This window comes from Lemur catta, chromosome 6, assembly GCF_020740605.2.
Source record: "Lemur catta isolate mLemCat1 chromosome 6, mLemCat1.pri, whole genome shotgun sequence".
NCBI lineage: Eukaryota > Metazoa > Chordata > Mammalia > Primates > Lemuridae > Lemur > Lemur catta.
Window position 1 is genome coordinate 76,844,194 of NC_059133.1, and position 144,179 is coordinate 76,988,372.

At 39.5% G+C, this 144,179-nt stretch overlaps 2 protein-coding genes and 1 non-coding gene across 5 annotated transcripts; 1 reads left to right on the forward strand and 2 right to left on the reverse strand.

The window, feature by feature from the left end:
- Positions 1–8,851: 8,851 nt before the first annotated feature.
- Positions 8,852–9,028, reverse strand: LOC123640679 (ATP synthase subunit ATP5MJ, mitochondrial-like). Its single transcript, XM_045555253.1, has one exon. The coding sequence runs from the start codon at positions 9,026–9,028 to the stop codon at positions 8,852–8,854; it is 177 nt and encodes a 58-aa protein (XP_045411209.1).
- A 3,176-nt stretch (positions 9,029–12,204) lies between these two features.
- On the reverse strand, positions 12,205–120,928 carry RASSF8 (Ras association domain family member 8). 3 transcript variants are annotated; one of them, XM_045554174.1, is made up of 6 exons: positions 120,504–120,928; positions 83,131–83,226; positions 30,492–30,701; positions 19,248–20,137; positions 16,988–17,132; positions 12,205–16,359 (listed from the first exon to the last, which is right to left on the reverse strand). In XM_045554174.1, the coding sequence occupies exons 3-6, from the start codon at positions 30,592–30,594 to the stop codon at positions 16,238–16,240; spliced, it is 1,260 nt and encodes a 419-aa protein (XP_045410130.1). In that variant the 5' UTR covers positions 30,595–30,701; positions 83,131–83,226; positions 120,504–120,928; the 3' UTR covers positions 12,205–16,237. The 3 variants fall into 3 exon arrangements, with proteins under 3 accessions (XP_045410130.1, XP_045410131.1, XP_045410132.1); XM_045554175.1 differs by lacking the exon at positions 120,504–120,928 and adding an exon at positions 119,702–119,719; XM_045554176.1 differs by lacking the exon at positions 83,131–83,226.
- Positions 120,929–130,604: 9,676 nt separating this feature from the next.
- Positions 130,605–130,708, forward strand: LOC123640947. Its single transcript, XR_006736173.1, has one exon. It is a non-coding gene; the product is annotated as a small nucleolar RNA U13 (small nucleolar RNA).
- The last annotated feature ends 13,471 nt before the right edge of the window (positions 130,709–144,179 follow it).

Consider the following 144,179-nt stretch of genomic DNA (forward strand, 5'->3'; position numbering starts at 1 on the left):
GAGACTTCTCAGTATTCATAGTCATGTGAGCCAATTCATCGTGATAGATCTCTCCCTAGAGATATAGATACAGATACATAGATTTATCTATGTCTGTCTGTCTTTCTGTCTCTCCATCCATCTCTCCATCCTATTGATCATATTATATTTCTCTACAGAACCCTCACTAATACATCCTCCAATAAATTTTCTCTTTCTTGTTGTCTTCCCTGGGTGCAGGGTAATCAGCTGTCCTTCTCTGAATACTCAGCGTGTCTGTTTCTCCCAGACCTCTACTCTCCATTTCTTCATTTGTTGCCTCACTCTGTTAATAACATCTGCAAGTGAAATTTGTGTCTGTGTAGTGACCGCTTCCGGAGCTTTGTATTCCTTTGTGTAGATCCATATTTCCAAGTGATACCACTTTTTTTCTGCCTGGAGAACTTTCTTTAACATTTCTTGTAGTGCAGATCTCTGGTGATGAATTCTTTCAACTTCGGTTATTTCACCAAGGTTTTTAAAAGATAACGACGATCTTCACCTTCAGCCAGATGTGAGATTCATTTTTGAATGCATGTGTCCCTGCTTTAATGAAGTGGGTTTTTATTCCGCTGAGCTCTTGGCCTTGACCAGTCAGTCGGTCAGTCTGCCACCGTGGATGCAAAGTAGACACGGCTGGACGTACACTTGGGTTTCCTACCATGGAATCCTCAGTGGATTTTGCTTCATGCCTAGTGGTCTTTATGAAGAAATAAAGTCCTGCCTCTCAACAACTACTGAAAGCACTATGTAATTGAACTGTAGGTCCAACGCACAGACCTGTAAGAGTTAGAAAGAACACTAGAGTTGTGCAGCCCTGCCCCTGCACCTACAGCTTTCTTATCATGCAGACGAGGAAGCTGAGGCAGTCATGGAGGAACTATGCTCATTTGCCACATGTATCCAACAGAAGCCATTATTTTGTGTACAGAGATTGTGTCCTTTTGCCTTAGGTTATTTGTCCGTGGCAGGGAGTGTGGACTCAGTAGGTTTGGGATAGAGCAGGAATAAAGAGGAGCTAGCAGCACATTACCTTCTGAACATACAGGAACGTTTCCGCTTAGCCTTGGTTTACAAGGTCCAGGGTTTGTCTGTCTTTGCATTCATAGCAACTAGCAGAATGCCTGGCACATAGTAAGTGCTTGATAAATGCTTTCTATTGTTAGGTGATAAATATCATTAACTGTTGTTCCTGGTTAAGAGATTAATGCTGAATACAAAAAAAAATCTACAAAGTGAAAAAAACATCTCAGTTATAAATCATGTGGGAAAGGGATGGTGAAAGAAAATAATTTTTTTGAAATTTAAAAATGTGACCTTAATGACTGTGTCATTGTCTTTCACGAAAGATCTACACGTAAAAGCGCTGGTCTCTGTTTAACAGAATACAGCAAATACAACAGAGCCATAACTATGACCACCAAAAAGCACAAAAGACAAGGTAGGAAGTAAAACTAATGCATAAGACTTTAAAAAACAAAAGCACTCAATATTAACAGAGAACAGGGACCTCGGAGTAAGTATAAGGTGCTCCTTTTCAAAGCTGGGAGAAATTTTAGGTACCATCAGGGCCAGCCCTTTATTTTACAGGCAGTAATGCTGCAGCCAGAGGAGTGAAATGGCTTTTCAAGGCCACATGGCAAATAGCAGAAAACTGGGCCGATAAGCTGGTTTATCTCCATCACAGCTCTGTCCACCCTTTAGCTGTTTCAGATGTTTCCTCTTCCATGTGGGAGGCCAAATAAAAATACAGATTTGGGGTAAAGATCCATAAGAAAGGGACAGCAAGAAGGTAATTGGTTGTATATACCCAGGGTTTTTCTTTAAGGTACATTAAAATCAGAATATTATATTCATCTCAGACCTTTCCCCCCAAATTTGAAAGTCTTCCAAGCAGCCAGAGTTTCTCAGTACAGATGGACATTTTTTCGTGAAATTCAGTAGCATGAAAACAAATTCTAAACTTTAAACAGATGGCAATTTGTGGGCTGATTACAGGCAATATTCACAATGTCACAAGAGCAATCTCTGGATCTGTAGACTGAAGGAGCTTTAACTCGGGGAGCTCTCGATACAACAGAGCCAAAACAGAGTCCTCCTGCAGAGGGCATAGGATGACCAGGTGGGAGAGCGCCGCTGCGGTGCAGCGTGTCGCCCTGGAAGGGGAGACCCTTTTTAATCCTGCTCTGTTGGAGGACGGGAGGATGCTGCGGCAGTTAGGGAAGAAGGAAAGGTGTTCTCCACGCAGACAAACTTCCCAGCTCTTTCGACACACATTCTCTGTGCTGCAGACCCATTTGAAGAATGTTATGCTTTTTCTAAATCAAATAAATGGTCAGTAGAGGTTGGGGAAATTCTATTGGGAATATGCATTTTCTCTGAGTGATGATAATAGAACAAATAAGTAAAAGAATCATTACAAAGTACTTTGAGCCATTCCATCTTTAAGAATTCGCTTTGATGACATTGCAAGGTGAAGAAAGCTAAACTCTTTTCCATTTGGGCAAAAATGTGTTTATTCTGCTTAAATTAGAGATATTAAGCCTAACGGATTTCAGAAGCCATAATTAAATAAGAGGGAGCCGTGGGCATGGGAGGGAGAGGGAGGTGAGCAGGCACAGCAGATGGCGTGTGCACGCTGAGGAACGTAGCTCCAGGCGGGAGAAAGGAAATGGAGGCCAGGGACACCTGGGCTTTGGAAACGGACCCGGAGCTTGGCATGGGTGCATCCAAGGCTGACCTCGGGTTATGTAACCCAAGTATCTGGGACAGAGAGGGAGTGGCTGCATTGGGATGAGAGGTGATTCTAAATGAACCGAGTCCGCTGGAGAAATACAAATACTGTCTGTCTCCAACCCGAGTGTTCGTGCGCTAGAGTCCATGACATCCACGAAGGTGGAGGGTGGAGGAGAGGTGAGGGTTTGAATGCTTCAGTACGTGGTTCTCCACCATATAGGGCCATACGTTAAGACCTTCTGCAAACAGGCAGACTTCTTCCAGGTAGTGCCGGTGCTTATCCATGAAGTACACACTGAGCATTGGCAAACAAGCAGAGGAGGGCAAGTTAGAAGGGACCAGGTCATAGGAATATGTCATTGTCCCTGTGCCTGCTCCTCCCTCACCGCCTCCTCCAGCACCAGTGCTATTGCCAGGAGGTTGAAGTGTCGGAGAGAGCAGAGGAGGCCGCCGGAGTAGAGAACAGGGAGGCTGTGGAGCCAGTGAGAGCAGATTCCCGGTTCTGCTGTATCACTTGTTAGTGATTTGACTTGGGCAAGGAGTCTTCATCTTCTAATATGGAAGATAGGATTCATTCATTCATCTTTTCATTCCATTTCTGTTTATCGAAGGCATATTACATAGCAGGGCCTGTGGCAGATACTGGGACTAGAGGGGTGAACAGAACACCCTTGTGGTGCTTACAGTATAGTGAAGATAGAAATTAAATGATCAGACAAATCCCTGTATTATTATGATAACTATGTGATAGAAAGCGAAGGATGTTATCCTGTGAAGGGGGGACGGAAGGCTGGATGTCAGTTAAAGTTGTTTTTAGGTAAAAGCAGTGGGGCAGGTGTGAGGACCGGAGGCACGTGGTCTGTCCATGCAGGAGCTGTCTTCAGTCTTTCAGAGCAGGGGGCAGCCTGGGGGCAAGGACGTCTTGCTGTGCAGTGGGGGAGCTCTAGGCCGGAGGGAGGAGTCTGCCCGGCCACGCCCGGTGGAGAGCCTGGATCCCTATCCCAGGCAGATGCCTTAGGAGCTACAGACCTTTCTTCAATCTAACTACCTCTTAATTGCTTTCTGCTTCCCTGGCTGCCCATGCTGTGGGCAGTGTTTAGTGACAAATTTTAAAGAGACTGAATTGGCTGACACATTTAGCTGTGTCCATATTTGTGATTTCTGTTCTCCATTTTCATGGTTTTCCGACCTTCCTTCACTTATTGTCTTTCTTATATGTCATAGAATTGTTGAGTGCTAGAGCTGGACAGACTTAGAAATCGGCTCATCTTAGTTCTTCAGTTTATGAAAATTGAAACCGAGGCCCAGGGAGAGTCAATGCCCTGCCCAGTGCGATCTGGCTACTGTGAAACCGGTGATGTTAGCGCGTCTGTGTCTCCAGACTCCTTCATACTTTCCACTCTGACAGTTCTCTTCTCTGAGAGTACACGACAGAGTCAGGAAACGGGGAGTTTAAACAAATGTAAAGTTAACCCATTGGAAACCATTTCAGATAAACATCTACCAGAAATGAAGCTACTCTGGCAATGGAGGGTAAGCCAACAGCTAAACGAAACAGGCATAAATTTCTCCACAGCACCCAAAGTTAAATAAATATCACTTTTGTTCTTTATCTTAATTAAATACAGTATCAGTTCATTTTTGGCACTTTCCCTCCCCTTCTCCTTTTCCCCACTTTGGATTGCACAAGAACCTGGGGCCTTACATAATTCAGGGGAAAAAGAAGAGGGGCCTGGTTCTCAGCCCCTGTGGAGGGAGATACGTTCAAAGGTAGCAGGCTGAGCCAGATGTATACCCCACCTAGACACACACACACACACACACACACACACACACACACACACACACTCCAGCCAAGCTCAGCACGAGCATGAGAAAGTGCGCTGATACCTCAGAAGCACCGTGCAGATGGCTCTGCAACCCTCGTCCCCTCGCAGTCTTGGGCATCCCCAGCTCCAAGTGATGTCTTCCTTCCTCACTCAGCCTTCACTCCCACGCCCAATCCAGCTCATGCATGTTGTTGGCGCTCTATCTTCTAAACAGAAAGATTGTCTGCAGGGCAGTCTACTTCTGTTTCAAAATTCTCTTCACTTTCTCTAAATCACCCACATACAAAAAGCACTTTACTACCCTAAGAGGTAAGAGGGACCTGGATGTTTGACTTCTCATTGATCCCCTCTCCTTTCTGGGTGCGGGAGCTGGAGAGCAGGGAAAGGTCATGTCAAAATTCTCTAGAAAATCTGGAGTTGCTAAAAACATAGGAAACTAAAAATTAAAAAAGATACTGGTTAAAATTGTCCTCCTATCACCCTGTTATCTAAATGCGATTCTGTTGTAGACCAGCGTCCCACCCGTCTGTTGCGGGACAGTGACTGCTATGATCGGAAGGTTGGTGTCATCCCAAAATTCGTATGTTCGAATCCTAACCTCCAAGGTGGCGCCTTCCGGGAGGTGATTAGGTTGTGGGGCAGCCCAAGGGAGCTTGTTTGCACCTTCCACCACATGAGTTCATGGCAAGAAGGTGCCGTCTATGACGAACGGGCCCCTCACCAGACACCGATTCTGCTGGTGCCTTGATCTTGAACTTCCCAGCCTCCAGAACTGTGAGAAAAAAATATCTGTTGTTTACAACCCACCCGGATTATGGTATTTTTTTATAGCAGCCTGAATAGACTAAGACACTGACTTTTCTCCCAATGCTTTTAGCGTCTAATTCCTCGTGGTCTCCGTCCGTCTCTGGCTTCTTCTGTCCATGGGCCTCCCAGCTGCAGATGTCCCTCCCGCTCCTGTCCTTGGCCCTCTCCTAGGCCTGCACCAGCACTTCTCCAACTTGAGTGTGCAGGTGAGTGACATGGGGATCTCACTAAAATACAAGTTCCAACTCAGGAAGTGAGGCCTGAGGTTCTACCTTTCTAACCAGTCCCCAGGTGACACAGAGGCTGCTGGTCCTCTGACTGTACTACGTAACAAATGTTTGCATTTCTCCCTGACAAAGGTTACCTCTTCCTCGTTTTAAAATATATTTGTATGTATATGGCAGCTAGGGGTGGGAGTTCTGCATTTTTAACTATCATCTCTGTGCAGACAGTTTCTATATGGACATCTTTGCTTCCTTGTCGAGCTTTAGAGGTGCATAGTCAGATACTTTCTGGATCTCTCAATGCAGAGCCTACTAGCATCTCAACAGGACTAGTGCAAAACTTTTCTCACCATCTTCTGGTGGATCCCATGTCCATCAAAGACATCACAAAGTGGTAGAATTTCAGAGCTGGCGAGGACAGTGATTGTCTCGAATGGCTTCTTCCATTTACAGATAAGGAAGCAGAAAATGAGAGCAGTTAAGCAGCTTTTCCCAGATGAGATAGTGATTAAGTGGCAGAGCTAGGACCAGAACCAGGCTTTGCCAGAGCTTTCCCCAGCAGATCAAAGCTTTCTAACTACCTTGCTTGTAACTCTTGGAATAAACCTTGACCACTCTCTTTTTACCCCCCTTTTTATGACAGTTGGACATAAAACTCTGTCAGTATTATCCCTGAAAGTGTCTCTTGAGTGTGCTCAGCAATTTCCGTTTCTCTGCCCTCTTAGTTCACCCCTACCCACTCATGAGTTACTGCAGAATAATCTTCAAGCCAGTCTCTTCATGTCCCCACCTCCCTTCTCGAGCCTGCACAGAACTCTTCGTGCTTCTTGTCAAAAACAGAGACTGCTTTGGCTTACTGACGTCCTCCATCCTCCTCTCCAACCACACTCACGCACTCATCTTAAAATTTTAGGCACACCAGCTTGCCAAAAGTTCATCACGCTTTTCCTTCTGAGTGTCTTTGCTGCTTCTTTTTGCAATTGCCATGATTGATGAAATATTTTTCACTTTTATGACCTAGCTCAAAGGCTTCTATTCAGGCCTTCAACTGATTGGACGAGGCTCACCTATATTACAGAGGACAATGTTTCATTCTGTCACTGACTTAATTTGTACTCTGGGTTATTTCACTTAGCACAATGTCCTCTAGGATCATCCATATTGTTGCAAATGGCAGGATCTCTTTTTTAAAGGCTGAGCAATATTCCATTGTATACATGTACATACACCATAATTTCTTTATCCATTCATCTGTCAACAGATACTTTGTTTCCATATCTTGGCTGTTGTGAATGAACATGGGAGTGCAGATATCTCTTTGAGGTGCTGATTTTATTTCCTTTGGGTATATACCCAGCAGAGGGATTGCTGCATCATATGGTGGCTTTATTTGTAATTTTCTGAGGACCCTTCATCCTGTTTTCCATATAGCTGTACCAATTGAAATTCTCACCAACAGTGTACAGAGTTTCCTTTCTTCCACACCCTCGTCAACACTTATCTCTTGTCTTTTGATAATAGCAGGTGTAACCTAATAGGTGTGAGGTGATATCTTGTTGTGGTTTTGATGTGCACTTTCCTGATGATTAGTGATGTTGAGCCCTTTTTCGTATACCTGTTGGCCATTTTTACATATTCTTTGGAAAAATATCTATTCAGGTCTCTTGCCCATTTTTAATTATAATTGGGTCATTTGTTTTCTTCTATTAAATTCTGTGAGTTCCTTATGCATTTTGGATATTAACCCCTTGTTAGACATATAGTTGGCAAATATTTTCTCCCAATCCATAGTCTGCCTTTTCATTTTGATGATTGTTCCCTTGGTTGTGCAGAAGCTCTTTAGTTTGAGGCAGTCCTACTTGTTTATTTTTGTTTTTGCTGCCTGAGCTTTTGGTGTGATATCCAATCTTTATGCCCCTGCTTAACAGAAGCAGGTCTGATGATCCCTAGATAATTCCTAGATAAAATAGAGGAAACATACAACAACAACAACAGAAAGAGTGAAGAGGTTGGTGAATTCGTTTTTCTACATATGATCATGACCTCAATTACCATCTATAGTTTGGACTTTTGTCCTTACTGGTTAGAACCAATTTTTTAGGGCCTCCGTGAAATATTCATTTAACTCTACAAAATAGTACTTGAATGGCTTGTTTTAGTTTAAGATCTTGAATTAAAAAATACACATTGACAGGTTATAAAGCTGCATCAAATTTGGGGGGATATCTAGCAAAATAAAGCATCTTTAGATCTCAAGTTTATTCCTTTAGCTACTATTTTTGGAAACAGACCAGACTAAGTTTATGTCTATTCATAAAAGGACATTTTGTCTATGAGCTTAATTTGGGAAGGATTAAGGATAATTCAGATTTTAAACATTTGTTTAGTATCTTTAAAATGCCTTCCTCCTGCTCACTATTAGATTTGAGAAGACTGATCACATGAGCAATTGGTAGGAGGGGTTGCTGAATCACAGTTTGGAAAAGGCCTGTATATTCTGTGTCAGTTGCCTAGAAACAGTAAGCTGGACTTCGCAGGCTTCCCGGGCATCTCGAACCTCTTGCTGAAGCCTGATGTGTGTTACGTAGCCCGGAAAACTCCTTCATTTCTGCACAGCCTGCCCACACTTCCTGTAAGCCTTAACTCCGATGTCATCTTTTCAGGGAGGCCTTCTCAAGCCATCTACGTAAAATCGCAATCAATCCTTCCCCCCAACTTCGGCACCTCCTATCCCTCATTGCTGCTTTATTTTTTTCTCGTTAGTTGTTACCACAATCGAAGATGTTATATATTTTGCTTCTTTGTTCATCATCTGTCTTCCTCCTTAGAATATAAGCTCCACGGAGGCAGGGATTTTTTTTTTTTCATGCATAACATTTATTGAGCATTCGAATATAAGTGTCTAAATCCTGATCTCCAACTCTGGTGACAATGGAGATATTTACCCTCAGTTCCTCAGAGTTCTAACGATGAACAGCTCAGTGCGATTCTGATTTCATCTGCTGCATTACAAATGATCTACACAGAGTGCGCCCGGCACACAGGAGGGGCCTGAGAGGGGACACACTAAAAGCAGTCCCGTGTGGGGTGCGTCTCACAGACATGTTTATTCATGCCAGGAAGGAGACAGCACTTATACACGTGTCCAGGGACGTCCCACGTTCCCATCTAACACGGCTCGCTTAGGCCCACAGGCAGACTGACGTTCCATCTCTTGCAAACTCCAAGTGAGGCTGCTTAGTGATGACCACGAGCGGGCACAGGAGCTTTCAGAGGTTTCCTTCTTTTATCAGCACTCCTGATTTTATAAACAATGAGGCTCATCAAGCCCACTCTGACCCAGATCTCCTGGTAAACTTGGGCATAGTAGAATTTCAAGGGGACCCACACATTTTTAATGATGTTTTGAAGCATCTCAGGGCCAGACCAGTGGCTCAGTTGTGGCAGAGAGCCACGGCCAACGACTCAGAAAAGGAGGGCAGGGATTTTGGTTTTTTGGTTCACTGCTGTATCTCCAGTGTCTACGACATAGTAGGCCTTCAATAAATCTGGCTGAGTAGAAAGCCTATTTACTCTTCAAAGCCTAATCCCCTCCTCAATGAAGCCCTTCCTGATTTGCTCAGTTACATATTATGTGCTTCCATAGAACAAAATTAACCTTACTTTTGACCTGACATTAAAGCCCACATTGTCCTTCTTTATTACTTTCAAAGTTTTCAGATATAGGTATCTTGATAAAGTATGCTTCTGCACATGCATTCTGAGACTCCATTATAATACGTACAAGTTAGGGAACATTTCACTGACAGCAGAAAATGTGAAAAATACGGGATTTTAATGAACTTCAGTTCAATGATTCCATAAGATGAGGCTCCCCCAAAATAATCAACCAACCACCCGCCAACCACCAAGCCAGTTTGGTTTTAGCCTGATTCGTAACAGTGAATCCGGTTGCTCCACGCTGACCTGATCAAACCACAAATGGAGTGTCGTGATCAGCTCTGGCTGCCACGTTCAGGACTGATCTAGAGCATGTTCCGGAGAGAAGAGACTAGAGACTGCATACTCTTAGAAAGAATTTGGAATACTTATCCTGGGAAGGAGAAGGCGAGGGGGCATCACAGATGTCGTCAAATACGTGGAGTGCTGTGAAGTTGGTGAGGAATTGTTTCTTCTGCGTGGCGTTAAAGAAAGTTGAAATTACAAGAAATAAAAGGGAGACCTTTTTAGCTTGCAGAGGTGGGCCAGGAAGGTGTGGTCCTGGAGGCCTCTGATGTAGGCTGGTGTTGGTGGGGCTGATGCATGAGTGGCTCATGGCTGTGCCTGACGACTGTCACCATGGCCTGTCTGGTGAGCCCTCCCCCTTGGCTGAGTGGCGTATTCCTGGTGTGTATATGGTGCACTCCTTTCTGCCCTCCTCAGCCTCTGTGTGCTGTTGGCTGCTCATCGTGTCCTTCCATGATTTGCTTTCTGCTTAAAAAAATTTTTTTGTTGCTAAGTATTCCAATTCATTTATTTTTCACACTACCAGCAGTTGCAGGAAACTTGTAAATACTGACTTTGCATAGACAGAGTTTGTATTGCCCCCCTTCTTCACTCCCTGTCATTCTGGACCATGTCAGATCCTTCTGTCACCTTGGACACTGACACGTGGCAGAGGAGTGAAAGTGGTGGCTATAGAACACACTGCCAAGTGTGACGCTGGGAAAACAGTATTCCACCACACTGGATGAAGAGCTCTGGATGGTTAAATCTGGTATGAAGAGCATTTCCCCAAATCCATGCAGTTCTCACAGAGCATCACAGTGGGTGGAAGTCTATGAGGGGGAAGGAAGCCCATTTGAACGCCCACCTTGTGAATACATATTCGATGCTCCATGTTTTTATTCTTCCTCCTCCCTTCCTCCCGTGCCAATCCCTGCCCACCAGCACAAAAAACAGAGTACCTGTGAATACTCACCATTGCGAGACCCACAGCACCATGCATCTGCAGTTCAATCTTTCATCCTGCACCTCCACTTAAACACTGTCCTTTTGCTACTGTCTACTTAGGTGTCTACAACCTGTTTGGTTCTCTGTATTTCCTGGCTCAAAGTAGGTGCTCAACAAAAATTTGTTATGTGCATAAACCTAACAGCTGCTTTCTTAGTTCAGGTTACCTTCTCCTCTGGCCTGGACTCGCACAGGCCTCTTCAGCTGTCTCTCTGGCCTCTTGTCTTAACCCACTTATAGTCAGTTCTCCACATTGTCAGCAAGAAGGAATTTCCTAACATGCTAATCATTTAATTTTATGCTTCAAACTCGTAGCTCTCAGGATGAAGTCCAAATTCTTTTCCATTGCACCCAAGGCCCTTGGTGATCTGATGCCTCCCTCCCTCCTTTCTTGGCCCTCCCTGGCCCTCCACCATCTGGCTACAGCTCCACATGCTCTTCATCTCCCCATCTTCAGCCTGTGCCAGATAGCCCTTCCTGGTTTCTACCACTTTCTCCAGGGGCTTCCAACACCTTGGGTTGGGGTAACCTCCTCCTAATGTTTCCATGGCTCTCGATCCTTGTCCCTTTAATGGTGCCTAACATGTTCTATTGAGATTTTCATCTTGCTCACTGGACTGTAATCTTCTTGAGGTGGAGAACAGATATTAATTTCAATCTAGTGTTGGGCCAACAATGGGAGGGTCATAAAATGTCTATAGGAAGCACGAATGTGTCCAGCATATTTATGCCCATTTTATAGGATTCCTTTGGCCTCCTAAGAGACACGGCACAAATGTGAAGTGGGCAGCAGGTGAAGAGTCCAGTGAACAGGAGTTCCTATTTCTTGCTCTGCCATTAACCAAACATACAACTTCAGAGGAGGACAGCATGGATAATTAAAATTCTAAAAGTCCCCCAAACTAGGACATAGAATAATTGGTATTTTGAATTATTTTAAGTTTCTCATTTTATCTTTGCTTTTATAACACACTACTATTCATATGTATAATTTCTCCATCAAGGTTTAACTTATACTTACAAAAATATTCCTGTAACAATGACAATTTATATACTGCCACATTAAAAAGCGGTTAAAATGCAAAAACTGGGCATCATAAAGCTTACGCAGCTGTACCACGGACTACAGGGAAGTACTTTGGGGTCTGAAAGGTCTAAATTCAAATTCTGTGTCAGCTACCTCCCAGGTGTGTGATTTGGGAGTTCTCCGGGTGGTTGTGAATGTTACAGTGTGACAAGTATCCTTTATTGCACCTGGCATGCAGTAGGGACCGAAATGTTAGTAGTTCTCTTCTCACCTAGGGTTTTAAGGAGATCTGGGAATACAGAGATTCATTAAGAATCATCTTTCACTTTTGAAATAAAAGGAAGGCCTATTATTAATAGTTTCTTAATTCAGTTTTTACTTTGATGAAGTAGCTACCTTTTGAGCCATGGATAACTCTTTAGATATTTATAATAATTAACATTAGAGTTAGAAGTATGTAATTTGTGTCATCATTATGTGCACTTATTTTCTTTGGCATCTTTTAGAGGAAATAATAAAATTGTATTTTAAAATATTAAGGACATAAGAAACAAATCAACAATTGTAATGCCCCAAATGAATCCTGAAAATTTATTATTTGGGAGAATATCTGATATTGATCCTTTGTTTTACAGCTCATGATAATAATCAGAAAATATAATACATTTTGAAATGAAAGGCAAAGAAAAGAGTAATTACATATAATACATATTACATATTTTTTATTTGTACATAAGCAAAGCAGTACTAAAAGCATATTATTTGTCCACAATTAGTGAATGTGGCAATTTTCTGTTTAAAGCTGCAGCAACTCAAATCCTCCTAGGGTCAACAAAGAAAAACATACCGAGAAATAGATTTAGGGTTATCACCATGTCTGGCTGTAAACCTATTTTTTAATCTTTCCCCTCCCCCCATATATATGTATATACTTTATTGCCTTTATATTTCTGCTGGTTTAATATAATTAGTATACTAAATAGTTTTCTGCATTTATTTGGTTTCTAAAAATATATAAAATGCATTGGAAAGAGCTCCTGCAGCTTTCAAGCAGTCACTGTCCTGGCATAGAAAGCTTATTCTGGAAATGTAAAGCAGCAATACTGAATAAATAGTGATTGTTTTGTCTTCTTGATACAGCTGATGGCCTTCACCCAAAACTTAAAAATACTGTAGCAAAGAGTATAAACATGCAACTTTAGAAAATGGACATAATATAAAAGTGATACTTATGAGCTAATTTTTAATACAATATAGGTCACTAAAGACAACTTTAGGTACAAGAGGGATGTGAACACAGCGTTGTTATTTACATACAAATTAAGGCCCAATTTTTCAAAGGCAATGCACGATGGGAACTGCCCATCCACTTAAGCTCTTTGCATGCCTGAAATCAAGAGATTTTGCCTTTTCCATGTTATTTCCTTAATCCATTACAGTTTTAACTTGAAAAGATGTTCACAGAAGTTTTCTTTTTTAAAGACTGTTTTGCTCTTATTCACAAAGAAAATTATCTTTTAATGCAGGTGTAAATTTTATTTATGCTATGGAAACAAGTGCTTTTATGTTCTCATAAACTGCTATAGTTCACATTTCACACTATAAATTCTATTTTTTTACTGTATCTCATATATATATGTATATTTTTCACTCTATCAGTCTTGTTTTAGCTCTTGTTTCTGTCTAATTTGAACTACATGAATTCATGATTGGCTCACTGATTACTAGGGGAATTAAACAACAGGTAATTCCTGTTAATACCAACTGAAGTCTCACATATTAAAAATGCCTTATGCATCAAGACAAAAAACCAAATGCTAACAACCCAAAATATCTCATAAGGATAACAAAAGAACTGAGGTCAACCACTAGAGATCATTCTCGGAGGATGACAGATACTCAAGAGGTCAAATATAACAACAGTATTAAAATTATTCCTTGGTAAGAAAAAAATCTTTAAGTGTATTTAATACTTATAGAAAATTACAATAAAACAATTTGCAGTATGATTTTTAAAAAAACACAAAAACTTGTCATCTAATTTAGTATTTAGAACCTGAATATTCCCCCGGATGCAAAATTTTATATTTGGTATTTTTATATACTATTGCCTGCTCCCCCCTCAGAAATGTATCCAAAGATGTAGCACTTAGTGTATTTGTATTCACAATAGATAAAAATAATCACAAATAGACTAAAATATTTTAAGATGTTCCTACGGCAATGAGTTATTTCCCTCTAAGTCTTACAAAATATTTCTTAGCTTTGTGCTTCCAGAAGTAATATAATCTATTAAAAACTACAGCTGCTCAATGTATTCATCATACTCACATTTATATACTTTTCCCATCTAGGAAATAGTATTTTTTTTTTTCTATCTGTAATTAGGTCCATGAAGATTGTTTGGCAGCTTGGAAATTATGATGAAGTCAGAGAGGTTAACTGTGGACCCGTGCTGGGGAACCCAGGACTGCTGTAAGTTGCAATGATGCTGCCTCTCTTTAAAGTTATTAGATTAATTCTGATAATAATTTACAACAATTAATTTGGATACTGGCTTTGTGTTTTTCATGGTATGCCAAAGCATCTGTGTAATTTCCAATTGCAAAGTTTAATATTACCTATAGTTTAACATTTTGATTTAAACAGAATGCAGTTGATATAAAAAATCTTTTTCTTTGTGAATAAAGTCTCAATTTCTCAGAACAATGACAAAATGACTTTTAGTGTAGGACAGGACTCTTTAAAAATAAGGCATATATTGGGCATACATAAATCAATGTTTTCACAAAAGCTACAAATTATTTTGATTTTTAATTACCCTAATTTTAAGTATATGTTGAAATGAAATAACTATTTTAAACTGAGAGCAAATGTGTACAGAATGTGGTTATTTAAGTAAAAATCATTTACTTCTTCAGTTGTTTGCAAAGTAATATAATGGCAAGATCAACTCGATAACTCCAAGAACCCCCAAAAATAATATCTTCAGGTGAGGTCTGCCACTTAGCTGTACTAGAAAAGGCAACTCTACATTATTACTTTCAGTTCTCTAGAAGCTTCTATATATTTTCATAGCCATTCTTAAAATTTTTTATAGGAAACCTAAGTAAAGCAGCATTCTCAGCATTCGTTGAACCAAAAATAAATCAAATGTGTTAAAACATCCAAAGTTGCCTTCATGCATAAGACATATCTTTTTATTGTTACCATGGCATTACTATATCAACCCACTTTTATTTTGTTGCATGTAAATAACACAGAGAATTTATTTTCTTCAGAATTAAAAACTACTTTAAATTTCAGATTAAAGTCTTCATTATTCTGTACCAAATTTGACCAGAGGGAATGTAAAAATGGCTAAGTGGTGTCTGACAACATCTGTCTAAATATTCCTATAAATCTTAGTTAAGTCACTACTCATGGGAGAGGCATTGACTCATTTTTGGTTTTATAAGTAAAACATGTACAAATGTAGATTAATGTCTTATAAAAGTCAAGCTTAAAAGTAAAAACACCTACTGAATTTTATTTTATTTCCTTGGTAAAAAGTACCTAACTCCAATCTACTTTCCCTCTAAGTGACTAGAGAAATCCCAATGGTAAATTATGTGCAAGCAATAACTTACGCACGGGTATGTATACCAATAGACCATACACAGGCAGTGGGTATTTTAAAATACAGCGCTTAAAGCAACATTCCGGAAGTAGAGCAATCTGGTCCTCTATAATTTACATATTATGTCAATTCTAAGGACCCGTGAGAGGAAATGATAAGGCAGGGGAGAAATGAAACATATATCAGGAAACCCCATGCCTGTTTGGATAGATATCAACAATTACATTTTTGTTCAACAGTATCTGAAACACTGCAAACCTTTTACACATACAATTGACCTCATGAAAAATATCTGTTATGTTATGTGCTCACTCATATATTTGGGAATATTATAAAGGAAAGACTAAATTCTAGATTTAAAAAAAAAACCAAATTATTTCTCCTAATTAAGCAATGGCTAATGGTCAGTTTCAGAAAATAAATGCAAGTGGGCTCTCCTGGAGTTGGTTTGGATGGCTGAACACCCTAGGACGCTTGTGTAGTTGTAAATCAGCAATGCATGGATGGAGTCTGGCAACATGCACACAAAGTCATAATCACACAATATGTAATGTAATTAAGTCACAGGATAAGTATTAATAAAAAATATTAAAACATCAACATTCACACATTAATTGATTACATGAAATAAATTAAACTAAGGCCAGTCACAAATGTTTCTTCACTCTTAAGTCAAGGTTTACTTATGTATACACACAATATGACACTTTGCTTATAGTCTCAAAATGCTACAAATAAAGATGAAGGCTTTGCATTACAGCTGCTGGACAAAAATATCAACACTGTTGATGTGTGAAAACACAGTTTCTTTGTTCTTTAGCATCAGTGCACAGGGTATGGCTCCAAGTGGTATGCGATTTAGGAGAGAAAAAAGACACGGTGGCTTGTGAAATACACCCTCTGTTCATCATTGGCACAAATCAAAGAGAGAATTCTACTGTCCTTGGTACCTTTATTGGGTCTCCCCCCCTAAAGACAGACAATGTTATACATATATGCCTTCAGGGTTAAAACCAGAGGAGATAGGATTCTGCAGAATGCGAAGATTACTGGGGAGCTGCCGAGATGAACCAGGTCGCTTCAGGGACCCAGACTGGAATGGCACCTCTAAACAGGAAACAGAGAAAGCCATTCAATGTACGCATCAACTTAGAAGACTCAGCAATATGAAAAATTAGAACCTGAAAGAAAGAACTGTCTAGAACAACAACTGCAAGCCCCCGTGGCCCTGGCTTGGGAGGAGAAGGCTAAAACCCTCTCAGATGGAAGCCTGTTTGATAAGCCAGATTTCAGTGATTTGAACAGTGATTGATCTTTAGAAAAGGTGAGCATTTTGCTTCTCTTGCTTAGATGATCACACCATATGTATACATAGATTTGGAATTGTCTTTTAAATATCAGCTCAAATCAATGAAAACTTTTAGAAGGGGAAGAAGGGAAGAAGGGGCATTTGGAACAGAGAGAAGCTAAAATTCAAATTAACTCATATATACTTCAAGAAAAATTTTTATAATGAAACAGTTTAAAACCAATGATATGAGATTTGGTGATTAGATGCTCACCTAAGTAAATAAATAATTTGAATTATTACTGATTTTCCCCAGAAACAGGATGTAAAAAAGATTTTTTTTAAGTGGCCCACTTAAAAGGATAATACTTTAACTGAACGCACGCAGTTTATTCAAAGCTAAGCAATGAGAATAAGGGAGAAAAAGCATATTGATCAACATCTTACCCCTTTCTATGTCCGCATGTGAGGCCTCTATTTCAATGGGCTCTGCTGGCAAAACGGTAACTTTTGTCCCTGTTTGCTGGATGAATTGCTGGAGATTGACTTGCCGCAGCTCTTTAGTCAACTGCTCCAGTTCTTGTTCTTTGTCCTAGATGGAAATTTATTATTATTTTTTTTAATTTGAGGATGCACTACTGGTCAGTTCAAGACATCCTAGTGACAAGTCCATCTGCTGCAGGGGTTAAATGTGGGATACCTACCTTCACAGGATCACATTTATATTGATACAATGGGCTAAAGAGGTCCTGTCACTCTGTGGCATGGGCCAAAAAACAAGCAAAGGAAAGACAATAACTTCTTCAGTTTGTCCTCTTAAATGTGATGCTTTCCTCTAGAACGCCATTATGCACCCTTGTGAAATAAATGTATGTCTGTAAACTTTCATTAAAAAATATGGGTTTCTATCCATCCCGGTGGTATAGCAATCTTGCTAGTAAGCTGGTCATAAATTTCTCTATTATCCACTTCATAAATGACTGCAAAATTAATTGTAATTTGGTCCTTGAGATTTAGAGTTCTTGTTTTCTGTTAAGTTTTCATGGGATCCATTATTAAGATTTATCTTATAGCATGAGTAAAGCAAGATTCCCATAAGATTCACACTAGGAGGTTCTTAAATTCCTGACAAAGACAGATCTGAGAACTACAGAGCCCTAAAGCAGGACAGCAAGTCTGGACAGCTGGAACGCTCCAAAAGCAAGGTATCCTTTAAACAGCCTTTCACCTCTTTCCCTCCTCTACTGTACTATAAGTGGCACGACCCCAGGCCCCAACCCAGGCTGGGTGTGTCCAAAGGGTTTGGTAGGGGTTTGGTAAGAGACAGTAGAGTTCAGTGGTTGTTTTCTCCACTTAACTTTGGCGATATGTTAGTAATTTGATTATTAGACACTTTCCAATGGGTGGTGGGATTTGCTACTTATGATTGTCGTAAGTTGGTGTTTGCTGTTAAGTAATACCAAAGGCAACACAACTTCCACTGTACCTTTTTAAGTGTCAAAATGAATCCAAATAGTAAAATATTGACAAATTACTGCATGAGAAATTCCTGATTTTCAAAATTCTGATAGTTTTCTCTCTCACTACAGTTAGTGACAGAGAAAGGAAATCATACTGGTTTTTCCTAAAACCTCAGCTTTCTCTGATTTTGAAACTTCTCAAACTTCAATGTGCACAGGTGCTACTGAGGAATCCTGTGACAATGTAGATTCTGAATTTCGAACAACTGTGCCCCGAAGCTGCCTGGCATGGACTACACTTTGAATAGCAGGCTCCTAACCCAGCAGAGTCCAACAGAACTTCCTCCAGTGATGGAAATGTTCTGTATCTGTGCTGTCCAATACAGCAGCCGTATGTGCTACTGTGGCTAAAAACAGAATTCTAAAATAATTTTAAACAAGTGTGACTAAAAACAGAATTTTAAAATTATTTAACAATTTACAGCCTAACTGAATATTATTTAATTTTAATTGATTTAAATTTCAATAGCCATATTATAATCAGTTGTGTTTATTTCTCATCTCATCTGTTAAGAGACTGATACTTCTTTGCAACTCCCACAAGACAATCACAGTGTCTTTTCAAGAATATGCACGTAAGAAATATAGTAAGAGTTGAGTGATCAGGGTCTAAGGGGGGAATATAAATGTTCTGACATGCACTAGAGAGGACAAAAATCGGAAAGGAATCTTTGTGCCTCTCTCAGGAAAGCAAAGGGTACTCTGGAGAGTGGAGGGGAGATGGGGACTATTTACAACTCGAGAAAGAAGCCGGGGCTGGCTGGCAACAACGCACATGTGGCAGAGAGGCAGTCCACTAGCCACATCGATCCTTGGTCAGCCAATCTATGGTAGCCTCTTTGGGCTTCAGTTCCCCTGTCTCTAAAAGGAGGAGATCAGCTTCACCATCTGGTCGTTAGAGTCCACTCCAGCTCTGACGTTCTATTCTCTTATATCCAATGATCTAGTGATGCAACTGCCATGGTAAAAAAGCCTCTTCCATGGTACAAGGATTAGTGGCTTTAGGTCTTCTCTTTATTCTGGTCTCATATCTAAGCTTCGTTATAAGAATTACACAAAACTTTTAAGCAAGCTAGGTCTCTAATTCTTTAAATATCAGGGAAGATGGACAATCATGAAAGAAGATTATAAGAATATACTAATTCTTTTGAATAGATGAAACATTCTATTTACATAAAGATTCCTACCTGTAATCGTTTGGTGGCTTGTCCAAGAGATCTCTCCACAGCTTTAATGCCATTTTCCAACCTCAGACTCTGCTGACCTTGGATGTCAATTTCCCCTTTGACCTTACCAATCTTTCCTTTAACCTCTTCCTCATTGACTTGTGCCTCCTGAACCTCCCGCTGCAATTTTTCTGCTTCAAGACCGCTTTCCATGGTCTGGATCTGTGCCAAATAGTCCTTTAATTTGCTTTCACATTCTGTTATTTTCTGTCTTATTTCTTGAAGTTGATCCTTCAGCTGCTTTTCATTTTCTTGTTCAATCTGTAATTCATTTTCCCAAAATTCCTCCTCCTCAATTTCTACATCATTTCTTTTGATCTTTTGCTCCAGGCGAACAATTTCCTCTTCAAGGTTGGAATTATATTTTTGCTCCCAAAATCGTATTTCTATTTCATTAGATTCCAGCTGTTTCTCAATCGATTGAAGCTTCTCTGTCTGCAAACGGATCAGCTTCTTCAATTCATCTGCTGTCGTTTTGCAATTATTCAGCACCTTTTGCTTAAACTCGGTTTCTTTACCTTTTCCGAAAATGTCCATTAATCCTTTGGCACCTCCTGTAAATGTCAGCGATTTCCTTTTGGGTTCTCTCCTTTTGATTGATTTGTCAATCTGAGGCCTCAGTTTAGCTAAGGGGGGCAGACTCTGCCTGTACAAAGTTCTTTCGGGAATCCGAGCCACACTGTCTGAGGTGGGCCGCTCGCCCAGGGACGGGCCTGTCCGGCGCAGGATGAGCTGTACGTCGCTGGCATACTGCCCCCACTTGTTTAAGGATATGATGGGATTTTCATGAGGTGCTAAGTGTCTTTCAGTATCTCTCCATTTTTCTATAAGGGTGTACCTTCCAGTTCGACCTAGGAAAAATAGATACGAATAAATTGTCAAAATGGGGCACGTAATAGCTAAATAATGCAACGGAGGACACCATTTGATAACTGTCTATCTTGATTAGCATCAGAGCGTCAAGTTTTACAGTCCAGTCCGTGTTGCCTCTAAAATCTTCACTTGAAGATACCGAACCCCTCAGGATGTGTAACAGTATAAAATTATAGGATGTATGCTGCATATACTCTTCAGACTTGCTTAGAGAAATTCAACCTGCATGAAACTCTTGTCAAATGTCTGATTGCCTAGAATACCTTACTTGGAGCAACACTGAACAAAGTTTGTTTTCCAGCTGAAACAGTGAAGGACACTAGAATCCCTATTGGAAGTCATGAGGGGCTGATCCCAGGAACCAGGTAGAACTTCAAAACTTGAGTAAACGTCCACTGTGCAAATCCCTCTGCTTTCTTTGCACATCAGGACTAGGGAAGGTTGGAGGTGCCACTTCTCCTGAAGGGAGACTTGGAGCCGATGGAACCTGCCACTCGGCTAGCAGGCAGCTGCCCAGGTGTGCTCTCGGTATCCCCGTGAGCGCTCAGCCAGCCCACAGCCAACCCACACGGCGGTATCTTCCTGCACACTGGTGGCAAATAAAACAATCACCTCAATGAAAACAACTCTTCAAAATAATTTCATATAAAAAGAGGGGCCTGAAGATTAGGCCCCTAAACTATCAGTTTTGATAGTAATAGTTTTGAAGAGTCTTCTAAAAAAACCACAAAACCCTGAAGTAAAATATTATTTATAAAAACAGAAAATCACATTTAAATTAAAAAAAAAATACTGAACCTATCTAATAATTATGGAAGATAAAATTTCAGAAGACAATGTAATGTCATAAATTTGAACAAACTTCCTAAATATTCTCATTTAAGGTGGGTAGTTCACATGGATTATCATAATTTTGTGAAAAGTGTACATTAGTAGTTACTGTTATTACAAAGGAAAAAAGACTGACCCTGCCATCTTGCAATTACATTGGCATATCCATATATTAATTTACCTTTCCTGCCCTCTTCTTTAAATTTCATGAGCTTCTGTACCAACAGTAGTATTTTCACAATTACTGTGTCAATAAATGGAAATCTGGATGCGTAAATATGAAAAGCCACGTATGCAATTCAGAAGTAGCACAAAGAATGACTTTGCTGTAAGTATATGGGTATCTTCTCCTTTAAGGAAACCTGAATTTTGGGTGCAGCTGAAAGTCGGGGCTTTGCAGGCAAACAGATTGCAGTTTTAATCCTGGATGAATTCCTTACTAGAGAAATGGCATAACTTCACTCTTACAACGTTTCAGATTCTGAGGGTCCGGTGTAATAAGCACCTACCACGATGCCTGGCCCATAGCAGGCTTTCAATGCGTGGTAGCCATTATTAATGTAAGACATTTTTATTTGCATAACAAAAAGGCTGACCAGAGACTTCCTTTAAATAGTGATTTGTCGTGACAATAATCTGACTTTAAAGAAGGAACTTTCAACTATATAAAGCTGGACAGAGTAGAAGGAACAAGGGCTCTGGGGAAGAAAGGCTTGTGCTTAAATCAGGCTCTGGCACCTATGGTACTTGTATGATTTGCACAAATTATTAAGTTTCCTTTAGCCTCAGGCTCCTCATCTGTAGGGAGAGAGCAGTCTTTCCTTACCTGACAAGGTTGTTCTGAGAGTCAAGAGAAAAATATATAAAAATGCTTTGTAAAATTGAAAGGTGCTATACAAATATTAGTAACTATTATAAAAATATCCAGGCAAACAAGGGGAATGAAAAAGAAAGCCTTAGCACATTGGATTGGCTTTTTGGAATAAAAAATGCTTCTCATGATTTTCAGGTTAAAAATTACTATAACTGTCCAAGAAAAACCACATGACACGTCCACAAGGTTAAAACCGTCCTGTGCATACAAACTGCTGCAAAGATCTCAGCGCTTTGTGTTCCTGGCTCTGCTGCCTATCAGCTGCTTTTAGGCTTCTCATTTCCTCTCGCTGAACCTCTGTATCATCTTCAGTAATGAGAGGAGTTAGACTAGACCGGGAGAGCCCCCTCCAAGTCTATCAGGCCAAGGAAACATATTTAAAATGAAAACTGAATCATTATATTACATGAGCTAAATTAAAAAACTTAAGAACCCTAATTTAGTCATGATTAAATATAAAGCTGATTTTCCAATGTTAATGGTACTGCTGCCCTCTGAGAATGTTCTGATAGAAGGTTATTTAGAATTGCTTTTACTGCCAGTGTTTCCTTTTTGTTAAATAATGCATATTTAGCACTATTAGGCAAAAAAAAAAAAAAATCCATCCAGCAATATAAAAAACTTTTTAAAAGAAAGGTAAATGAATGAATACATTTGATTTGATTATAAAAATTGGTTTTTAAATGTTTTATATAAGAATTAAATCCCATAATCATTGTTTTTAGTATCCATACTTGGCAAGGCCCTATAGATACTATTTCATTTAGACAGATTCAGATTCCTCTTGCAAAATTCCTTTCAGGGCATTTTATTAAATGGATACATTTAGTTCTACCTTGCATATTAACTTGATATAGCCTTAAAACTAATAAAAGGAATATCTATCTATCTATGGCATTTGTAGTTTAAGCTGTTTTGGCTATGTAGGACTGTGTGTTACTGTCAAGTAGCTGTGATTCAATTTAGTTACAGTAAATACATTACAATTATACTTTTAAATGGTTGAAGCAATTGAGACTAATCCCCAAAATCATTAACTTCATATACTGAGGAAAATTACATACAGATTTTAATGCATTAATGGAATATTATTGGACAGCTGACATAAAAGAAAAGAGGGTAACACCTTACTTTCACCTAACTTACAGTGGAATGTATGATTATGAAGTAATATGAAATTTTTGAAAATTCACACCAAAACTATTCAAATATGGGTCACCCAGAAATTTTATGCCTTTATTTCAATTATTTTAAAAAATTACAACCATCTTTATAATTTTAGGAAATTTCTCCTTAGAGTCATAAAACAAAATCATGATTTAAAAATCACATCTTATTATTTAGTCAACAAATATATTGATATATTGAACACCAAATACATGTCAGAAATAGTGCCAGACCCTGGGGAGATAGATTCTACTAAACACTTTGGTCACCAACCTCTTTGTAACTTCAAATTTTAACCATTTGATTTTTTCTTCAGCATCAAGTCTTCCCCACCTCAAAGATGAATACTAAATATTATTCAAAAGAACATGACAGAGAAGTGGCACTAATTTCTTATGAATTTAATGCTAACATGTCTTCAGGTTTTTGGACGAATTAGAAATAATGTTAGGAACACCTGACTTATTTTTCATCTATGGTAAATAAGCTACCGAACAGCACTGAATTTTCCTAAGAATGGATGCTTCACTCCTTGAGCTGTAAACATTTTGACAAAAATTTTATAAAATATATTATTTTCATATATAATATACATTATATGATTTTATATAATTCCATGATTCTTATGCAGACTCTAGTGAACATAACTAATCCTTTCCATAATGACTCAGAATTCTTACAGTGTTGATTCCTATAACGGAGCTTACATGGTATCATTTTATAGTCTGTAAAGTGCTTTTGATGCTTTTATATATATAATTTTAAATGGTTCTGTGAATTATGCAGTACAGATATCATGATCCTCATTTTAGTGAAGAAATCAAAACCTAGAGAATTTTAAGCAATTTCCTGATGTACAGCTAATTCTGCAAATTTATCAATGAATTTTCTACTGTTTAAGTTCTGAGTGAAACTACTAAGATAACTCTTACCATATGGTATTTAATATTTATCTTATGATGACAGTGTTATAATAAAAGATTATCTCTGAATATAGCTGTCAGCCAGTTGTACATTCAACCCTTAAATTGTGCTCAGTATATCTTCCCTGTGCACTGATGAGAATATCATGCGATCACAGAATTACTGTCTACCTTAGGATTATATGATAAACTTATTGCTATTAAAAATAATAAAAACAGTTACTGAGTACCTATGATCTGCTGGGCATTTTGCTGGTTACTTTACATAAATAATATTAACCAAAATAATAGGGAACAATTACCACTGGAAATCAGTAAGATATGGGAAATTTTTGTTAATGCAGCAGAATCTAACCCAATCTGACTGATCATGCTATGAATTATGCATAATCACATTCATTAAAATAATTTCTTACAGGCTGGGCATGGTGGCTCACACCTGTAATCCCAGTACTTTGGGAGGTGGGAGGATCACTTGAGACCAGGAGTTCAAGACTAGTCTGGGCCAGGAGCAGTGGCTCAGGCCTGTAATCCTAACACTCTGGGAGGCTGAGGTGGGAGGATTGTTTTGAGCTAAGGAGTTCAAGACCAGTTTGAGAAAGAGCAAGACCCTGTCTCTACTAAAAATAGAAAGAAATTAGCTGGGCAACTAAAAAATATATAGAAAAAAATTAGCCGGGCATGGTGGCACATGCCTGTAGTCCCAGCTACTCGGGAGGCTGAGGCAGGAGGATCACTTAAGCCAAGGAGGTTGAGGTTGCTATGAGCTAGGCTGACGCCACTGGGCACTCTAGTCTGGGCAACAGAGTGACACTCTGTCTCCAAAAAAAAAACCAAAAAACAAAAAACAACAAGTCTGGGTAACATGGCGAGACCCCCATCTCTACAAAAAATATTTAAAAATTAGCTGGGGATGGTGGTGCATGCCTGTAGTCCAGCTATTCAGGAGGTTGAGGCAGGAGGATCGCTTGAGCCCAGTTCGAGACTGCAGTGAGCTATGATCATGCCACTGCATTCCAGCCTGGGCAACACAGTGATACCTTATCTCTTAAAAAAGAGAGAAAGAGAGAGAGACAGAGACAGAGACAGAGAGAGAGAGAGAGAGAGAGAGAGAGAGAGAGAGAGAGAGAGAGAAATAATCTTTTACAAATGTGGAAAACACAGAAGCTACTTAGAATTAAGGATGATTAGACTGCTATAAACATCAAAATTATAAATGATACTAAATATACTGCTTAATATTTTGCCATTAAGGATTTTTATTTCTTGTTTCAATGTAATTTGATCAAGTAATTGTATTTTCTAATAGTTGTCCACTGAGACTATAGGGGGCATAACTAACATAATATAATGGTGGTTAAGAGCAGCGTTCTTGAGTCAGACCACTGGTTTGAATCCCAGCACCCTGCTCAGCGGCAGATGAGCCTGGGCAAGTCCTTTAACATCTCTGTGCCTCCCTTTGGTCATATGTAAAGTGCCGATAATACCCGTGCTTCCCTCATGACGTTGTTGTGAGGGGTGAGGATCAAATGATGTGGAAAATCCACAATATAACAAACGAGAAATGAGACATATGAAGCACATAATTTTTAAAGCTCATCTATAGGTACACAAAAAACATTGCGGGGACCCCCAACTTATAGCTGGTTGGTCAGAAATATGGGTGGCCCTGGACCTGCAATTGCTGTCCAGGTGAGGCAGCCTCGTAGCACTGAGCCCTTTAACTTGTGGGATCTCCGGGCAGATAGTTTCAGCAGAGAAATGAACTGCTGGACTCCCAGCTCGTGTGAGACGTATTTTAAGTAAAAACAGCTCAAGGGTTCACAAGATTCTAGATATTGTTTTAAGCTATGGGAAAAAGTGATAAAACAGTACAGACAATACACCAATAAAGGAATGTAGGTCTACTGTCTATTATCCAATAGCTTTAAGGTCACATGTGCCAAAAATCTGGATTCTAAAATCCAGAATTTTTTAGATTGTAGAAAGGTAGTATGGTGCTGTCCTGCAAGTTTTGTAATCAAACATTTTAAAATTTCCAAAGTAAAATGTATCGATGTTCATACTGAATGGTATAAATATACACTAAAATAGTCTCACATCAAATTGGATCAGTTTTTATCACCGAGTGAGTTTAAGCCATACCAGGTATTGCTAACAAATGAAGCATAATAAACTTTAAGATTTCAGAATTGCTTAGATTTCACAATGTGGATGAGGGATTGTGGCCCACATGTCACATGTCAGGTGGGGTAAGTGCTGTCAAGAAAAATAGAGCACCCGAGACAGGAAGCATGTGTGTGTGCACATGTATGTATGAACTTGGTGGTCAGGGAGGGGCTCTATGATAAGATCCCACTTGAAAAGACACCCAAGGGAGTAAATCACAAAGACACCTGGCTGCAGAGTACTATCAGCAGGAAGAACAGCTGCAAAGACCGAGGTGGAACGTGCCCGGTTTGTTTGAGAGGGGGCAATCGAAGGGAGTGGTATGAAATGAGGTCACACTGGTGATGGGAAAGCGGGGATCCACTTAGGTCCCTGAAGCCCACTGTATGGACTTTGGAATTTTCTGAGTCAGAAAACCACTGGGGTGTTTCGAGCAGAGGAGCGACATGATGCAACCTATTTTAAAAGGATTACTTTAAAAGAAACCTGTTGAGATGAGGCCGGACAGGTCAAGGTTGCAGCAGGGAGATGAGTTGGAAAGTTACTGAAAACACCAAGGTGAGAAATGATGGTGGCTGACAGTGGCTGTGGAGAGAAGGAACAAGATTCTGGGTATATTCTGCAGGTAGTACAGATAGGATTTGTTGATGGCTTGCCTGTAAGATAGCAGAGCAAGAAAAGAATCAAAGATCATACAAAGGTTTTGGATCTAATCAATTAGAAGATAAGAGTTCTCAGTTGCTGAGATGGAGAAAAGGAGGAAGTTTGGGAACGGGCAGTAGGTGGCACACACAGCTTGGGTTTTGACATGTTAAGACTGAGCTACCAATCAGTCACCTTCTAGAAATGTGTTGTTTACTACCATAGCCATTAGCCTCATTTAAATTTTAATTAAAATTAAAAATTCATTTCTTCAGTTACACTAGCCACATTTCAAGTACTCGATAGCTTCATGTGGGTAGTGGCTACCACACTGGACAGCACAGATACAGCATGTCCTTGCAGAAAGTTCTACTGGATAGCACTGTCCTAGAAACTAAGTTTTACTGAGTAGCTACTTTAGGTAAAGCAATGGTGTAAGAAAGATAAGCAAGCAAGAGCCCTACTCTGGAAGGACTTCCAGAAGAGAAGTGTTAACAAATACTAAAACCAAAATTCACTATAAAATGTGTGTCTAAACACTGATTTTGTTGGGGTCAACTGTATGAAACACAGCTTTTTAAAAAGAGTCCACTCTACCTAGGGCCCAGCCCCAATCAATTTGTTTCTATTAAATGCTTGTTCTGGCCCCAGTTGAAGGAGATAGGGGAAAACGATCACAAGAAATGGGAACAGAGAGAAATTCTAAATCATTGGTACTTTAAATGGTACCAGGTACCAAAGTATTGTGGATCAGAAACCCTTTCCCTTAAATTCCTTGATTTCTTCCTCCTCCTCTTTCCCTCTCTAATCTTTTGTTAGGTGGACTTTATTTCTGTGTTAAGCTCTAAGCTACCTGAGGGCATATTTTTGGTGTGAGATAGTGTAAAAGCAAATGCATTTTCTCCACTATAAATTGATACAGGTGATCTGTCAAAGGCTTTCTGTTTCACTTACAGACTTGAGAAGCAGTTTGAACTTTGAAATAATGGCATTTTGGGGATAGTTTACAGGGGAAACAAAGTAGAATATTTAAACTGGGAATGTTTCAGAAAGCCCAAGGTGTATAGTGACCAAACACACAGTGTTTGGGTGGTTTAAACACTTCATGCAAATAAAATGTTTTAATCATGGTTTCACTTTAGTTGTTCTGTCATATTTGAGAAAGTTCATCCATCATCTAAATAGAATTTGTCAAAGTAGTCAAAGATTAGTGTAGAAAGGATTTCTTCCTATAGCATTAGATACATTCAATATCTTTCATCAAACTAGGTTCTGTTTTTAGTTCTTTTCTAATTTGATTTGATTAGTAGCCTAAGAAAGTGTCAGCTGTCATATATATATTTGTAGAGTGCCAAATTGTGCACATATTTTCATAGTAAATCATCTGATAGTTTCTGTGGTTTCCTAAAAATAATTTTAACCATCCAGAACAACCCACTAACTTCTAATCAAGATACATATATGTATGTATACACACACACACACACACACACACACACACACACACACACACAGTATGATATATAGTGCCCCCATGAGGCAAATATGTGGACTTAAACCCAAGAAAGCAGTCTACATGTTGTTTCAGTATAAATTCTTTATAAACGTCTGTGGTTTCGTTCATTCAGTCCACACTCTACTAATAGTATAGCTAAATGTTTACTTTGTTAAGCCATGGAAATTCTGGAATTGTTTTTTAGAGCAGTAATTTTCCCTAATTAATAAACTTTCACAACAGAAACAAGGATCCACAGCTCTTGGCTATTTGACAGTTAAGTTAGCTCTTAGATGAATTCTGAATTCAATGAAATATTTATGATACAGAAACAGAGATGGTTAGCCAAGTTTGGAGGAATATCATAAAACATCTGTATTCAAGTTGTTAACTTTTCAGAAAGGTTTTGGACTGGGTTATTGAGAAAGCAAAAATGGGAAGGTAGATTAATTTAAAACTTCTTTTTCATTTGTTCACAAATAAGTATATTATTTAGTCCAAATGAATAAACATATACCTGGTACATCTGGGCATTTTTCCCCTTGAAATTCTGTGTAGAAATGTTGTTACTATATACACAGAGGCAGCTTATAACACTACTCAACTACTTTGACTTTGTAAAAACTACTCATTGTTTTTGGTAGCACTGCCTGTGGCTTAATTCCCAAATAGAACAAAGAAAGCTAGGTTTGATAAATGATCATCCTAGTCTTCACTAAGGAAAATAAAGCTGTTTATTTAAATTCAAATAAATTATGTGAGGCTCTTAACAGGGGCAATTACAAATAAGTTGGTAGAAAAGAACATGAAATAAAATTAAATGCCTTGATCTTCCCCTCTTTAATTATTAAACTTAAGTCTACAAATATAATATTAGTACCAAATGCAAGAAAATTTCATTGGATGTGAAAGCCTAGGATTTTTTGCACTGTTGTAATATTATAGTGTGCTATAGTGTTTACGGAAAAAAAAGATGTAAATATTAAAAGAAAGCCTCTATCTTTGTATAAGGCATTATTAACTTCCAACAGTGCCTCTGTCACAACATAGATGGCACCATTATCTCTACCAAATGCTACGGTGCCTTGGCAACATTTTAACTCTTCCAATATAAACTAGCAAGACATAAAATAAACTTTTGATGAGAAACTCAAAGATAAAGGCACTGAGCACCTAGCATGGTGCTGGCCCAACAATTTCCTCTTCGTACATGTTTGCCAAATGACAGATTTAAGATCAAATACAGGCTGGGCGCAGTGGCTCACGCCTGTAATCCTAGCACTCTGGAAGGCCGAGGTGGGTGGATCGTTTGAACTCAAGAGTTTGAGACCAGCCTGAGCAAGAGCAAGACCCCTTTCTCTACTAAAATAGAAAGAAATTATATGGACAACTAAAAATATATATAGAAAAAATTAGCTAGGCATGGTGGCACATGCCTGTAGTCCCAGCTACTCAGGAAGCTGAGGGAGGAGGATCGTTTGAGCCCAGGAGTTTGACATTGCTGTGAGCTAGGCTGACACCACGGCACTCTAGCCTGGGCAACAGAGCGAGACTCTGTCTCAAAAAAACAAAAAAGGTCATATACAAACTTTAATACATATTACTGGTTTTACTGATGCAGGTGTTTACGCCCTTGATCCTGTTCCAAAAGGATTTAAGGAACTAATAAACATGAATAAATTATGATAACTATCAGTTTAAAATAAATTAGAAGAAAAGATAAAACAGGGTAGGAGAGTAAGGTGGAGCCAGGAGCTGTGCTTCATCTTTACCATACAGTAAGATTTAAAAAGTAAACATTATCTTCCTAATGAAGAACAATGTTATTTACTTTGCTGTATTTTCTAAAAGTATTCAGAAATAAACAATAAGTAGGATTTTTCCTAATGAGGGAGTCTAGGAACTAGGAATCTAAGTTTTGGCTCAAGAAAACATCTTTAATTCCTCCAGAAATCATTGTTTAAGCTGAACAACAGAAGAGGAGAAGGCAGTGCAGATGCTAGACTGGAGGTCAGTAAAATCTGGAGGGAGTCAGAGAACAAGCATCACTGCAGATTTACCTAAACATGGGCAAACAGTAATAAGTAAAAACGTGCCTATGTGACTTATTATGGAACTAAATGAACAACATCCACTAGAGACCTGTATTTCATACAAACAAACAAACACATGTACCCAACAAAAGGAAGCATAATGTACTTTCATCTCAGACACCCACATGGTACACTTACCTATCGCTTGAGCTAAGGCTATTACGACCTCCTGGCAAGTTGTGACTTCAGTGACCCCACAAACAATCCTCTGAACTCCATCCACCCATACTTTAAGTTCCATGGTGCACCGGCCAGTCACACAAGGGCCCTGAGAGTGGTCATCAGGGTGTCAGGTCATGTCTCAGGCTACAGGAACACGGACGGAGAAGGCAGAGTCTGTGTAGTCAGCTTAAAAAAGGAAAAAAAATTCTTTTTAATAAAATAAATCTTAACACTTCTTCTAGTAAGTGTATAAATATTACACAAAACAAATTTTAATATGTCATAATCCTACTATTATTAAAGTCCACCAGCTTATTTTACAGAAATGAATTCAGCAGCACAAATGCAACTACCATGACATTGTTTCAAGTTACTACTATTTTTATAATAATAATTGTAATCATTAAGTCATGCTCCATTGGGTTAAAAATTCTTATTTACTTGACATATTGCTCAATATACGAGCTGTTTTTCTGTCCTTTTTTTCTTTTCAATTCTTTCATTAGGATAATTTCTGAGGTCAAAAAAAAAAAAGGGAAAAGTCTGTCATTTTAGGAATAAATAACTGCACCAGTTCCCATCACTTCAGCAGTATTGTTAACAAGTTTTAAAAACAGTTGTCAAGGTATCTTACTAACTCAATTTGCACTCCTCTGTTTAATGTGTGCCTTGGCTCCCTCTCTTCCCCAGAGGAGTGAGAGCATCTTCATCACCACCGAAACCCAGCACCGAGCACAGCATGAGGACAGGTGTGCAGAAAATCTTACCTGAAGGAAATGAATTACTCTGATGGCTGACAGTTTCCCCGTGTATGAACTGCTCGCCTTTTTCTCATTTAAATAGGCTTGAGTGTTTTCTTAAATTTTAAGAGTTACGCAAATAATACAAACCTTAGCTTTTTGTTATACTTGCTGTATTTATCCAGTTTTTGACTTTTTTATTTGGTTGTATTACATGCCAAGCAGAAAATTTTACATTCTCATATAGTCAAACCAAATGCTTTGATTTCTTCTATTGATTAGAATGGTATTAACCTGCTAAAAATCAATTACACAATTTTTTTTCCTGTGGGTTTTAAAAATCTCAACTCTTCCTGTGTTAAATCTTTAATCAATCTATCATTTACTTTCTCCATTGTTTTGTGGCCTTCCTATATCTTTGTTGTTTTTACAAAAGAATGTTAACATTTATGAGATGTAATAAACATTGATTTAATTAAGAGAACATTTGGATTTGTTTAAAGGTTTACAATGGCACTGGTGTTTCAGGATTAATGACTTACTAAAAAAGTTATTTAAAAAACACTAAAACTTTTTCTTATAAAATGATATTTACTATAAACAGTAGCTTGGTCCCTTGTACATTCTCTTAAAGGACCTAAGACAGTTCTAGGCCACCTGGTCACCTGGGTAGATGAGTCAGAACACGTCCAAGGTGAAGGAGAAGAAACCTAATTACTTTATCCAGAGAAGGCAAAAAATTCCTTTCTGTCATCCTGAAAACAAGAAAGGCTTCAGCTCTCTCTGTCTACGACACAGTGCAAGGTTTCATAACTCTACTGTATAAACAAAGAAAAGGACATCTTGCCAATGACAAGGCTGATTCCCATAACTGTGTTCCTCAGTTAAGAGGGCCTGGGGAAAAATGGGTTCCAAAGTCAAAGAAATGTAAGAAATCCAGTAAATAAAGTTAAACAAGTTCCTTTTACAGCGAGACTTCTCTTACATTTTAATAGGCTGGTGTACACTCTAAATTTCAAATATGAGTTTTATATGCTGCCCTTCAATCTAGAGAACATTTAAGGAAAAGAAACAGGAGAGTTCTGACCTAAAAGACTTGTTTCCTTTTCTACTAAGCACCCTATTTGCTAAAATTAGAACATGTTTTACTCTTTCTTTATTCAAAAAATGGCCAAACATTAATATATCACTTTATTAAATTTTTTAAAAGCTGAATTAAAGTCCATTTAATATCTAGTCCCTTACTTTTCACCAAAAGATCTTAAACTTGAGAAATGTACCAACAAAGGTCAAATCTCATTAAAAACCTCCCTCTCCCCAAAGAAATTTGTCATTTAAAAGAAGCCTATGAGACTCATTTTTTTCTTAATTGTGAAAGAACACTTAACACGAGATCTATCCTTTTAACACATTAGTTTAGTTTAGTTTTTGAGATAGGGTTGCCGCTGGCAACTTCCATTCTATTCTCTATTTCTACGAATTTGATTGTTTTAGATACCTCATATTAAGTTCTATATTCCTTTTTTGGCTTTAGTATACCACCACATATTTTCTTATCCAAATTACCACTGTTTCACTTGGAACTTTTATTAAGTGAATAGAAATGAACATAAGATGTGTAAATCTGTTAAATCTTACAGAGTATAGTAATCTTACAAGAAAACATTGAGCATAAATAATACTGCTTAGTAATATAAACTTGCAGAGTATTCATCTTGATCAGAGACTTCCTACCATGGCTCATCAAACACAGAAGACCAGTGTCTGCATTTTTGTTTCAATACCACTAATAATACCTTTCAGACTAGAAACCATCAGGAGAGCAGGCCTGTGTGATCCACGGCCTGTTAGGAACCCGGGCTGCACAGGCGAGCCCTCCCCATCCCTCGCATCACCCCCTGAGCTCCACCTCCCGTGAGATCAGTGGCGGCATCAGATTCTGCATTATGGTGAGTTGTATAATTATTTCATTATATATTACAATGTAATAATAGAAATAAAGCACACAATAAATATAATGCACTTGAATCATCCTGAAACCATCCCCCACCCCAGTCCATGGAAAAATTATCTTCCATGAAACCGGTCCCTGGTGCCAAAAAGGTTGGGGACCGATGCCTTAATAGATCAGATCAATGGACCAGGCTGCCTCAAATTTTATCTCTTGGAGGGCCACTGTTTTCAGGAAAACATGGGTTCCATCAGGTTTTGGGTTATACTGACAATCATCGCTAGCACCCCTAAAAATCACAGCATTACTCATGAGAGTCATCTGAAGAACCTGTCTCTCCTGTCTTCCCTCTAGGAAGAACCTGCCTTCTAGGAGCTGTAACCTTGACCTTTCCTTCATACCCTCCAGAGTCCAACTTCAATAGCTCTAGGCCCAGCCTCAGAATTAGACTAGAAGGAAAAATGGAAGTCCTACATTCTAGGTGTGTGTGGTGGATCAGTCATCTTTGGAAGTGAAGGCCCAGGAAGCAAATGGACTCGAGCATTCCAGTTGGAATTTGGAATAAATTCTTCCATGGAAACAGTGATGTAGACAGAAGTAAGGTTCTACTGCAAGGGTATCAATATAGTTCAGTTATTGTTTTCATCATGAGGTTTCTATATGCAAGTCACTATTATTTTTATAATTTTTAAAATGAAGAACTAGGTTTATTCAGTAACATTCCAGCAGGGAACAAGTGTTCTTTAGCTACGTACCATTGACTGTCATAAAAGCTTACTGGAATTCAGCATCTGCATTTGTAGAAACATTCCCTCAAGATCAATGCTTTAATAAAGCAATTACAGTCAATCCTCATTATTTGCAGATTCTACATTTGTGAATCGGTCTACTTGCTAAAAATTTATTTGTAATCCCAAAAGTCCATACCTATGGTGCTTTCACAGTGATTTGCAAATACGTATAGGAGTAGTGGAAAATTTGAGCCTCCTGACACACATATTCCCAGCTGAGATCAAACAAGGTGACAGTCTGCCTTTTTGTTTCAGCTCTCACACCGTCAAGTGTTCTTTTCTCAGTCTCTTTAGTGCCATGTATTTTTTGTGCTTTTTGTTGGTGATTTCACTGTTCAAAACGGCCCCCAAGCACAGTGCTGAAGTGCTGTCTAGTGTTTCTGAGGCAGGAAGGCTGGGATGTGACTTACGGAGAAAAATATGTGTTAGGTAAGCTTTGTTTAGGCATGAATTATAGTGCCGTTGGCCGTAAGTTCAATGTTAATGAATCAACAATGTATATTAAATAAGGTGTCTCTAAACGAAAAAAAAAAAAACAAACCCCATAAAGCAAGGTTATGTATTGCTTGGTGAACAAAAATGTTGTTACCAGAGGCTTGAAGAAAACCAACCCTGTGTCTCCCCTAAGAACGATGGTTCAGTATTTTCTAATTCAGTCTCACATAGACCTTATGCCTGGGGCAGGTCCGCGGCCCACCGGGAACCGGGTGCACAGCAGGAGGCGAGCGAGCGAGCCAAGCCCCACTTGCACCCACAGCCTCTTCCACCCTGCCATCACCTCCAGAGCCTCGCATCAGACTTCAGACTCTCAGAGGAGCCCGAGCCCCGCTGCATCCTGCTGCCTACTGCATATGCCAGGGATCCAGGCGAGCCCCGCTGCATCCTGCTGCCTACTGTGCATGCCAGGGACCCAGGCGAGCCCCGCTGCATCCTGCTGCCTACTGCATATGCCAGGGATCCAGGTGAGCCCCGCTGCATCCTGCTGCATACTGCGCATGCGAGGGATCCAGGTTGTGCTCCCCGTGAGACTCCAACACCTGTTGAGGGGGCCGAAGTGGCACCCACCACGGTCTATGGAAAACCTGTCTTCCACGAAACGGCCCCTGGTATCAAAAGGGTTGGGAAGCTGCCTTTTTGGGACATAAATATCGTGAACAACAACAACCATATATTTTTAGAGGGTATAACTTCCTTGTGATGGCAACCATCAAGCTGTTGAGCAAATTCCACTACTCCCTGGACATGAGAAGCAAGCATATCGGTGTGGCTTACCGCCAATTTTAACACCTCCTTTACTGGTAATTTTGTTTAAGGTCTGAGGTTATAGCATATCAGAGCGCTCCTTTAAAAAACAGTATACAGATATGTTGGGTTATATAATAAAATCTTCACCATCAGGGTAGCAACTTTAATTAAATCGAGTACTGATGCCACTAGCTCTTTTGGCGTCATAGAGAAAGAGAGTCAGCACAATGAACACAGTATATACTGAATAGTACTTACTGGAGCTATTAATCATCAGACACTAAAATTCTCCTTTGTGTAGAAAATCGGTCAAAAAAAAAGAAACTAAAGGGAGTTTAGTTTACCTCACTCTAAAGCTAATTTGAGGTGAAAATGAAATGAAGTCATGTAGAACATCTGAAGTGTTAACTTTTTTTAATGTTCAACAGATCACTGAAGTAAAGAAAAAAATATTCATGGGTGCCTATGGAGATGGGAAAGGAACTGAAGATGAAAATACAACCTGGAGAAGAACATAATAGGATGCAGCACAATGTGAGAGAATGAGGAGAAGAGAGAGGGAAATAACAAGGGAAAAAATAATTAGGAAGGCAGGCAGGGAGTAGGAAAACAATATGGTAGATACAGGGAACAGTTTTTGGCAAATGGCCTCAGATGCCAGTCACGCGTTACCTGCCCCTGAGCTGTAATATTCAGGTGATGCATGTTTATGACATTATGGTTTTGTATTTTGGAAACCCGGTTACACACAGATTGCTTTTAGCAAACCCATTATTTTGCTATAATGCAGTTCTGCAAATGGTATCACAGAGAATGGGTTGTTATTTAAAAAGTGCAATGTTAAGACTGGGTGCTAAGGAAGAGGACCATAGCAATATAAATAAGCGCCTCCAAAATGAGTTCTTAAGAACAGCAGTCCTGAGAGGTGCACCATGGGGAAATAAGGTTCCGCAGTCAACAACTTTGGGAAACATTTCATAACACATTGTCTCTGGGAGATAAACAAAGCCCAGGTAAGGTAAAGTTTCTCCACAGTGGAGAAACTGGTTAAACTTTATCTTACTCAGTGATGTAGCATGGGAAAGGGTTGCATGGAAAAGGGACACAAAGCGTAGAAAATATCCCCCTGAACCAAAGGATACCAATTATCAACTTTTGAAAAATATGCCTATATACAAAATGAGAAACATCTGCCAGCCTTTTAATGCATGTTGTGGCACCCAGAAGTGGTGATGGGTATATTATTTAAAGTTTTACCTGCAGGGACAATATAGAACAAACGAGAAAATTTTACAGAGCCTAGCTTTTTATTCTCTTATGTGAAAAGTCTTCATTGTCACCAGTAATCTATCTCTTCTAAAGATGAGTTTTACATTTTTCATTTTATAGATTTGTCTAAATGATTTCTTTGATCATGTTTTTAAAAGTTAACAATTCTAAGCAATCTGTGCATATTCATTATTAAATCAGATAAACCATGTTCTTACCACTATAATTCACCATCCTCAGGTGACAGCATTCAAATACACCCACTGAGTTAACATTTCACAAACATTACATGCTCAAGTGACTATTCTGCAATTATAGCAACAAATGGCACGAGTTTACTATAAGCTAGGCACTGTGTACCATGACTCATTTATTCCTCACAACATAATTCACTGAGATAGATACCAGCCTTCTTTTAAACATGAGAAAAGTGAGTCTTAGCTTCAATAACTAACTTTTCCAAAGTTACAAACCTAGCAATTTATGGACACATTCAAAATTTGAAATTAAAGAAAAAACCGTTCACTGTACCCAAATAAATGTTTTTAAAATGCCCTAAATTACTCTAAGAAATCTCATATATAATCACCTGAAAATCTGTTAATAAACTATGATCAGACAATATGTACAAACTTGCCATTCCAAAAGAAAGAAAAGAGGCAAACCTATTAAATCATGCTAAGAAACTGTAGTTTTAATTCAGAGAATCTATGATAAACACACATGCCAGCAAAAGTGTCTGAGGGTCAGGTTCATTTTCCAGCATCAATTAATTTTTCCTCCAAGTTTCAGAAAATCACATTCAACTTTATTTCTACAGAGTCATAAATAAAATATATTTGAACATAAGTATTAATTTTAACTCTTGTTTTAAATATAAACCAAAGCTTCTTAGAGATTTCCTGTATTTTCTTTAAGTTCACACCATTAAAAAGTACTTTCTGGAATAAGCCATTTTTTTTTAAAGGTGATGTTGATTAGTGGAAACAAGCATGCACTCTGGTTCAAATCCTGAGTCTGTTACTTACTGTGTGATTTAAATCAAGATGTATCACTTTCTAAGCAGCATTTGTGAGAAATGGAATGAGATAATGTCTTCTTTTAAAATGTACCTAGTGCAGGGCTTGGCATGCAGCATGAATTCAAAAGTTAGGTCTTGGGATAGAAATGAAAATTATAACTTTTAAAAATTATAAACTACTTTTTTATGAAAAGAAAAATCAATAGCAAAGCAAATTTTCAGAAGCACATATTAATAAGAACATTTGAAAATAAAGACCTGATGTTTATTGTAAATATAATCAGTGATACTGACTAAAGTGGCACTCTATTTTACAATATTCTATTTATAGAATTGAGCTTAGGCCTAGTTCCTGCCCCTTACTGAAACTGCATCACCAGGTGATGATGAAATGTGACGTGTCAATTAGCAGTCAGATTGAATGAGGAAACCTACACGCCTAACCTAGAGCACATGAATCATATACATGGCTCAACTATAGAGGACGGCTACTAAATAAGTTAACTATTTAAAATCCCAAAACACTATCCAAAATAAACTGCTTGCTGGAAGGGCGGGGGGAACTCTAGTTTTTGCTATGCTTAAATAAATATATTTGCATTTCATCAGTGTATCTGATTTCTACTATGTATTTATACTTCATTGAGTCCTTCATCTTCCCAGTAAAGAGCAAACTCCAAGAACTGCTACAACAGTTATTCTGGCAAAGGTTGCTTACAGAAGCATCATCATCCATGGAATAAAATGGGTTCAGCAAAACAGCCAAGGATCACTGCAGCAATCACAGAAATCTCCAGCCTGCCTCAATCAGTCACTAAGTGGAAGGAAGTAGCAACATGGGAATAAGTGACTATTTAGATAGAAGCGGGCAGGGAGTAGTACTGAAATAGTGTTCATGCCCAGCAGTCGAGTAAACGGATTTTAAAGAAACATCTTAACTGAAGTATAACATACACAGAAAAATTCAGAAATCCTAAGTGGGATAAATTTTCATAAGGTGAACATACCCGTCTAATCACCTCCAAGATCAAGAACCTCTCCGCTATTCCCAGTGCTCTCCTCCAAAGGCAACCATTATTATGATCCCTATCATCACAGACTAGTTTTGCCTGTTTTTGAACTCTGTAAAAATGGACTATATCGTATGTAATGGTGTCTGGTTTCTTTGGCACAATATGTTTGCTGAGCTTCATCCATGTTGCTCTGCATAGCAATACATCATTCTTTTTGTTTTGTTTTTTTTGTCTTTTTTTTTTTATTTTTGAGACAGAGTCTTGCTCTGTTGCCCTGGCTAGAGTGCTGTGCATCACCATAGTTCACAGCAACCTCAAACTCCTGGGCTTAAGCGATCCTCCTGCCTCAGCCTCCTGAGTAGCTGGGACTACAGGCATGCGCCATCATGCCTGGTTAATTTTTTCTACATATATTTTTAGTTGGCCAGATAATTTCTTTCTATTTTTAGTAGAGATGGGGTCTCGCTCTTGCTCAGGCTGGTCTCGAACTCCTGACCTCGAGCGATCCTCCTGCCTCGGCCTCCCAGAGTGCTAGGATTACAGGCGTGAGCCACTGCGCCTGGCCGCAATACATCATTCTTTCTTGCAGCAGTAGAGATTTCCATTGTATAAATGAACCGCAATTTATTCATCTATTCTACTGTTGATGGACAAATGGGTTTCCAGTTTTTGGCTATTACAAAATAATGCTGCTTTGATCACTTGTACCCAGGAGTGAAACTGCTGCATTTTGCAATTGCCTGCTAGCTGACCTCCCTGCCTTCCCATCCTGCCTCTCTCCTTGCACATCCACTTTGCACATTATTGGTAGAGAAAATTGTTTTTCAAATACAAATTTGATTCCATGCTCCTGCTCAGAATCCTCCAATGGCTCTCCACTGCTTTTGGGATAAAATCCAAAATCCTCACAGGTCAGTGATGAACCACCCCTTGATCATCTTGCACCTCTCCTGGTTCCCCTCCACCCTTATGCCAAGACATTTCAGTTCTTTGAATATATCACTCTCTCAAGCATCTCTGAGCTGCATGTGCTGCTTTCCTTCCTTGGAAAAGGGTTCTGATTCTTCGCTTGCTAATTCTTGCACATCCTTCAAACACGCAGCCTTCTCTAATTTTGTGGTCCTTCTTCTGATCTGGAGGTGGCCACTCTCCCCGTGCTTTCAAAGCACTAGGGGGTTTTGTTTCATCATGGTAACCACTGAAGTGCCTACCTGCCTAACTCCTCTGATTCCCGTGTTACCCCTGGAACCCCTCAGCACAGTGATTGACACAGAGTGGGTGTACCGTATGTGTTTGGTGAATAACACAGGTACTAGCTGTACAGGATAGAAACTGACAGAGTTCATGCTTAACTGGGGTGAAAAAAGCACAATACTAATGAGAACTCAGGTGATAAAATTGGCATTCAAGTATTTTAAGCCCAGTAAAGTCCTTTGCTATTGATTTAAACTCCTAGAATAAATGTTAAATCTTACCATTAATTGATGCTACGAATATGATACCACATTGTAAAATTAGTAAATATATCCCAAGGCTATATCTAAAGAAGGAATATTCTTGTTCTAATCTATAATACAATTTGTGGTTTCCATATGATCTTAAATAAAGCAGTTAATTGAAATAATTTATGAATATTTTAAAATACTCAGTGAAAGGAAATGCTCCAGTAAATCATACTTGTAAGAGCAGGCAGAAAAATAATTACAAAAACGTCTAATGTAGCTTAGAAATGCAAAAAAAAATCAGTATAGTATAAAATTCTCCTGACATAGATGTTTCTTTCTTAATACTTTCTCTGATTCCTGTATTCCTGCGAAGCATTTTCCTCCCTAAAAAGAAATAAATCAAAATGGACCAAATGTCATCAGCTGATAAGAAATACATGGTTCGCCCTATAAACTCAGAAGGTTTTGATAAAAAGAATGCAAGGAATCTAATGAAATCAAAACAAAAGAATTGATAAAGTAAACACCACAGACTTTTCAAGTCATTTTCAGATTCTGGTTTATAAATTATCTATCTGAATAACTCGCCTAAGATTATGAAGACAAACAGACCCATAGATAGGCCTGTGATTAACATTCTCTCCCATTCCTAAGCTTGGGAATATATAAAGTGAACACAAAACAGCAGGTGCTCTTTTTCCAATTCTTTCTTCAAATACATTGTTTTCTCAGTTGATGAGTATTTAAATTGCTGTTTTTCCTTTTAGCTGGAGAAAATATAAACTAATCTTTTTTGATTTGTAACTATGTTATTTCAGAAAAGAATTAAATTAAACAAATACCTTATTTCATTTTTAAAATCAGACTAAAAATTTCAAAACATTTACAATAACTAGCAGTTCATTCTTTCAGTGTGATTCTGCCATAAATAAAAAGTTGTTAATTAAGTTTTGGATATCTTGAATTTGCAAAGGCAATATCTATTTCTGTAGAGCTATCCAGCAAAATTATAAATTTGCATCTAGAACTGAGAAGACCGAACAACACATCAAATTATTACAGAGGTGACATAAAGCTATAAAACTCATTTAAGTATATGCCACACCTTAAAAAGCAACTCCTTATTATTACTGTACAAATTCGTACCAGCTTGTTCTATGCTTCCATTTTAAGACTGATCTAGGCTTGGAATTTATTTAGTATTTTAATGTGTGTGTACATATGTATGTATGTAGATACATATGTATATGTGTACACAAATTCTGGGCTTCTTTACCATTTAAACTAGAAATCAGGGTTTCCCCCTTCTCTGCAACCCTCAGTCTTGCAAACATAACGTATACTCATTACATTAATTGTATCACCCCGTAGGTAAATTGTTCAAGTTACACAATCACCCAGTATCAAAGCCAGGAGATCTATGCATTTCCAATTACCTAGGTTTTCACCTAAGTAATAATAATAATTCACAATATTAACAAGAAATTCATGGTATTAATCCAACTGAGCTCCCAAAGACACAACATAGTGTAGACCTCTAAGAAACAAACTAAACAATGAAAAACTCTAAAAGCAGCATATATGAAAACTAATGTAGGAAATCCTCAAAAACTCATGGCTTTTGTTTCAACATGATAGATAACATATTCAGAAGAAAAGATGGATTAGATTATTAAATTTTAGACTATCAAAAAATCACACAGAATAAAACTATGCAAATCATGATCTAACAAAATGAACTCAAATAATTATTCATCTCAATTCTATATAAATATATTCAGTGCTCAGAAAGCAGTAAAAAGTCACAGTCCAATAAAGAGTCAGCAGTTATCTTACTAATAAAATGGGAATCAAGGATTCAAGGCCTACATAAGGTACTGCTGGAGAGGTGTGGGGAGAGGGGCGTTAGGGAAGCATTGTAGTAGGGGACAGATGTTTTCAGAGTCAAGAGGTATTTCTCTAAAGCTATCATTGGAAGCACTAGTAGAAGCTACAGGTGCTACTGACCTGGAAGTCTGTGGCATAGTTAATCAGAAAAAACATTTCTCACGCTTTCCTGACTGTTACAAACTTCAGTACATCAGATTTTTCCTCCTCCAGGTAAGATGTCACTTCACCACTTCCCTTGGCCATCCCCACCCAATAACCTTCTACCACATGTCCCACCTCACTGACATTAACCCATTCTGCAAATTTTTTCTACTGTTCAAAATTTACTTAATGACAGTAGAATGGCTAAGAGAATGAAGTTGCTAATTTTTGGGGGGTTCAAATCCAAGGAACCAATTATTTGTGCTTAGCTACTGAACCAAAAATCTTATGTTAAGAAAGTCTAATTTCTTTTTCTAAAATCAAGAATACTAATGTATTTAAAGTTATCATTCGACAACTAAAAAAAAGTAAAAACAGGAATTATTACTAAAAATAAAACAAAAAAGTCACTGTTTAAGTGAATCTAATACTCAAATACATGTGTTGAGAGAATGATCAAAATCAAAAAAATGAAATTATAGTTTAATTTTAAATACATGATGTGATTCACATGCTCTATTATAGTACTACTAGGGCCAGACATTCAGTAACATGTGATTATTTAGAAAAAACACAAATGACAAATATTCCTTTTCTTTTTATAGTCATTTATTAAATCTAGATGAATCCACTGATTTCTCTAAATCAAGCCATTAGTTATACCTTTTATTTAAATAAATCCATTCAAGAAGTAAATAATAAGTAAAAGCAAAAATCTTCCCCTGTCATAGGGTGATTCCCTCAAAAGTAATATGGTAAGAACATGGAATAAAAATTCATACTATTAGAAAAATCAACAGAAGACGACATGAAAATCATCAACTACTAGTATTCTTAACATACCGTTAAGTTTTACACAATGGTAAATAGGTTAAAATGTGAGCATAATTACAGCTCTGACATAACTCTTATTTTTTTCCTCTGAAAAATTCAAAGTGCTGACCAGTCTTAGATAATTTACAAAGTTAGGCAAAGCAGTTATCACTATCATTTTGTAATATCCACCCCCTCCCCAAACACCAAACAGATGAGATTAACTGATTTACTCAAGAGTTAAGGTGCAAGAACTCAGGTCTCTGATCCTTGTCCTCTAAGACCCAGCCTCACCAGGAGTTGACCACAGAAATCAGAACTCTGCCCACATGCACTGCCTAGACTCACTGCTAAGGAACAGAGAAGTCACCTTCCGCCTGCTGAGGACAAACCAAGGAATGAGGATTGTCCTATCTACTTAGCGGAGCTAATTTTTCTGGGAATGCTGTGAGTCACCTTAAGAACTCACCTTCTGGGCCTGACCTGAGCAGTACACCAATTTCATGGGAATAGGATCCCCACTCACAGCTGTGGACCATGTCCCTTCCCCAATCACAGAAACATCCATGATGCTCCCTCCAGTCCTGCCATGCTAATGTTTCACACTGTGAATACCATTAAAATAGTTAAAAAAAAAAAAAAAGATAATTCAAAAGCAAACTTTAAGAATATAAACATTTTCTAGAATAATAATGGAAAAAATCCTACATATGTAGGAAGAATAAACAGCTGTGAATGTTCCACAAAGCTCTAAGTAGAAAAGACTGACAGAGACCTGAGTGATAGCAAGGATTTGTCCTTGAAAACAAAAGAGTAATTTATCAGGGCAATAAAATTCACTGTGAGGACACTAAAGTCAAATTAAATAAAACCAACAAGAGACAAAACAATGTCCTAGTTTTGTGCACTGGGAGCTGAGGCTTCACTGAGCACTAATTATAACTGGTTGGAGACCAAGCAAATTAAACATGTTCCCTGTTAAACGTACGTGGTGGGGGTGTGTGTGTGTGTGTGTTTTACCAAGAGCATTTCAAAGAACAAAGCATTTTGAATTATTTCCCAAATTAATCTTGCAAATTAAAGAGTAGGTTATATAAGATTTTTTTTTTTTAAATGTGCCTTGGGTTAACAAGTGATGAAGAGGTACACTGAAGATATATTTAAAAGCCAAATACCTAGGTTCTATAGTTTTGCGCTTTTCAACATGCCTCGGAAGCTGGAGTTCTAAATGCAAATTATAAAAGTACATAAGTAATTTTGCAGGATCTGAGATGTTCATAATTGAAAATATAAAATACTTTCAAGAAGTTGTCAAAACCACACATTTTTATCGTATTTATTTTGTAGTCTTCATTGCAATTTTTACTTCTAGCCAGTTCTATTTCTAAAAGGACTGAGGATGCTTCTCTGAGACTTCGATATTGAAACAAAGCTTCACTCTAAGAATAAAGGTACCAAAAGAGTAGGCAAGACCCTGTTCTGAGAGCAAACTATTTTATTAGAGTGGCAATAGGTCCCCCAAAGAGTAAATATCACATGCAACCTGTGTGCCAACACCAGAAGTTTACAATCACAACTCAATGTAACTGTGATGGTGGGGGTGCGTACAGGGCAGAAAGACAATACACCAAAGAGGAAGTGACAGTGTACGTACACATGGTACCGGCACTCAGCTCAGTCCCAGAATTGAGCAGGGCTTGGTTTAATACATATCTGATTCTCTCTCTCTCCTCCTTTAAATCGTTTCACACTCACGTTGGTTGGGACATTATTTCCCTTTAGTCTCTGACTTGGGAAGGTGTGTTGGGACCATTTAGGGGCAGCTCTTGATTTCAGGACACAGCCACTCCTGTGAAGCTCTTTCCCCTGCAACCCATTCCAGTGTCTCTACCATAACCCCTTCCACTCCAACACAAAAGCCAGAGGGGCTCGAGGAAGTACTCATGGAGGTCCACTGTCCATGCTATGAAATATATTTGCTTGTGAAAATAATTACCCAAATTAACTGTGCTTGGCTTGTTATTTCAATGGTAATCAGATTGCTGGTTATAAATGTCTAATAAGAAAACCAAAGAATATTATTAATTAAATGCAATTTGGCAATAAAATGTTTAAAAATGGGATGAAGATTTTGATGAAAGATATAACAAAATGGGATCTTGGTAGTAAAAAAATTGTAAACTCTACCCTCTTTCTAAAAATACCAAAATAAAGTGTGCAAAATCAAAAAGTATTTGAAATAATTTGTATAAAATTTTAAATTTATTTGTATAGCATTTACTTTTTCAAGAGCGTTCCAAAGGGAGTGAGGGGTGGAGCTGGCTGTGGCAAAGATCCACCCAGGTGACAAAGAGTATTTTACTATTGATAATGCCTAGAATTTCTGGAACATGGTGGTAAGAAAAGAGTCAGCTTTTAGGACTCTAGGTCAGTTTTGCTATTTGCAAATTCTCTCCAGACAGTACTCCCCTCATTGCCTACACCAGGAGACACTGCCTGCTCCCCTGCCCTTGATACACACTGTTAAGGAGTTATCCAAATTCAGTCTTATGGCTTTTATATTCATTGCGCAGACTTTTTTCATACAATAAAAGAGGATTTAAAAAAATTATCAGGCAACCAGCCAATGCTAGAAAAAGTAAACTCTGATATAAACGGGGAAAAAAAATCAATCAACTTCCTTCCTATCACTTAGATAGTACTTAATCATACACACAGTGTAATACACACTTTTTTAAAAAAATTCAAGCTACTAATCTTCTGGGCTAAATTAAATATTAGTTTCACAGTCATCTTGACTCTTTTAAAATAAAAATAAAACTAAAGATGCCTTACATTGAAATTTTAATAAATGGAGCTGCTCCAAATAGTCTACATATGAAAATAACTTTCTTAAAAAAAGTAATAAATATTAAAATAAACATCAAATTTCCAATAATAACTCAACCTAAATTTTTGTTAAATCATTTTCTATTTTATTTTTCAGTAAGAATTTTTCAGTTCAGGGAAGAGAAGCCATTTTGCCAAAGGGTTTAAGACAGATCTATAAATTGAGTCACAGATACCCCCCCAACCTGCCCCGCAATTACACAGAAATGATTCACCAAGAATATTCAGGCTGTTTCTACCATTGTTAATCTAAAAATGTATTATGTCAGTTGTTTCTAACTCGTGTCATAATGTGGGTACAGAAGCAAGAAAGAACACCACAGAAATTCCAGAAGCCTTTTAATGAAGATACCAGACATTACCTGAGTTAAACGAAGACATGTAAGTCAGTACCAACTTTCTGCACATTCCACTCATTTATTCTACATTAAAATGAGAGGATGAAGTAGTTTCTCACCTTTGTTTCCTTCCTATTTCTCTTTGCTGCCTATTAAAAGGAGGTAATTTAAACCAAGGAAAACAATGCTACCCGCATCACACAGCTTAGTCTGCTTCAGTATGCTGTACCCCAGAGCTGTATCCACACTCACTGAAACAGAGATGCCGCATCACCAGGCTGTTTATCCCCTTTCTGTTTAAAGAAATTCTCCCACCTAGTTCACTTTAGTAATTCTTTAGCAGCAGTTATATGCATTTGAACGAGTACAGACCTGCAGCGCTTGAACGGATCTAGAAATCATCTAGGCCAGGGGTTCTCCATCTGCTCTCCAACTCCAGCACCAGAAGGTTCATGGGGTTGGGGGCTGTGGGGGTAGGAGTGAGGGGAGATTTATCAACACCCCTAAGTCTTTGGGGGCAGAATGAAATAGTCTTATGTTCTATCTAGGATTTTTATCATTCTCACTACTTACAAAATTAAATCTCATTCTTTTCAGTGGGAATGATCAAGCAAATGATCTTACAAAAAAATTCTTCACTATTCTCTTCTGTCAGGCTAAGTATCTCCTACTCCTTTTCCTCCTGCATTTACTTGCCGTATTTCCAACTTAAAGCACAGCCTGCTTTCTACATCCTTGCCACAACGCATGAGGGAAGGGAGGGGAGCTCAAGCAGGGGTAGGACAAGATCCAAACAGCAAAATTATTTATTACATTTTTTCATTGTGATGTGCCCGCTATAATGCATGATATTAGATGAAGATTTTTTTTAAAAAACCCATCTAACACCATAAGCAGATTCACTAACAAGCTGAGATTCACTGTAGACTGCTTTTACCTTTCTAGATACTTTCTGTCACAACATTTTGGTTTTAATTTCTATGTGCATTAGTCACTGTAAATTATACCTTATTTTTGAGATTTATGATGATTACTCTGGTGTTTCCCTATAAACTTTAATGGACATTTTCCCACTTGTCCAATACCACTGCTAAAAATCATAGCCCCTAGAGGTAAGGTTAGTCAATGAGCTTCTTTTCTAGGCTGTACCAAGGCTCTGACCCCTCATCTGTGGAAATGACTTTCTGGCCAGTTTTACTCTTGTATAGTAAATTATAGGGTCTAGTGATAGTCCCTATTTCCACAGTTGGCTTAGAAGAATGCCACTTGGGCTAGAAAGAGAAGAACTTATTTACATAGTTAACATTTCTTTTTTTAAAAAAAGTGTTCATTTGGGGGGAACAAAAACCCCAGAAAATACTGAAAAGATGAAAATATAAAGCCATCCATGACTTCACTCCTCTAACCACAAGGGCTCAGAATCAGTCTAAACATCAGATACTGTGACAATCTCTTCATTTTAGATTCTTCCCTCAACCCAAACCCGTCCAAGAACAACCTAATTCATTCCCACTGATTCACTCACTTACTTGACATTAATATGCATCTGGGCCTCTTGCTTGCATCCATGAATGTTCCTCACTAACTCAGGGATAACGTCCATTCCTACTGTTGCCTGCCTTGCTCCAGCCCCTTCTTCCACTACTTCCCCCTCTGTGAGGGGCCACATCTCCCACCCCACCGTGAGCTGTTCTCTCCCCTAGAAGGCATTCCTCCTTCCCCCACTCCCCAGCTGCCTCCCAGCCACCTCGCTGGGGTCTGGCCCACGTGGAGGTGGAGGACAAGGCAGCAGCAGACGCCAGGTCCTTCCTCCCTGCCCTGCAAATCTAACAATTCAAAATCACCCAATGAAGTAAGCTGTTCTTCTCATCCCCAGCTCACAAGTGAAGACCTGGAGGCTTTGAAAGCTGAACTAACTTGATACAATACGGCTAGTGTGAGATGGAGCGAGGGTCTGAAGGGAGTCTCACTCCAGAGCCCTTGGAGGGTGGCAAGTCTGACAGGGACCAGGCAGGTTTGCACACGGAATGCAAAGAAACTGTTTTCACCTCCACAGAGAAATATGTTTTTAAAAATTTAATACATAGCCCTTTAAGTTTATTTCTATGAAGACAGATAATATTCATGATCAGCTTATGTCTACCATAAAAAAAAAAACAGCCCTTTGTGGAATTCATTTTCTTTTTCCCTCTAAAATAACAATCTGGATATTTATATTAATGTCATTTTTCTAGAGAAACCACTTACATTCTAGAAAATGTTAACGTGTTTTGGCATGAGAGAATAAAGATAATACTTTACTAGGCTTGAACAAGGAATATAGTAGAAAAATATAAGAAGATATGGAAGATCTCACTATACTTGTAATTTTATATTGTGAAAACAAAAACGCTATTAATATTAACAATCTGTGGTTTTTCTGTTATGACCTGAAAGATCATCGTTTTTACTTAGTGTTTTAATACTTACATGAACAAATATCAAACTCTTTTGATCAAAGAGCACCACCGTAGTCTGTAACGGCCTGAGAACAGTCACACAGTTTTGGAGATTACGTGGTCTCCAACTGATGCCACTCAGTCTCATTACAGAGCATTTACAGTTCAGCTGAACTCTGCAGCAACATTTAAAAAACCGGCCTTAATATTTACCTTAGAGGAAAAGTCATACTTCAAGGATGACTGAAGTATCTAGGCTATTTAGTTGCTCCTTTCAAGCAGACAGGTCTGCTTGAAAACAAGATCACATGTACAAACGGCTTTCTGCAGTACCTCTGTGGGCAAGAAGTGCTTTCTTTTAATTGATTATGTAATATTTTAGCTTTGGTAATAAAAGATTCCAGATGTTTACTCTAACAGCTTTTGTAGACACACTGAGATTAATGTTATACATGTAATCACTGGTTTTGGTGCAGGGCCAGCGTGTGTGCATATGCTGTTTAATTATGTTGGCACTCCAGGCATTTCAAACATCAACAGAATTTCCCAGCTGATATTCCCATCACGAATCCTGCTTTGAATAATTACAGAAGGGTAAGGAAACTGGGCATTGTACATGCTAATGAAATCTATTTAGCTCTTTTGACAAATAAATTTGGAGGTTTTATAGATTAAGAATCTCTTAGGCTATAAATAGTAGTAGGTAAATATAATACAAAAACTGCCAGGAAACACTTTCCTCAGAATTCTTTGCTGCATGCCAGTGTAAAAATTTCCAAATTCTTTTCTGTTATTTTTCTTTTTTCTAAAAATTCCTATGTCCCAAGGGAACCTTTGACTAAGTCATGAAAACTTCCCAAGAGTCCTAGAACTTGACTTTGGTTTACAGTTCTCTACACAAACAGTGCTAGAAGTTTGTTTTGTATGAACATTCCAAGGTTCCTTACCTAGATGATTTTGAACAACCTGCTATGAATACAAAAATCATACAGACACAGAATTTTGATTTATATTAATGACTCCAATTCCTCCCACTTCCTTTTTGGAAAAATGAAGCAGCAACATATACAATATTCCCACAAACTTTCTAAAGGACACTTAGAAGTTTCGTATGTGAAATGCAAAATGAGCAAATCATCACAAGAAAGGGTAACTAGGCTAATGAAGTGTTACAAACCATCTCGGACCTTTTCAGTAGACTAAGCTCAATGGAAAAATCCCTAATCAGAAAATTTTCCAGATATAAAGTTTCCAAGCATCCCAAGACCATACCTCTCTTAAGTCTGTCACTACTTCTCCTGGGATATGGAAAGTTTCCTTCATGACATAAGGCATGTAAATTTAAACTAAACACACAGAAACATACATTTCAGTAAAGTATGTGATGAGAAACTTAAGGTATTTTTGGTAAATTTATTTGGAATACATTATAAGTAAAACATGTAAGTCAGATCAAGCCATCGAAGCATCTCCTCAGATTTTTCAGATTTCTCTGAATAAGGAATATTTTCAGTAATGATGAGAATATTTGTAGTTTTACATTTGTGGCTGCTGTTGAAATCTCCATTAAACCCTTTTTTTCCTCTCAAGTTCTCCCATTCTCATTCTAATCCCTGAGACTCCACTTAACACGTGCCTTCAGAAGCAGATAGCCATTTCCTAGTCTTTTACTTTAAAGTCTCTCAGACCATCCACTGTTTGACATTCTTACTACCAACAGCAATGGTTAAAAACCCTTAATATCTCAGATCCTCATAATTTTAGAGCCGCTTATGCCTTTTGTCAATCGACCTGGCACACTGCGACCAAATCCTACCCTTCCCTCAGCCCAGCTCAGAGTCTGTTTATGCCCCCCTCGTGCATGCATCACAAGTTTAACAAAGGGTTGCTGACCCAGTTCAAGAACTCTCTTCTGACTTCACACCATCATGAGGAGGAAGGATGGAAACACAGTGTAACACAGAACCAAAATACACTCTGAGGATCCAAGAAAGTGATGGTGTTAAAAAAACAAAAAAAAACTAAACAATCTAGCATCTTTGGGCATTGAAATTCTAACGCTTTGGCAATTGGCAAAATCAAAGTAATCCAGAAATCTAGCACAATGTAACTGCACAAAGTTGACATCCACAGTAGAGAAACTGTAATGTTGGCAAACTCAAAATGTACAAAATAGCCTGGCGTTTTAAAACACTATATTAGTAGACTGGCAGAGTATCAAAACCCATATATGCCAGAAAAAATGGAGGGGAAAAAAGCCTACGAGTTAATTTGGCACCAAGCTACTAGTTGTAAAGGAAAGGTTTCTGGACTGTTGACTCAGGCATTAGATCACTGTAAAGAATCTTCATTTATACTGAAGGCAGCAATAGTCGAGCTGGTCAGAAATCAGACATGTAAGAGGTACTCCTGTATTTCCTTCTGCTGCAACTCACTACTTCTACGATCATCTTGAAGGCGTCTGCAAGTGATGGCCTGCCACCTGTTTTTGTAAATAAAGTTTTACGGGAAATAGGCTCATTCATTTATATACTGTCTATGTCCACTTATGTGCTATAGTGAGGGAGCTGAGCAGTTACAACTAACCTCAAAAACCAACCACTTGTCTGCACCGTTGCAGGTGAAGAAATACTTTTTGAGTCCTAATTCTGTTCCAGATGTTAATCTGGGGCTGCTTATCTACTAAAATGTAATTTTAGGCAAAAAAGGTAAATTCAGAGATGTATCTTTGGTTTATAAAAGAAAAAAGTTAAATACTACTCGGTTAAAATAACATGCTTTTTCTACTTCATTCAGGGTAACGTGGGAATTTTTGTTTCATACCAAACATCTCAGCACTTTGTCTATGGCATTAGTAATAGCACTGCAGAACATCACGGGCTATAAAAACAACTCTGTGTGTGACAGACAAAAACTCAATACTGGATCCCAAAGGAACAGAATCCATCTTATCTGGACAAGTGGTTTTAAAATGTCACCCTACTGAACCGTACAGAACTTTCTTTGAAAACAAGTACAATTACGTGGAATGGATTAATTTCTACTTCTTACAGTTCCTCTATGTAGGATTATAAACCATGAGAAACAATGTAGATTTCCACTGTCACAGAAAAAATTTGAAAACCATGGCTCTTGAATAACAACAGGTTTTTCTTTTCTCTTGAACAAAACATTCTTTTGATCATGGGGAAAACTACTAAGAATTGTTTCATCATTAAGTGGTTATAATTAATCATAACATTTATCAATTACATATTAGGAAACAAATGAATTAACATAAACTTTGAGACAATTTAGACATATTATAGCATAATCTACAACCCAAGAAAAAGACACTACTCTTGCCTCATTTTTAAAATTTATTTTTACCCTTTTAAAAAAAAAAAATGGTATGCCTCTTTGTAAGTTGCCCTAATTCTTTTTAAACAGAGTGAGACACAAATAACCAAACTAGCAAGGACTGACATAAAAATAAAATTGACAATCTGGCTGCCATGTATTGACAGATAAAGAGTTAAGGCTAAATATCTCTGAGGAAGCAACCCAATTAAATATTGGTTAGATGCCTGACTGAAAGACAAATAGTAGCCAGGACCATAAGTCAGAAAGCATACTTGGAGACTGATTTTTTATTTAGCCAGTAGGTAAATTTTTTTAATTAGAATGGTTAAAATTTAAACCAACAGAGAAGTTTTAAGTTTTAGAAACATAAAGGAGTGCCAAGGAGATGGTCTTGTTCCTTAGAACAAGATATAATCTGTTAAGAAAATATTTTAGATCTTGAATCAAGGCCAATCACAAATACAGAGCACAGCTGGCAAGTAACAAAAGGTGCAGCCTTTAAACACGGTGGCAAAAGGCATCTGTTTACTTGGAATGAGTACATGGTACATCATAAAAAGTGACAAAACATGAACATATGAACACAACTTTAAGCAGGGATGAAATAACCTTTTTGTCTCTTGAATTGGGGCTATGGTTCTAGCCACCAGAGGTCGCCCTTCCCCAGAGATATAAAAAGCAGGGCTCCTGAAGCACTTGTCACTCACTGTGTATTTATGTTAAAGGAATACAATAAAAAAATATGTGTGTTGGCAACATTCTTCTCTTTCCTCACCTAAAACACATTGAGGATGGACTCCCTCCCACTTTTGCTGATATATCGGTAATGGGGAACAGCCTGAGCGGCTGAAGTGATCTCCATGACAGAGTTGAGTCAAATCACTGAGGGGTTGGAGAGAAGAGGCAGCTCCCAGGAGAAGAGAGATTTCTGGACCGGCGCCATGCTAATGAGGGGCAAAGGACAGACCTGGAAGAGGTTTCCAGAATTTTTACTATATTATACATATAACCATTCCTGGACATTCTTCAGCTACATACTGCAATAAAATTTTATATTGTTTTTTTCAATTAGTTTTGTATGTCAAACCTAAGTTTTGTCTACCAGATTTGGGTTTGGAAAAAAAAGCAAATTAGCCAGGGCTCCTTCAATGTTCATCATATATATTTACAATCAAATTGGAGAGAAGGAGATCCTTAATCCATCATAGCGCCTTGCACAACATATACTCAGTGAACACTTTTTCCTACTCACTCCACTTTACAAGAAGGAGCTGACAACCAAAAGTTTCAACATCTTTAGTGTCAACCCTGATAGTTAAGGGCACAATTCTATTTAGTGCCACTTACTTGCAGCTACAAGACAGGGTAAAATTCAAGGGTTAGGGTGGTTATTAATAATTTCACGTATGTGGCCAAGGGACAATTCAGCATAGACACTTATGATTACCAAGAGATTAAAACCTTCCAAAACAGAGTATTTATTATTCCATGAAGCACCAAAGGAAATCCAAAGAAAAGGGTATTTAGTATCCCAGTAGAAGTCCCTAACAGCTTGTGAAATACTTATTTAGAACACAATGTTTTGTATTCCAACATATTACCAAACAAAGTGGTTGCACATCATTCCATCTTTTGGATAACTAACAACTTTCCCAACTACAAAGGCAAAATAAGTCCATTACAGAATATCCAGAAAATGGAAAATGCTTTGAGAAAATAAAATCACCTATAATCCCACAGAATATGGGAAAGAGAATGAAGTTCTGAAATATTTGAAAAACACATAAAAAATTAAATTTACACATGGTTACAAATACGTTTAATTATAATTCATCTACATTCATCCCCAAATCAACCATAATGTGTCCCCCCCCTTCGGCACCGGTGGGCCATGTCTCCTACTGTTTATGCCCTCCCTGCACCTCTGTGCTGTCCCTGGAGCATCTGTACTGCTGACCACTCCTTATACATGTTCTTTCGTCCTCACTTCTATGTCCTACTTTCCCGGCTTCTTCTGCCCATGGAGACACTCCAGTGTCCTGGGCTGTTATTTTTCAGGCTAGCATTAACTACTGGATTTCTGGCTCCATCCTTTATGTTCTCATTCTACCCTTGCTCTAGCTGACCAAAGTCGCTCTTACGGTATCAACTACTAGCTACAGGTTGATACGCCTAACATATAATAGGTGCTTAAAAACTGTTTAGTTTTATTAATGGCTTAATGATGAATGACTTTCAAATCTAATCTCCAGGAAGTTCTCAGCTCCATGGCCAGAGCCACAGGGCATTAGCCTTATTCACCACAGTGGAGACTGGTAACTGGCTGGATACTCACAGAAGTAGGTCAAGGCAGTGAATCGTAAAAACATGACAAATACGTATTTTATATGTTAAATTTTAACAAAATAAATTCACATTTTTCTGCCAATATTTTTAGAGACAAAGCCTTCTCTTTAAGGGTCTGCTGACCCTTCAGTATCTTTCTTGCCTAAATCACACTTACAGGGAATTATCTGTGCCATCTAGTTTCTGTCTGCTTGTTTAGCAGGTTTATTGAGATGCCATTAACATGTCACACAATTCTCCTATTTAAGGTCTACAACTTGATAGTTTTTAATGTAGTCACAAAATTGTGCAAACATCACCACGGCCACTTTTGGAACATTCTCATTACCCAGTAAGAAACCTCACACCCATTCACACTCTCTGCCCACGTCCCATCAAAGCCCCAGCCACAGGCAATCATTAATCTCCTGTCTGTCTGTCTCCATGGATTTGCCTACTCTGGACGTTTCATATAAATGAAATCATACATGTGGCCAAGGTTCATCTGTGTTAGAGCAAACATCAGTACTTCATTCCTTTTTATTGCCAAATATTTCATTATTAATGAAATTAACAATTTCACGAGAAATACCCCCATCATTACTAAATGTAAACACACCACATTTTATTTATCTATTCAGGACATGGGGGTTGTTTCTACCTTTTGGCTAGTATGAATAATGCTGCTATGAACATTCATGTACAACTTCTTGGATGGATATATATTTTAACTTCACTTGTGTATACACTTAGGAGTAGAATTGCTAGGTCATATGATAACTCTATGTTTAACAGTTTGAGGAACTGCCAGACTGTTCTCAAAGTGGCTGTATGATTTTACATTCCTACCATGAGGGTCTCCCATTTCTGCATGAGGGTTCCCATTTCTTTATACTCTCACTAACACTTGTTATTATCTGCCAACTTAGTGGGTATAAAGTGGTATTTCATTTTTGTTTTGATTTGCATGTCCCTGAGTACTAACAATGTCAAGCATCTTTTCATTCACTTATTGGGCATTTGTATATCTTCTTTGGAGAAATGTCTATCCAGATCCTTTGCCTGTTTTCTAATTGGGCTGTTTGTCTTTATTACTACTTAGTTGTAAGAGTTCTCACAGACTGTAAGCCCTTTATCAAATAAATTGTTTGTCAATATTTTCTCCCATTACACAAAAGTTGTCTTTTCACTGTTTGATGGTATCATCTGAAACACAAGTTTTTAATTTTGATGATCTCCAGTTTACCTGATTTTTTATTTTATTGCTTATGTTTCTGGTGTCATATCTAAGGAACCACTTCTAATTTAGGGTCAAAAGGATTTATACCTAAGTTTAATTCTAAGAGTTTTATAGCTTTATTTCTTACATTTAAGTCTTTCACCTATTTAGGTTAATTTTTATATATGGTGTGAGATAAAGAGTCAACTTCATTCTTTTCCATGTAGACATCCACTGGATCCATGATTATGTTTTTTCCTTTATTTCAGTCTTTTTTAATTTCTTTCAACAATGTTCTACAGTTTTCAGTGTATAACCTTTGTGATTCTTTTGTGAAATTTATTCCTAAGCATTTTATTCTTTTTGATACTACTATAAATGGAAATATTTTCTTAACTTCACTTTTTCATTGTTCACTGCTAGGGCATAGATTTCGTATTCTGATCTTGTATCCAGGCAACTTTTCTTTCCAATCTGGATGGCTCTTATCTCATTTTCTTGCCTAATTGTCCTGGCTAGAACCTCCAGCACAATCAACAGAAGAAACAAGGGTGGAAATCCTTGTCTTCTTTCTGATCTTAAAGGGAAAGCATTCGGTCTTTTACCACTAAGTAAGATGTTAGCTGTGTGTTTTTCTTAGATGCCTTTATCAGGTTGACAAGTTCCCTTCTATTCCTAGTTTGTGGAGTGTTTTTATCATGAAGGCTGTTGAATTTTGTCAAATGTCTTTTCTGCATCTATTGAAATGGGCATGTAGTTTTTGTCCTTCATTCTACTGATATGGTGTATCAGACTGACTTATCTTGGTATGTTGAACCAATCTTGGGTTCCTAGGATAAATCTTACTTGATAGTAGTGTACAATCATTTTTACATGCCACTGGATTTGGTGTGCAAGTGATTTGTGGAGGATTTTTGCATCTATATTCATAAAAACCATTGCTAGGTAGCTTTTTTGTAATGTCTCTGTCTGGTTTTGGTATCACGGTAAATTCTGGCCACACAGAATGAGCTAGAAGTATGCTCTCCTCTTCTGTTTTTGGAAGAGTATGTGAAGAATTGGTATTAATTCTTCCTAAAATGTTTGATAGAACTTACCAGTGAATTCATCTGGACAGGAGCTCTTTTTGTGAGTATTTATTCCAGTGACATACAGTAATGTTACTCCAGTAAACGTCTATTTCCCCTTCCCAGTTTTTGTGTCTTTATTATTATATATATTATATAAAGTAGTATCTACATATTTTACAAACCCAGTAATACAGTTATAATAAATACTTTATAGAATTTTATGACTATGAAATGAGCTAAGTAAAAATAGCAAGTACATAGAAAGAATCTGGTATATTAATTTTATTTATCATTTTTGGTTCTCTTCATTTCTTCCTGTGGCTTTATCATCTGGTGTAATTTCCTTATTCTGATACAACTTTGCATCCACCAATCTCCTTTGTGTTGGTAGTATGAAATATATTACATTTCTATCTTTGTAAACCATAAATACAATTATGTACATACTATTTTTTTATGCAGTTTCTTTTTAAAACAGTTACTAGGAAAAAAAATGTGCATCTATCCTACCTTTCATGATTACATAATTACCTTTATGGATGTTCCTTATTTTTTAACGGAAACTCAAATTACTGTCTAGGGTCACTTATTTCTAGCCTGAAGAACTTCCTTTAGTATTTCTTATAATACTGGATCTGTTAGCAACAAATTCTGTCAAGTTTAGTTGATCCGGAAATGTCTTTCTTTCACATAAAATTCTTATTTGAAAATTCCTTCTTAGCTTTTTGAATATGTCATTCCACTGACTTCTGATCTTCACTGTTTCTGATGAGAAGTCAGCTGTTAATCTTATTGGGGTTTCCTTGTAAGTTACAAGGCTTTTGCTACTGCTGCTTTTAAGATTTTTCTCTTTGTCTTTCAGCATTTTTACTCTGACATGTCTGGGTCTCTTTGTGTTTATTATACTTGAAATTTGTTGAGCTTTGTGGATTTGTAGATTAACATTTTCCATCAAATTTGCAAAGTTTCCAGCTGTTATTTCTTAACTGTTGGCTGACTGCTCTATTGTTTTCAATAATGCTCTGGGACATAACTTGCTCCACGGTCTCATCCAGTTAAATTGGGGGGAGTGGTGGGGGAGGAGGAGGCAGTACAATTTGGCCAGTCTTTGAGGTTTGTTCTGACCTCAGGAGGGCTCTCCTTAGCTGCTCCTCTGATTCTCTTTTGTGAACTAGCTGGCCTATGGTTTAGCTTGTTGCTCTTAAAAGGAGCTAGCAGTCACCTCTTATTTGCTTACTACCAAAGTCTCCATTGTTTTTGAAAGCATCCTTAGGCTTGAATTTCCCTACACTGTGTTTCAAATAAAGTCAGTTCTTTTGGGGAGCATTTTGGAGCTCTTTGTTCTTATGGAATGCCTCTCATTGGCCATAGTCTCTGTGCCACTGCTTTGGAGGCTTGGTAGGGGTAGTAGCCTCTAGTATTCTTGGCTTTTCCCAGTGTCAAACTTCTGCCTTAGAAGCAAGGTGGGGTGAGGACAGGTGGACCCCAGTATCCTAGACTTGCCACACCTAGGGTAGAGCCTCTGCACTTATGAGTAGGGGCAAGGTGGAGGAAGGGAACCCATGACCTCTTTGCCACTCACAAACAATTTAGGCTCTGTAATGAAGCTGCAGGGGATGAGAAATGCTAGTAGTCAGCCTTCCCAGTGACATACAGTATCCCTTCGTGGGATCTAAAAAGAGAGGAAGCCTGTCTTCTTAGCCACATCTGTTGGGAGTAAAACTTGTGTCATGCTGAGCTGGGAAGAGTGGTGGAGGGAAGGAGCATGTCTTAGTGCATTTTGTGTTGCTAAACCAGAATACCTGAGACTGGGTGATTTACAACAAACAGAAATTTACTGGCTCACAGTTATGGAGGCTGAGAAGCCCAAGATCAAGGCACTGGCACCTGGGAAGGGCCCTATTGCTGCATTATCACATGGCAGAAGGCAGAAGGGCAGGGAGGCAAATTAATCCCACACTTTACAAAGGTCCCACCTCTTAATACTGTTACAATGGCAATTAAATTTCAACATGAGTTTGGGAGGGAACAAACATTCAAACCATGGCAGAGTGAGCCACAGCTCAAGCGCAGGACTTGCTATTCTTACCAAGTTTTAGATTTTCTTAAATATATGTTTTTCCTTTGCTGTATGTCCATAGGACAATTTCCAGTTGCTTTAATTCCTTTAAAAAAATTATTTTCACCAATTATGGCTATTTTGCTATGGAGGAGGTCTATTCTGTGGAGCTTCTCATGTTGCCATTGTCAAAGTGGAGACCCAGTTTCTATATTTTAAGTGCAGAAAGAAGCAATAGCTTTTTGAAGTAATCAGAGTAAAGAACTGGCCTAGATACTCGAATTTTATTCTAATATTTATTATAAAAAATGAATTATACTCTACATTTAGAATGTGCTAGGCACTGTCTTGAGTGCTTAGAAAATATTAATATATTTAGTCCTCCATAAGTTAGGTAGATTGTTTTATTACCCTCATTTTGTAGATGGGAACAGATCCTTAGAAAGCTTCAGAGATCTGCCCAGATCACACAGCTAAGTGGGAAAGCAAAAGGTTTAAATAAAGGCAAACCGGCTCCACAGGCTGTGGGTTTTTTTTTCCCACTTTTTTCCCCCCTAGAAATAGATACTTAAAATTTGGTTCATAATATAAGTATATTTCTAATCCTGTTTTTACTTAGTATTATATGGTAGTCATTTTTTAAACCTTAAACAGTATTTAAAAATAGTTTCTAATGGTTACATAATTTCGTTCCATATTTCCAACTTACTTCACGTCCACAGCAGACTTCACATCTTACTGTCTCCTCACCATCACTGAAAATAAGATTCTCTTTTTAAAAAAAAAAATGTTGTCAATCTCTTATGGTTGGTTTATTTTATATTTATTAATACATTCTATTTTTACACTTGTTTCATTACTAAGTGAATTCATTTCCTAGAGCTATGTAACAAATTATCACAAAATACGGTGCATAAAACAACAAAAATTTTCCTTTCACAGCTTCGAGGGCCAGAAGTCCAACATCAGTTGCACTGAGTTGAAATTAAAGTGTTAGCAGGACCATGCTCCCTCCAATAGTTCTAGCAGAGAACCCTTTCCTGGCTTCTTCAAGCTTTTGGTGGCTTCAAGTGTTCCTTAGCTTGTGCCTGTGTCATTCCAGTCCATGCCTCCTCCATGGTCCAACTGCCTCATCATCTTCTGTCTCAAAAACTCCCTCTGCCTCTCTAAGCGTAGACAGGACTGCATTAGGGTCCACCAAGATAACGCAGGACAAGTTCCTCATCAAGATCTTTAACCAATTTATTTTGCTGTATAAGGTAATATTCACTCTTTTGCCCTATAAGGTGGTGAGAATATACTTGAGATGTACACCAGCTGTGATCCTCATATTCATTGTCTTCCTTTTACATCTCAGACAAATGCCATTAAGCTGCAAATTCTGAGCTGCAGCCCTGAGGCACCTCCAGAGACACAGTTTAAAAACCATTATCAATCAACGCATATTCAGGAAAATAAATTCCCCTTTATAAGAGAATTATCTAAGTCACAGTTAAAAATGTGGTGTTAAAATCTAAGTAGTACATTTGTACCTAATCCAAACATTCCTTTAAAAGAAAAATAACATAGTGTCCTTCTGCAAAATGATAAAAATCTCTTTCCACAACTAGGAATCTTTTTAAAATTCAAGATTTCTTTTAAACTCAACTTAAAAATGCACACACACTTTCAAACTTCCACACAAGCCTGTGCATGAAGAATATTTATGTCATTTAGTCTGTCTTGGGAGGCATAAGGAAGTTTACGTTTGGCTGCACCAAAGCCATTTCTAAGACTTAGGGCCATAATGTAATGAGACCACATTTTTCTTTAACATATAATTTCACACTTTTGTATGCAGATGGGTGCTGTACCTTTTAAGGCAGGCAATTTGGTTAAATATATACTTATTAATTTTTTGCTACTTCTCAAAATATATTTGAGAGCTCCTCTTTTAGCAATTTCTTCTATTATCAGTTTATTACACCCATTAAAAAGTCCTCTTTTTAATGGTCATACTTTCTTTAAAAATAGCATTCCTAAACTCACTCATAAGCATTGGCTGAACTCAAAACAGTCACCTTTTATTTCAATAAAACCCAAGCTTACCCTATGATCTGTTTTTGTTATTCCTAAGATTATTTTGAAGGAAGATACCACAATGGAGTACATGCTGCCCAATTCCAGTGAGCAAGCCATCACCAATGCTGGCCCGCTGTCTACAACCAATTTTGTCAAGCAGATCTACTGGTCATACTGGAGACACTCTACGAGGGACAGTTACAACCACCCCATAATAACCTGAGCAGACAAATTATCCAGTTGCCTCTGCATAATCTGTCCCATGTCACCTATGACCTAGAGACCTCCTCTAAATGCCTGCTTGATTAAAGGACAGCATACCACTTCACCCCTCTGGCCAGGCCAAAACAGGTAGAAGTCAACAGTCTCACTTAGCCACGAGGACCAGATTCACCAGAATTTAGTCCAGCTTTAGAGAAGAGAAAGGCTTATGAGGCAAATTTGGACATACCGACTCAAGCCACTCATGAAGTAGTTACTCTAAATAACTTAACTGATTGCCAAGAGGCCAAGTCTAGAGCCAGATTGAATTTGCCAATGTAATCAAAGACTATTCTGGTGGGCATGTGACTGTCTCTGGTTTGGCCCAGTATTCATTTAATGCCCTCTTTTCTCTGAGAGTGGCATGGTACAACAAGAACAACGCAGGATCACCTTACATTGTTATGTAGGGAACCCCCTTCTGCTGGTTCTCCCAACTATGTAATTTGTGGTCATTTTTAAGTTTCAAATTTCTAAGTTTTAAGTGTTCAGTTTTCTTACAATTTTATCATCCTCTAAGAAATTAAAATCACATTCTCTGTTTGGCTACTAGTGCTGGGATCCACCTTTGGTTTTATGAAACGTTCTTGTTTTTAGGGGTTTTTTTTTAGCACATAAATTTTATTTCTGTTTGTCATTAAGAAATATTAAAGTGACATGTTATAAAATTTCAGTACAGTTATGTAATGGCAAGAATTTTTAAATTTAAAAAGTAGGTTTGTTAAAAAAATAAGTAACAAGGTTCTAGAGCTATTTCCAAATTATTTTAAGAATAAAGTCTTCAGGCTGGGCACGGTGGCTCACGCCTGTAATCCTAGCACTCTGGGAGGCCGAGGCGGGTGGATCGCTCGAGGTCAGGAGTTCAAGACCAGCCTGAGCGAGACCCCGTCTCTACTAAAAATAGAAATTAAAATTATCTGGACAACTAAAAATATATATAGGAAAAATTAGCTGGGCAAGGTGGCGCATGCCTGTAGTCCCAGCTACTCGGGAGGCTGAGGCAGTAGGATCGCTGAAGCCCAGGAGTTTGAGGTTGCTGTGAGCTAGGCTGACGCCACGGCACTCACTCTAGTCCGGGCAACAAAGTGACACTCTGTCTCAAAAAAAAAAAAAAAAAAAAAGAATAAAGTCTTCATAGGCAGCTGCTCAAGCACCTGTGTAGCATTAATGTTTACATTCAAATGGATAGGGCTAAGAAACATAATGAAATGATGCAATCCTTTTTAAAAAATGTACACAAAAACTAGCTTTTATAGTGACACAGTAATTCCCAAATACTTAAGACTTCATGTTCTCAAACTACAGATATGCTCCAATTAAAAAGTATTAATAAATTTTATTAGAAGTCGAATAAACAAGTATGTCTAACCATTCACATACCCCTTACAGACGTTTAGGTAGAAGTGAAGTCAAGCTATCTCACTTATCATAGCCCACGGGAAAGGGAAAGTTTTTTCATCATGGAAGATCTTTAAGGTTGTTTTGGCCATTAAAGACTGCCTCTTAGATCCAACTTCATTCTTTTTGCCAGTTCTATAAAAATGGATCTGGGCCCTTGAATATTTTTTCTTGGATAGTCACACCATGTGACATTTTGTCAAGAGAAGGCACTGGGGAGATACTAGAGAGAGCAAGAGGACAGTTTTGCTTCCCCAGTGTGCTTGTTCTGTACTCCTGTGGCGTGGGTGGCTTCCCCAGTGTGCAGGGCCTGCAGCAAATGCAGTTTCTCCAGCACCCAGCTCCTATAGGGTAGAAAAGTCAGCAGCAACCAATTGCAGGTTCCCTTAGTAACCACCTTGGGTGGATTTTTAGTGGAGTGTCTCTGGAAAGACACCTCCCCAGTAAGGTGGATTGCTGGTAATTTCCATCAAGGCACCACAGCGACTTCCATGATATCCAGTGAGCCATAGCTAGGCCCTCACCAACATGATATGGATCTCAGTCCCAGGGGGCCCCTTCTTTGGGCATTCTGTCTCAGCCTTAGTAGTAGTGACTATTAAGATCATATTGTATAATATTATATCTGCTGGCCCTATATTTAGAGTTCTCTTTACCTCTTACCTATCAATCTCTAACTTCCAATCCCCTCTTATATTTATAGTCCTTTATGTTAAATTTTCCCTGTTGAAATTATTATGTGGTTTCTCTCTCCTGACTGAAACTAAATTGATGTATTAATACAAGTCTAGCAAAGGAATATGCAACAGATAGTGCCGTTTTCTGACTTTTCCTTGTGTGCTTTAGGGTAAATATTCCTACTAACAATTAATAATACTAATACAAAGACAAAAACAACCAAAAAAATTTTAAAAACATCTTAGTATTGCTATATAGATTTTTATTCCTATATGAAAAAACCAAAGAAAAACAATTAAGAATGTTTCCTCATTTAATATTCATCCATAGGAAAAAAATTCCAGTTAAAAATATTAAAAACAGCAAGCAAATACATTCATGGAAAGAAAATACTTGCCTAGCTTGTGCACAGCACAGAAGTGAAAAAAAAATTAGGTCAATTTTACAAACCACTAGAAATGAAAAAAAGGAAGATCTCAACTAATGAATGAGCTTCAGAGAATATTTTCATCATCCTGTCTTGTTAATGTAAGTAAAAAATTACGTAAATGAACATCTATACAATAGGATACAAATTAGATAACATTATACACAAAAAAAAGGGAAGAAGAAAATATTCTCACACCTTATTAAATGGATTGGACTGGACAATTGCCAGCAAAACACTTTATAAACAACTTAAAACTCTGAAAGAAGTCTTTGTTCATTTTTAGAAATTTTATATTTTATATTTATAATTACCTAAAAATAATTTGCTCATTCAATATAAAACCTGCACAGAACTTTGCAATTGATGAAGCTCTTTCTCACAGATCCTTACATGTAGATAACAATATCAACAAAGACCCCTTCCTCTCCCACACTGCAGATTCCAAATTGCTGCTTTCCAGAGTAGATAGCAAAGATATGCAGATTAATTAAGGTAACAGAAAAAAAAAATCTTTACATGGGGACTACAGTCAAAGATTATGGGAAGATCTTTAAATCTCAGGCCAGGGAGAGCTAATTTATGGACCACTATACTTATGGGCTACTATAAACAAAGTAAAAAAAACAAAGCAAAGCACTGGTTTTAGAACCATGGAGATTCACTAGATAATCCAAAACCAAAATGAAACAAAAACTAATCCAATAAATAAAAAACAAACAAACAAAAAACGCAACCCCAAAACATCCCTTAATAACTTCCTGGTTTTTAAAAATTTAAAACAAACAAAAATGAATGAATTTCTCAAGCGTTTCAAAGGAAGATAAGCTCTTCCTGCCTTTAGTTAAACAAACTCTTTAGTTGAAGTTTCTGGCTCTCCAATTTTAGAGAATATGACTGCTTGACAGGCAAAATACAGGTTGAAAATAAAGATAATTAGTGATTTGGTAACAAATTATAAACTCCAACTGGCCACAAGCACTTGAAAGTAACTGTTAGTCAAGAGTTAGTGGGGTCTGTGATCACGGAGTTACAGAGAAAATTGTCTTCTGTTTTTAGAGTATGCATAGCCAGGATCTTATCAATAAAGAAAAAAGAGAAACGGTATTTCTGCGAACAGGCAGAATAAAATGGTAGAAACACAACTAACAAGTTATTATCCTTAATTTCATTTATTTTTTTTTAAAGCACATCCAAATCAGCATTTTTAACAACCCAATTACAGATCGTCTAACTTTAGGTATTATATATTTTCTTCCTCTTACAACATCACTACAAAAATAAGTAGGGATAATTTCCATTTCTTTGCAAACTGAGATAAGTAATTTACAGAATAATCTTACTTAACTTTAAAGATACACACAAAAAAGATAATCAGTTTTCCACGGCCTCATACATTAATCTGCATTAAACTTCAGTCTCTTTGCTGGTCAGGTGGTCTATCAGTGGAAATATATTTTGATATAAATTATTTTCTATTTCTAAGTCTGTGTCTCAGATTGCAGAGGATAAAACTAAAGAGTATTTTCTAGAAATATAAACACTAAGCAGCAGGCAGGAACGACAATTTATTGTTGTCGGTATTACTGGTCTTTGGCTCCAACCCTGAGCCCTATGTCAAGGTGCTCTTCCATAATCCTGCAGTGGGTGTAACCCCTTACATCAAGGGATCAGATGAGAGACTGACACATTTACTTGACCACATATGGAAATTTTTTTAAATGCTGTTTTCAACTTAAATACTGGTAAGGTCTCAAAGGAAAATGGACTTAAAAAAAAGCTGTAATTCTAATCCTAACAAGTTTTTACTTCCACAATTACAGCTATAACACAGAGCTTTAAATTCAGTTCTTAAAGGTTTAGTATTTTGATCTATAATTAGAATTTAATGAAGACTTCACAGCCAATTTCTGCTGATTGTATAAAAAAGATAATAAGCTCATCGTAACAAACTCTGAGTATTGTCAAAATTTGTTTCAAATATCCATTTGAAAGAATATTCATATAAATACATATTATACATCAGTAATCAACTTGCCTTAAAAAATTTTTTTACATGCAGATGACTTTTAATGCTATTATTAATAAAAATGGAAATGACCTGTATTAAATTCAGTTGTCTACACCAATCAAGCTTTATGTAGAAAAATGCTGTATGTTTGTTCTTCCTATGAAACAAAGCAATAATTTATATTATTTCCCCAAAAACATACTGGCCCAAATTCAACACACCACTGGAGTTTGGGACAAAGTTAACACAGACACTTAGGGCCAAGAAGGATAGCACGTATGTTTTTATCTTGCCTGCCAAGCCTGATGGTCTGAAAGGACTATCAGGCTCAGCACGAATACCATGATCAATCAATTATGTCTGCCATGGGTGTAGGTAACATATACATGACATATTTTACTACACCAGTGTGGAAGTTGTTGGTTAAGCACATGTACTAGTGGTCTGACAGCCCTAGGTTCAAATCCTGGCCCTACCACTTATTTGCCATATGACTCCAGACAAATTACTAGTTTCCTTCGCTCTAAAATAGGAGTAATAATCCTTATATTTGTCAGGGCTGAACAACAATGAACATGAACACTTAAAACAGAACCTGCATATAGTACTTACTTAAATAAATAATAGCTGCTGTTAGTACTATTATAGGAGTTCGAGTTTTTCAGAACTAATTACTGACAGATCACTGAATCTGATACTGAAACAGGCAGGTCCATGCTGAAATCAGCTGCTGGAGCAAGTGAGCTCCCGCTCAGCAAGTCACTGCGCGGACGGCGCCAGCCAGCAGTGGCTGCATCTGCTGAGCGAGGCACTGGCAGGTCAAGCAGGGCACAACAACACAACCTCACAAAGCATATTCCTCAAATCAATGCTACAGGCCTGAGTTCGGCCACAAAATACAGAAATGTGCCATTTACTCTGACGGGGTTTAGAGAAACACTGGTTACAAAAATAGAACTATTTTATTCTTCTCAGGACTACTTACCTACCTACTAAGTATAGGATAAAACTGGCAATTACACTTTTTCTAAGAATTTCAGGAAGAGTCTTAATGTAGGCCTATTCAACACTAGCCACAGGAAAAGAAAAAGGACTTTTATCAACATAAAACTTACTTTAATGATCAAGTATACATATATTGGAAAAACAGCTTTAAAAACTTAAACCTAGTTAGAAAATGCTCGTGATATACAACAATAAGAACAAACAATATAGGTTAAAGGAAACAAGTCCTTTTATTGTAAAAAGTAAAGTTTTCAACAGTTAACAAGTATCAAATCTTAAGATATTATTTGAAACTGTAACTCCAGGATTATGATTTCTAATGAACAGGCCTGGCTACTGCTCCTATGGCTGTTACTAAGATTTTACTGAGCCTGAGTGAATTTGACGGAAAAGCAGTAAAATTGGAAGGACACAGGATTTAAAGAGTCAGCAGACTTGGGTTCACTGATTACTTTAACCGCGTAACCCTGAACTCCCTTGATAGGAATATTTTTCTCAGTAGTTTACTGTGAGCATCAAACTAGAGTCACCTATTTAAAAGTGTCTTATAAACTCTAACGTGTTGTCCCACCGGGTGGTTCTCAGTAGAGAAGCCACATATTCCCGTGGGTTTATAAAATAGACTTGGATTACTAGAAACGAGAGAAAAGCTGGCAGGGTGGCCCTGTGGGCACACCACACAACAAGAACTCTGCCTTTCTATCGCTCAGAGCTGCCAGCCTCCCAGGGGACAGAGCCCATGATGACAGAGAAGCCTGCGGAAAACATGCTGCTGACTACATGGAAACCTGGTCAGTTTCTGATTCTGGGAGATGTACTTTCCTTTACTTTGATTCTATAAATTTGAGTGTAGGAACAGAGCAAGAAGATGGAATACACTATATAGCTCATAAAACTCACATGGGAAAAAAACATCATAGCTACAAATGTTGAGAAAAAACAAATCTGGATACTGATCATTAGTTTCCACATATTTTAGAAAATTCAGCTCACATAATTAGCAATGATATAAGTAATATATGAACACAGTTATGTTTGGTGTCAAAAGTGATACGCTGATAATGCGGCTGGATGGGAAGATGATGTCTATTCCTCCTTTGGAAACACAGGCAGCCGTTGACAGGCACTGAACAAGGTTAAATTATGACAGTTCACACAACCAACACTCAAATATTCATTGCCAGTTACAATGGTATTTGAGAAAAAAAACAGAGATTTAGTTTTTTCGCTTTTTAAATATTAAATGCCTGACAGCTTTTGTCATAGTCATTTGTTAAATGCTTACCTTATGCCAGGCACTGTTCTAAGTGGTTGGAATGTATCAATTTATTTAATTCTCATAATAATCCTGCGAGGTTGTTGTTTCCAGTTTTCAGAAGAGAAAATGACAGCACAGAGCAGTTACAAAACTTGTCCAAGGTCACATAGCTCATTCATTATAGAAAAAGCCAAGACTTCAATCCAGGGATTTTAGAACCAGAGCCTTAACTACTATACTCTACTACCTAATGAATAACTAAACAGACTATACACTGTACCTAACTGTTTCATAAATCATTTACTAAAGTCCTACTACGTGCTATGCACATGATATGCATATGATAACAAAAGCTTCAAAGACACTAGATTTGAACTGAAGTTCATAGGGTCAGTGTCTTGGTCTATTTGAGCTGGTATAACAAAATACCATAAACTGGGTAGCTTATAAACAGCGGAAATTTATTTCTCACTGCTCTGGAGGCTGGTAAGTCCGTGATTAAGGCACCATCAGAGTCCGTGTCTGGTGAGCGCCTGCTTTCTGGGTAGCAGATGACAACAGCCCCTTCTAGCTCTGTCCTCACATGGAGGACGGGCAGGGCAGCTCTGTGGGTCTCCTTTACGAGGGCACTAACCCCACCCTGAGGGCCCACCCTGACTCCTCGTAACTTAATCACCTCCCAGAGGCCCACCTTCTAATACCACCACATGGTCATTAGGTTTCAACACATGAATTTTGAGGGGACACAAACATTCAGACTAGAGCAGTCAGTCTCAATTGATTAACGATGTCCAGTCATCATCTTTACTTGACTCAGGTGTTTGTGGGACTGGAGCCAGAGAGGAGGAAGGCCTAGAAGAGTATTCTGCCATTATTAAAAATAACATTGCTCACTGGGAAGAGGAAAGCTCTTCTGGGAGACATTTGGCTAATGTTTTTGGAAAATAAGTTCTGAGGAAATGCTCAAAGGGGATTGATTATACAACACTGGCTCGAGTCAGGACCTACTATTTTGGATGGGGATTTCTTTCCATGGACACATGGCTGACTCAGTTCTTAGACATAGCTGGGGCTAACACAAACCAAAACAGCATCAGGCCTCATCCCAAAGAAACTGCAATACAAACTTCTGTCTGGAGAATTCTTTTCTGGATTTTGTAGATGTTACTGAGAGGATTCCTTTGGTTTCTGAGGTATGAAGATGGACGATTCCTCAGAGGGCCTCAGGAGATCTTTCTTAGAGCTGCCCTGGGCAGGGCCTGAGGACTCATGAGGTGAGTGACACCTATCACATTTGGGTTCCAAGGAAGGAAAGACAAAATGGTACCAGAGCCCGTACAATACTTAAAAATGACAAATACATTTGGTTGGGGAGGGGCTGTTTCTAGTCTAGTCTTTATGACCAGGTTTGAGGCTAACTAGTCTTCCTTATACCCTCCAGTTCCCTGTATCCTGCACCTTAGGTATCTAAAAGTCTCTCAGGTTGCCCCTTGGTTGTGCAAAGGCCTGGAACCAATCATTCCCTGCTCCCTCTCATCACTAACAAGAGAATTGCCGGCCAGGTGTGGTGGCTCACACCTGTAATCTCAGCATTTTGGGAGGCTGAGGTGGGAGCATCGCTTGAACCCAGGAGTTTGAGACCAGCCTGGGCAACATATCAAGACTCCATCTCTATAAAGAATAGAAAAAAATTAGCTGGGTGTGGTGGCACGCACCTGTAGTCCCAGCTACTTGGGAGGCCGAGGCAGGAGTATCGTTTGAGCCAGGGAATTCAAGGCTGCAGTGAGCTATGATTGTGCCACTGCACTCCAACCTGGGCAACAATGAGACTCTGTTTCTTTAAAACAAAACAAAACAAAATGAAACAAAATAAAACCATACACACAACTGAATTGTTCAGCCCAGAAGCACTCCTCTTCCTTTTCACCGAGTCCTCCTCCTATTCCTTAAGAGTGGCTGAAGTCAACTAGATATCAAAGGAGAGGGGAATATCAGAATAAACTAGTAAGTATCAGATTGAAGCACATTAAAGTAATCTCCAATTGGTACTGTGAGAAGAGACAATCAGAGAAAGAGCTTTCCTGTTGTCCCTTAAACAAACCACAGTGTCCATTCCCAGTGCTAGGGGAATAAGGGTATGGCACATTAGGTACCTGGGTTACAAAATGTAAGGAGGCATTGCTCTAGGTGCCAGCACTGTACTTGCACGATCCTGAGGGCAACGCCTCCTAATGTTCTGCACCCTCCTAGGTGCCTCACTTGCCTTGTTCTAAAGGCCCTGTGCCATCTTGGTAAAGATGGTCCCAGTGGACAAGAAGGAAAAACTTTAGCCGCTCTCAAGTCATTGCCTATGGAGAAGAAGCAATTGGTTCTACCTCCCTTCTAATTTCTCACTCATTTCTAATGTAATTTCTGACTTAAGCCCCAAACCCTTGGCTGATGCCTGACCAACTCTCCTACATGAAAGAGGAACATGGAGGGTGAGGAAGCCTTCCGGCCCCAGGGCCTTGGGATCTCCCAGGCATCAGTTAGCTGCCCCCGGGGCCAGGGCATACAGGAAGCCTGGAACCCGGCACTGCTGCACGGGGGCCCTGCAGGTCACCAGGACGCCACTGCTCACGCTCACTCCAGGACCACTGCTCTCCATTAGTTTTTCTATTGGATCAAAGAATAAGTAAGTGGCTATTTTACCCACCTTAAACAAGGCAAAACAGCTTTCTTCTGCTCCCACTTTCCCCATTGGCTACCTGCCATTTCTTGTTTCCCTTGGCAGCACAAAGCTCCTTTAAAGAATTGTGTTTGCTGGCCATCTTCACCTTCTCACCTTCCATTCTCTATCGAGCTCATTCCTGCCAGGCTTTTGCCCTCACCATCCACCAAAACGACTCTTATCAGGTCGCCCATCACCTCCACGTTGCTAAATGTAAGAGTCGATTTATCACTCCTTCCTCCTGATACACTTCCTTCACCTCTCTTCCAGGACACTCCTGTTTTCCTCCTTCTTCACTGGTTTTCCTTCTCAGTCTCCTCTGCTCTATGGGTTTTTGATGTTTGTGTATCCCAGGTCTCAATTGCTGGTCTTCTCCTCCCCTCTGTGTTCATTCTCTTGGTGATCTCATCCAGTCTCATAACTTGAAACACCATATTTGACAATTCCTATCTCTACAATTCTAGCCAGACCCTGTCTGACTCCAGCCTCACACCCAGATGTCTACTGCTACTCTGATGTCCACTAGACATCTCAAACTAAACATGTCTGAAGAAGAACTCCTTTTTTTTGAGACAGGGTCTTGCTCTGTTGCCCAGGCTGGAGGGCAGTGGCAAGATCACAGCTCACTGCAGCCTTGAACTCTGAAGAACTCTTGATCTTACCGTTCAAACTTGTCACACCCACATCCTTTTATCTCAGTTCAAAACAACTAGAATGCAACCTTTTCCTTGCTCAGGCCACACTGCCGGCAGTCATCCTTGACTCCTCACTCTCACACCCATGTCCAATCTATCAGGAAATGCAGCTGGTTCTGCCTCTATCCACTTACCATCACCTCTCACTGAGTTTCTGCAATGGCCTGCTCACAAATCTTCCCGATCTACCCTCGGGCTGCCCCCACTCCCAAATAGCCTATTCTCAACACAGAAGCAGAAGAGAAATAAAAGAAAAATACACTACATCAGGCACTGCTGTCTATGATGTGGTTTTCTAAGTTGGGGAGCAATTCTTATTCAATTTCTGAATCAAACACAATTTTTACTTAACTTATATAATAATTACTGGAAAATTCATTATGGTTAAGACCATATAAAAATACTTTGTATATACATGGAAAAAGTTATGTTCAGTTGTGGGTTTTTCATTAGGAAAGTAGGGTGGGTCATTTGAAAGTCATTGCATGGGACTGTCCTGTGCACTACAGCTGCGGTCCCCAACCCCCCAGCTGAGGACCAGTACCAGTCTGTGGCCTGTTAGGAACGGGGCCACACAGCAGGAGGTGAGTGGTGGGTGAGCCAGCAAAGCTTCATCTGTATTTACAGCCACTCCCCACTGCTCGCATCACCGCATAAGCTCCGCCTCCTGTCAAATCAGTGGCAGCATTAGATTCTCATAGGAGCGTGAACCCTACCGTAAACTGCACATGGGAGGGATCTAGGTTGCACACTCCTTATGAGAATCTAATGCTTGATGATCTGAGGTGGAGCTGAGGGGGTGATGCTAGCACTGGGGAGTGGCTGCAAATACAGATTATCATTAGCAGAGAGGTTTGACTGCACAATAAATGTAATGCGCTTGAATCATCCTGAAACCATCCCCGCCTCCCCAACCCCTATTGTGTGGAAAAAAATGTCTTCCATGAAACCGGTCCCTGGTGCCAAATAGGTTGGGGACCGCTGCACTACAGGATGCCTGGCATCTCTGTCACCACCCACTAAATGTCAGTAGAATCCCTTCAATCATGGTGACAACTAAAAATGCTCTGACAAATTTCTCAAACACCACTGATGGCAGAATCACTCCTGCTTAGAAACACTACTCTAGAATACGTTCTATGCTCCTATAGGTATCTCTTGATTCTGTAGTTTGATCAAAAGAAGTGTGAAGAATATACTGAAAAGCATAAAGTTCCATCTTGAATACGGAATTTAAATTTATTAGAATATCCTCATATATCCATTGGTCCTCAGCCCAGATAGCTTTGTCCTAACATGCCGGTGAGCTTGGATTTCTTGTGAGAAACGGGTGGTGCTATGGCAGCTCAGTGTTATACAGAACTTGAACCCTTGGGAATGCTGCTACAGAAATCCATTTTGCAGTAGGAAAAAAGATGGGGAACTAACAGCATACAGGAGAGAACACGGAACTTACTGGAAATCAAAAGGTCTGGGTTGTAATTAAAGCTCTGTGAATAAAGGATAAATTCACCTATTAACAGACCTTCATCTACTGGCCATGTACTAGGACCAGCACGATGGATAAAAACATTTTTTAACCTAGTAAAGAAGTCCAGAGGAAGCAAATCAGTCTCCAGCTGTGCCTTGGTTTCTTCAATCTCAAATCTGAATCTCCAAAGTATTTTCCGAAAAAAAAAAATGAAGATTCCATGTACATGCTTGCAATAAACCTTGGTGCAGCACCAGGAAAATACAAACAGAAGCAGGTACCATGGTACTAGCGAGCTAAGGCAAAGCCACCCATATGACATTTTATTTTTCAAATAAGAATATAAGTATTATCATATGAAATTACTATTTTATTAACAGTAAAGATCACTATACTTCTATTTCTTGATATAAGAAAGATTGAGAGTACACATTCAAATGATCCTTTGGAGCAAAATGGAATTGAAATTACAATTAACATTAGCTTGTTTTTCTGAAAGCATTATTTGTTGTACCAAAAAAAAGAAATGTTATCTTTAATCATTTTATCCCTTCCATAATTCCCATTCTGACAAGGCAAATTTACAAAGAATTTGCACAGTAATATTGTCTAGTAGCTGCAGAGCTCACAGGAGAACAGGCTAAAAGTAAGTGGAACAACATTAAGTCAACTGGCTGGAAACAGTATAGCTTTGAACGCTATCTATACCTAATATTTTAAGTGAGAACATTTTAAAGTACTAATATCCTTTTGAAGAATGAGGATATGTTAACATTTAATTTATTGAGATTATAAAGAAATTATCAAGAATAAAAAATGTGAATAATTTTTCTACTTATGGAGATATGTGAGGTTTACTACTCTAAATTGTTAATACTTTTACCTATCCTCCCACTACAACTTTGTTTACTCATATAAATAATTTTGATTCCTTCAATTACCCTAAAGCCCAGTGCCCCTAAAAGAAAAGGTTGTTTCTATCAAACTAGAATAAGAATGCTGCTTTTAAATCAGCCATCTCCTGCCCACCTACACTCGTATCTGCACCTAGCTATACTTGGTTTTCCCCAAACACACTATCCTCCTGTGTCTTTCTGGGCTTTGCACATGCTACTTCCAGTGATGAAGGGTCTTCTTATGACTCTCTAAAGACCTACTCACCTTTAAAAACATGGCTTACTGCAAGAAACCTTCCTTAACCTCTACACAGTTACAGTACCTCCCTGTGCGCTCCCTAGCACCTTCACTATTGCAGAATTTACAGGGCTGTCATCGTTTGCTGCCCGTCTGTCCCTCTAGTAGACTCTTTGTAAGCCTAACAACTAGGCAGTACCAAATCTGAATACAGATTTGCTAACGAAAAGAGCAACTATGGAAGATAATGGTGAAAAGGCTTTGCTCCTTTTACAAAACACCCAAACTTTGATGTATATTACTTTTTCCAGTCTGGTGTTATTAATAGAAGTTATTTACATAAGAAAAGCGTATCTAGCATGGATAGTCCCAGTTACTGTATCCATTTTCAAGGTTCAGATAGATTTTCTTCCCAAGGAAGAAACAAATCTCTGCAACTGATGTACAAATCAAGTACCTTTGATTCACACAGTCTCTTTATTAAATGCATATAAAATTCATACTTGAAATATTTACAAAATAGTATTTCACCTATTTAGAAAATTTACCCAAAGAAAGCATACCACAAAAGAACAGTGTGCAGAAAAAGCAGGTGTGACTACTAATACTACAGCTCATGCCTGTCAGTAAGTGCTTAATTAAAACAATATCGACCAACCCTGTAGTTTAAGTGAACTGAGCAACCATGTGTATAGCTAGTTATGATCACCACCTACAATGTCCAGTAAAATGGACTGTGGAGACACATTAAAGAAGTCTAGAAGTACACAGCACAGCAGAAACATCTATACATGAAACTTATCCATCAGCACAGCTAAGGTAATTTGCAGAGATGGAGTGGGGAATTAACAGGTGTCCAATTTTCAGGCACATACTCTGTGCTTTATGCGATCTCAATTTCATCTTTACAGCCACTCTGGAGATGGGTATTTGCTGTGGTTTCGTTATGTGTCCCCTCCAAATCTCATGTTGAAATTTGATTTCCCAATGTTGAAGGTGGGGCCTAATGGGAGGTATTTGGGCCCTGGGGGTGGCGGTGAGTCAGTTCTATAGCGCTAGAGCCGGTTATTTAAAAAGAGCTGGGTACCCTTCTTTCTCTTTTTGTCTCTCTCTCTCTCCCCCTCTCACCATGTGATCTCTGCACACACCTGCTCCACTTCGCTTTCTGCCGTAAGTAGAAGCATCCTGAGGCCCTCACCAGATGCAGGTGCCCAATCTTCAACTTTCCAACCAGCAGAACTGTGAGCCAAATAAGCCCTTTCTTTTTATAAATTACTCAGTCTCAGGTATTCCTTTATAGCAGCACAAAACAGACTAAGACAGTACTGTTAACCTCAATTTAACGAGTAAGAACTAAAGATCAGCAAGATAAATGTGACCTCACTCTGTCCCATGTGCCCACTACCCTACACTGCCCCAGACCAATGGGCAAGTGCTCTCTGAGCACACACCATGAGTTAGACAGTAGGGGTGTATCTAGAGTGACCATGAGTCCTGGTGTACCTGGAACAGCAATGGTTTACACTGTTACCCTGGTGAAATCATCAACAGTGCTCTGTTTCACTCTCAGGTGTCTGATTTGAACTGTCTCTAAGCATAAAAGGCTAAGTATAAAAACATATGTAGCCTATGTCTGGAGCAAAACTGAAGTATTTGAGAAAAACAGTAATAAAAGCTGTATTTTCCCCATCTGATGTGCACCTTCTCAACATGGTGAGACTATGTGTTTCTCAAAGGCAAAAACCATGGATTTCATCCTATTCTAATTTTGCAACTTTCACGAGGTCATTTTAGATGAAAGAAATATTGCAAAATTATCTTAGATCTTAAGAACAACAACAAAAAAGATTTTGTTTTATTTTATATTTTCCCTACTGCATTCAGGTAGATATAGGTACTGTCCCAATATCCAAGGTCAGAAACCCATCATAGAGAATGACTTGACTAAGATGATAGTCACTGGTACATTCAGGAGTAGAAACAAGTGCAGTCTTGTATCTATCAGTTAATTACATACTGACTTCACTTTTATAAACTTGGTCCAATGGAAGAATGCAAACCACTAATAAATGGTCACTGAACTCTCACCAATTCAACCTGCAATCTAGTAATCGTACCTGGTTTAAGATTATTCTGGAGATTTACGGAGTAAACCTGTAAAGAACCTAGTATAAAACACACACGTGCATGCACATACACATGATGCCATCAGCATAAATTTAAAAAGACAAAAATACGTGTTGTATTACACATTCCTTCTTCTGCCAAGATAACCAAGAAACTGCTAATAATGGTTACTGACGGGTAGAGGAAACACATGAGAAAGGAGGTAATCTTATTTTTCATTTATATCTTTCTATACACTTTAAACTTACTGTATTACTTTTTTTAATGAACAATTATTTTAAATATACAGTGACTAATGCTTTGCTAAAAACCTCTTGTGCAGGTTTTTAGAATTTAGAATTTCAGAACAGTAGAAGGTATCAGACAGGTTGTGTCAGAAAAGCAATTTTCTTTAGTAATCAATCCTTGCCTTCTAAGGAGGAAATTAAACAAACCTAAAAACCATTTCAATAATGTAAAATCAAATTTTATTTAAACTTAAAAGTGGTTCATTTGCCATAAACTGCAGCTCTTTCAAGAGCAGACCAGGCTGGGAATTGTCTGCCCATGTTCCCCTCGGTCATCTATGCCTGGTGATGAGACAGGTTCAAGGGCAGCACAGTCTGACCTTTCCAGGGTCTTAAGTACTGCTGAGACCAAAGTCACAAAAGGGTTGGTTGGACATGCCCGCAAATCCACAAACACTGCTAGAAAAAAGACCATTGTAAGAGCCGTGTTCAGGAAGAACTGCACAAATAAACAAAGTAGTACTTAGACTTCAAAGGCACAGTATCTCACTCTGGGTATATTTCCTAAAAATTCCTCAAGTTTCTTGTAATTGCTAATCAAAATAGGAAAGTCAAAAAGGGATGAGGTGGACAAGTAAATATTCAATCAAGATGGCTATGGAATTAAAATAACTGTCCTAATTATCCTATCTAATCCATAAAGATCTTAGTAAGTTCGATGCAGTGTTACTGACAATATTTGAACATTTAAACTGCAGTGACACTTGATACAAAAGGTATGGCAGAAGGGACTGCGATCTAAACACTAGGACTGCTGTGGTTTGAATGTCTGTCCCCTCCAAAACTCATGTTGGAATTTAACTGCCATTCTAACAGTATTAAGAGGTGGGACCTTTAAGGGCTGATTAGGCCATGAAGGCTCTGTCTCTGCGAATGGATTAATGCCGTTATCTTGGGTGTAGGCTTGTTATAAAGGAGCAAATTTGACCCCGTTTTCTTTTCCTCTCCCTCTCTCTCCTGTCATGTGATGACACAGCAAGAAGGCCCTCACCAGACGATGGCATTTAACATTGGCTCCAGAACTCTGAGTCAATAAATTTCTGCACATTATAAATGACCCAGTCTCGTGTATTCTGTTAAAGCAGCACAAAATATAGCTGACCCTCAAACAACACAGGTTTGAACTTCACAGGTTCACTTATGTGTGGATTTTCTTCTGCCTCTGCCAACCCTGAGACAGCAAGACCAGACCCACCTCTTCTTCCTCCTCAGCCTACTCAATGAGCAGGCAATGAGGATGAAGACCTTTATGATGATCCACTTCCACTTAATAAACAGTAAATATATTTTCTCATCCTAATGATGTTCTTAACATTTTCTTTTCTCTAACTCACCTTATTGTAAGACTACAGTATATAATACATATAACATACAAAATGTGCATTAATCAACTGTTTGTTATTAGTAAGGCTTTTGGTCAAGAGCAGGCTATTAGTAAGTTTGGGGAGTCAAAAGTTAGTAGTTTGTCAAAAGTCAAAGCAGTAGTAGTTTGTCAAAAGTGGTAGTAGCAGTAGTTTGTCAAAAGGCAAAAGTTAGTAGTTTGGGGAGTCAAAAGTTATATGCAGATTTTCAACTATGCTGAGGGTTGGCACCCCTAACCCCCATGTTGTTCCAAGGCTCACCTGTAGACACATTGCTCTTTGTATTCCCAAACTCCATGTTTCCAGGAAGCATAATGGGTACACAGGGACACATCACAGTCCAATTATTTATGAATAACATCTCAGGAGTTCAGTCTATTCAGCCCTACCCAGAGACTCTGATGATCCCCTTGCTATTAAATTCTGTATATAGTCCATCTCATTAAGTATGTCTTTAAAGTAAATATATTTTTTTCACAAAAGGCATACAATGGAAATCTCAGACATTTCTGATTATTAAAATGATATTTATTTTACAGAACCTATATGTTTTAAATGAAAATAGTAATTATTTTCCTGTAGTTCTACCATTTGGAGATAATCATTATTAACTCTTTGGTGTAATGCCTCTCAGGGTTTTCCCTATATAAATAGTTGAAAAAAAGAACCCAAGGTTATAATTATATTATGTCCTGATATGGTTATATTGTCACTACCATTTTTCTGTTGTATTAATTTAAAAATCTATAGACAGGTAGATAAATTCTTGTATTGCCTCATTACAGTCTACCTTCTAGTTGCACTATATGAACATTCTGATCTTACTTCTCCCACTCCCAGCATGAGGAATTACATAGGTCTGCATATATTACATTTTATATATAGGTTATTTACATGTGTGTCATATACATGCTTTTGAATCTTCAATAATATGACATGCCAAATATATTTCTTTGTTAAGTATTAAAACTGAACAAATCTTTAAGTCTACATCAGTATGTATTCTTTTTAAGACTGTCCACTAAGGGCCAAAAATCTTTTAATTGGGTACAGATTTTTTTTCTGATTTGAAATAAATTTTTATACAATATGGGTATTAACTCTATTTTTTATATGTTGTAATTATGTAAGGACATATGATAATGTTACACAGTCATGCACCACATAATGATGTTTCAGTCAACGACAGACCACATACACGACGGTGGTTCCCTAAGATTATGATGGAGCTGAAAAATCCCTATCACCTACTGATGTTGTAGCCATCTTAACATTGCAGTGCAACGCATCACACACGGGTTTGTGGGGATGCTGGTGTAAACAAACCTGCTACACTGCCAGGCGTATAAAAGTACAGCACATACAATTATGTACAGTACATAATACTTGATAATAAATGATTATGTTACTGGTTTATGTATTTACTATACTAAAGTTTTTATTGTTATTTTAGAGTGTACTACTTCTACTTATTTTTTTTAAAAAAGTTAACAGTAAAACAGCCTCTGAAAGGTCTCTCAGGAGGTATTCCAGAAGAAGGCATTGTTATTATAGGAGATGACAGCTCCATGCATGTTATTGCCCCTGAAGATCTTCCAGTGGGACAAGGTATGGAGGTGGAAGACAGTGATACTGATGACCTGAGATCAGATATTCATATACATTCTCTTCTAGTATATTTATTACTACATTTTTATGTTCATTATTTACAATGGCATTTTTAGCAATACAACATTCTTCTGAACTTTCTATTCTGTTCTAAGGATTTGCCTATTTTATCAACATACCATATTTTAATTAATAGCTGGGATTACAACTTTCTCTTCATTAACCTTCTTTACTGTATAAACTTTTCTTCACTCTTATTTATTCCATAAAAATGTAATTCAAATCACTGATTTGTGAAAAATTCCTGCTAAGATTTTGTTTAGAATTATATCAAACTTATAAACCAATATAAAAAGATTAAAATAATTAAAGAATTGTCTGCCTAGCCAGAAACATTGAGTCCCCTTGGCTCAGATTAAAGTTTAGTAGCTTTCTTCCTAGGCCACTCCGTTTTCTTAAAAGTTTAATCCTTAGCATGCTTTCTATTGCTACTATGAATAGGCTCCTTTTTCCTCTTATTTTTGAACTGGTTATTATTACTACACAAAAAAGATCACAATATTTATATTATTTATAATGGAACCCTACTAAACTTTATTAGTTTTAGGTGATTGCCTTGGGAATTTTTTATCTAAATGCAAATAATTTTATCCTCCTTTCCAACAGTTCTCTCTTTCACCTTTTTCTTAATACACTGGCTAGATATTTCAGTGCTATTTTAGATAGCAGTGATAATAGCAGGTATGCTGCTAATTCAATGAGGAGATAAAATTCTAGTTTTCACCATTATTAGTACTTTGGCTACTGATAGCCTGATCTCAGTTTGTTTATAAAATTATAGAAAGTTCCCATAAAATATTAACAGTGATATCTCTAAACACTGAGTTAATGGGTGATTTTATTTTCCTTTACGTTTTACAGGAAATGGATTTTTACATATTTATTATTAGACTGGCCATGAATTTTTCCAATTTCTTTTCCAAGTTTCCTTAAACAAATGAACACACATACACATCCCCCACACACATCGTTATCTCCTTATTTCTCCTAACATTCTTTAAGGAGAATGTTTCTAACTCTTTAATCTTGGTTAGCAATCAATATTTTGCAGAAGGCAAGAGAGAAGCAAACCCCTAGAAAAGCTTTCTCTTTAGAAACAACATCCTACTGTCCTCTGTGAAAAATAGGGTATCTAAAAATAAAGTCTGGATACAAATTTCTCAAAGTAACTTACTCCATTAATAAAAATGATACCTCATCCTTTTTACTAAAATACATCTGTGCCTAATTAAGACTGCACTACAGGATGCCAGGAAATAAAATTATTAACTAGTAGATATTAGAAAAGTCATAACACTTCTAAATTAGAGCACCATGAAAACCAGATTCTAATACTCTTAATATTAGACTTACTTGTTAACAAATGGATATATAAAGTTCTTCACTACTTATCAAATCCTGTTTCTTTCATATTTCTCTAAGTAACCATCATTCTGACCCCATTTCAAAATCTTAAATAACTAGTTTGTGGTATATTACCAAAAAACGTCAATCTTAAATACAAACAGCTTAATTTTTCATTTTTAGTCTACCGGGGAAGTTCCAAAGTGCTAAAACATGCAAACTGCTACCCATATTCTAAAAATAGAAATAAAATAATTAGGTCACAATGGATGGCTCCTTACTTGGCCAAAAAAAAAAAAGATGATGAATGCAATTGGAATGTTTATTGTCACTGAAATTCTTCAGGCCTGGATTCCAAGTCCGCCTCTTGATGCAGGTTACTATGACAACTTAAATTACAGAAAACGTCCCCCCACCTTCTCCTACCAAGTAGTTTTCTCTGCAAGATCAAGCCTTCTAAAATCTGCGTGCAGAAAATTATCTGTAATAACCATAAATGCCTCTTTATAAGTTTTATTCAGAAATGCCCTCATCAAAACCCTTAAAACCTTAAGCATATAAAATCCAAATTCCATTATATCCACATGGGACAGAAAATCTAACCTGAAAACACACACGCACACACTTAAAACATAAAATATTGAGAGTATTCTGAAACTACTTCCTATTACCAGAGGCACAGTGTATTACCACCATATGTTTCATTCCATAAACTATGGAAAATTACTTATAAGATTATAGAGCTAAGTCCTGTTTATCATTATTTTCCCCTCACTAATGCTTTTTACGGGAAAGTACCAGAAAAGAAGGACGGGGGAAGACTGTAGTCCTATTTTGAACAGAAAAAGAAGCAAATCAATAATCTGTAAAATTTATTCTGTCTTTTAACTTATTCTGTCTTTTTACACAAAATATGAGCTTTAAGGTTTGTTCTCACACAGCTTCAAATTTATAAACCTAACAGAAGCGTTTTGTGATAAAGTGTGAATTATTCCCTATCATCACATTCTCTAAAATAAAAATGGCTCAAGAGAAATTGCAAAATTGCATCAAACGTGATTTAGTAGAAAGATATTCTGATTGTAAGATATTAAAAATGTAAAGTTGTTCCACGGGGGAAAAAAATTAGAAAGTTTCACAGTGTAGCAATACTGAGACTTCAGAGCTAATTTTTTTGCCCATCCAAGTTAACATGACTAAAATCAGACGCTACATTCGGAAAGGATGAGGGAAGTCACTCTCCTGTAAGCTGGGTTACTTCAGTAGCCAGCATAGGCAAAAGAGTAGCTATATCTGAACAGAAAATGAAAACTCTTCAGCACCGAGCTCTAAGCCACTCATACCATCCCCACCTGTATTAGTGGATAACTAATAGCGATCCAGAGGAAAAAATATAACTGAAATGTTCAAACCCAAATACACATAATCCCTAAACATTAAGCCTGAACTACAACTCTTCTTAGTATAATTTAACATAAATCCTCCTAAATAGAAAATAATTAATGAAGCTAAAACTAAAATTTAAGTGGCTACCCAATTACAGAGAGAACATTAGTCCGTTGAGCTACACAGTACATTTTTTCTCTTATGCTTTTCTTTTTCAGACCATATTACATACAAATGGTAGGCATCAAAAATAAGGTCTGAATGGGTCTTTTTGGCTCTCCCACGGATATAACAAAATTGCCTCATCAGACTCCCTTTTACTCTCCACATTTGTGGCCTTCCAGTCACGGCTTTCGCTAATGCCACAAGCAACGCAGCAGGGTCTGCAGGACAGCAACTTAACCAATGAATGAGGATACGGACTTGCGGTTTTAGGAGTCCAGTCCCTCCATGTCATCTAGCAGTTATTAGAAGGCTCTAAAGTTACAGCTTTTTATTTCAGGGGGAAATTAGTTTATGCGGGACCTTCGAGATCCATCATGTATTTAAAAATGCAGGCACATAAATTTTGTAAATGAGGGACCAAGGAATTTATGAGACAGCACACTGGCTGGTGCCCTTAAAAGAGTTCATTCACCTGTAAACTGTGAACAATTTATTTGTAAGTTATTCATTTACTAAACAAGGTCATATTATTTTCCCTTCTGGGACCAATAAGAAGTCACTTAAATGTTCAAGAGACAAGAGATGACACACAGCAAAATACTAAATACAAGTGAAACATAATATTCTGTATATTTTCATCTGAGAGATTGTGTGACCCCCTCTTACTTAGTGAAGCCAATTATAGACATTATTTAAGAAACAGAAGCTCAAACTACAGAATATTCTACTCTTATCAAGATTATTATGGGGAAGAGTTGGAAAAACCAGTTAGTCCTCAAGACTTTCTAACCTTTCACTATGAGAAATACTTCTTGGCTTTAAAAGAGGCTGCCAATTTAAAGTATTAGTAGCAGAGTGCTCAGAAAGCCCACGAGTGGTGACACGACTTTGAAACATTTTGCTGCAGTCGCCATATTTGAAACCTAAAGCGTGTTTTATGATGCTTTTAGTGTTAACCCAAATTTGGACCTTGGAAGTATGTTACAGTGGCCACAGATACCATCACTGACCACACTTTGTATGCTCTCAATAAAGGCTTACAAATGATGATTCTGAAGAGTTCGCCAGTGAACTCAAAGTGTCCCAAAACTTTGAAAAGTGTTTTGAAAAATCACTGAAAGTGACACTCTTCTAGGATGCAAGTGAGGAGTACAAATCTTCTGACTCACCTTACCACGCTGGAGTCTCCACGCCAGAGCTGAGCATGAGGTAGGCTGGACGGACAGAGCACCGCACGGGTATTCTAGCAGGATCTACACAGGCACCTGAAAAGGTACACAGTGTTCTTATAGGCCAGGCTAATTTTTTATCTTAAAAATGCTAAATCACACCATTTTAACTTACTCAAAGACCAAAATGCACACTGCTTGTACTTCAAATAGTTTTCCCAAGAAGAATTTTTCCTCCACTCTCCCTGCTCCCCCTTATTCATTTGAATTGCAGTACTTGTGGGGTGGGTTTGTTTTCTGTTTGGTTTCAATTAGCATTTTTGTGCCTTTGAAAGAGGAATTTCAGTTGTTTCTAAAAAAGGTCATTTGATGGGCCCATGGTGTTCTAGGAAAGACTTTGTGTCTTCTTTTCCTACTGACCCAAAGCTCCCTACAAGACCACAATAATTTCTTGAAAGCAGTTAGCAGTTAGACAGTTGGAAAATTGCCTGAAGCCAGGGCTAAAAATGAAGTTGAAGGAGAGATCGCAGGTTTTGAGTCCTAAAAAATAAAAACAAAACCACGCCGCACTTTTCCTTGGTGAGTACAAATTACCACCACCGGCCAACCTAGGAAAGAGGGCAACTTGGAAGCATTTCTTTTGACCATTTCATTGCCTAATGCTGTGAGAATGTGAAACTCTGCCACCACATCGGCTACAAAGAAAGCCTAAGTAAGAAATCTTGGCCACAAGATGGGAATTGACGCAATTCATATGTCTGCCACATTCAGACGATGCCCTTCACAGATGTTTCTGAATTTATTTATAGAAAGGTTTACTTTAGCAACAAGACCGGCTTCCAGCACCCATTTTTTAAATACACCCAGACGTCGAACTACTTTTATTATGAATAGAAAATACCTCCCAAAAAGGATACCGTCCTTAAATTCTTAGTCATGAGGTAATACAAAAATATCCAATTAGAATATAAGGAGAAAGAACTGAGGGACTCCAAATATGATGCAAAATGTAAGAAAACATAAATTTCAAACACAACTGAGGAAGGGTGAAGTTACTCCAAAGTTTCCCCTTTCCCAGTTGGGTTCTCCCTGCACAGCTGCTACACCCTGAATGGAGACACTGTCTCCAAACCTGGTTTCTAGCCTCACACTTCATATAACTTAATAGTGGTTATAAAAATGCCATTGGCTTCCTGATTATTTTTTACATAGTGTTACACTTGCAGTGCAAAGGTGCATTAGTGCATGCTTCCAACTAAGAAAAAGAAAAGTAGCAGTCACATTAAAATTTTTTTTTCTAATAAAAATAAATAGGTTTAAGCCAGCTAGATATTACAGAATTTGTTTCATCCTCTTATACCAGACGTTAGGTTAGGGTCTCTGGCTACAACTAGACCTACCTACCTGCTAAAGAAGCAAGAAGAAACAGACACATCTGAGGCTGACATGATTTGGTAAAAGAGACTGTTCATGCAGAGTGTCATCCAAGAGTAATGAAGGGTCAATCCTGCTGGGAAAGAGGACTGCGTGGCAAATTCAGAACCAAGTGAGAAGAGGCTAAATGAACTAACAACCACCCTAATTCTCATCCTTGGGCCTGGAAGCTACCTGGAATCCAGGCTGGTAGGCGAAAGTATTCCTATTTACCTAAACCCAAATCTCTTCCTACCCATCTTTTTTTTGAGACAGAGTCTCACTCTGTTGCCCGAGATAGAGTGCTGTGGCATCAGCCTAGCTCACAGCAACCTCAGACTCCTGGGCTCAAGCCATCCTCCTGCCTCAGCCTCCCAAGTAGCTGGGACTACAGGCATGTGCCACCATGTCCGGCTAATTTTTTTATATATATATATTTTTTAGCTGTCCAAATCATTTCTTTCTATTTTTAGTAGAGATGGGGTCTTGCTCTTGCTCAGGGTGGTCTCGAACTCCTGACCTTGAGCGATCCTCCCGCCTCAGCCTCCCAGAGTGCTAGGATTACAGGCGTGAGCCACCACGCCCGGCCTCTTCCTACCCATCTTATCTTCTTTAAAGGCTCGCCTCTCTTTTTAGTTTTGTTTTCAAGAAAACTTTCTGGAGTGGGAAGTGGGCAGCTGAGAGTGAGTTTCTAAAATTGACATAATCATTATCTTCTTTTGTCCATACAATAAGGTTATCACTAGAGCCAGACATTTAAAGGCCAAGAAGATTATGGTGCTTATTCCCTCATATGTAATTCAAAATGACACTAACATATATACTGAGATTAAAATCTCTCCTTTTTAAATTTTCATAACTGCACAATTCTGAGATGGGATGGGGCTGCCCCATTCTGCTGTGCTTGGGATACCTGTGGAAATGCCGACCAGACGGGGAAAGCAAGAGGCTTGGGCTCCTGCTCACCTGTTCCCCTCCCAGGCCTCTTTCCACAATCATCCTAACTACTCAACCCACGGTTCACTCTTCAGCCAGGCTCCTTTACAAAAACAAACCAACCAAAAAAGATAAAATCCTATCATTCCACTGCTTTTAAAAGTCTCCACAAAAAAAGTTCAACCTTTTTTTTTTTGTCACATAACTGTGTTAACAAAATTTTCCTAACCACAGATACAAACATAAGATCTGGCAATTGTGAGAGTACTTATGAAGACAACAAGAAATAAGAGATTTAAGCAGGGATGACCTCGGAGAACTTATGATGTACCAGACACTCTACAGGAGTCCCTTCACGTCCCTTCAGGCCACCGTCCAGGCTCATCTGCGGTCCCTTTCCTGTGAAGCCCCCACATGGCATGCCAAGCCTCACCCCACCATTCAGCCTCCTTGCCTCTGGCTCCACTTTATGCTGGTATCCCATGCCCAGGCCCTACCAACTTTTTGTGCTGGCCAAACTCCAATCACTCTCCAAGACTCAGCTCAAATGTTATCTCACCACCCTCTGGAAACCTTCCCTCATCCAAATTAGTCACTCTAAGTATTCCCAAATGGCTGACACTTAGTATTCACTGGTGCTGTTCACTGAGTCCTCCCAACAGCCCTGTGAGGTGGGTACTAAAGAATACAAAGGTTAAGACTGGCCCGAGGTCATAGAGCTAATAAATAGTAGAGCCAGGAATTGAACTCAAGCAAACTGACTTCAGAGCCCATGATCTTCAACAACTGTACCTCTATTATAATATTTAGCATAAATTATAATTGTTTGCCTCTTCTTGAAGGCAAAGACATTTTGCACTGATATTTGCATTCCCAATGCCTAGCACATAAGAGATACTCAATAAATGTCTGCTGAAGGTGTGATGGATTCAGAGGGTTTTACAAAATGGCAGCGGGTTGTTCTGTGGTGCTGAGCTTAGCTTCACCCTGCCTAGTTAAATGGTTTCTTTTACCCAGATAAAATTCTCCTATAACCACATGTCTGAAAAAGCAGGTATCTATTAATATACAAATGCTTGAAATGGACCAATAATCAGTGTATATCAATGTGTGCAATTTGGGGGGGAGGTAAAAATTGGAAACTTTTCTATTCCAATAATTACTTTATTTTTGGTAAAATTTTATAATTGTCCACTAATTGGACACTTATAATAATGTGCCAAGGATCAGACATTCTCTTATTTTGGTAGCCAGGCTCTAAGATAGCCCCCAAAGATCTTTTCCTGGTATTCATACCCTTGCATGTTCTCCTCTCACAATGAGCAGAGTTAAGCTGTACAGTCAATAGGATATTGTGAAATGATGTCATAAAAAACACAGCAGCTTCCATCTTTCTCTCTTCGATCACTTGCCCTGGTGTAAGCTAGCCACCATGTTGTACAGACATACAAGCAGTTCTATGAAGAGGTCCATAAAGTGAAGAACTGAGGCCCCCAGCCAACAACCAGCCCGAATTTGCCAGTCAAATGGATAAACCCCCTTGGAAGTGGATCTTCCACCCCTAAACCTTCATACAGACTACATATGACATGGACTGACATCTGGACCACAACCTTAGGAAAGATCCTGAGCAAGAACCATCCACCCAGGCCATTCGCGGATTCTGGATCGAAAGAAACCAGGTGAGATTTTTTTTAAAAGTTACTGTTTTAAGTCTTTAGGTTTTCAGCAACTTGTTATACAGCTGTAAATAACTAATACCTATTGTCACCACACAGACTTAAATTAAATAGTTTATAAGAATGTAAATAGAAGTTATTTATGTTAATTAACACAATATCAGGTTATTGCAATTCTGAAACACTGGACATAAGGAAAATAGAATGCTCAAGAACAACTCAGGAGCAAAATAAATTCCAGTTTCCAAGAGGCTCTGCTTTTTTTTTTTTTTTTTTTTACAAAAGAAGGCGGTAAGCCCATCATTTGCTTGTAGATCTCTCTTAATGACTGCTGGTTAATTGCTGGGTATGTTCCCTTCTTCTAAACTAGGCCCACCAGGAGGAATAACCAATGGACAACAGTGGCATTTCTATTACTGTAGAAATGAGAAGAAAGTTTATTGCTCTGGTTATTTATATTAAGTACTACAGGTCAGCTAAGAAAAAGTCTAAAAGTTTTGGAGGAAACCAGCTTTCTCTATTCTGTGACCCCAAGACGTCCAAAATGTTGAGGGGTAAAAAAGCACATTTCTTTTTACTTAAAAGAGAAACCCATCTGAAATTCTAAGTATTCAACTGTAAATAAAATATGGTAGTACATTTTCATAAGTATATCCCTTTGTGTTCACAAAATAAATTTAAACCATAAATATTATACAAATCTGAAATACTCCCAAAGTTTTGCTTCTCTAATAAAGGAAAAGTTGATGTCAACTGCAGAATCACTAAAGCCAGAGAGGAGAGCTTTATTTCCAATAAAGGGTTGCAGCCTAAAAAGTTGGCCATCTTGCAGGCTGGGAAGTGTAGCACTTTGAGAGAAGGAAGGGTGAGACCTAGGAATTTATGCTGAATGGGGTGGCTAAGTATACATATTCAGTAGGTTACAGAAGGAGCTATGAATATTCACGAAGGGGGGTGCACATATATAGTAAGTAAATATGCATGTTATGTAAGTCCCATGTTCACTTTGGGGTGGAGACTTAACATTTAAATCCATTGAAATCAGGCTCTACGTGTCATAAAGCGAAATGGAGGACACAGAGACACCCAGCGGGCAGCCTCTGTGAACAGCCCAGAACCAGTCCATGGTCCCAGTCCTGGGTCTGGTCTCAGTCTCTTTCCAAGAAGGAATGCTGGTCAGTTGTGTAAACGAGCAGTGCACCAAGTCTTTCAAAAGGACTGATTTCTGTTTAACCCTTAGGAAAGAAGTCTAATGGCAGTTAACAGGGAGGGGGTATAAGGAGGCATGTCCAACCTCCCATCCAGTCACAGCCAGAAGCTTAGTTTTTAAGGTTTCTCTAAGGTCCCCTTGGCCAAAAGGGGGTCCTTTCAGTCGGCTGGGGTGCTTAGGATTTATTTTTATTTCTCAGTGGTATCATTCAATGTGTTTTTCCCTCCTTTGAAATCACAACTCATAAACGTACATCTCCAAATATAATTCAGTTCTGCTAAAAGCAATACCCGACATTAGTAAGGAAGGTATCTTTCATATTCTTTCATGTCTTCCATATTCTTTCATATCTTTCATATTCCATATGAAATGTTAAAACAAAATGATTATAGGAACAATACAATAGTCTGGAAATAACTCCATCTTGATGCTATCAGCTACATCAGTTTGCAATGCAGAGGGCAATGGTAATAACAAAAATTAATTATTTATGTAATAAACATTTACCAAGCCCTTATCATATTTAAAATAGGGTAGGGATTATAAAGATGAAGATATACGTTATGAGACATAACATCTAGTAACAACATCAAATAAATGTTTGGTAAGCACCAAACAGACTTGGAAAAAAGTCATACAAGAGATAAATCACTTATGGCTGGTGGATATTTAGGAAGCCTTCATGAAATAAGCCCCTTATGCCTGTACATGGCAGTAAATAATTTTTTGGCTTTTTTATATGGATATACTAATAGTGTCAATCCAAAAGGAAGATGCAGAAACACAAAATATGATTTAATGAGTTTATCTGAGCCATAGTAAGGACAGCTGCAGGAAGATTCAGACCCAAGCAACCTTGGAGAGCTCCATCTGGCCTTTGTTACAAGCAAGTTTTTAAAGGCAAAAAAGGGGGACCAGGAGAGGGCTAAAAAAAGTTGTCTGTGAAGAATTCTCATTGGTTTACAGAAATAACGTTGATTAGTGATTTGTTATACGTTGTTAAGCTACTGGACGTGGGCGACAGCATCTGGTGTGGGATTATTAGCTTAATTTAAAACCACGTGTGGCAACAGCAAGCAGTTTCAAGAGATGAATACACAGCTCAAAGAGGGTAGCAGGACGTTTTTCCTGTCTCATTTTAAATCTCTCTGACCTGATAATTTAAAAGGACTTGCATTCCTCAGAAAACAGTTCTTTTCTTTTCTCAATAGTCCCATTATACAAATGACAAAGTAACAATAGGTACTGAGTAAATAAGTGCCAGGCACCGCTCTATGCCCAATTCAGACACTGTCCACGACCCCGTGAAGGTAAATCCTACAGTCCCTGTCATTTGCAGACGAGGAAACTGAGATTTCAGAAAGATTTAGTACGTTTCCAGGTTCACGCAGCTAGTAAATGGTGGAGCCCTGATTTGAACTCAGGTGTACACTTGATTTTAAAGCTCCGGCCAGACTCCTATCCGGGTTAACGTGCCTATCCGAAGCTGCTCTCACTAAGTGTTCACAGTCCTTATTTATAGCACCTTCCCCCTCCAGGCTAATCAACTGATCCATAAACCACAAGGAATTGAAATGCATCCTTGTTAGTCTTATGATTTGTTATTAAATGTCATGTAAGAAATCAGAAGAGCAGCAGAGGAAAAGGGTAACACAAAAAAGAGGTATGAGCAATTGTTTTTTAAACAGCTGAACAATCATTTTTGTTTAAAACAATTTGAAAGACAAATTTCATAAACTTCAGTAGACAAGTTATGGGATGATTAGTAGGATAGGGTCTCCTCCTAGCTAACACTTCAATATCCCACACACCAGAGAGCTCTTTTCAGAAGACCAACTTCAGAGTTTTGGTAAGTATTCATTCAAAGTATCTAGATGTCTTTTATTGAAGATCTATTAAAGATCTGTTACTTCAATTTGAATCAGCCAAGAAAGAAAGATGGGGGAGGAGGGAGAGGGAGGACAAACAAATACACACACTGTTAAATGCACATAGATTAAAAGGCAAATACAATTACATTAATGAAAACTGTGATTCCCTGTAGGACACACATCAGACAAACGTGGTATCAGGACCCGTTAAAGGCTCGCTTACATCAAGCAAGCCCTGAGAAAAGAACGGTATGGCCCTGGGTGTGGTCTGGTGATTTTAAGAAAACACATGGCTGGGCCACAGTTTTAAAAGAAAACATTCAAACAGAAGGAGATGTTAGGAGGGAAAGAAACGTGAAGAATATATAAGGAAGTAGAATCATTTTGCAAAGGAGACATTGTAAAGCTGTCCTCGCTATAGATCAGAAAGCAGAAGGCTCTTTTGGCAGCACAGTGAGTTTGCAGAGGAATTGCAGGAGCTGCTTTCTGAGACCAGAAAAAAATTAAAGAAGTTAACTGGTTTTTAATTTAAATAAGGCAAATTACAAAGGTTATTAAACAGATGAAGTTGTGAACTATCCTCCAGGAGATGGTTTCTCTAAACATACTAGAAGGATTCTTTGGAGGTTCCCACCCTGTTTTGTGCTATCTGTTTAGACCCACTCCCCTGCAGTACCACGGAATCCTGTCTCTTTTCTTTATGGTCCCAGCACCAAGCACAGAATCTGGCACACTCAATAAACAAGGACCAGGGGAAGGCCAGGAGGAGGGCCCTGATAAAGCAGGAATCTGACATGCTATTTCCTGGGGTGGCTGTGCAGGCAGCTGGCTGATACAAATCTCTCTTTTCCCTCTCCCCCTACAAGGAAGGAGTGTTTGGGGGTGGAAGGACTATTTTTCAAAAGAAAGAAAAAAATTCTAATTCAAACAAACTTGTGGCTATAAGTTGTGTTTCTGTATTAACACAAATGAAATCTCAAATACTGACTGCAGCCACCACTCCCCAGTTACCCTGGAAATTTCTGTAAATACTACAGCTTGCTATAGTTAACCTCGCTCATCACATTTGATTATCCAGCTTATTGTGTGAATTAACCATCTGTTCAATAATACTGCTATCAGACAACAAGAAAAATCCCAAGATTGCTTTTAAAGACCTGACAGTTCTGACTGAAGGGTTGTCTGCATGGATGTTTTAAAGTCTCTCCCATTTTTTTTCCCTAATGATCTCATAAAACTAACTTTAAAAAGAGCCTACCACAAAGAGTAAACTCAAACATTAGGAAGAGATTCATTTTTTTAAAATAACATTAATTTCAGGTGACAATGATTTTCATTCTTTTAAAACAAGAGCTGACAGAAAATCTTTAGCCTACATTTAAACAGGCAAACAAATATAGAGAAAGCAAAGAATATTCTACCATTGAATAGAAAATTACTACAATATGTTGGTATATTCAAGTATGTTTTAAACTATCTAATTTCCTAAACTGAGCTGGTGCATAATATATGCTAATCTTGCATAATGTCCTCAGTTCAAAGAAAAGCATAAGCCATAAAGCTACCTTGAGCTGAACAAAAAAGTATCTTTAGATTTAAATACCATTTAAGCCAGGTACTTATGTAAATTATACTGACCTGTTTCTGAAACCTTATCATTTCCTGCCTTAGTGCCTTAATGAAAGAAAGTCCTTAAACAGTTTCTGGAATTCTAGCATCCCACAGATTTTGGCTCAATATTGGTATACTCTTTCTCCTTGATGAAAGCATACAATATTGACTGTGATGCTGTGTTAATAATGTTCAGTTCGGCTCCAGGCTAGTCAAGAGAATGGTGAGAGGCAAGACTGTACAGTTCACAGATGTACTGTGGATTTTGGTCAGTGCATATCAGGAATGCTCACTGCCTAGCAATAGCTCTAAAAGTCAAGAGTCAATCCTGCCTCAAGTTGCAGGAAAATGGTAGAAATACACAAGGGCCAACATGTAAGAATACATGAGGGGGAGAAGGGAATACAGAAAGGAGGGGAGGCAGTAAGCAACTAGGAACCTTGTCAGGGTTGTGAGAAGCCAATGACCACTGGAAACAACAGGTCAGACTAGAGGAAACACAGATGAGTCAATAGATGTCTAATTCCTACACAATTTAGAAACTGGGTTAAGAGGAGCAGCCAACAGAGGTGCTCAGAGCAGCAGCCAGTTGCCCTTGCGTGGCTTGAGAGCTGGGGGCAGCCTGCACATCACAGGCCCTAAAAGGGCACGTGGAACCCACATGTCTTGATGGTGCAGAGGATGCAAGAAACACGAGGGCAGCCATAATATATGAAATCAAGGCTCCAAAGAGAAAACTGGTCTTGTCCTCTGTACATTCTGGAGGTGACACAGACAACAACAAACACCCTCATCTCAGCTCTGCTGTGATGTGAATTTGGAACAGTCATAACCTCCCGGAGCCTCAGTTTCCTCATCCGCAGAGCAAGCTCTTAGGAATAAGTACTCCTGGTGTGTCTTCTAAAAACTGCCATTGGCACATCTCTACAGCCCTGGAGGATACAGGATCCCGGAGGAGGAAGATCTGATGAATGCAAAGCAAGCCCATGCCTACCTTCTGGGTGGGCAGAACCTAACTTGGGATGCTAGGAAACCAGACTGGATAGAAGAACCTTACCCCTTTAAGACCAAGGACAGGCTTTGCTGCAGGGTCACAGAGATCAAAAAGAATCACTTGCTACAGGCCAAGGTAGAAGAAAATTTCCCCTTTTACAGCCCTTTCCATGTGCCAAGCCACTTTCAGAAATACTTTCTGGATATTAACTCATTTAATTCTCCTAACGATCTCATGATAGAGATTTTCCCCATTTTCTATTGAGGCAAGAGGCACAGGGAAGTTAAATGACTTATGCCCCAGGTCTCCCAGACAGTAAATGCAGCATGCATATGAGTCCAGCCCTGGCCACTGCAGTCTGTGCCCCTGACCACTCTGCACTACTGTCTCCAGCCACCTCCACAGCCCTTGTGCTGCACTGCTGAAAGCTTGCTCTCCTGCCCTTCTCTCCCCCAATTTGATTTCAGCTACCCCTCCCTAAATTCCACATCTGTAACATACGGATAGGACTACTTCCTTCCCCCCAAAATGGAATACTTTCATGTGAAAATGCCTAACACTTGGTATATTGAAGATCCTCCATAATTGTTAATTTATTCCTTCACCTCGAGTAATTATTACCAGAAAAATGCCTCCATCTGCCTAACCCTCGGTTATGTAGAGTCGAGGCATGGTTGGACAAACTGGCTCCCTGCACAGCTCCAGACAGAGCAACCACAGGATCAAGCCTGCCTTTCCCCTGAAAGGCACCAAACTAAACCATCCTGGTGTGTGTCCCACTGGTAGACACAATCTGAATCTGGAGATGCCTTCAAGAGCTATGGACAGCAGAGGGCTTGTCTGAGTGCAACAATGAAAGAGGCCCTGGTTCTGAGCTACTATTTGGTATGTTATAGCAACATGCCTACCATAGGGCCAGTTAGAACATTAGACAACTACCCTCACCCCCAAAAGAAAAACCTTTAGCAAACTACCATATCACAGAACAGTTGTGGGAACTTTTTAGAACTCACTTCTGACTAGTACAACAAAAAGTGCATTACCCTGGGCGTTAACAGGATTTGCACTTCCCACTAGCAGGTAGACTTGGGGAAGTTAAAACTTTGCCAGTACTCAGAATCCACGTGAATCTGCATCTGAAAAATAAAAGGCTCAAGACCAGGTCGGTGGTTTAATATCACCACCTGGGATGTTTTCCTCTGGACACATTCCAGTTTGTTAATGTCTATACAATTTGGCACCCAAAATTAAAAATGACGTTCCAAAAATGGTCTGATTAGCATAAAAGATTTATTACCTGTGTTCATCCTATCTTGATGTTTTTAATTAAATGACTTTTACTGAATGTTGAATAGACAAAAGAATACTCATAAAATACATAAAGTATAAAGAATTAAAAGGAAACAAACATTCATGTACCCACAATCAATTTTAAGAAAAACTAAATTACCTCTGAAGCTCCCCGTGCGACCCTTCCTAACCCACCCTTTATCCCCCGACTAAGAGGTGACAACTCTCCTAAATTCTGTGTGTACTCTTGCCTTTTAAAAAACAGTTTAAATACATGCTTGTATCCCTAAACAATATACTATTTAGTTCTGCCCAAATTTCTGAACTTCATATAAATGGCATAATACTACAGAAAATCTTTTGGAACTTGTTTTTTCTGTTTAGTATTATGTTGATGCATGAACCGGAAGTTCATTCATTTTCAAAGCTGTAGAAAAGGCTGCTGGGTGGCTGGTATGCACAGGTGTGGGTGGGGCTACCTGTTTATGCACATCGTCTACTCTGACTGGGTGGTGTCCACACCGCTCTGGTTGTTCATTATTCTCAGTGTCATCCCAGTCCTACAACAATCCACCGTACAGATAAACCACGCCCTGTGTTTTCTACAATAGACATTTTATTTTCCTTCTCATTTTATTTTTTGGCCACATAAAGTGTTAGGAACTATGGTGGACATGTGCTGGGTTGTAGGACATACACATTTTCAATTTTATTAAAATCAGTTTTCTTCAAAATTGTGGCTCATGACCCACATTATACCTCATAAAATTTTCTCGGTTGGTATCAACATTTTTAATGAAAAAGAATAAATCAGAAAAAAAAAAATAGCAGAGACTATTGCCCTTAGCAGAATAAAATCAGTTTCTAGAAACTTTGGCTTAAATCATATTCATATATCATATACACACATGTGCCAATAAATGAATTTCTTACTGTGGGTCACAATCAAAAGGCTCAGAACTGTATTCTGGCTGATTAATTTTCTCTTTGGCTATGTCTAATTTGCCATTAAACCTGTTTGATTTTTAAATTCCCATTATATGTTTAAATTTTCAACACTCTACTTAGCATTTTTAGACCTCTTCTTTCATTTTTTAAAAATATTTGCTTGCTATGTACTCACATTTTTAACCTTCCCATTTTCTTTAAAACAGAGTTATTTTACATTCTGTTTGACAACTATAATATCAGAGATTACTATTACTATTTTGGCTGGTTCTCTTCATGATGTCTTGCTCACTTACCTGTTTTGTGATTTCTGACTGTAAGTAAAATTTCTGAGAACTTTACTTTGTGAGCTCTTTGAGGCCTGCAGGAAGGGTATGCACCTGCTTCTGCCTTGTGCTACTATTCTGGAATCACTTTACAACTATATAGTTGTCTTTTTTTGGACCACCCAGGTAGGTCTAAATTTGAACTGCAAACCTGCACGGATGCTGATAATTGGCTATGAAATATTAGAGAGCAGTTTTCTTGAGAATTGCTGGGGATTGGGAGGTGGCCAAGGGAAAAGCTGTATTTCTAGTTGAATACTATACTATGCAAGTAGTCTTCAGGGGGTCCCAGCTTTTTGTGGAGACATTGTCTATTAAATTTTCTTCCCTAAGGCAGACTCTGGGCTTTGTCTTTTGTCTCCAGAGCAACAGGGGACCAAGAAAATCAAGGCTCAAATTAGAGAGACTCAGCAAGTGCTCTCAAATTGAGGAGTCACCTTACTTCTTTAATTTCTCAATTTTACTTTCAGGCCAACTTTGGGTCTTTTACTTTCTTACCATTGAAAGATACATTTTATATAATTTATCCAGCATTTTTATTTTTATTCATTTTTAGCAGAAGTCTCACATAAGACCAGAAATGAAAGTACATCAACTTTTCAACAGCCATTATTTCCCATTTGCTTATGTTGAGCTTTTGCTCAACTAAAACCATTAAATCCTTTTCATATGAATCATTGTGAGGTATATTTCCTCATTCCTGTACATGCATAACTGCTCTTTTAATCTAAATACAGAAATTCATATTCTGATCTACTAAATTTAGTCTTGTGTTTCAGCTGTTGTTTTAAGCTATTAAAGAATTCTCAATCTCTCATTTTAAAATATTACCAACACCTTCAAACTTTTTCATTCACAAACTTGATTAATATGCCATCTATATTTTTATTCCAAGTTGAAAATAATGTGGAACATCATCTCATTCAACATGTAAGTCATTTTAAAAGGTTTTCTGGAAAAAAACTGATACATGTGGAAAGCAGCACCTCACACCTTCAATCTCATACAATAAAAGACGTTTGCCTGAAAACGTGCTTCCTAAAAACTCATGTTATATTATCTTTACCTAAGTGTCACTGTGAAGAATGTTTAGCATATATCCTTGAAGTGGGGGTTGCTATGCCTCTCTCGCTCACCACAAGCTGAATCTGATACGGGCCTAAGAACAGGTCAGAGTTAACAAGGAGGACGGCTTTGAAAGCCATAATACAGAAATGATCAATCATGCTTTCAATGGTGCTGACAAGTTAAAACCCTGACAGCAACAGCAAAGATCCTTCAGGGAAGGCTGAGAGAGTCATTCTGAGGTTAGCCTTTGCTTCAGTGACTGGTTTTTACAAGCAGCAACAAGGTCATTCAGCATACCAGCCTCACTCCACCTCTGTGAGAAAGGGACCAGCAACTAAAAGTCATATGAACATTATGTAGGGTGACCATACAATTCATCACCCAGGACGAAAGGTCCTATTATTACCAGAAGAACAGGAGTGATCCGATAAACCAGGACATACTTCACCCTAACAATATACTTCCTCCTTCTTTTACCAAAGAGGCTGCCTCAGTATCTCCTTATATTGCCCATAAAAAGTACCCATCCACTGCTTATTTTCTAATGGACAGTATATTTTTAGGATAACATGCTAATACTGTCCCTCAACTACCCCAAAATATTATGTTTAGTATACTGTTTGTTAAAGCAAATGGTATGACATACCTCGTTCTTAAAAGGCAAGTTTTTAAGGAATTTGAGTTATCTAGAAAAATTCACAGAATTTTCTCATTCCCTGAATTTTTTTAAAAATTAGAGTGATTGTAAATTATTCTTGCAATGAGACTATCTCAATATCTTTTCTGATAGCTACACCCCCTGTGATACAAGAATTTAAGTTAGGGCATTAATAGCTACTGTCCTCGTCTTGGCTTCACCTGCTTAGCACTGGCTGAGGCTACTCAAGCAAGCGAGAAATCCTTCCCGCAGGCCTCAGACGCAGCACTGCCCCACCCCACTCCCACTGGCTAACAGGAAGATACCCACACAATTGTAAAGCACAAATCCATCTTCCAGTAAGTGTTTTGTTTGGCCAATATAGTGTTTTGATGTTTTTAAAGGATGGAAATCACCCAAAAAATCCAAATATATGGCTTCTCTGAAAAAAAGAAACACTGTGTTTGAAAGACCAGTGTTTGATGAAGGCACAGAAATGCTTATGGAGGAAGGGTCTTTCCCACTCCATGCAGAAAGCATAAGTTACTGCATTTACTTTTTAAATTAAGTACATTTTTAAAACCAAAGATAATGACCATTTCATTGTGTATACGTATGCGCTTTTTTTCTTAGAATAGGTGATGTAAGGAGCCTTTGGTTTTCCTTCTCCAAAGAGAATATGCAATTAAATAACGAGTATTACAGCATAATGGCCCACCTAGCAAAACAACAAGAAATTCTCATTTGTGCATTAAGTACCTTGTTAAGACAAAACCACTAGAGACTTTTTTAAAGACAGAGTATATTTGCTTAAATTGTTTTTTTAACTACGGGGGAGGGTACTTAGAAAATCTGATGAAAACAGAAAGACATAGCCCCAAAGTCAGAATCTAGATTCTCATACCTAATTTTTTTTTTTTTTTTTTTGAGACAGAGTCTCACTCTGCTGCCCAGGCTAGAGTGAGTGCCGTGGCGTCAGCCTAGCTCACAGCAACATCAAACTCCTGGGCTTAAGCGATCCTCCTGCCTCAGCCTCCCGAGTAGCTGGGACTACAGGCATGCGCCACCATGCCTGGCTAATTTTTTCTACATATATTTTTAGTTGTCCATATGATTTCTTTCTATTTTTAGTAGAGACGGGGTCTCGCTCTTGCTCAGGCTGGTCTCGAACTCCTGACCTTGAGCGATCCACCCGCCTGGGACTCCCAGAGTGCTAGGATTACAGGCGTGAGCCACCGTGCCCGGCCTCATACCTGAATTTTTTAAAATACCATTCTGAATTTTGCCACTGTGAACCTCCCTTTAAAGGTCACCTTTCCTGACTTCTCCCTCCCTCTCCCAGCAATAGAAAGTGGCCACTACCCTCCCTACCTGCTACATACTTCCACCACAGCAACCAAACCACTCCCTATGTCGTTGATCCATCTCCCCTACTGGAAAGGGTAGGATTGTCTCTTCGTCCCCATCACTCACACAACACAAGAGCACATAGGTACTCAAACTCTTCTCCCCTGCAGTGAGGCATCAGCATGGAATGGTAGTTAAAACCAATAGTGGTGGTGCTGCCCTTGCATTAGAATCCCAGCTCTGCCCCACCTCTTCCAACCTATGTGAGTTTGGGCAAATTATTCTATGCTTGTTTTTGCAGAGGTAAAATAGGGGATAAAAAAGCATAGACTTTATGAGGCTATTGTGAGATTTAAATGAGTTAATACACATAGAGTGCTTAGGGTCTGGCATATCATAAGCACACGGGTATTATTATTGGTAAAATTATCATTATTATTTAAATATAAAACTCCAATACTTCACACTTTGTAACTCAGTGCTAACCTCACTGTTCTTGAGAAGAGCATCAATGATTTCCTCACTGCCAGAAGTCAAGCCCTAACCCCACATTATTTCCATCTGCTGGCCAACGCTTTGCTCTTGATGCTTTCTCCTTTGTTTCCAGGGAGGGCACTGATCTCATTTTCTCTCCTCTTCTTGCCTGGGGCCAGCTGCTAGAGCTCCCTGTGCTTGCCTCTCCGGACAAGCTTACCTACTGACTGCTGAGCTTCAGCTTCAGCTTCAGCTTCCACCATATATGTCCAGTCTGTCCTAGGGCTGCTCATGTCAAATGAGTGATTGGAAGAATGACTGGGCTGTACGCTATTTCCAGCTCAAGCTCCCTTTTGAGCTTCCAATCTTTAATTCTAACTGCATTCCAGGTAATCTCCATCTAGAACTGAGCATATTCCCTTTTCTACTCCCTCAAATTGCTATAAACAGCATGAGGTACTAACTGAATTCTCTCTCCCCCCCAGACCTAATATGCTGTTAACTATCAAATCCTACCTATTCTAACTTCCAAAGAGCTGACAAGAAACATCTCTCTTCTCTGTTACTATAATGCAATCCTTTCATTAAGGTTTCCACGCTGTCTCCTTTATTACCATCCAGACTACCTTCTGGCCATGCCACCAGGGCGTGTGGTGGCCACACCTGTAATCCCAGCTACTCCGAGGCTGAGGGCAGGAAGAATTCTTGAACCCAGGAGTTCAAGAGCAGCCTGGACAACACAGCCAGGCTCAGTCTCTACAAAAAAAATTTAAAAATTAGCTGGGCATGGTGGTGCATGCCTGTAGTCCCAGCCACTGGGAGGCTGAGGTGGGAGGATTGCTTACTCCCAGGAGTTCGAGGCTGCAGTGAGTTGTGATCACACCACTGTACTTCAACCTGGGGGACAGAGTGAGGCCTGTCTCTAAAAAAATTTAAAAAAAAAAAAGTGCTCACTTCAGCAGCACATGTACTAAAAATAAAAAAATAATGCCACCAGAATGACCAGCCTACACAGATCTGATCTCATCATGCCCCTGTTTAAAATTTTTTATTAACCTACATATACACATTTGAATACAATCAATCTGCTAGCGTCTAATGAGTGCATTCTATGCTGAATAAAGCCCTGAGTCCCTAAGAGTTCTAATAAGAAAGAGTTTTTGCCTCTAAGGACCTTGTTTGGCAAAAACTGTATTTTGTTGCTTATATGGTGCCATCAATTCTAAGATGCAGTTATTTTGTTTACCAACAAGGAAAAACTGCTAATTAAATAGTGCTAAGTTTTCTTATCACTTAGATTTTTAATTGAAAAAAAAAAACCTTACTGAAAGAATTTTTTAGACTTTAGATATTTTTATCATATGATAATCTATGATAATGGGCATACCTGTAGCATACACAAAAAGCTGGTAATTCAAGGCAAATTATGATTATGTGTCAAATGGTAAAGTGGATATTAAATGCTAAATAAATCAAAAGAGGTAAAAGTGATAACCACACACTACACTAATACACAAAAATAATTTATAAGTATACTGAGTATTTTTAAGCGAGTAAATGAGAAGTACTTTCTTAAATCGTCAGTATCCTGTTCCACTACAAAACAGCTCAATAATCAATCTCTTTCATAAATACTGCAATTGTAATTCAGTCTAGTGTTTTTGAAAATCAGGGCAAATTTATCAACTGAAAAAATACAGTACAATTTTGTGAAGCCACAATTGAGATACTCCTAGTACTCTTCTTTTTTTCCTCCCTCTACATTTTGGTAAAGAATTCCAGAAAGCTCAAAAATAGACTAATTTTTTTTTTTTTTTTGAGACAGAGTCTCGAGTGAGTGCTGTGGCGTCAGCCTGGCTCACAGCAACCTCAAACTCCTGGGCTTAAGCGATCCTACTGCCTCAGCCTCCCAAGTAGCTGGGACTACAGGCATTTGTCACCATGCCCGGCTAACTTTTTTTCTATATATAGTTTTTAGTTGGCCAGATAATTTCTTTCTATTTTTAGCAGAGATGGGGTCTCGCTCTTGCTCAGGCTGGTCTCGAACTCCTGAGCTCAAACAATCCACTCTCCTCAGCCTCCCAGAGTGCTAGGATTACAGGCATGAGCCACCTTGCCCGGCCTAAAAATGGGCTAAATTTAAGGGGTCAAAATAAAATATAAATTGACTGTAACTGGAAGCTAAAGTCTATCAAGGAAGAAAGAGGTCAGCAAAATACCCTAGAAGCATGCCAGAAAAGCAATTTATTTTTTTTGATTTAAAATTCTATATGTGAAGATCCCAATAGATACCAATGGATAATATTCTCCCCTGCAAAAGAAAAGGAACACTAACCAGGTACTGGCAAAAGAAATAACACAAAGTAACCAAGTTTATAAAAAAGTATCTTAGCTCATAAAAGTTATCAATTACTTTGAAGCACCCAACAGAGAAAGAAACATGGGACAGCAGAGTGAAAAATTCAATATACATATTTTATCTTTTAGGATGGCTATAGATAATAGCTACATTTAGGTTAAATTTAAATTAAAATTTGGAATTGGGATGTGTGTGTTTGTGTGTGTATGCCACTGCCTCACATATATTCCAGCCTATTTAAAAAATCATCTATATTAAGTTTAACTACCAAACTCCATCTACCGCACGTCTGAGTGCATACACATCTGCACATAGCACTCATCAGGCTGCAGCTTGTTTAAAGTGCTCGTACAGATGGATGGATTGGGAGGGGGTGTCAAAACCTCAGCTTTACCTCAGTAATAGGAATCATTACATCTTTAGCACTCATTTCTTTTTAGAGTAGGTAAACTACACCTGAAATTCACCCAGGCTTTGGGCTTTATGAGGGTGATACATATGCAAATATGCACTAAACAGATACAAAAATGCATTTGGCCTATGCACGCTGCATTAACATGAATAAATTCACCAAACCTACTTTCAACATTTTGTTAAGGTATCCTATAAAATTAAATTAATGTACCTTCTTTATTTTATTAAAGAGAATACACTATAATGTAACCTTCCTAGACAACCCAACAACCAAGGAGATATATTTCAGTATCTGCAATTTACTTTGTGAGCTATTTCAGCATTAAGCAGGACATAACATTCTGTGATATTATTTAGGTTAAGCCATAACTCTGCTGGTATTAGGAACACACTGTCCACGTTCAGTCTGGTGGGCTCCAATCAGGAAGCCCATAAACCAGAGGTGCTTACTACAGATGCTTTGAGGTCACTTTACTCATTAGCCTACTGTGTCAATTTTCTTTGTAAAATCAGTAGCTTGCTAATTAGCATGATGAATGTTAGAAATGAGATCACATTGGTGAAATTAAAGGATTCAATATGAGGGCTTGGCAAAATGTTTTAGAGACACCCCACACTGGAATGAACGGTGTACAAGAACCTGGTGATACCTGTACCCCTGAAGGCAATGAGAAGACCAAGAATCCAGACTCTGTCCCCTGCCATGCTACTATGTCAATGTTTCTTGAAAGATGTGTCCAATACCTAGAAACACAGAGATCTGAGCCTCCATGGAACTTACAAATCAGCTGTACAAACTGCTTTGTGCTACTTGCTAGTGAATGTTTATTTAAAAATTTTCCTTATGTGCAGGAGTTTAGTCTGAAACTTGCTTACGTTATAGACCAGTAGTGACGTTGTGAGAGAGCAGGTAACCCCCACCTGCTTTAAATTTCTTCGGTGGATATCATTATCTACCTATTCTCCCCAAAAAAGACACCTACGGGTTGGGCACAACCAAATTGACTGTGGAAGAATGGTCTGGATACCTGTTATGTTACTCAACGCACAATCTTTCTGTCACTTAACTCTGCATGGAGAATGTGCCTGATGCTTTGCCTACCATTCTCGCGGGTTTGCTGACAATCAGATGCCTGAAAATATGTGAAAACAATCTGAAAACTATAAGGCATCATAATCATGTGCAATATTATTACAACCTTTTCAACATATACTGTGAAACAGAAGAGTGCTGGCCTTGTGGCTGTTCTGCCTCTTTCTTGGATGTTAGTTTGATGGGTCCACGTCTCTGCTCTTTAAGGCCTCCATTCTGCTGCTGCAGAAGCGCCTCCCCATGCACTTGTGCAGGCGTGCTTCTGTCTAAAACCTAAAACACTCTGCACTGGAAATGAGATGAGCAATACTTACTACTGTCATAATTAATATCATTATTAACATAATTATATGTAGTACATATATAATTAACATAACATTGAGTAAGAATTAATAAAGGCACGGAATGTGGAGGTTTGGTGTCCAGCACAGCAAGTGCTCTTCCTAGGTGAAGTTGGCCAGTTTGACTTCCACAATATATAAGGGTGTTATGTCTAAGCCCAATCCTAGTCATTTTGGAGCTTAAAAACAACTGGATTTGACCTTAGAATTAAACAATGTGTTCCAGATCAGTTCTCTATATCAGAGTCTCGCAAGCTTTTGCATATTCAACTAGAATCTATCGCATGTTTTTTTAAAAACAGTGCTAAAAGAGCTCCACCTTTGTTTCCACGACAGGCCTGAAACTTACTGTCATTACTATAATGACATAACAATATCATTGAAGTGCATTTGTTCAGCCCAGATAAGGCACTAGGCAAAAGGGCCAGGCAGAGTTTAGGCCTGACCCTCCCAGCAACAGGGAGCCACTGAGGATTTTAAGAGGAATGTCACACCTCCTACACCCCATTTTACCACTATGTGATTTTTCCACTTCTATTCTTCAGTGACTGTTCTCTGAAAGAGAACATGGTGCAATGACCTCCCAAGTGTCTTCCAGTGTCAACACCACCAAGTCCCTATGTGAATTCCACAGGCTATTCTATGTCGGGGGTCCTTAACAATGACTGCCACACTAGAAAAAAAAACTTTTCCCTGGGCCACAGCGTTTTGTTAATACAAAAACAATCTTTTCTAATTTGTTATTTTTTATTGTTTTTTTGTGCTTGAGTTATATGCGACACAATGCATGTTTTTAGAATTAAATTGTCAATATTAATTGTAACAATAAGAACATCAACAAGAAAGATGTTCAGGAACCAACTGCAGGGTTTTGCATCACAAGGCTCAGGGGTCAAAACTAGCCTGAGTTAAATACAACTCACATGGTAGTCAATGTGTTCATTATAAAAACTACAGGATGTCCCACAAGTCACCATCCAGAGGGAAAATGGGAAATTGTAGCTAAATGTACCTTTATTTACAAAATGTTCATTACAAAAGTTTACACAATTTTTCCTTTGTGCGGAGACTTCTGGGACACCCTGTAGCATCTCTGCCCTTACTGGAGCTGTCTCACAACCTATCAGATGTTCTCCATGATTTTTAAAAGGCCAACTTTATTACTTGTTTTGTCTTACAAATGTTTTAATTCGTGCACTTAAGTTGGCAAGTCATATTGCCTACTAAATTCACCAAACTGATACATATACACTAAACTTTTGTTAGCTTGTCGACTATCTGAAAGATAGAAAACCATTTTCCTGCTAAATAGATGAGGTCAAGAATAAAAACTACCATGGTTTAGGCTGATTATTTCCAGAAAAAAAATCACAATGATCAGCTGAACGAAAAAGACTTACTAAGAAGGTTGTTTGCCAAACAGAGGAAACACAGATAACAAGATGGTTACGGGCAAACTCCCGTATCAGCCAGTTAGTTTCTCTCTGTGTAATGGTCCCCAGTGTAGCCCATAATCTCAGCCATTTCAAAATACTTAAGTCACAGCCCACCTGGGATGAATCCATGCAAACCTCTCACCGATGCCCTAACAACACTGCTGGCGTGCATTCACTGGTAATAAGTCAGAACCACCCAAGTGGAAGGCTATGGTGTAATGACTTAATGGAAGGAACCCTGGACCAAACACGGTCATAAAGACGATGTTTCCAATCTCATTTCAAACACTCACTGCTAAATGATCTTGGGCTATTATTCACTCGGCTTTCTGAGCTAATTTCCCTCACTATGAATTGTCAGACCTGATCATTTCCAATTATTGTTAAGAATCAAATGAGATAATGGACACCAAAGTGGCTTAAAAACTAAATAGTACTCCACAAAAATCTAAGGTGAGGAGAACCGACACTGAGGGGCTAAGCTGTTAACTAGGGAAACATCTTAAAATTCTAGACCCAAATCACAACTTTCTTGGTAATCTGCCCCAAACCAGGAGAACCCCAGTGACGTGGAGTTGAGACCGGGTGTAACACACTGGGCTCAGTTCTGAACACGGCAGGTGGGGGAGAACTGGAGATGGGGCCAGCCTGGGCGAGGAGGGGAGACCAGAGAACCAATTTATAAAAGCCTAAAGTCCAAATTCCTCAGTGTACCATGTAAGACCCTCCACACCTGCTCCCAGCCACGTCAGCCCCATTCCTCTCTACTCCCAGCAGCACATCCTGAGCTGACTGACTCTAGACACTGTGCCAGAGTGTCCCGATGCTACTCTACACACCCACACTCCCGGGCCAGCCTCCACCATGGTCCCCTGGCTGTGGTGGCCTCTCCCCAGCGCCCCATCACCTCCCACCGGCCTTTGTGCCACTGTCCACCAGGCATGCCGTGTCTTCTGGTCCTTTGGCCCTTGATCAGCATGTCCTGCCTTCTAAATAGCTTCCTCTGCTTCCTACAGGTATAAGGAATAAGTCCTTCCTCCTTCCTATTCCATTTATGTTTATTTCTATAATAGGGCTTTTTAAAAGTTCAACTTTTGCTTTGCTAGAGTGTAAGCTTCTTAAAAGGCAGAGGCCATTTCTCATCTTTGTAATACCAGACACTACGAGGATCTTTCCTTCAATACAGCACATGATCTTTATGGTTTTAGAGTGAATGTAAACAAGGTGATCTCAATACACTACACTGGAAGACGCTGAGCAGTACTCTAAGTTAATTCTAAAGTAATCCCAGTATTTCCTAATGTAAAATCTGAATAAATAGAAATCTTAATTCAGGACAAAGACAGAAAAAAAACTCTGCTTTCCATAACCAAGCTTGCTATCAACCAAAAACTAAGCAAACTTTAGGAAAGCATGGGGGCGGGGTGGGGGCGGGACAGCGATGACTCCTAACTGCAGCTCCAGCCGCTCCCCCAGCCCACTGTGCACACCCAACTTTAACGATATTGAGACTATTTCTAGGGGTGGGGTGGGGTGGGGGTGAGAAAAAAAATTAAAAAAATAAAAAAGCCTATTTCTAGCTCTCCAGCAGACCATTCTCCTTACACCCTGTGCCTTTGTGCCCTTGCTCTATTTGTATGGAGCGTCCTCCCAGAAAAACGCCTTTCCATCCTTAAGTCTTAGCTCAAGAGCGAACATTTCCTCTTAAAACGTTCCCTGATTTCCTCAGGCAGACTCAGGAAGATCTTTTCAGAGGCACTCACTTCCAACCCCAGCCCAGGGACCCACCTCTCCATTTCATTCATTATCATACTCCAAAACTTGTCTGTTTAAAGGCACTTCATACTAACAAAGTGTCTGAAAGATAAGATTGGTTCTTTTTGGCTTTGCAAATCCAGCTCACAACCACTGCATAGATACTGTCTGAATGAGTCAATGATGAATAAGGGTACCGCCCAATCGACCAACACCAATTATCTACAGATAACTAACTCACCCCTGTGGGCTCAGGGTTGAGTGCTCACCTCTCATGGTGCTGGGAAGAGGCAGAGCTCAGAAAGCAGCAGCCCGGCAGTCTCTCCTATCTGAGAATTACTCCCATAGAAACAATAGTCGTATAGGCTGGCCCGTATCAAGCCCTATTTAATTTGAACGCTCTAAAACAGTTAAAACTGCACTCAGAGAAATTAAGATTTCTATTTATTCAGATTTTACACTGGCAAATGTTGGGATTGCTTTAGAATTAACATAGGCTTAGAGCGCTGTTCGGTGTCTTCCAGGACAGTGTTATGGTGGAAAATATAACATTAGTAAAAATTCCCTGTTTTGTAGACTTTCGTGGGCTAGACTAAAATCTTACCCCTCCCTTTTAGGGTAAATATCTTTGGAAAAAGATATTCCAAATCACTGTGGACTTCAACAATGCTCACATTGTAAATCAGAGGCTTCCCTTAAACAGAGCGTTCTCTTCGTAGATTAGCCACGGCACTTCTCCTCCGGCCCTTTCCTTTCTGTCTCTACCTCCTCTACTTGTATGATCAAGAAAAATTAGGTTAGCCCATGTGGGCTAACATCAAACAAAACATCATGCGTCTTCTGGGGGCAGAGCTCACACCTCCTTTACACCCATGCCCCAGCCTCGCTGGGCCCCCATGCTGAGCCCTCCCATGTTCTCCTGGGACCGCCGGCCCACTGTGAGCTTAGGGGCTGCTTGCCCCAAAACTGCTTTGTTTGCTCAAACTCCAACCTCAAAGCCATCTGCTTTCACTTCCAGATAACACCCTTCCTCATCCAACTGCGTAGCTTATAAATAACAGAATGTTGTATTTCTCACGGTTCTGGAGGCTGCAAAGTAGTCCATGATCAAGGTGCCAGCAAATCAGGTGTCCGGTGAGGACCCACTTCCTGGTTCATGGAAGACGCCTTCTCACAGCCATGTCCTCACATGGTGGGAGCGACTAGCCAGCTCTCTTTTATAAGGGCATGAATCTCACTCGTGAGGGCTCCGCCCCCATGACCCAATCACCTCCCAGTGGCCCCATCTCTAAGGACCATCACCTTGGGGGTCAGGATGTCAACATATAGATTTTGGGGGGACACAACCATTCAGACCATAGCAGGCTCCCTCCCTGAGCAGCCATCCTCTCTAACTCTGGCATTTCAATGAAGGACCTCACTGTCTGGCAGACTGTCTCACAAACTCAGTGTCTCAAGTTAATTCTCGGTATCAGTTTATAAGGAAGATACCACCACACCCAGCTGACCGATGATGAGCAAACTGAGGATCAAAGGGATGAAGTGATGTGTCCAGTCCCATGACTATGAAATGACAAACAGAACCTGGCACTCCTGACCCTGAGCTCACACCGCACTGCACTACATCTGTCACCGGACAGCCCCAACTCCTCTGCTCAGTGCCCCTTCACACGTCCCACAGTCTGGCCAAATTGGCCAAACAAACCTGCCCAAGCATTTTAACAAATAAACATGCCTTTGCCTCTCTAAAAAAAAAATGCGATGTATTTATAATTATAAAATACATCCTCATTATAGAAACTTTTGGAAAACCTAAAAAGATGAAAGAGTAAATGTCACCTATAAAAAATAGAAAGAATTAACCATCTACAACTACACACAACATGGACAAATCATACAACCTCTGGCGTAAGAAATCAAAAATAAGAGTACACATTGTATGACATCATTTATATAAGGAACAAAAAACAGTCAATACTATGAGATGCCAGGGGCCTATAAAGATGCTGATAATGTTCTATTTCTTGATCTAGGCTCTTGTTGCCTGGGTATGTCCAGTGTGTAAAAATTCAATGAACTGTATATTTACGCATGTGTGTACACATGTACACATATAACACACCTGAAGTCAAAAACAATGTTAATATTTTGGCGTGTTTTCATTCTGGTGCTTTTTTTTCCTTTTGGTATTACTTTTTAAAAATTACTATCACATTATACATATAATTTTGTTTTCTGACATTTTACCCAACAAAAAAGCATAAGCGTTTACCCAAATTACTGTAGACTCTTCATAAATACTTTTAATGGCTGTATAACAGTCCATCTGATGCTTATACCATAATTTACTTAACTGGTGCCCTGATATCAACCATTTAGGTGTCTCCAATGTTTATTATCATAAATACTGTTGTAGTAAATGCCCTTACCCTTTAAGCTTTTTAGCTGCTCTCTCCTCTTACGCTGCTTTATATATTTATATTATATATTATACCTTATGTAATTATTTATGTACCTCTGTATCCTCACTGCTTGACAATGTTTCCCAAAATGACAGACCACATCACTCTTGCTCATGTTCCCCCCAAGAACGTTCTGTTAGTCTTCTGAAAACAGTCAAGTACTGACGATTTGTTGATGTGTTTTCAGAAGAAAAGTAAAACCCCCCTTCCTATCAATGGATTTCTGTATCACCACAGTCACCCATGTAGTAATATGAATGTTGTAGTCAGTTTTATTTCAAACTCCTCTTTCAGTCTGCACAGCTAAATGCTTCCAGGCAATTTAGCATGGTCCTTAATTCATTCAACAACCAGCTACGCCAAGCCCAAGGATCCAATGGGAACCAGATAAGTGCCTGCCATTGGACAGCCTGCAGTCGGTGGATAATTAAATATGGATCCTGCTTATAAGGAGACCAATAGTCTAGCAGGAAAAGCCATGCGAAACAAATCTGCACTCTTCACTCTTGAGCTTTCAAATCACAACTGTGCAGATGGGAACAAATACCAGCCCCAGAGCCAGACTCTGAAAACTTGACCTGGGTGGGTTTGTTAGTCTGAGGATGAATGTGTCTGCTGTATTTAATACGTTTTGAAGTGTTTTTACAAACATTACTAACCCCATCATATCTGATCCTGCAAAAGCACAGTACATTTTTAAAGTGCTAATAAAAAGAGACACATGGTAAAACAGATAAAAATAGAGAGAGTGGTGACAAATATTTTTCTTTTCCTTTTTTTTTTTTTGCAATGGAATGAAGATTGGGAAGACCCCTGAAGGGCAAAGGATGAAATATAAGCAGTAATGATCAACCAGAACACAACAGAGAGATCTTCAGAAGTTTTCCATTTTGACTGTGTAACAGGATGACCTGTGCCAAAGGTGGAAACCTGGCCCAACCTGAGTTCAGGAGGCCAGGAAATTGTTCTAGAACAGAAAGACTAAGCACAGCCAGGGCTGAGCCCACCAAGGCTCCCGTGGTTCAAGAGGTGAGGGGTGAACCTGGACACAAAGGGCTACTGAGGGGGCTCCCCAGGACCCCAAAGAAATCATAAAGGAGCCATCTGCTTCAAGAGCTGTTTAATGCAGATGAAGCTGCTCCACTTTAGAACAAGATACCCCATAGAACATCCAGCAGCAAGGGCACAACCGGTCATGAAGCTTCAAAGAACTTACACTCCTTGAACTGCATCGAGGACTGCAAGCTTAAAGACCTCTTAGTCACTTTGAACTTGTGAACAAATGAGCTTAAGAAGAGCCTCTCAGAAGCTCACCTGTTTGAAGTAGAGGGCTTCTAAAATTACAGCCCAAAGGAATAAGAAAACTATGTATGCACGCGGTATGGAAAGACGGCACGATCAGCTCGTAAGGGGGTGAGCCCCTCCTTCACGAGGAAAGGACAGCCAGGCTGGTTTTAGTGCTTTTGAATATTCTGGCAGGTAAAGGACAGGCTGAACCATTTTTTTGTGTGTGATCAGATGTTTCGGCATCAAGATATGAGACAGCTTATTACTTTAGTCCTGCCGGCGCCTGGTGCGTGAGGATGGGCAGGGGGCCGGAGGGCAGATGAGCAGGGAGGCACGACAGCCACCTGGCCAGCCCAGGGTGGGAGGCCAGAGCCAGAAGTCAGAGGTCCTGTGTGCCCTATGGGAGGCTGAACACTACCCCGCAGGCACTGAGGGACGTGAGCTTTTAGGGAGCGACACAGTCAGATTTGCATATCCAAGAGCTCATCCGGCAACAGGGAGGATGGGTCTCAGGCGAGGAGACCAATTAATAGGCAACAGTCTAAATGAGAGATGATAAAGTAGGGTAGTGAATGATGGGAGATGGGGGACATTTCCTCTGCTGTCCAGGAGGTAAAATCAGGACGATCAATCAGTCCAGGTGCCGTGGCACAGGAAAGGCACGAACGGAGTAGGCTGGATGATGGTGCCACACACCCAGGAAGAAAAAAAAAAAGAAAAGAAGTTAGGGTATGTTGATCCTGAGGAAGTGACACATGGTCGAGCAGCCAGGGACCTGGAACTCAGGGACAGAGCACTGCAGGAACACAGACTTCAACGTCCATCACCACACAGGATAGAGCAGAAACAAGGAAAGTGGGTGCGATCACTCATAACAGGAATTTTACATTCTTAGGACAGAACCCTTTTCAGAACTTCATGAAAATCTGGCACTCTCACCATCAAAAAAAAAAAAAAGGAGCACATAAACAGACATTTTTGAGAAAAAAAATATCAGGAAGTTCGTAGGCCCCCAGCTGCCCACACAGTGGCTGGGGGCTCAGAAATCTTGGGCCTAGGGGTGGGGGTACAGGGGTGGGAAGAAGGTCTAAAGCAGCATTTCTTAACGAGGACGCCACTGGCCCATTGCGAGGGACAAGTCTTCCCCACGAAGGGCACTAGCTCAGCCCCTGGCCACTTAATATGAGAAATACCCAATCCTCAGCCTCTGTGACAACCAAAAAATGCCTCCACATATTTCCAAATGGTACTAACCCATGGAGAAGCCCTGGTCAAGAGTGAGAGGAGGAAAAAGCAAAGGAGACTTAGGAAGATCAGAGATGGAAAGAAAAGCAGATCCAATCCTCCAGCCGTCCCTTCCAAACTATACCCAGGTGGGGCCCTTCTCCCACTCCCCAGCTCCACCACCAGCACCTTGTCTAAGCCATCCCCTCCATGGATCATTGCAATCATCTCCTAATTGGTCTTTCTGCCTCTATCTTTACTTCTCTGGCAGGCTACTTTCCATTAGGCAGCAGAGTAACCCTTTTCGATTTTACTAATTTTATTTAACAAACACTTTTATACTTACTATCCGCCATGCTCTGTGCTTTTACAAATATCAACTCATCAAATCCTCACAACACCACTACGAGATAGGTATCATTACTATCCCTATTTTATGGATGCAGCACAGAGAAGTTACGGAACTAACCCATGGTCACAGAGCCTGTAAGTGTAGGGTTGGGATTTTCACCCAGGCAGAGCTCTGGACTCTGTGTTCTCCCGCTAGCCCAGGCTGCACTCCAGTCCATTCATTACTCTGCTCAGCACCCTGAACTGTCTTCTCAGAGTGAAAACCAAGATCCCTGCCACAGCCAGTAAGGCGCCACTATACGGATGCCCACCACCTCCTTGCCTCCCCTCCAGCCCCACCCGCCTGGCCACTAGGGTGGGCACCCTGTGAGCACCTGCTCCTCTGCACTGTGTCCTCCCTCTGCAGCACTCTGCTCCAGACCTTTGTTCCAGCAATGTCTCTGCTCGTGTTCGTGAGGACTTCCTGCCCACCCAGTATCAAATAACACCTCCATGCCCAACCCCAGCATTTCTAATTCCCCCACCGTACTATAGGTTTTCCTCCAAAGGATTTGTCATCGTATAAATGATGTGAAATTACTTGTTCACATATTATCCCCCCAGTAGAGTGTGCTCTCCGTGTAAGCAGGAGCTCTGTGTGTTTGATTCTCTGCTACGTTTCCACCAATGGAAGGCTGTGCAGTTCAGCTGTGAATGAATAAATAAAAGAATGAACAAAGAAAAAGTGATGCCAAGGGAGAGAAGTTTCAAGAGAGAGGGAGTGTAAACATGCAGCAAAATACTTCAGTTATATTAGGGCTGGAAGGTTTCCCATTGATTTGGGCAATTAAGATATGGGTGTCCGCGGCATGAAATGTTTCTAAGAAATGGTCCCTGGCTGGGGAGTGAGCAGGCAGGTGAGGTAACAGAAGCAGTAAGCCACCTGTGAGAAGCTGGCTGAGAAAGGAGACAGCTAGTAGGGGCAGCAGCGCCGAAAGAGACCTGAGCACTCTGTTTCCAGGGCGAGGAGCCAAGGCAGAGCAAGACTGAAACCCAGTAGAGAGAAAGGATTACTGACAAAGGTCTGGGGACAGCAGGTCCAAGAGTGTGGAGGACGAGGAGGATCTTCCGTTAACAAGCAAACATTCTTCTCCCACCCTCGGGTGACCTAAACTGGCAGTATCCTAACTCCCGTGCTCCTCACATCAGCCTGGACGGATGGCGGAGGGCTCAGGACCTGTTCTGCCCAGAGAGCACCGAGGCCTTCCCAGGCCCCGGTGCAAACAGAACGATCACACAGAGCACACTGGAGCTGGCTAAGGGGGAGAGGCACTAACTTTCCACTGCGGCACTTCATATACCTTCATTTCCATATATGGACACATTTAAACATCTTTTATTTCAAAACCGCCCTGAGTGATAAATTAGTAGCCCCACTTAAAGGTTAGCAACTTGCTCAGTAAGCCTCACAACTTCTCCAAGGCTACCCCGGTACAGCTGGGCCTTTAATGTAAGTGGGCACTTTTTCTAACGCAATTCGTTACTCAGTAGAATACGATAGGGAAGAGACAGATAATCAAGACTAGGAAAATTAAAATAAAAGGGGTGATCTAGGTTGGGGAGTTTTCAAGGAAAGCAAACAGTGAAATAACTGTCATTAACAGGAAAGATAACAAAAAGTGTATTTGAGATTAGGTTAAAAGGGGCAAGGTATGTATGTACACACCCCCACCAGACTTTGTAACAGATAGCAAATAACAAAAGGAGAAAGGAAGAGAGGGAGAAGGAATGCCTGAGTAGGAAAAGCTTTCCATGAAGGCTACAGTAAGAAAACTAGAAGTTTTATTAAAGTAAACATAACAAAAACACATTATCAAGTACTATACTAGATGTAGTTGCTTTTCATTTAGTTTGTTACCCAGCTGTGAATGTCAATTGATACAATAAAAAGGGATATAACAGACAACTGATTTTTGACAAAGATGCAAAGGCAATTCAGTGGAGAAAGAACAGCCTTTTTAATAGTGTTGGAACAACTGGATTTCCATATGTAGAAAATGAACTTCAATCCGTAACTCACACCATATGAAAATTAACATAAAATGGATCATAGACCTAAGTCTTAAGCCTAAAACTATAAAACTTCTAGAAGAAAACAGGAAAAATATCTTTGTCAGGTTAAGCAAAGATTTCTTAAACACCATACCAAAAGCACAATCTATAAAAGAACAAATTCATAACTTGAACTTCATCAAAATTAAAGCCTTCTGATCTTCAAAAGTCACTGTTAAGAGGATGAAAAGACAAGCCACAAACTGGGAGAAACCCTTTGCATGTATCTGATAAAGCTCTTGAATCCAAAATATATAAGAACTCTCAAAATTCAACAATAAGAAAACAATCAACCCAATAGAAACACAGGCAAAAGACTTGAACAGTCACTTCACCAAAGATATAAAGATAGCAAAAAAGCACATTAAAAGATGCTCAACATCACTGGTCATTAGGGAAATGCAAATTAAAACCACAATGAAATACCACAAAAAACTAAACTTAAAAAGACTGACTCTACCAAGTGTTGGCAAAGATGCGAAGGAACTAGCATGCTTATGCACTGCTGGTAAGGATGTAAAATGGTACAATCATTTTGGAAAACAGTTTGGCAGTTTCTTAAAGATCTAAGCATATACCTGCCATATGATTCAGCCATTCCACTCCTAGGTACTTAGCCAAGATGAACAGAAAGTATGTGCTCATGAATATGTGTATGGAAGTATTCATAACAGCTTTATTTGTAATAGCCAAAAATTAGAAACACTGCAAATGTCCACCAACAGGTGAACAGCTAAGTGAATTGTTGTACAGTCGTACAATGGAATACCATTCAGCAACGAACAGGAATAAACTACTGCTACATACAGCAACATGAACGAATCTCCAAATAATTATTCTACGTGAAAGAAGCCTCAACAAAGAAGAGTACATACAGCATGATTCTATTCATCTAAAATTTTAGAAAATGCAAACTACAGTGACAGAAAGCAGAGCAGTGGTTTTTGGGGAGGAGCAGGATAGAGAGGAGAAATTACAAAGGAAAATGAGAAAATTTGGGGGGGAAGTGATATATATGTTCATTACCTTGATTGTGGTAATTATTTCACAGTATATACACAGGTCAGATCTTGTAAAATTGTACAGGTAAGTATGTGGACTTTATTGCATGTCAATTACATTTTGATAAAGCTGTTTAAAAAAAGGAATATAAGGGAAGGCGGTCACTGTACACTAAAAAAATAAGGAAAATACAGCACAAATAAACTATAACAAGGTTTTCTGACGTCTAACATATCAGGTATTAGAACTTCCTGTAGAAATGGCCAAATTTTACAAAACATCCCCAATCTATTTCTTAGTGGTATTTCTACAATAGAGTTTCACAGATTATAAATCCATTCAAATATTTTAAGCAAGAATATCTGGCCAATGTCTAGCCATTAAGAGAACCCTAATTTTTTTCCACAGAAATACTTATCTCTGGAAGAATAATTTAATCTTAAGTGGTTTTCCAATAATAAAATTACTATAATTAAGGGTAAAGATGATTTAGCACTCAGAAGCACTCAGTTAACAAAAGTGACAAAATAGATCATACACATGCATAAAACCTGCTGTAACTCTCCCTTTGTTACAACTTGTATGTACATGTGATTTTTTTAAAAACAAAGAGTGAAACATACGCTACTGATTAAGAAAATATTTTTCTAAATGCATAGAACTTGGACAGCCCTAGAGTTAATTGTAATGAACTTTGTGATGTATCAGAAAGTACAAAAAATAAAACTCAAGAATAAGTCATCTAAATCCTATAGCAAGGTTGTGAAATAAAAGGGTAACAAATATTATTGGCACTAAAAAGCTCCAGGCAACTTGTTCAAGGTCACCCAAGTAACCAGTGGACATATATACATGAGGGAAAAAAAATAACAAGGGCTCCCAATCATAACTTTTCTTTCCTCCAGAGTGGTGGCTACTCAGGACGCAAATGTCCTGGGGGCACAGAGGCCCTGTGCAAAGCAGATCACGTGGTATGTCCCCTCAGGCCTCACTCCCAACATTTTTATGTAGGTAAAATGAGATCTAAATTAGCCACGTGGCTAACAGGGACTTCTCTATCTTCCCAAGCCTTCCTGACTGGAAAATCAGGTGTGGGGAAATGAGGTAGCAAGAGGAACAGTTTCCCTAAGAGAAGCAAATGTATGAAAAGCTTAAGCTTCCTTTTTCAATTTTGACCAGGTAAACTACCCACTCCTCCTTTGAGACCATCTAGTGCAGAGCCTGGCACACACAGGAGCTCAAAAATGCTGCCTTCATCCTCCCGGCTCTCCCAGCCCCAGAGCACCCAGGCCGGCAAGACCTCTCAGGCGTGTCTCAGTCTGGGGAAACCCAGAGGTTGAGTGCAGAGAAGTTAGTTCTGAAGGGACCAGAATCAATCCCAAAGTCCCCTGTATACTTAGTGATCTACAAAACTAGAAAAGAACGGGAATTATACTGTAAGGGTGAGAGGGGATAATTCTGAAGGAATACTAAAGTCCTAAAAAACAAGTCAAAAAAAAAAAAGATGAGTATTTAAGAAAAAGAGACTCCAAACATCCATAATAGAGATGTAAATACTTCAGAGTTATAGAACACCAAACTAGTATTTCGTAAAGAGCAACCATATGACAAAAATACTCAAACCAAGCTTGAAGCTTTCCTTGGCCTTGGAAGGTCATGAGACTTTTCTGGCTGCAGGAGGAATGCTTTTAGTGAGAGAGAAAAAAAGAACTTCCAGGCCTCTAGGTGGCTCCCATTTTTAAACAACTACTCCTCTCCCTTAACTACGTGGTCAAATGATGTCTAGTTATTATGCAAGCCACATCAACAGCCGGACAGTACTGAACATCCTTAGATCTCTAACTCCCATTTTTCTACAGTAATTTTCCCAACCTTCCTTCGAAGTCTGGCACTGAGCAGTCACCAGCAGGTAACTAATGTGTTACCTATCATGTGACACTGGGTAAAATAGAATGGCAAAGTAAGATCTTTTTTTCCCTTTCAGTAATCCTGTGCTGATGAAAAATAGCATAATTATTTTAATGATGTACTTGGAAAAAGGATTATCTACAACAGAAAGTCACAGGGGTAACACTAATTAAAAGATGTCTCAATTTATTACTAACTATGAATCTTCCACAGAGCCTAAACACATTAATTTTACCTGGTATCAGCAAAGGTTGTTTCATATTATACATATAACCAGCAAAGAAGGAACGTAAGAGACTGCCAGTCTGGCTTTTCTGTCATGAAAAACGAATTTAACAGTGACAAAGAAGGCAATTGAGATACAAATACAAAACTGATATTACTATCTCATTCATTGTATCTACAAATATTTATGGAGTACCTATGAATACCAGGCACTGGTGAATAAACCAGGTCCTATTAACCTCATGTAAACCTCAAGGGCAAGAGAAAGACATTAAATAATAATGTGTAATTATAAATTGTGGTAAATATTAAGAAGGAAAAGATGATTATGCTATGAAGGAGAAAATAAAAGGGCTCTAATTTAAATGATGTTAAGGTGGCCTTGTCAGAGAAGATCTTTATAAGAAAGGATATTTGGGATAGCATCCAAGGATGAGAAGTTGCTCAAGGAGATGGTCCTAAAATAGAGAGAAGAACAGCAGGAGCAACGGCCCTGAGGCAAGTCTGCTGGAGAATTGGCCAAGGTGCTGGCAAGAGATGTAGATGGGGAGCAGGGACCGAATTATGTGGGACTTTGACGGCATGTTGAGCATTTTGTATCTCATCTCCAAAATAAATGTGTTTCCTAAGAGCCTTGAAAACTTTAAAACAGTAGGTCACTTTTTTTTTTTTTCTTTTTCAGGCTGATGGTGAGAAAACAGACTGGAAGGGGTACAGGGTGTGCACAGAAAGCACCTCACCAGGGAAAGAGAACACAGTGTAGTGGATTGCATTAGGATGGAAGTACAGTGGAGACTGAAAACCAGACAGGTTTGAAAGAGATTTTGCAAGATAAACAGACAGCAGGACTTTGTGATGGACTGACTGGTTTGGTGGGGCTGATAGAAAAGAGAATAGAATAGCTCTTGGAATGGCACTCATTGGGTGGCTGAGATGCAAAATAGAGGAGGAACAGTTCAAAAATTTGGGTGCTCAAGAGCTCGGTTCTGGAGAAGTTTGAGATGTTGCCATTTATTGGCTGTCTAAGATGTGCCAGGCACTCTAGTAGACGTTCTATTCACCACAGGGTTGCTTTTAGTAGAAGTATTCTCATTTTCCAGAAAGCAAACTGTAGATCACAGAGATTGAAGCAAGCATCGCTACATTTACTCATCTCTGAAGTAACAAAGTCTGGCTGGCTGCGAGGTAAACATTCTTTCCACTATACAGAATACTTGGAAACTATCTCTATACTTTGAATTCTGAATTCTATTTAAGGATGCAGTAAGCTAGCATCCAAAGAAAGTAAATAGGCATTACATTATTTTTAAAATCCAAATCATCAGATTTATGATGCACAGTGTTTTTCTACCCAATTCCCATCCCCACTTCATTTTTACCTGCAAAGAGTTTTGCAATGTTTAGAGCACTAGCAAGATACCTAAGACCTTAATGGTTTACAACAAATGAGCAAAGCCATTACGCCAGGAATTAACCATCATGAAAAAGGCAACAATATCCTGCAGGAAACAGTATTTTTACACCCAAGTTGTTACATACGTCAACATAAGATAGATCAATTAATGAGTAAGAAACCCTGAAGAACTAATCATTTCTCAAAATGCAATGTATTCAAGTCAAAAATTGATGCAAGTCACCAAGTACAAGAGGCTACAAAAACCAAGTACTTAAGATTCAGGTTAAAAAGTTGAAAACTAAAAAAAATAATAGAAGGCAAAAAGAAAGGATACCACAACTGTGAAGAATTTTAAATCTGCAATTCCCAAATATCTCAACCAAATGCCAAATGCAGTAAACCCACACCCTAAAAACAACTTAAACGTTCACTCCTTTGTAACTGCTTTTCCCTACAGCACACTGACACCTCTGCAAACTGAAATGCCCTTCCTGTCTGCACAGACTCATGATTTGCTCCCACTCAGGGCTCTCGAATGCACCCCTGAGCTACTGAAGCCCAGAAATAAAGTTTGATCAATGAACCCAGAAAGAACTCAATGTATTACTGACAATTGTGTCTATTATGGAAAGTACCACCTGGAGACTCTTAAAAGGAGGAAGAATTGAGGAAGGGGGGAGATTTTTGAAAGGTTTTATCATCTACATTACAAATTATATTTGGTTGTGACTGATCCTTCACTAGAATAATCATTAAATTATGTTCAGTTTTCTTAAAGTGGGATATGGTCATGTATAATTTTGATGGTTTTAGAAGAGTTCCCCATGGGGATAAATAAAATTAAAAGTACCATTAGTATGTCTGCTAAAAGATAAAATTCACACAAATCACTTCCCCAAATGATAATGCTGTGTCCTGCGTCCTGATTCTTGTGTCCACCTGGCACCTCTCCCGCAGAGGGCTGGCTGGCATTCACTACTGCCTCACCCAGGCAAAGGACAGGATGTTGAAAACCCATTAAGAACGTTTCCCATTTTCTGTTCCTTCATAACATGATCGCAACTCCTGGCAACCCCAAGATGAAAGACTTTAAAAAAAAATTTTTTTTAATTTAAAAAAGAAAAACTACACGGGCCCCTCCCCCCACCAGAATGAGTGGTTAACCTAAAGAACAGAAAAGCAGAGATGTATACGTATTTAATGATACTTCCTGGGGCCAATACAGATCTAATGAATTGCTGAGCCACAATCTGCTGGAAAATCCATGCATGTTCGTCCCTGCTGTCACCAGGCTGGAGGAATTTTTAAAAATGCAATGCTTTGATGTATTGATGGGGCTAACCTGACAGGTTTCAGTCAGCTATGAAACGTGCTTTGCATTTATTTCCCTTCTAAATCCCTAAAGATCAGGAGCGGTATTGACCTGCAATTATGTCCTACGACTGCACTGCTCAAGATGCCATTTGATGCTGGGAAAGTAGTGGTTGAGCAACACCAGGCGGCTCTGTGATGCTAAAATAACAACGCAGCACTCGGTTATGAACCCAGGTACTCGGCTTGTAAGACCCAGTGCCGCACAAGGATCCACATTCAAAGCTCGCGTCCCTTAAAGTTGCATCTTATCAGGCTTTCTGCGATTTCCCTTCTCAAAGTTTCTCGTCTGCAACACAGAATTACTTTGAAAGTCCCCTCTTCTGGACTCCCCTCCCCAAGAGGGATTGGTGGCAAGGGGGAATAGGAACGCAGAATGGTTAACAGTTCAAATAAAATTTAAAAACCCATAAACCAATCATTTTTTTCCCCATAGGAAAAAATAAGCGTTCACCAAACCGCCACCCGGCAAGCGAGCATCCGATTTCCATCTGGAGAACAAAATATTAAAGAAGCCAGACATGCAATTCCCTTCCCAACAAAAGTGGCCTCTAAACTCCCTTGCCAAGGACACTGGGAGGAAGCTGGAAAGCAACGAACAGGCTCGTACTTTTCAGTCCGCGGCGCGTGTGTGCCGCGGGGAGAAGGCGCACGGGGTGACACCAGGGAGAAGGTGAACGCGGAGGAAGTGGGGCGCCCGCGCGGGGCGGCGTGGGGGAGAACGGGCGAAGGAACCCGAGGTGCCGCGAGGGAAGAAGGGGTGCGGAAGGGGGAGCCCCGAGGCTCCGGGGGAGGAGGGAGGGGTCCCAGGCGCTGCCCAGAAATCGCCGCGGCCAAGTAAAGTTAATACTTACTCAGTTTCGCAACTGCGCCGCCCCCGCAGGCCGCCGGCGGGCCGGCGGGGGAGCTCTGGACGCGGCGGCGCCCGGAGCCCGTCCCCGCGCCGCGCAGCCCCGCGCCGCCCTCCCCGGCGCTCCGCGGGCCGCGCGCCCCGCACCGGAGGGAGGCCCCGGCTCCCCGGCGCGCCCTCCCCGCGCACCTCCCCGGCCGGCGCTGGGAGAGTGTGGACGCCCCTGGCGGGGTGCGGGGTGCGCGAGCGCTCGGGCGGCTGCAGAGCCGCCGCGGGAGCCGCCCCCAGCGCAGCCGCCGCCGCCGCGGGCGGGCGGGCGAGGCTCGGCGAGGCGCGGGGCGGGGGACGCCGAGCGGGGCGCGGGGAGCGGCGCGGGGCGAGCGCGGCGGCGGAGTTGGCGGCCGGCTCGCTCCCGCGGCCGGTGCCTCTGGGCTCGGGGCCGGGCTGGGGGCCGGGCCGGGCCGGGCGGCCGGGGGCTCCGCCCCTTCGCCGGGCCGCGGCGGAGCGCGCGAGAGGAGCGGCGCGGGGGCGCCCCCCGCGGCCGGGCGCTCGGGTTACAGCCGCCGCTCCCGGCTCCCCCGCCCGCGCCGCCCCGCTCGCCGGCGCCGGGGAGACGGTGTAACGGAACCGGGGCGCGGCGCTGCATGGCGGGGGCCCCAGCGCGGCCGGGGTCGCGGCGCGACCCTCGGGCCCACAGGCCAGGCGCTCCCGGCCCCTGGCACGCCCCCGCGGCCGCTCGGCCCGCGACACGCCGCGGCCTGGGGACCAGAGAGCCGGACGTGGTGAGAGGACCGGAGCGAGCAAAATCTTCCATAGCCCGGGGCTGAGACTCGTAAAACTGCCCTCTACGGTCACCCCGGAAAGTAGGAGGCTTTTTCCGCAGACGGAAAAAAAATTAAAAAGAGCTTTTCCATCCCCCAAGGACTGGGTTTGAATTGCTTTTCATCTGGAGTGGCTGTGATTCAGCGTCCCTCTTAGCAGAAAGCAATGACAGAGGCAGGAGAGGGGGGGAAAAGGCAAAAAAAAAAAATAGCGAATGAATCAGACGGACGTGAGTAACTAAAGTTTAGAAGGAGCTGGGCTCGGATTCAAAAGAACGTGTCTCCCTCCCCCTGCCTCTAAAAATAGCAGATAATCAAGGAAGGAAACCAGTACTTTCATCTGGAAATGCAGATAATGTGTATTGTTTTCACTATTTCACTTTTTCTTTTTTAATGGCATGCAGTTAATCAGGTCACTGGACAAAATTCAGTCCTTGGTCCAGGCTTGTGCTCACACATGCCCACAATTCAGCAACAGCTATTAACTTGGAGGGAGATGGGGGTGCAGATAATGGATGAGATACAAGAAAAAAATTCCAATTATAAAATGTCCCTCCCCCTTTGAATTCTCTAGACACTTGCTTTTTTTTTTATAATCATCAAAACAAGGGTATTAAATTTGAAGCACAATTTGTTACAGCTCTTCTGACTCAGAACCTGATTCGTTTTGTTTTGAGTTTTGGATTTTTTGGCTCTTTGTTTCTTCCTCTTGTTTTTTGACCTTTAGTTATTCCACAGCTCATTAATTGCTCTGCCTCACAGGTGGACTGAGAAGAGAGATGCTAAGACTTTTTGTCAAGTTTGTCAAACCAACATTTGGAAGATTTGAGAAGAGTTTTCTGTGATCCAAATGCAAAACCTAAGGGGATATGATTTAAAGATGAATCTGTAGGACATGAATCCTCCCTTAACCCTACTAGACTCTTTTCAAAGGAGTTGTCAAGACCTAAGGTGAATGTTTCCTAACCTCTCATTCCGTTGTCAACCTTTCACTCCACTTAACATCAGTCACTGCCTAATTGCCAAATCTAATGGAAAAATTTAATCCTCATCTTGTCGTGCCCTTTGTGGCATTTGCCAATGTTGACCTCTCCTTCCTTCTTAGAACTTTCCGCTTTTCCTTTGCTGTGATAGTCATCCCTGTTTTGTGGAAGTCTTGAAACGGGTTAGTGATAGCAGGCGGGAGTGTGGCTTTTGTTGAACCAGGATTCAGAATCTTACTGAGTAGCTGACCCCTCGTCCAGTTTCTGTGGATCACCAGGAGGAGCTGGACCTCAATTTTACCACTTGTCCAGAGGTGAACAAGTTGCCAGACTCATGACAGCCAACTGTCATGTGACCGGCATTTAAATTTACTGTGATTGAATAACCGCATTCACTGTTCAGGAGAAACCCTTCCTAAAGTCCAGGCACCTGTTTAGCTATCCTCCCCTCCACACCACAGCTTGCCTTACGGGTGGCTGCGGATATCAGTGTATTTGCCTCCATCCAGTGCTGAGTAAACCCAGAAAAATTTCTACCGTGCCTCAGCCTATTTGGTTAATGCATTCTTTTTTCAGAGTATAGTACAATTTGTTTTAACCTTTCTTAGCTGTAATCACATCCCTGTTAAGCCTTCCTGAGATCACATCAAATGTCCTTGATGCAATTTGTAAACAACCCTTACTTCTGGTATCTAATGATATTCCCAAAAAGGTGCCTAACTAGAGTCAGTGAGTATTCATGCACTTCAAACCCTGTGACATAATAAGGTTTGATTTTTAAGAAAACAACTAGAAAATGGATTCAGAAAAAAGGCAAAGGGAAAAGACTAATGCAGAGAGCAGTGGGAATGAAAGGGTGGGGGAGACGTATTAGGAAGTATGCATTAGTTTCCCATTGCTGCTGTAACAAATTACCACAAACTCAGTAGCTAAAAACCATAAGAATTTATTACTTTATGATCCCAGAAGTCAGAAATCTAAAATCAAGGTGTGGGCTCTGTTCCTTCTGGAGGCTCAAAAGGAGAACCCATTTCCTTGACTTTCCAGCTTCTAGAGATGCCTGCTGCGTTCTTGGCTGGAGCCTCCTTCCTCTACCTTCAAGGCCAACAAACAACACAGCAGCTTCAAATATATCTCTCTCTCACCTCTGCTGCTTGTTGAGGGGAACATCTCTTTCTCTGAGAATAGCAATTGGTTTAGATATGTTTCTAGCCGTATATGTTTTGAAATGAACTGATTTACCTGTGGGAATAGATGACAAGTGACTTCATTCCTTGCCAAATCATCATTGGGATAACTGACTTTATAAGATTGCTGAAGCAGTGGCTTGTTGCCTCAACTAAATCTGTGTCAATCTGGTAACCCACATAACTGAAACCAAGGTGTCAGCACACTAAGAAAACCTAGCTTACCTCTGCAGTTCATAGGGGTAAGTCCTTTCCTCTGGAAATCCCTGGCAACTCTTTTATGATATCCAGTGGAGCCATATTGCCAAGTTTGAGAATTATGTGTCTAGACCCAGCATTTCCCAAACTGGCCCACCAGGGAACACCAACCTGGGAGATGGGATGCTGGGAAGACAGTTGTTCCATGCTGAATATGGCCCATGGAACACAGTTGTGACTACATTCTAGACCAGCCAAGAATGTACCCAGAAAAGGGTTGTCAGTGAGTCAAAATCCATCAAGAGCAAAGTGTTGGGAAATACCTTCATGAGGACATCTGGGGGCCATAGAAACGAAAATTTTAAAACAAATAGGTGTGTGGTACTGGCAGGAATAAGTTGTGGACTTGTGAATATAACATAAAGTCTTTATTATCTGGCCCCACCTGTCTTTCCTCCTCTCCCCCACTTTTCCCAGTCTGTGTTTCACCCATAGTAAACTGCAGGTTCAGGTCTCTGAACCACTTCTCAGTACTCTCATCACATTACCCTGAAATTGCTTGTTGACTTGCAAAGGCCTCGCCATCTTTTTCTAACCTCAGCCCTACCTACTTCTGAAATCCAGGGATGATGTTGTATTCATCTCTGTATCCTTAGTACCTGACACAGGGCTTGGCTCAGACCAGGATCTCAGTTAATATTAGTTGAAATAACAATTAAATGAATAAATGACAATATAAATTGAAAAAAACTAATGTCACCTACTCCCCTGTTACACCTTTCTTTGCTTTCCTTCCTTGTAACATATAACTCACTGAGATTTCCAGTCTTATTTTTTCAATTAATAACATAATTTAAAAAATAAACATAGTAAACTATGGTACTATGCTTGGTTTTGGGATTATAAAAATGAACATGACATAATCTCGACCTTCTGTGAGCTTGACATCTATCTAAGGAAATGTGCTAAAAAAAGAAAATGAGGCAAATAATGCTGGCCACCTCTCCCACTCCTTTCTCCCCTTCCTCCTTAGTAATAGAAACCTTGTTTTGTGCCCAGCTGAAAAGTTTATTTCACAACCTTCCTTGCAGATGAGAGTTACTAAGCAGAGGGCAATGGGAAATGGATACTAGTTGTTACTTGGGAATCCCGGAAAAACTCCTTCCTAGTGTGTTAGCAGTGGAGTATTGACAGAGCTGTCTTAGTCCTATTCCTGCTCAGAACATGGATGTGATAGCTGGAGCGATGGCAACAATCTTGTGGCATCGAGACTATTTCAAAGCCCAAAGTCATATACTAAGGAAGAAAGCAGAAAGATGAAAAAAGCTGTCCTGAGAACCCCGATCTCCCTACCTTTGAATTTGTTTTATGTGAGAGGAAAATAGGTCCCTTATTGATAGCCAAACACAATTGCCAACTGGTACAAGTAATTACAATATGATGGAATAAGAGGTCTAAAGGAGGTATATGTATAGTTCTTTGCGTGTACATTTAAAGAAAGGGTGAATTTTGCCTGAGGAAAAGGAGATTGGGAAAGACTTCACAGGGGGATGACTTAAAAGATGTATTCACCAGGCTGGGAAAGATGGGATTTCAGAGAAAATAGTATAATGCTGATAGTCCAGATCATTGTTGTTTGTGGTAAAGATAGATTATGGGCTGGGCACAGTGGTTCACGCCCATAATCCTAGCCCTCTGGGAGGCCGAGACGGGAGGGTCACTTGAGGTCAAGAGTTCAAGACCAGCCTGAGCAAGAGTGACACCCTGTCTCTACAAAAAATAGAAAAGTTAGCCTGGTGTGTTGGCCTGTGCCTATAGTCCCAGCTACTTGGGAGTCTGAGGCAGGAGGATCACTTGAGCCCAGGAACTTGAGGTTGTAGTTTGCTATGATGAGGCCACTGCACTTTAGCTGGGGCAACAGTGCAAGACTCTGTCTCGAAAAAAAAAAAACAGATTATGGTCTTAAATTTTTTTTTATTAAAGAAGATGATGTGATATTAAGTATAGGAAATCATGGGAACCCTTGAGGTCTATGTCAGGAAGAATTTGAAGAACTGATTAAGGGAACTATCATAATAATAATTTAGATGTATTTGTCTTCATGTAATTTTCTTCCTATTTTTGAGAAGAAAATAACATGTTTTTTCCTGTTTAATTCTATTCATTCTAATGTTTAATCACTTTTTCAGTTTGTACAAATGAGGGCATTTGAAGTTCTTCAGCCTGTCTTACCAAGCTTTCATTTAGCCACTGTTAAGTTTGGAAGGAAAAAGAAAAGAAATCACATCTCTTCACCTCTTCAGTGTGTGTATGTGTTAAACAAGTAAATATGGTATCCTTTCCCATTCCTAATGAAAATTTTGTTCACATACTGAAATACTGCAAAGATCTATAAATATTTTAATTGACCAATTTAAAGGGTGTTTTTAGAAACAACCAACAGTTCTCAGATCTATAGGAATTTTTAATTTAACAATAATTTTTTCTTAAAAAGATAAAATGTTAGTTGCCAAATCATAAACCACACTTTAAAAGACCCTCCAGTAATCTGATGGGGCAGGAAGGTGATGATCAGCATATTTTATTAAACAATAAAATACAATATGGAAAGAAAATAAAGCATAAACTCTAAGATGGAAACTACAGGCCATTTATACCAAAAAGAATATATCCAAATATCTTCAAAAATAGGATTTAAAATATGACCGGATCCTTCTTTAGGTGGAAGTTATTTGAGAGGACAATCTCATGAAAATTTGAAAGTCTTAATTATTTTATTGTAGGCCAGAAGAATGGATTTAGTCAGCTGAGATTAAGTATGGGGGACTGGACAAGAACCTATACTAGGATAAGAATATTGGGGGCAGGGAACACCACCAGATGAGGCACCAGATGTTATGAACTTGCATCTTTGTGAATACATGCAGCAAAATCTGGTCTGTCTGGCTTTCTTTCAATCTGAATGCTACTCACTACTCTCTTATACTTCTGTGATATTGTAACTGAAGTTTATATTTCAACATATAAATTTTGGAGACACATACAAAAAATAAATAAAAATAATTAAGGGTTATAATGACATCCTGATACGACTTCTGAATCGTAGCAGAAAGATTAAATTATGTTCTGCTTTGCCTTCATATATTTAATTTATATTTTTATTAGTTGCAAACTAGAAATCTAATCTGTTTTATAACACTGCTAGATTAATAAGAGCCTCCTCATCGGGGACCCAACTGTCCTCAATAGCAGAGTTTACAGTTCATGGGGGAAAAAAACCCAAAAACCAAAACACCCAACAACTGATTTTAAAATGTGAGATTTATACTATCATAGCAAGAATAATTATTACAAAATAATTTAAAATCACCTAACCACATTTTTAAGATTTGTAACAGTGTGTTGGTTAATAATAAATGCTGTGTAGCCAATTCTTTTAGAAAGTATAATTCATATTCTGTAGTGAGAAAAAAATTACCTTAGAATACAAATAAATACATCTTTATTTCAGATTTGATAAAATGTGGTCTGTTAGTGTCGGCAGGACAGCAGGCATATCACCAGTCCAGTTGAGTTGAGGGTCCTTTCGAGCTTCTCGTCTCACCCTTGGTTTCCCCAGAGACGTATATGATGGCTCTGGTGGCAATAAAGGACTCTAATAGACATAAGGAATAAGCATGTGTCTTAGGTCAGATTTCTTGGGCGCAAAGCCTGAGGCAGGGATTCTTGTGCAAGTGACTTACTGACGGTGCGCTCTCAGGACAAGGGGAGTGAGGGGGGTGCCATGTGCTTTCAGCCAGAGCCAAGTTTTGGCCTGACGGTATGGGGAACCTAGGGCAGAAATTGCACACAGAGTTGGTCCAGTTGAGGCAAGAGGGCTGGCCTTTTCACCCCCACTGTCAGTCATTGTCAGAGAGTCTGGGATGGGACAAAGGGACCCTCGGGTTAAGGCATATGTCTGGGGTGCACTTGCCAATCCCCCCTTTCTTGCCTCCCACGGGCCTAGAAACGTACGTGCCTGCTTATATTTCTGCTGCAATTCCCTTTGCTGCCCACAGGATCTCTGTCTTCCCTGGCCCCTCTGCAGTCATCTCTCTCTCTCTCCAGTTTTTCCGTGACTCTTCGTATAACAAACATTCAACTTCTCTGACATTTTCTAATAGTGGGACAGCTAAGTATGGTGGCGCGTATGGGGAGGGGGCATAGAGTAAAAGCCCTTCCCAGGTTATTCCACTTCCAGGCTGTGGGCATGGCAGAGGGGGACAGGGAGCTCCCGAGGGCACAGGAGCCAGGACAAGGCAGTCGTGGTACATGTACCTACAGGGACTTGACCAGCCCCAGACCTTCTACTCAAGACGCCATTTCAGACTAGTGGGAAAATGGGTGGGTAGCGGGCAAGAGTGGCAAGATACAGGCTACTGTGGGCTGAAGGAAGAGACAAAAGTTATATATATATAATTTTTTTCCTCTAGGAAACAAGAGAAATTCCCTTTATCCTAAGGCTGAGGTAGAAATAAATGACAACAAGAAGCAGTGATATGGAAATCATAAATACTGCCCCTTTGGCTGGAATCAGAACATCTCCTGATACCGTCCTCAACCAAGAAAGGGGGGGGGTGGCCCCCACCAATGCAGTCTGCCTGGGCCCTGCTTGGCACAGAGGGAGGCAGAGGTGAGCTGGTTAAGACATTAATGGTGTCGTCATCCCATCCCTGCCACCTTCCAAGGGAGACCCCTTTGTCTTGCCCTTCAGCGTCTGTGGAGATCCCAGCCTTCCTGACCTATATGGGAGGTGAGCCAACTAATTTTTAAAAAGAACTTTAAAAGAACTCTAAGGCCCTTTTGTGAGAGAGATTGGAAAGATACCAAGACAGATATTGGTTCAAATCCTGGCTCTGCTTCTTATTACTTTGGTGCCCATGGGCAAGTTGTTTAAGTTCTCTGGCATTAATTTTCTTATCTGCAAAAAAATAGGGGGGTGGAGGGAAGGGGAGGATAACATAAGTAGCACACGAAGAATCATTGTGAAGATCAACTAGAATAATGAGTGTGAAACACAGTGCCTGGTACGTAAGTATTGCTGTTATAATAATAATATCATCATCATAATTGTTATAAATTATATTATTATCTGAGGGCTCTTAAGTGAGAAGATACTTTTCATTTCATCAAAGCAAATAATTATAATTTTCTATTCCAATGTACTCTATGCCAGGCACTGTTCTGAGTGCTCACATATTAACTGTTTTAATCCTCACAACAACCCTGTGAGGTAGGTACTATCATTATACCTATGTTATCTTAATAGATTAGGAAGCCAAGGCTTAGAGCGTTTAAGTAATTTGCCCAAGATTTCATCATTAGTGCCAGAGCTAAGATTCAAACCAGATTTTGAAGTCAAAATCTGTACTCCCCCACTCCAGAGGTAGTTAAAGAGTGAGGCAAAAATCAACGATAACTGATAGAGTTGGCACCAGCTCAAGGTCAGAAGATCAAAACAAAATCACAAATTGAGAGTTTGGGTTAGACGAGTTCCTTCCACCTGGTACCCAAGGTGTGCTGAGGGTGAGGACTGGGCAGGTCCAGCAGCATCAAGGCTTCATCTTGGACTGCCCACCTAGCAAAATACATTAACCTATTTTATTTTAGAATGCTAAGTTGCCAAGTCAATCTTCAAGCAAATGGGGAACATATAACTATGACTAAGGTATAACTATATGTATTTTAAAGGACATTCCCAGTCTTTTATGTCTTTTACCACGTAAGGGACCATCCTAGGAAATGACGCAGTGAGTACTAACTAGTTCACAAATTAACTTTGTGACCCTGGGCAAGTCACTTTGCCTTCCTGCAGCTCTCTAAGGAGGAAGGATGATCTGACAACAGTGCCTCCCCTTTGACCCCCAGAACTGACGGGCAGACCTGGCTGGCCAAGAGTCCCCTTTCCTCTCCACTGTGCCCTGTGCATCCCCCAAGACTGTGTGTGTATTCCAAGAGGACTGCATTTCCAGGTGGGGGTGCATTGTTCTTGTATCAAGGGCTTGCTTACAGAATTACTTTGAATGCCATGTGTAGCTCTAATATTCTGAATCCATGAATCGCAAATTAGAATAATTGGTGCCTTTGGAAGAGAAGCGACATGGCAGAATAGGCTTGTTCCAGCTGCTGTATAATGACCTATACAGCAGCTTAAAATACAACTAAAAAATCCAGGAAAACAAAAGTTAGGTAAGTCTTTAAGATAGATTGACACTAAAAATGTAATACTCACTGAATATAATTCTATAGTATATTTTGTACTTTATTCTGTGACTTCACTCCTAACATTCAATTTATATGTCAATTTCTGAGCATTGGTTTCCAAAAATGTCATTATCCAGTGAATTCTATTAGTCATTAAAGCTTCCTAACAAATAAATGAACCAAGTGTTGATACTCTGAGAAGAAATAGCCTCATGTCACTTGTTGCCCCTTGGCTCTCAAAACTGGGCAGCCCACATACTAATAGGGGTCATGACAGCATATGAAACCAAAGAAAAAATGGAACAGTACTCCAGTGATTCCAGGAGGAAGTAGATAATCGATTCAGCCCTGGGTAGTTTCAGAGAATAAACCAAGGAAAGGAAATCTTTTTCTTCTCCTCAGGGCAGAGATGTTTTTTGGTTTTTGTTTTTTTTTTTAATTTGAGCACTTGGTATTCCCTAGGGAAGTGTTGCTTAAAACAAAAACACTATTTGTTAGAATCCAAGTATCAGAAATTAATCAAAGATAGATTAGCATACCAGTCTCCCTTTTCGTCTTTCGTAGTAGAAGAGCAATTGTGATTGTACTATGCGAGTCTTTGTAGGGAAGGGGTCCGGTTCTGTCTGGCCATGTTATGCAGGAGTGAATAAGGCAGTAAGAAAGAGTCTTTAGGATCCTTTTGTAGTTCATAAGTGTAATGATTGGCTTTTTATGCACATGCGTGAGATGTGCCTCCCTCAAACTTTGTTACAATGTCCGCACATTGCTTCTCCGACATGCGTAAAAAAAAGTTTTGAGAAAAAAAAAGTTTTAACTAAAAAAAAAAAAAAAAAAAAACTTCAAAAAAGTCAGAAAAAATGAAATATGGAATCTGACATTTCAGACCTTCACAATCAACACCCCAGCTGATTGCCACGTAGAAAAAGAAGCCGATGGAGACCCAGTGGCAGCGGCAGTCAAGGCAGGTGTTTTAATGACTATATTTCTACTAGGCTGGAGTTGGAAAATGGAAGAAGTAGTGACTTGGAAGAGGAACTACTTTGCACATAAATATTTCACTGTGAGAACTCAAGGACATCTTTAGGATATATTTTAGACATAGTATATAATTAACATGAATGGTTAAAATTCACATTTCTAAATTTGAGAGAAAATAGACTGCAGATGATCCCCTAATTTCTTAGTATAGGCAGAAAGTTATATGGGCAGAAAAGGAGAGGTAAGATGGGTTTGGAAGAGGTTTGAAAGGCTGGAAGTACTGGATTATAATCCTTCTAGGGCATAGACAACATCTTGAAGTTCTTTTCTCATCTTTCAAACCTGTTCTCCTACATCAGTTCAGGACTCACTAGGCATGACAGTGCTTGAGTGAGTCTTTTTGTTAGATAAATGAAAAGCAAATTAATGCACTTCTGAGAGCTTTCTTCAGAGACCTGAGCCTGAGCAAGATAATTGTCAAAAAGACAGAATATTTGGGAATGAAAAATATGGCTGTTAGAAGATGCTGTTTGTCACTTTTTTTTTTATCCCTTCTTCATCCTCCTGGCTACCCTAACCCTACCCTGGAAGGCCAGAGAGCAGAGCACACTAGATGGCTCCAGGCAAGCTGTGAGTGTGTGGCAGCAGCATCTGTCTATATTGGTGATGCTGCTGCTGACTTTGGGCAATTGATTTAATCTGTTTGGGCCCCAGTGTCTGCACATGTAAAAAGGGATGATGACAATGAGGATTTACCAAATAAGGTAGTTGAAGGATTAACTGCCTCGGACGTAGAGAGGCCCCCGTTCATGTTAGCTGTTGTCCTTAGTCTGTCTACTGAAAACCAGAAGTTTCAGGTTGGAGGCCTGTTCTTTTAGTTAGGTGCTTTCCCTTGGATGGTGTCTTGTGATGGGACAAGGAGTTGGTGTATGAGACCAGAAACCCAGCTTCTCGGGAGCGGGAAAAGAGAAGACCTCAGGCCAGGTGCAGTGGCTCACCCCTGTAGGCCCAGCACTGCGGGAGACAGAGGCAGGAGGATCCCTTGAGGCCAGGAGTTTGAGACCAGCCTGGGCAACATAGCAAGACTCTGTCTCTAAAAAAAAAAAAAAAAAAAAAAAAAATTAGCCAGGCATGGTGGCATGCACCTATAGTCCCAGGTACTCAGGAGGCTGAGGCAGGAGGACCACTTGAGCTCCAGAATTCAAAGCTGCAGTGAGCTATGATCAACCCACTACACTCCAGTCTGGGGGAGAGAGTGAGATGATGCCCTGGTGATGATTCAGACATAACTACCAACACCAAAGGTGGCTGTTAGTCTCCAGGCAGGCGAATATCAGGCAGAAATATTTCATTCATGTATTTGTTTGTTTTGTTTTTATTTTTTGCCCATTCTGCTGATAAATATCGTTACTGAGATGTTATTACTGCACATGAAAATACTGGTAAACCAGGCCTCTGATGTGTCATTGTCATCGTTTCTTGGCCTTTTGGCTAAGATCAAGTACGATGTGTCATTGTGTAAAAAAAAAAAAAAGAAAAACCACAAAAACAAAAACAGTGTTTTATTTAGAATCTGAGCCCAGACTTGGCTGTATTGTTCTGAATGAGAGAGTTCTGTGTGGCAGGGCAGTAACATCTGAAGGATTTCTTGGTGTTGACTGTGAATGCCTGTTTGTCACTTTGTAAATTTGGCTTAGGGTATCCAGATTGTACAGGAAAACCTTCTTAAGAGTCACATGGCAGCTTTTCAAAAACCCTTTAGAGCTGGGTACAGAATCTCACTGGACTTCCCCCCTATCTCGGCAGCCTCTAACAGGGACCAGAGCAGCTGTGAGATCCCTGTTGAGGGCAGGATTGCATAGGCATGAAGCGAGATGCTCCATCCCAAGTCTTCAAAGACTGCTAATAAAGGTCCTTGTCATGGCACAATGTAAGCTGGAAAAATTAGAATGAGAGCCTGTTGAGCTGGAAGGGGTCTTAGAGCTCATGTCAGCCAATCCCTTCATTTTCCAGTTGAGGAATTAGATCTGCACATGTCTAGTGACCTGCTCAAGATAATGCAGCTAATTAATTAGGTCAGAGTTAAGACTTGAGGCACAATACAAACAATTTTTCAAAAAAACCTTCTGCACTGATATTTGTATTTATTAAACTTCACACCACTTCTATCCCTTGTCTCATCAGCTTTTATCTCTACAAAATAATTAATGTTTCGATAAGCTGGAATACAATAAATCGGTGAGAGAAATCATGCTTTCCCAAGCATGTTTGGGGTTGTCTTGATATTCTCTGAAACCACAAAGAGCATTTGATTAAATAGTTTGCAGCAAATGTGAGAATTTATGTTTATTTTCAAAGGGGGCTGTCATTTTCAGAAGTTAAAGAAATCTTTGTTCCATTCTTCAGGCTTTAAAGTCTGGGCTCTCAAAACCCAGGGCGATGGTTTACTGTTGCTCGTGCCACTGTTTGACCAAGTACTACTTTAAAAGCAATTTGAGGCCCTTTTAGAGGAGCCCAAATGTCATGTCTCCCTGATTATAGTACAAGCAGTTGTCAAGTGGGAGAAGCCAGCATCCCTTGGTGAGTTCTGCAATCCTTGAGCCGTGAGCAGTCAGTCAGGCTCCCAGAGAACAGCCCGCCCCTGTATTTAAGACACAGGACTCACCCTGGGATCAAGCTGCTCAAAATTGCCTTTTTACTCAAGATCAAGCATCTTCAGAAGTCATGTTGTAAGCAGTAGGGGAACTATTAAGTTGAACTGAAATAGAACAGCTAGAAAGAAGAAAACCAGTGTGTATTTGAAAGATGCAAAGAGGCTGGCCGCATTCCTTGGGGCCCTGTGCAGAGGCAGTATGGTGGTGTTTCCTCTAGACTAGTTTAAGAATCTTCTGTCATGAAGATTTTTTCTAGTTTGCATTTTAAGATGTTTTCCTTTTCTTAATTTTAAACCATGAACTTTCCTTGTGCCAATTAAAGAAAAATGAGATGGAGGTCAGCCTCTCCCTGAATTCCTTTCAGCTCATGAACATTCTTTCTCTACACGTGGTCACGTGCCCGCCGACTCCCCAACCCAAGACCCTCTCATTGCAGGCTGTAATCAAATTCCTGGTGGCCCGGCCAGGGAAAGCATAGTTCCAAGTTGCTCTCCTCCTTCCCCCTAAGAGATCAAGCACGTGACAGTCCCTGTCCCTGTAACACACCCTCAATTCTGTCCTCCCTCTACTCGTCTTTCTTTCATGCACATGTGGATCTAGAGACCTGTACTTGTGAGGCTTTAACCCCTTCCTTCTGCTGCCAACTCTTTCCTGTTTTCTTATAGAATCCTCTTCTCCTATGCTTCTGGTCGTATTTTCTCCCTCCCATTTTGTTTCCCGAATCTACCTGGAACGCATGGCTGGTAAACATACACATTAGCTTGTGATAAATCTCCAAGGAGGAAAAAGCAAAGTCACATTTTGGTTGCTGTGTGTCCAAATCAAGAAGCACTGCCACGTGCTTTTGGAGGTTCACTGTCCATGGAAGCATTCATTCCCCATGCCCCGCCCCCACCATGCCCTCCTCTATTTACACTGAATTTCCTTATTAAAAATATACTTGTAGGCGGGGCGCAGTGGCTCACGCCCGTAATCCTAGCACTCTGGGAGGCCGAGGCGGGTGGATCGTTTGAGCTCAGGAGTTCGAGACCAGCCTGACCAAGAGCGAGACCCCGTCTCTACTAAAAATAGGAAGAAATTATATGGACAACTAAAAATATACATAGAAAAAAATCAACTGGGCATGGTGGTGCATGCCTGTAGTCCCAGCTACTTGGGAGGCTGAGGCAGGAGGATCGCTTGAGCCCAGGAGTTTGAGGTTGCTGTGAGCCAGGCTGACACCACAGCACTCTAGCCGCAGCAACAGAGACTCTGTCTCAAAAAAAAAAAAAATATATATATATATATATATACTTGTAAATTATTTCTACTTAACAGCTTTTCTATTTTGAGTACTATAGAACAGCATTGTCTTCCACTGCTTTTCATTGCAGCTGTACCACATAAGGTAAATAGGCTCTTTTGAAATAATTTTGGAACCTAGCCATTTCTTGAACATTGTTTCAATGAGAAAATGAATTTCCAGCTTTTAGAACATGATTTATTTTAAGTTGGTTATTTCCTCTGTGTGTTTGGTAACAAAAATCTTTTTGATGTGATGACATAAAATCAGAGAGGCATGCCTTGTTTTTTTACCTTGTCGAGTGTGTTCGTAATAGACAAAAAATCAATCCATTTGTTTCTTACATTTTATTTTGTTCGTGTAACATTCTAGAGACCTTGCAATGCATGTTGCTGATTATATAATTTTTACAATCAAGGGGTATATGGAGGCTGCAGTTTTCTACTATTTCTGTTCTTCCCTTCTTCCTGGACGCTTGGAGAGACTATAGGTTCCAGTCTCCCTTGTAGCGAGGTGTGGCCGTGTGACTGGACATTTGCCAATAGAATACGACCCTGGGTGATTTGAGGAACTTCTGCCTCATCTGCATAAGAGACAATCCCTGGCCAAGGATTCCCTGTCTGTCCCCCATTCCGCAGGCTGCAATGGCCATGACCACAACAACCCTGGACACCAACTGTTGACAGCAGAGCCGCTGCCAGCCTGGGTCTCCAGTGACTGACAGGAGCAGAGCTGCCCACCTCGCTGGAACACTCTTCTGGGATGTTAGATGTTACCAGGGAGACGAATAAACTTCGTTGTTCTTTGAGCCACTGCATTTTTGGGCTCTCTTTCTTACAGCAGTTCAGCCTACTCTATAAATACTGCTACAAAAATATAGTTTTGCAAGGTGTCCTGTTGTTAAGTATTTTACCTTAATATAGTGAATAACAAAACTATATAAGCAAAAAGTATTTTCTTTAGAAAACAAAACTGTGGACACTTTCAACTATTTTTCTTTGGTTCTGATAGTGAACATTTCTTAAACATTAAGAAATTTATAAGGCTAATTTAATCTTCTATTCAAACATAAAAATCTATTTACCAAAGCCAGACATATTTTACAAGGAGTTGTTGTTTGAAAGGGATAATTTGTTCTGGCCTTCATTATGTCTATTAAAGGAAAATAAGTAATAGAATACCCACCTCAGAAGCTCATTTCTTGGATCTAATATCCCATGATAATCCCATTTTAATTAGGACCAAATTCTACTTATGATGAGATGCCCCCTCAAGAAACAAAACTCTTCAAGGGTCACTCGGTAATAAAATTACAAAAGAAGCATGAAGCAAGGTTAACATTATTGAATTTTAAAAAAGAATTGTAAATTGGAATAAGGGTAGAATCTTACCTGCTCATGATTTGTTTTTTTTATGTCCACAATTGGTGTCATACCTAATGGTACTTCTTACAAATTGCTGAATAATTTTGTATGTTGGTTTGTTTTGTTTTTCTCACAAAGTAAAATAAAATTTTAATTTAGGTTATTTTGTAAAGTTCTTTAATCAAAATATATACTATACATAAAAGTAAAGATGAATTCATTTCTCACAGTCCTAAAATTTAAGAGTTAGGAAAGAGGGTTACAAAAGAATCTGTGACCGTAAAGACCTCATAAAAACTTAAATGAATATTACAATATTCTCAGCGGAACTCAGAATTCTGAATGAGTTCTGGGAAAATACACTTAAGAGGATATAATAGGTGTTAGCAACAGAAAAATAATCCATTCTCTTTTACCATCTTTGGAACTAACAGTAAATGCATCTCACTGTTTTTTCATGTAATAATGGACTTTAACTCTCTCTTCTGGTACTGGAATTATCATGATAGTAGATCTCCATTGCTCATATGAAGATTTTTACCTCGACCTTAGACTTACATCTGTGGGGCTTTGCTTGTGTCTCAGGAAACATTGGTTCCCTCTTCTACCCACTCCTGGCTGCTCCACTAAGCTAAGCTGAAGCAGCATTACCAGGCGTCAGACTGACAAGAGAACATGCTTACAGCAGGTGGGATACAAGATAGTATGGATTATAGATCTGGAAAGAAGCTTGAAAAGTTTTCTAACTATTTCTCTCTTTCTGTGTTGAAAGATATAAACCACACATTATAGTCAACTGACTGCCGTGTGGCAATCCATCTAAAGTCTTGGTCTGAAAAGTCCAGAAAATTGAGTCCTAATGCTGGATTTAGCACTACATTCATACTTGTGTTCTCCAAGTCCATTCTACACAAAATCTGCACCTGTAGGAAATTACACAAAACACAACTCTTTATTTTAAAATAAAAATATAGTCCTAAAGAGGAAGCAAAATCCCAGCGGGGAGGGAGGAATAAATGGGTGGGGAGCACGGGTACCATGAGAATGCCTCTAGAACGGGGTTGGTGAGCCGCATGAGGGCCAAACCCAGCCTCCCACCTGTTTTCAAGAGCTAAGAAGGATTTTTACATTTTACAAGATTTTCTTTTAAATCCAGAGAAGATTTTAATTAATTTAAATGTAATTAATTAATTTAGATTTAATTAATTTTCATGTGATACATGAAAATTATATGAAAGTCAAATAGGAGTGCCCATAAATAGAGTTTTATTGGGACACAGCCACATTCATTCCTTTACGTGGTATCTGTGGCTGCTTTCACGCTACAACAGCAGCGCTTAGGAGTTGTCACAGAGACCACAGGGCCTGCAGAGCCTAAAATATTTACTGTGTGTATAGAAAAAGTTTGCCAATCCTTTCTCTAGAATACCCAAGGTAGAAATGTCCAACAGACAGTTAGAATTTAGATTTCGGAATTATCCACAAGAAGCAACAGTTTAAGATGCCGGAGTGGATGAAGTTAAGGAAGAGATGAGAGAAAAGAGGGCTGGAGGAAGAGCCTGGTGGAAGATCACTCCTGACAGATTGGGAGAGGAGGGAGCCCCCTGAAAGCCACATGGGGAAGACACGGTGAGGGCACGGCGTGTCTGAGAGCCGAGCAGAGAGTGAGCTCAGGATGAGTTGGTGAGTAGAAGCAGACATCTCGCAGAGATCAGGTAAGTTGAATAATAAAAAAGCTCACTGGATGTGGTGGTGGTTAAGGTCATTGGCTGCCTCTGAGAAAGTTTCAATTTCTAGGAAGCAATGGAGCATCTGCAGCCATTATGTCTACAAAAAAAAAAAAAAAGCTAAAAAAGAAACAACAAAAAACAATGGGGCATCAGCCAACTCTCAGGAGGTCCACGAGTGAACAGGTATCCCCTGGAAAGGAAACTAAGAAGATAATAATCTGAAGGGATTGCAAAACCCAGGGAAGCTGACTTTTGTTTGCTTGTTTGTTTGCTGTTTTTCATAGGAGGGTGCTGCGCGTTTACTGGCCTAGCAAAAGCATTCAAGAGCTAGAGATTGAAAAAGGAGACAGAGCAGAGCAAATTGAGGGAAAGAAATGGAGAAAAGGACGATGAGATGACCACGTTGAACACAGAAGGGAGACTGCTCCCTCTGACACAATAAGAAAGAAGGAAAAGGGTGAAAGTACAGAGAAAACTTGAGGGGGCACGTGGACGAGGGTGTAGTGACAGTAAGTGGCAAGGTCACCTGCACAGAAGAAGGGAGCTGGGATCAGGACTGGCAGGTCAGGAGGGTTACCCAGCGGCCATCGCGCGTGGGGCCGGGCAGAGTCCAGGGCGGGTCTGACAGGACTGCCGAGGAGCAGCACTGGAAATGGCTTCGTTATGACCTTTCCCCAAAATGTGGTCGCCTAGGGGTGGAAACAGAAAAGAAAGTTGAGATGATCGGGGGCTAGAATTAGTGCGGAAGACCCCAGAGAAGTTAAAGGGCAGAATGAGGGTTCAAGAAGACAGTGTTGAAATAACTTGTCCTGGAGTCCAGACTCCTTAATGGAGCAAGGGGAACTAACAACCCATTAGCTAAAAAAGGTGGAAGACACGAATGAGGCCAAAGCGGCCCTTCTATCAGATGGAGTAAAAAACTAGAAATCAGTGAAGATACAATCAGACAGGAGGACCTCGGTCAACACCATCACCAAATTTAAAATCTTGGAGTGCTGATAATGAGGTCTTATACAAGGCCTTGACATGCTGGCGGGTACCAGGGGGATTTCAGAAGTTCTCTGCGGATGCAGCTTGAGGAGTGCCTGCTTGCCCCTGGAGGGGACTGGGTCCTCTGCAAGGTGTCATGGGTGCTTCCCAGGGTCCTGCAGGTGGAAGGTGATCAGAGAACAGACTGGTTATGTCTGAACTGTTGTCAATGGGACTGATCACAAAGAAAAGCCTTCCCCAGGGCATCTTAAATTAGACCTGAGGGGTTTAGTTGAAACCCAGTAGCCCTTCGGAATGGAGCTGAACAATGACTCAACTCACTGACTTTGGCTCACTGGGCTCCCTTTGCCTCCCTCCCAGGCAAACTGAGATTGAATGAATAACAGCTGTGAAATACTCCCTTGAGATGCAGACTCCCACACAGTAATGAAAACTAAATGCTTTTCATTACAACTTAAGTGAATGACTTGCTTCCCCAAAAATGCCTCAGAATGAATGGCACAAGAAAGAATGACATTTCCCCCAAATGTTACACATTAATATTGATTTGTAGTAGAATCATGAATGTCTACAAATTTCACTGATTGGAAATTAATTTGCATAAACATTCGAGGAATAGCGGGAGGGAAGTTAATAAATACCTGAAGTATTCAATTATTTGAAGTACCTAGGTGTTGGCTGTCATTAGTAAAGGATAATGTAAACGTATATCGAGCACATTGAATAATTAAATAGTGATTTTTGTGAGCATTTGAAATGAAAAACATCTTTTTTTTTCTCAGATCCCATTTCACCTCTCCTCCCGCTCCCCTTGCCCCAACTCCCCCAATCCTTGCTGCCCCTAAGTATTTCTTTCAATGATTCACCAAAAATAGGACGGAAAAAATACACATATTCCAGAAAGCAGCTAATTTCCTGGTCTTCATGACATAAGAATACTAGCTCTCCCACAGAGAAACAAATTGGATGACAATTTTAGGATAATTGAATTGCTTGATGCTTTTCAAGTTGTTAGAAAATCAGTGCTGTGAAAACCAATTTTTTTCAGTGCTACCTGTAGTGTCCTGTGATGGTAGATTTTCTATTTACACATTAAAAACAAAACACAGAGCAAAGATTTGCTGATTTGTGAGTGCTTTGTGTTATACAATAGCTGTGAAAATAAACACCTGGTAAACTAAACTAAAACTAAGTTGCCCAAATTTTCAATAACTCAGATATCATAGTGACAAAAATTTATACAAAAGAGACCTGTAGATCCTAATTTTAAATCCTTTCAAGACCAAATAGTTACCCTTTTTGGCAGCAGATGGGGATGATAGGGCTTTGAGGGATGAAACAATGGATAATTATACCAAACAAAGTGGTTGGCAATCACAGGAGAGACTAAGACACAAAAAGAAAAGTATTTGGGCAGAGACAAGCCACGGATCTGAACAGAAACTGAGTGTTTAGGTCTTTGATTGTCAGACTTGAATGTGCATCAGAATCACCTGAAGGCTTGTTCAACCACAAACTGCCAGACTCTACCCGGAGTTTCTGATTCAGTATATCTGCGTGGGGCCTAGGAGTTTTCATTTCTAACAAGTTCCCTGAAGATGCTGATGCTGCTGGTTCTGGTACCACCCTTTCAGAACCAGTGATTTAGGGAGCTAGCTAGAGACAGAATGGTTTAGTAAAGAAGTCTTTCGTCTGTAAAGTGGAAATGCTAAAAATATAATAAAAAAAAAAAAGAAAGTCTTGACGACAGTGAGGAGAAATAGAAGAAGATAACTTATTGAAGGGAACTAAAGGGAAGAAGAAACCAAGACAATAGGGTGATCGCTACATTAAAATAATAGAAAGGGAATAAAAGTTTAATTGAATGCCAAGCCCTGTGCTAGACACTTTACATTCACAATTTTGCCAGGTTGGTAAAATAATGGTAACATCCAGAGAAGGAACCAGAAGATGCACAAAAATTTGACAAATAAAATAGGAAATGATGACCATAGTAAAATAACTTTCCAAGGTCAACAAGGGTTAAAAAGTGGTCTGAGTTCTAAGCCACTTAAGAGATAGACAAAGAATAGGACGAACAGATGGAGATCAAAACACCATACAGTACTTACTGATTAGGGCTGGGAGGGATAATGTGGCTTAGGAGTGCAGGAACTGTGAGCTTCCTGCGACCGCATCTCACAAATAGGCAGATTTATCCATCCATCCCGGCCAGATGGATACATGCTTCCTCCTGCCGGGCCTCCCCCTGTAAAACTCCAGCGTGGAAGAGAGGACATGACATCTGCTTCCCTCTGGCCATTCCTCAAGCACGGAGAACATGGCAGGGGTTGCGGTCTGCAAGCCCTGCTTATTCTCCTCAAATTTACCAACCAAACAACCCGCTCCTCATTTCCTGAGACAGAGTGGTAAAGGATTGAAGAGGCCAGGAGTGTTACACTGAGTTCTCTAGATAGAAGGAAACATCAAAAGCTAGTAATAAATATCTTCCCCTTACAGGTGGGAGAAAAGCAGGCTGTTTTCTCTCTAAAGCCTGCTCGCTTTCAATGATTCTGTCCCTTCTAGAAAGAAAACACACTGGAGATTGAGTAAGGAATGATATTTAAAAAGCTAAATTCTCTACTAGGAAGATGCTGATGAAAGAACCACATACTGTGTTTCAGTAGCGTGGTCACTTGAATAGCTGGCTCTCTGCAAGTGTTCACTGCCTGCGAGATTGAACGTTGGAAATGGGCCTGGCTGGTGGCTGGGTCGATGTCCCAAAGAGAGGCTGATTGATCTAAATTTCATACATAGCTTCTCAGTCTACTTCATCTAACTGTGAACATTTTGTAGTCAGAGGGCATATGACTGGTTTTTATTTTCTATATTCTGATGTCCATTAGTGTCTTCTTTAGGAAAATGGCTCCACTTGACATTTGGACACATTCATAAAAGAAAAAAGGAAAACTGCAGAGCAGGATCATTCTGTTCAAACAGAATGTGTGGTCAGGCTCATATTTCCAGTAGTCCAGCCCACCACGAGTCCCAACCCATCCCATCATCAAGGGTTTGTGCTCCAGTCACCGGAGAGGTCAAGAGCCCCTTCTGTCCCCGTTAGGCATGCCGTAACGGTGCCAGATGGAGCCCAGAGAATTCCTTATGATGGGCTGTATTTCATGGAGAGCTCTCACCACTTGATTAATTTTTAATCTACTTGGGCTCAGTAGAGCACCTCCTTGACACAGCAAAATTTCATCAAATTAGACTTTGTTAAAATGTCCTTGGAGGCACATTTAAAAACTGATGTTTTAATTACATACCATTAACTACTGTTGCTTCTGTGTATTTAAATTGAACGCTTTTTATTTGGTTTTAAGGATTTTATCCCAACAGGTAAAGTTTTATACTAATAGCAGACTTTGTTTGTTACAGTTTAAGCAAAAATGTTTGAATTCTCACATTCTTTCCCAGGAACACAGAAGAAGAACCAGAAGATGCCCAGGAACTCCGTGGCTGAAGATGGATGTAGGAGAAACAGGAAAATGGTTTCTGAATGGACTGAAGTGCAAGAAGTCCTAGAACCTTCATACTTTTTAGAAAATTACTCTAAGAATTCCAGTTTTATTTGGCAAGCCAGAGGAGTTTATACTGGTATATTATTTTATAGTTAGGGTGATCAGAAAACTTGAACCTAAACTCAAGCCTGAGCCTGAATGCAAATCTATAGTTTGGTCACAACTTTTAGCTGAGAAGAGAAGAGAAACTAACTCTTTTAATATTTCTTCTTGAAGTTTTAAACATCTATATGAAATTCTTGGCACCTGTTAAAATTTGAAAATTTATAAGTCTTACCATAAATATATCTTCCTGATGTTTTCTTAATATTAGTAGAATGCCTTCAAAATTTTCTTCTCCTATTCACTGTGTTTAGTGTTCAGTCTAGTTTATAAATTCTCATTTAAAAACAAAAATAGAAAGTAAAGAGACAAAGTTCCTAGTCCACATTCTGCTATAAACCAGTGGTCTGATCTCATTTGTAAAATACCTGTTGTATATAGCATTCAGAGATTTCTTATAAGAGTAAAATGAGATAATGTATATAAAACACTGAAAAAAGTTTAAAGTGTCCCATGACTTATGCTATTATCATCAGCATTTTAAATGGATTAATAGCATAAACTGAAGATATCTAGCTTAGGAAAGACAAGGCAGAAGTGGGAAATCAAACATATCTTCTGATATTTGAGGGGTTGCTCAGTTCATCTGCAGGACAGACTTAAAAACTGGTGAAAATTACAGTCCAGTAGTTTTCATTATAATGTAAAAAAAACAGGACAAGACAAAACTGTCTTCAACAGTGGAGCAGATGGCCTTGTGAGAGAGTGATCCAACTGTCTGCCATAGTATGCAAACCAAGTTCCTACACTGATTGTCAGAGATGCCTTTTATGATAGTAGCTGCAATCATTTATTATTGGACCAGGAGATCTCCTACATCCTTTCCAACTTTCAGAGTCTTTGTTTCTATGTTCATCTAACAAACTAAACAATGAATACTGTGGCAATTGATTCCATTGACTATGTTTATATGACATAATATAATCAAGTGGAAAAATATATTCACTTAGGTGTACCTTGGGCAGCATAATGTATTTTCCAGAGAACAGTGGTATTCCTAGACTACTGGAAGGCTGTATGGTTAATGAAGATTCCATAAGCCCCTGGAACTGCCTTTGCTGAGCAATACTTTAGCATTATGTGCTTGGCCATAGACAATCATACTGACATTAACAACAAAAATCCAGTTAAGGATAATATATGCTATGTTATATATTGTTCATTTCTCCACAGGAGAAATATCTTTTCAAATTTAAAATCAAGGAAGCCCCTCATTTTCTGAGGAACTAGAATATTTTCTTATTCCAATAATAAATTTTTATAATCGTGTATACCCATCCATTGCATTGGCTGCCAGGAAGCTCAATGCAGATTTGAAATAATCATTATAACTCTGACAATACTGAGCTGACATGTTTATATTATCTCCTTTTCCTTGGTCTGCTTTTTTTTTTTTTTAATAAAATGTTTTAAACTGCTTTAAAAAAGGGGTCACATTTTTAAAATAGTCACCTATAGTTGATTTTGCTAAAAAGGCTTTCATGCTGTTCTTTCTGTAATCAAACTTCATGCTTCTTTCTACCAAAAAAGGTAATTTTTTTTCTTTTCAATATATGCAGAAAATAAATAGACCACAGTAAATTATTTGCAG

What these genes read in the sequence shown, in the direction of transcription:
- LOC123640679 (XM_045555253.1), bottom strand. Translation starts at nt 9,028, where the DNA reads ATGCTTCAAAACATCATTAAAAATGTGTGGGTCCCCTTGAAATTCTAC.
- RASSF8 (XM_045554176.1), bottom strand. Translation starts at nt 30,594, where the DNA reads ATGGAACTTAAAGTATGGGTGGATGGAGTTCAGAGGATTGTTTGTGGG. An exon ending in AAGCCACCAAACGATTACAG is followed by an intron (nt 17,133 to 19,247) that starts GTAGGAATCTTT and finishes ATTTCCATCTAG; the next exon opens with GACAAAGAACAAGAACTGGA. An exon ending in ACATGCGGACATAGAAAGGG is followed by an intron (nt 16,360 to 16,987) that starts GTAAGATGTTGA and finishes TTTCCTGTTTAG; the next exon opens with AGGTGCCATTCCAGTCTGGG.